The following is a 144,179-nucleotide window of genomic DNA, read 5'->3' as shown; positions in this document are numbered from 1 at the left end:
CTTCTATTCTTTTCCAAGCAAGTGCCAATTCTTCTACATTGAAATACTACATTTCAAAAGTCTTTCAGACTAAAACTTCTTTCTTGCCAGAATGTTTTAAATAAAATTTATAATAATAATTGTAATATAACTTTTACAATATTCAAGTATTTACACATTCCTATTATACATCAACTTTAGTTTTACTCGCAGGTAATTGAAAAACATAATACCAAAATAGGTAATAACTCATTTCTCGCCTTTTTGGCGATAAGGTAGACCTCACATGAGGTAAAACGTCTTGAAATCTGCCACTTGCAGTAAGAATGAAAGATTAACTTAAGTTTGCAAAGTAACATAAAATTTTACTCATCTTTGTGATATTCGGACATTCTTTTCTCTGCCCAGTCCTGGAAGGTAGCGAAGATTCGTGTTTGATTTATCCTCCTTCTTGTGTGGGCTCGCCCTTCAGTCCTTCCTCTAGGAGCTTTCTTTTCCCTCCAGTTCGGTCACCCTGAATACCTTCTTTTTCGCCTCTGCCTGTGGTCTTGGCCGTTTGATGGCAGCTGGTCTTGGCGGAACCGGGACACTTCTCTCTCGTTCCTGCTTGGATCTCGTTGCTGGCCGTTCAAATTTTCCTTGTGTCTTTTCCTCCGCCGCTGGTGGTCTTTCCGCAATTCGGCGACATTTGCTGCCTAGAGTCCTGTACGATGAGTAGATCTTCCGTTTGGGAGCCGGGTTATAGTTGCCGTTATTTCTCCTGGCTCTCTTTGCATTCGTCGTACTGCTCCCTTCTTCATTCTGGGGGTGGTCGTCCACTCTCTTTTCTGGTCTGTGGAACGGCTTCTTTTTCATGTTACCTTCAATTTTCCAACGGGGAAACTTTCTTTTCAATTGCTCCTGCCTCCTAATGGCTTGTCCTTGTGCTTGTCGTTGTTCCACCTCTGGAGCTTGTGCCTGCAGTGCCTGCCGTGCCGGATCCTGCAAAAGATCTTTAAATATTTGCATTTTATTACGGTCATAGTATGGTTTTATTTGGTCATTGTTTGCGGAGCATGTTTCACCATTCCTGGCTTTTAACACCACTACAGCGTGAGTTATTTATTCTATGACATATGGTCCTTCAAATCGTGGAAAAAATTTGGCGGTTTTATCTTCTGGTGCTGAAGAAAGTGAATGCTTAATTTTTAATACTTCATCTCCTACTTTATAAGTTACACCCCGTCGTTTCATATCATAATAGAGCTTCTGTTTTCTTGGTGCTACTTCAGTATTCTTCTTTGCTTCCTTAATTAGTTTTTCTATATCACCCATTTTAAATTCTGGGGCTCTTTGTTGCACATAAAATAATTTATCTAACGGCGTTATAATCTTTCTGCCTAAAAATAACTCAGCAGGAGTTTTGCCCGTTGTATCATGTTTTGCGGTCCTAAGGGCGAAAGCAAATTCATTGACATAGTTATCCCAGCTTTTATGAAAATTTTTAACATAACTACGGATAATTTTCACTATATTTCTATTGACCCGTTCCGCTATATTTGATTGCGGCCGATACGGGACCATTTTTAAATGACGTATGCCCAGTTTTTGGCACATGTCTTCAAATACATTACTTACAAATTGAGGACCATATATCATTATCCGATATAACTTTTAGGGGCGCCCCGTATTTTAAAATATATTTTTTTAAAATAGAATCAGTAATTAATTTCGCGGAGGCTCGTTTTAAGGGAACAATTTCGGTCCACTTACTAAAATGATCAACCATAACAAGGAGATAGCGACTTTTATTTAACTGACTTTTTGGGAAAGGGCCCAATAAATCGATGCCAATTATTTCATTTGGAAATTCGGATTTAATACTATTTAGAAACCCGGCCGGGCGGAAATTAATATAATTAACTGCTTGACATGTTGGGCAGGACTGGACATACGCCCTTGTTAACTTTTGCAGTTCAGGAAAATAGACTGCCTCGCGTACGCGTTGGATAGTTTTTCGAATACCAGCATGAGAAGCTAATGGGCTGTCGTGTAACTCGTGCAGGATATTTAATCTAAGACTAGCTGGGATAACAGGTCGAAATTCGTTGTTGGAATTCATAGTTTTTGTATAGAATAATAGACCATCTATTAGTTCGTAATGGGCCGCCCTATTTCTTATCGCCACAATATCTTGGTGGCTAAAATTTTCAGGATCCTTTAAATACTCATAAATGCTTCCAAACTCAGGATCCTTACCCAGTTCGGTTATTACAGTTTCTCGGGAATTTATTGTACATGCTGTGAGCATTGCCACCTTTACAGTATTACCTTCTTCATCTATTTTTATTCTGGATAGGGCATCTGCTACGATATTTTCCTTTCCGGGGGGTATGCTTGATTACCAGATTATATTCTTGTAGCTTGAGTGCCCATCTTATTAACCTTGGGGATAAGTTTTTCCCTGAGTACAATCTAGTTACCGCCGCATGATCAGAGTATACTGTTATTGGCGCCTTTCCAAAATAGACTCGGAACTTTTGCACTGCTAACAGAACTGCAAGTGCCTCTCTCTCGGTCACGGAATAATTTCTTTGTGTTTGATTTAAAGTTCGACTAAAAAATGCCACGGGCTGCTGATTTTGCGAAAGTACCGCTCCTACCGCATAATCCGAAGCATCCGCTGAAATTTCTAAATTCTCATCCTTTTTAGGAAATTTCAACACAGGGGCTTGCGTTAATGCTTGCTTTAATTTTTCGAAAGCACTATTGGCTTCGGCATTCCACGAGAATCTTGCCTTTTTCCTTTTTAATTTTAACAATGGGACAGCAATAGCTGCAAAATCTTTTATAAAGGACCTATAATATGAACAAAGTCCTAGAAAAGAAGAGATCTTCTTCGCCGTATTTGGCGGCGGATACTTTTGTACAGCGATTATTTTTGATTCGTCTGTCTCGATTCCTTTCTGAGATATTTTGTAACCTAAATATTTTAATTCAGGGGTTGCAAATTTGCACTTTTCGACATTAACTTTTAGACCGGCCTCATTTAATAATGAAAACACCTGTCTTAAGTCCTGTACATGTTGGTCCAGATTATCACTAGTAATAATGATATAGTCTAAATAGATAAATGTGGACTTTCCAAGAACAGGCCTTAGCACAATGTCCATACATCGCTGAAATGTTGCCGGTGCCCCTGAAAAGCCAAACGGCATACGCAGGAATGCATAAGTGCCAGACTTGGTTATAAAAGCAGTCTTAGGCACATCTTCCGGTCTAACCCCTATTTGAAAATAACCAGTCGTTAAGTCTAAAGTCGTCATATATTTGGTAGACGTTATGTTCCTTAGAATTTCTTCAATAATAGGTAACGGATATACCGGATATTTAGTTATAGAGTTTAATTTACGATAGTCAATCGCGAAACGCCACCTTTGTGGATGTGTTAATGGATAGTCATTGTTTTTGTTGCATAAAACCACCGGGCTAGCATAACTACTTGAGATGGGCGTTATTATCTTTTTACGTAACATATCCCTAATGTGCCATTCTATAATTTTTCCTTTATTCTTATCATACCGGTATGCTTTGTGGCGAATTGGCATTGAATCTCCGGGGTCGATACTATGGTTAGTAACTTGAGTAAATCCTGGAATATCACTAAATAACGAAGCAAATTCACTTACCACTTCTCGGATTCTTTTTTGCTCTTCCTTAGGCAGGTGGTCAAGGTTTAACATTGGGGGTTCCGTTTTTTCTTCTCGAACTGGTTTCATCGTGAGCTTAAGGGACGCTTCATTAAAATCCAGCGTTGCTTCTGCCTCTGAAAGAAAATCTATCCCTAAGATAATATGTGCTTGCAGATTCTTTACTATAAAAAACATAACCTTTACTTGTTCGTCCTTGATACGGACGTATAGCGGTAATTTACCTATGCACTTGCATCTTTCCCCTTGCGCAGCTAACACTGTCGTATTATCCGAATTATATATGCAGTATTTCCGAAAATACTTCCTAAAAAACTCTTCTGCCACACAGGAACACTGCGCGCCTGTATCCAGGAGTGCGGGGGCTGGGATGTTATTCACCAACACTTCAATCTTCGGAAGAGTCAAATTTTTCACCATTACTGTATTTAACTTGAAGGAAGAGGGGTTTTCTTGGCCTTCGGATTTCCGCACCCTCCCGTCAGCAGAAATCCGTTTTAGTTTAAATCATTTTTTCTTTCCATGCTTTCCTTTTTCCACTGGCCTTGAGACTTATTTCCTAGATTGCTATTGAACTGTCGACGTTCGCCGGCTGTTTTTGGATGCTCGGGTTTCCTTGCCCACTGATTCGCTTTGCTTCCGTATCCGTGTGCTTGACTTTGCTGTGGTCTTGGCTCACCAAATTGGTTTCGTTGTTGATATTGGCGTCTTCTTTCAATGTCCGCCGTTCTTCTACTTTCAAACTGGATTGCTAGCTCAAATAACTTTTCCAGTGTAGTCGGATTCCTTAATTCAATAAAGTCTTGTACTTGGGGAAGTAACCTCGTCAAAATCACTTGAATTATCTCAGGATTCGGACGGTTTCCATACAAGAGTTTGAAGACGTGAATTTTTCTTAAAATAAAGGTGGAAAGATTTTCGATTCTTTGCTGATATATGCTGAAAAGTTCCGTTTCTAATTTCGCACGATCCCTTACGACAGGGAAGGCTTTTACTAGGGCAGTCTTGAAATTTTCGTAAGTATAGGTGGGACTTCCTGCTTGACCCAAGAGACTTCTGCCTATACATTTGAACCAATTAAGCGCTTGGCCCCTCAAAGCGCTAGTAGCTAAGGTGACTTTCTGGAACTCATGCACTGAATACAGCATGAAGTGGTCATCCAATTTTTCCAAAAAACTGGTTACCAGTGAGTTTCCATTAAATGTTGCTTCTGGTTTCATCGAAGCGCGCATGGTCTGGACGATGTAACCAAATCCTTCCAGGGCGGCAGCTGGCATTTCTGGATTCTGAGCCGCTTCTGCAGGCAGCACAGGTTCTTCTTGAAACTCGGCCATGGTAATTCTTCTTCGTCGGGCGCCACTATCAGGTTCAGTATTTCTCCTTACTTGCTTGGGGAACATTCCAGAACCTGACTCGGAACAGGGAGCTTACTAAAGCTATGTTCAATAAATGTGGGAAGTAGACAAGATACACAGGAAGGGTATACGAAACCCTTTATTTTTCACTCTTTACAATAATTTCCGAACTTCGGAATACAGAGACCAGCCACTTGTGGTCTGAACGTAAGAATATAAAAATATTAACTAAACTCTAACTTAACTTTGGAATAATAAAGAAGGGCCTACGTGGAAGATTGGCAGTATATTAACAGGAAGCCGTATGTAGTACAGAGAACTGTTAACACTACAATACGTTTAAAATTATTAAGAGGATTAAACCTCTGTCCTGAAAGGAAACCAGCAACCGAGTAAAAACTGCTAAGGCAAGCGGCCTGCTTCTACTAACTCCTTCCTCTCTCTTGCTTGGCAAAAAGCCACAACTTAAGTACTTGGCGTTCGCCAGACAAATTTGCATAAATAAGTTAAAGCTTTTAATTCTGGCCGGAAGTAGAAAATAAGAAGTTATAGTAAAGATTTAAAATAAAATAAACGTTAGTAAAACTTAAGATCCTTACGACCCTGCTGAAATGTAAGCCCAGAGTTCCGCGAAAGGAAGAGCAAAAATAAAGGGCTGGAATCTCATCGAAGTGCTGCCGTGCTATAAGGGTGCCACACCAAACGAGGCCGGCTGTCAAATGAAATGGCACCCCATACCATAGCTCCTGGGTATCTCGTTGACAGTATCCAGATGAGTATGCATTGCTGTTCTGAACGTCTCCAGACATGTCTTCGCTAGTCGTCGGAACTCACGTCGAAGCAAGACTCATCCCTGAAAGCAATTATATTCCAGTCTGTTAGATCCCAGGTCGAATACCTCCGGCATCGCTGCAAATATGCTTAACGGTGTGCAATGACTATGGGTAGCCGGCGCAATGCCTTCTGTGACTTCAGCTCCCGTTCCCAGAGTCTCATTATCACTTGTCATTGCACTGATGTTCCGGCTATACGTTGGATTAAAGCATCAGAGGCTGAGGTTGTGAACATGTTCGGACGATCACTTTGTCCTTGCGTTCTGCTTTCGCTTTTGCTCGACCGTTACATTCTTGACACCATGGTTCACTCATTCCTGTCAACATCATAGAATGGTCGCATCGCTCGGATCCAAATATCTAGCAATTCTGCGGCCACCCTCATTCCTTTATTCTTAAATAGTGACATCTGCTCATACTTCTGACGAAACCGTCTACGAGACGTTGGTACAGTCCACCTAGATCGACGGACCCATACTCGTATGGAAGTTATGCATTATCAGTGGAATATCTTCCGTTTTATGTACCATCCGTCCATAGCTTAGTTGGCAGAGCAGTGGAGTGTAGAGGTGTTGACACAGCTATTCATTTCATCTGGATGCTTCGCTGGAGCTGCATAGCTTGTCAATCATTCAACACTAAATGTTAATCATTTCCATATTTCGTCGTAAGGTATAGCCATACGCAATTTCTACCTATTTGAATAACTTCTCAATGAGTTGATTTCTTTGTTATAGGCTGTATATATACCTGTATGTACGTACGATAGATTTCAATTTATTTGCAACAGTACTTATTTGTCAGCTGATAACATTACGCTACTGCCTATTAAAATTGCAACATCATGAAGGCGACATGCAACAAATGTCAAATTTGCATGAACCCCAGTACTGCAATGGACGTCATCGACGAAACTGGGCACAGGAGTGCACCATATCGTGATTCAAACGAAACCTATTCTGCGTACAGCATGAGAACCAACGCATCCGTGTGTGAAGGCATAGAGGAAAAGGAACGTTGCCAGCTTGCATTCGTGAAAGTCATAAGGGCTCAGCACCTGGCGTGCTGGCATGAGGTGCCAATCCACGTTCATTCTGGTCACCTCTTGTTCCCATAACCGGTAATGTGGGCAAATGTCGTTACATTTGTGAATTTTAGCTAAATTCAGCTGATTGCTGTCCTTTTCAGCACACAGATTTCTGGCTATAATGTTAATTCAGAAATAAGTATTTTTTAGCAAAACATTCTTTCCCTAAGCGAGCGTTCATCGCTACTTCTGCCGCCATTAATTTTTGGTGATAACACCTGATTGCTCCTTTTTTAACACGTGACCCCAACGCATCCGCAGACATACGGATAGAAGTTGAACATTGCTGAACTCCATCCGTATGTCATCCGTCACCGCACATCGACCGGATTGCAGATGTCAATCAAAGTGAAGTCGCTCGCTGATTGGAGAAACGCATAGACACCGCAACGGGCCTTTAAAGCCGCGTTTCCACTGCTGATTTTGCTAAAAAATACTTATTTCTGAATAAACATTATAGCCAGAAATCTGCGTGCTGAAAAAGACAGCAATCAGCTGAATTTAGTTAAAAAAAGATAAGAAGAATAAGATAACTGCAACTACAGTACTTGTTCGCAAATAAAATCAGGCGTTCAAGAAAATCAGCAGCAAAAATTATAATTCCAAGTCCATGAAATAGCAAAATTTGTCCTGACAATTATTTCCTAGTTCTGCATACTTATTTGCCTTTCATGAAAATGAATGTTTGACTATATCAAACTGCTATAGCAAATTAGATATGATTAAAAGATCTGTTATTTTTTTTCTTTTGAAACAGGTAAAAACTAAAAACGTTAATTATAAATTAAATTTGATAGCCGTTTAAATTTTCCACTGCATTAAAGAGTATGTTAAATTTGTATTTCCCTTTATAAATATTTCTTTTTGGCTAACATATATTTTTAAGCACATGAAATATATTTTTAGCAGCCCGTTTAACTTCAATCGGAACGCCACTTTAAAAGATAATGTTTTTTGTAAAAAATGTACTACAAGCTGAAGAACAAACTGGTGAATTTTTCAGACGATAGCACACTGAAATAGGACAAAAAAATTTAGTTTTAAGAATTGATTTACTTGATGATGTATATAAATCAAAATATGCATACGACTCCCCTGTGATGCTAGTTTAGTGGTAAAGCTGACAGTAACAATGTTTACTTTTGGGGGTCGTGAGTTCGAATCCCATACGCTTTTTGCACACTCTCTGCAACTTTCTTAGCTTTTTGTTCCATTTTGATCTATATTCGTGTTCTATAATTTATTTCTATTATTATATGCGTTAAATATATTGTTTTATTTATGCTCTTATTTATTTAAATTCACCCCGAAAAAAGTTTGAAAATTATATATTACTAATTTAAAGCATACCCTGTACACTCGGTCGCAAAAGTATTCGAACACCGGTACCCTATCAGAAAATGACAAGATGGCGTTTTTTCTCTCTTTCCTTCGTGTCATTCCATCCTAGGTGTTTCTTCTTTCCCCATCTTGGAGGAGCGGGACTTACCACGCTTCTCTCACTCTGTTTGAAACGGGAAACCATTTTGGGGGGGGGGGTACTTTGGAAGTCCGTACCCCGCTGTTTTGTTTTTTTCTGAATTCGTAAAACCATTTTTGAAGGGAAAAAAGGACTCTCTGATCTTCGAGGATTGGGGGGGAATGAACGATCTCTCTCTGTCTACGCGATCTCTCTCTGTCTCTTTGAATTTAGAAAGTATTTCGAGACTTTCTAACCTTGGAAAATGGAAATGAACACTCTATATACCCTCTCTCTGTTCTTTTTTTGAATTGGGTAGCCATTTTGGAGGATTCCCTAACCTTGGAAAACTGGAAATGAACGCTCTACACGATCTCTCTCTCATTGAAATAGATCGCCATTTTTAAGACTCCCTAACGTTGAAAAAAAAAATTCAAATGAACGCTCTACACCAATTTCTCTCTCTCTTTTGAAATGGGTCGCCATTTTGCGACTCCTTCTCCCCCAAACTTGGAAGAAAAGTGGAAATGAACGCTCTACACAATCTCTCTTTTGAAATGGGTCGCCATTTTGCGACTCCTTCTTCCCCAAACTTGGAAAAAAAACTGAAATGAACGCTCTACACAATCTCTTTTTTGAAATGGGTAAGTCATATTTTTTTAGGATTCTTCCCCTCCCTCCTTCTAACCTTGGATAATAGAAATGAACGCTCTACATCCTCTTTCTTTGAATTAGGTAACCATTTTGAGACTCTCCCATCTTGGAAAAAAGCAACTGAAAAAATGAACGTTCTATACGCTCTGTCTTTGAATTGGGTAGTCATTTTTGGGGGATTCTTCCCATCTTGGAAAATGGAAAAGGAACGCTTTACACCTTCTCTCTCTCTGAATTGGGAAACCACCAAGATTGGTATGTATAATTTTTTTTATTGTTATCATTACCCTCTTACAAAATTTTTTTTTGTTTACATTTCCGATGTGATTTCAGAACAATTCAATTTCATCCGAAGATAATTGATCTAAACAATTTTTGACCCACCAATCCGTATTATTATTATTTCTTTCTTCTTCTTCTTCTTCTTCAGGATCCATCCAACTTTGTAAGTCCATATAATCTTTCCATACGGGAAAAGCTGGATTCTCCCCAGATTGTACTCTTGAAGTCTCTTTGGGATGAGTGGGAGGATCCACGATATTTGAACCCGGCTGAGATTCTATTTCCATGACCTCTGGACACGTTAGAACTTCTGGACCCGACTGAGAATTTTTCTCCATGAATTTTGGACACGTTGGAGCTGCTTGAACCGGCTGAGATTCTATTTCCATGACGTTTGGACACGTTGGATTTTCTGGAGGCAGCTGAAGTTGGACGACCTCCATGATCTGCGGACACGTTGGAAAAGAAGAAGAAGAAGTTGGAAAAGGTTCTGGAGAGTAGTCCGAAGGAGGCTGCTTGTCTGAACCCGTCTGCGAAGAAGAAGAAGAAGAAAATTCCAGGTTCTTGGATGAATTTTCCCCGTAAGCAGGCATGTTACGATAAGTCGACCGTTTTTTAATCGGTAATTTTTTCTCTTCTTCTTCTTCTTCCTCCTCCTCTTTCTCCTCTTCCTCATCTTCAATGGTGATGATTTCGATTACTTTCCGTTGACTCGTTCCGAACCCTGACGGTTTGATCCATCTGCACTTATCATCTAAAGGAGGGATGGGAGAGAGTGGTCGTGGATCCTCTCGAAATATCATCGGCGTTTGAAAAGGAATCTGTTTTTTTATTTGTTTCCAAAGCGTCCACGGGCATCGATCCACGAGAAAGAGGCTCTTCTGGATCGTGAGGATGAGGTAGCACGTTTTCGGAGGAATGACATAGTTTTGGAAAGGTCTTAAAACATCTTTCATAAATTTCGTCCTGTCGGCGATGTTAAAACTTCTTTCCTGGAGATGGAGCGACGAGGTTTCGTAATAGACGAGGGGGGAAGCTGTAGTCTGAACAATATGCACTTTGTCCTCGGCCGTCGTTCTGACTCCAAATGTAAAATATCTTTTCGTGAGAAAAATATTTCTCCATCGAAAATTTATGCGGGGATCCGTATACCTTCGATATGTTTGAATAGGCCGTCTCAAAGCTCGATTCACCCGGTTGCAAGAGCTGGGAGATTCCTCTTTCGTTTGTTGAGATTGGAATAAATTCCCATACAGGTTTTGAACGAGCAAGGATCCGACATCCTGCTTGAAAGAGACGATGGCTCGATAAATGGGTAGATGTGGAATAAATTTTGCAGAATGACATGCCAGAAAGATTTTCAGGTTTGTGATTTGCTTGAGCGTTTTCAAATCCTCTACACCCGAAATGGGTTGAGTCGGAAAAACATCGAACAGCGACATGGCTCCTAATGGGGGAAAAAAATTTCATCTCACACAGTGCTGTCCGCCTTCTTATATATATACACACACACACGAACGTAAAATCGCTATGACGTCTTAGTTTCATTCTTTTTTTTTTTTTTTTTTTTTGGTTTGAGTGGGTCGGAATGCGGAAGTGAAAGTCATCATGAACTAACCATGAACTTCCCCAATTTTATTTTTTCAGTTACCCTTTCTCTATCCCAAGGACGTACAGAGTTATATATAGAGAGAGAGAGGAAGAAGGGGGGAGGGAACTCTCTCTTTCTCTCTATATATGTAAAATAGAAAAAGGAGAGCCAAACAGTTGTTATGTTTTTTGGAAGAAGTCGATCATCATGAAGAATCCCCAGCTCACCACATGTATCCCTTTCAAATATAAAAAATTTGAACTTTCTTTTTATATCATCCAAGGAGTTCTTTACTTGAAAGTCTCCGATTTTTCAAAATTTGCGGGGTATCATATCGTGGGAGCTACCACAAGATGCGGCATTCCTTTCTGGCCGACGAAAAAATTTTCACGGCTCGTGAAATTTCAACTTTGGATTCACAAATTTTGTCGATGAAAGGAGCCAAATATCATTACACGTCTACCTTTCTAACCCTCCCTCAATTAAACCATTCATGAATTGTCTTCAGAAGAAAAAAGGAATTCTCGTTCATTTTAGCGATTGGTTGCACAAATTTCTGCACGAAACTCTCTCGATTGTGAGGACTGGGAAGAATCCATATTATATTCTCGAGGACAATCATCTGAACGAGACCACGACTTTTCAAAAAATTATCGAGCAAGAAAATATAGAATGGTTGAAAAGCTACCCCATCTCTCTCACCGATGATGAGTATGAGAAAGCGGGGGAGCCTGTTCAGAAGAAGAAAAAGTCTATCCTCATCCATGAGGACGAGGACACGAAGGAATCTGTTCGGATTCCTCTCCTTCCTTTGTCAAACCCCATCGAGAACGAAAAATCAATCCCTTTGTCAAGACCCCTCAAGAATGAGGAAGGACCTGCCCTCCCTTTGTCAAGATCTCTCGAAGAGGAAAAACCTCTCGATTTGTGAAGACTCTCCGAGGATAAGGGAACCGAAACTTTTCTCCCTTTGTCAAGATCCCTCGAGGAGGAGGAGGAACCGCTCAATATTTCCAAACAGGATTCTCCTATATCTCTTGAGGATCCGAGAGAAATCATTCTTCTGAAAAACAATGTAGGGACGATCCTCAGAAAAGACCCTCTGATGACACTAGGCTTCTCTTCCAAAAACGGTTCTGCAATAATAATAATAATATGACACCTTCTTCTTCTCAACAGGATCCTAGAGAATTTGCAGATAAATGCACTCAAACCAATCCCTTTATAGTAACCTTTTGATTAGAGAACCTCTGTATTAGCTTTGGGAGGGACAAAAAAGAAATGAGATTCTACAATGTTTGTATGACAGTTTAGGAAAAAAAGGGAGGAGATGGGGAAGTAAAAAAGAAAAAACCTTGTGAAAATCAATGAGTATATCTGGCTCAGAATGAAAAAAAAGTAATAAATAAATCAGGAAGAGCGCATTCTTAAGAAAATGGTGCTGTCTCGCCAATCGAAAAATCGAGTCGGCTGGGAAAAATCGATCCCGAGTCGATCCTGAGAGCTGGAAAAAAATTTTCTCTGGCTCAGATTTAAAAAAAAAACTTTTTGCTAATTTTTATGATGTCTAAAGACATCATAAAAATTAACTTGACCTCCCCTATTTTGGATTGAATCAGGTCTCAACATGTTTCAACATGCTTCTAAAGCAGATATCCGAGAAAGAGATGACTCAGTCTTTTCTTAGAAATCTATTTTTAGAAAGGGGAGACATCATTCCCAGACAAAAAAGGATATGTAGTTAATTTTATGATGTCTAAAGACATCATAGAATTAACAAAAAGTTTTTTTTTTAATCTGAGTCAGAGAAAATTTTTTTCCCAGCTCTCAGAAATTTTTTCCCAGCCGACTCGATTTTCGATTGTCAAGACATCGCAATTTTTTTTAAGAATGAGCTCTTCCTGGAGTTCTGTCAAAATTGCATTGTGCTGGATCCATCTTGCGAATTTCTTCTCTGTGTCTTTAAATAATAATGATACCGAACCGCTTTTTGTAGAGCGCAATGGAAAAAGCCTTTTGTGTGGTTAGGACAATTCATGCGTTCGATCCCATTGTATTTGAGAATCTCTTGCGTCGATCCCGAAATGTGACTCATGGATCTTTGCAACCATTTTTCTAAAAACCGCCGTTTCGTGTCTCCTCGCACCCAAATCACGGAAAAGGGTTCCGTCAACATCGTTAACACACATGGAAAATAACTGTACGGAATTTCTCTTTCGTACCACGACAAGCCGTGATAATAATCACTCGCCCGCACAACGGTTCGTTTTCCTTTTCGGTGAGCATTTCCATGGAAACGGGGGTTTAAAATCAAATACCCCTCGAGAAGTGCCGTCTAACGTGACGTAAGCCAATTCTTTCACAATAAAGGATCCTTGAGAATCGTAGAAACCTTCAAAGTAAAGCACGAGTTCCATATTGTCATTTTTTCTTTCCAAGGTGACCTTTATTATTTATATATTTTTTTATTAAGATGCGCACGATAATATATTGGGGGGGAGGGGAAATGTGACCTTTTCCCAGAATTCATAGGACTGTCACGTGCTCCCTTGCCTATCTCTCTCTCTATATATAAAAGAGGAGATGGCACAGAGAACGCTATCCTTTTTCCTTCAGGACACATACAGAGAAAGAGAGAATTTTCTTTCTTTTTTTTTTGTTGTTTCATTGAATATGGAAAACCTGAGCGCCAAACCTCTCAAAGGTTCCTATATTGTTTTGGATATGGAATCCTTTCTCTGCCATGATCAAAAGACTGGAGATATATGTTTCATCTTGAAAGAGCTGGGCTACCTCACCTATGATTTAACTTTATGCGGATCTATGATATTTCTCCCTCCTGTTCCTTACGATGACTTATCGTACCGCAATCGAGCTGTCGTCAACCAGACCAAGCGGACCCGACACGGCCTGGAATGGAACGACGGTCGTCTTTCCTACGAGCATCTTCCTACGATCCTGAAAATGCTGACCGAAAATGTGGAGGCGATTTACGTCAATGGATACGATAAAGCTGAATTCTTCAGCAAGCTGTGCCAGCGGCCCGTTTACGAGTTTTACGTCCCCGGGAAAACCGAGTGGCGATACAAGACGAAATGCACGCGACACCAATTTTTCCCCAAGCAGCACTTGCTTCATTGTGCCGAGAAAAAGGTAAAGCATTTTCGAATTCATTTGAAAGGAAGCAGTTACGTTCTCTGGAAACTACACTCCCCAGAGAACAAAACCGTCGAAAAAAAGGAAGAAGAAGAAGAGGAAGAGGAGCCAGAGTTCCCTTTTTAATGATGTGTTGGTTTCTTTTCTTTTTTTCAATAACTCCACCAAAGTCTATATACGAGAAGAAGAAGAGGAATCTTCCAAGTTACACAAAACATATATATAGAGAGAGAAAAATGATTTCACAACCCTTCATGAATCCCAATCTCTCACACATACTCTGTTCTCTCTTGCTTAATCCCTTTTTTCCCTTACACTAAGAGAGACTATGAGTACCGAGGAAACCTTAGCAGTACAAGTGGAAATGCTTTCAAAGAGATTAGAGGAATTAAGACAGGACTGGTGGACAATTCCGCCGGCTAAAGAGGAAACGGTTATCGATTTCAATAAACCGCTGTTCTTTCACTCTCTACCCCAAAGAACGAAACAAGTGCACTCGCCATGGAAGAGTTCCAATGAAAAAAACAGAATGCAACTAATTTGAGTAGTTCATTTCAACACATGAATATTTCCTAAGTATCCCCACCCGTAAAAAGTGTAGAGAAATGGGATCAGTCTTTTTGTTTTTTTCTCCCTTTCCATCGTCGGAGAAAGAATCTCAACGGCCTGTAGATTCCTAAAAAACATTTCTATCCCAAGTGACAGGTGTACAACGACATATATTCATCTAAAGCCAAACTGGCAATGTTTAAATAGATAAGAGAAAAGCTATTTGTTTTTAAAAAAATGACGCTGTCTTACCAATTGAAAATCGAGTCGGCTGGGAAAAAAATTCTGAGAGCTGGAAAAAAATTTTCTCTTGTTGAGGTTTTAAAAAAAAAGCTTCTTGTTAATTTTATGATGTCTTTAGACATCATAAAATTAACGACCTATCTTTTTTGTCTGAGAATAATGTCTCCGCTTTTCTAAAAATAGATCTTTAAAAAAATGGGGTCCAAATCTATTTTTAGAAAGAGGGAAACTTTATTCTCAGAAAAAAAGGAGGAATATAGTTCATTAAGTTCTTAGAATTATATTCTTAGAGAAATTGGAAAGATTCCAATGGATCATAGTCTATTTTTATAAAGAGGAAGACTTCTTTCCCAGAGAAAAAAGGGAACAGAGTTAAAAGAAGTTTTTGGAATTCTTCTCTTAGAAATTGGAATGATTCCAAGAATGGGTGATAGTAGTATTTTTCTCTTTCCATCGTCGGAAATGAATGGAAATCTGTTTTAGAAACATGTTGAGATCTGATTTGAAGCAAATAAGAGGAGGTAGAGTTAATTTTGATAATGTCTAAAGACATCATAAAAATTAACAAAAAGTTTTTTTTTTTTTGTTTTCTTTAATCTGAGCGAGAGAAATTTTTTTTCTCGGCTCTCAGAAATTTTTTCCCAGCCGACTCGAACTCGACAAGACATCACCATTTTCTTAAGAAATGAGCTCTCCCTGATTTCTTTCAGTATTCAAAGTTTCACTTCAATTCAGTCTGTGCTAAATACAAATGACTACATTGTGTATGGAAACAGATTTTATTCATCGATCCCCATTTTTTTGTGGAAAGTGGATGTTTCTGTTCTGTTAACGCATTTTTTTTCGCTGTGTAGAACCCATTTCTCTCTATTGCTCTTCATGAAAGATATGTATCCATTGACATTCCATGATCATCCTCTCATAGCCAAGATTGGATTCAAGAGCTTATCGAAAAAAACTGGTTTGAGTAAAGGAAAAAGTACATTGGATAAGACCATTTTTTTAAAATTTCTTTTCCAACGGACCATTTCCTTCACTCAACGCGGTTTTTTTCGCCTCCTCCTTGACGGAACGGAAAAAAAAACGAATAGGAGAAAGTCTATCAGGTTCAATGTTCCGTCTTACTTTCTTCGGGAACATGCAAGGACCTGACTCGGAACAGAGAGCTTACTAAAGCTATGTTCAATAACTGTGGGAAGTAGACAGGATACACAAGAAGGGTATACAAAACCCTTTATTTTTCTCTATTTACAATAATTTCCGTACTTCGGAATACAAAGACCCACTACTTGTGGTCTAAACGTAAGAATATAAAAATATAACTAAACACTAACTTAACTTTGAAATAATAAACGTGGAAGATTGGCCTTATATTAACAGGAAGCCGTATGTGGTACAGAGAACTGTTAACACTACAATACGTTTAAAATTATCAAGAGGATTAAACCTCTGGCCTGGAAGGCAACCAGCAACTGAGTAAAACTTCTAAGGTAAGCGGCCTGCTGCGACTAACTCCTTTCTCTCTCTCGCTTGGCAAAAAGCCACAACTTAAGTACTTGGAGTTCGCCAGACAAATTTTGCATAAATACGTTAACGCTTATAATTCTGGCCGGAAGTAGAAAATAAGAAGTGATAGTAAAGCTTTAAAATAAAATAAACGTTAGTAAAACTTAAGATCCTTACAAGTCCCGTATATTATCTAAAAAAAATATCATCCCTTTTATATAGATCGCGTGATGCCACCTCTTTTCAACATGATTTCTTTTTTAGGTGGGGAGGGAAAAGAGTTTGAAGATGAAACTCCAATACAGAGGAGAGTTCATGATGGGCTTTTAAAAAAAAGTTTTTTTTTCTTGGTGTAAATTTTCTTTTGAAACATCCAACCAGATTAGGATTTTTTTTGCCCTTCCGAGGTGACCTTTAGAGGACAATTCCTTCAGGGTTCATCTGATGTGACCCTGACGAAATCGAGATAAACCACTCCTGTGAGTTGTTTTGTGACTATTTTTATTTTTTTTTCGGAATAAGGGGGAATGATCATGAGGGGGGAGTTAAAAAAAATACACAAAAATCGTTCTCACAACCCTTCCATATCATATAATCTTCATAAACATGTTTTTTTAATATCAAAGTCTTTCTATCATCACGTTCCTTTTTTAAGCAAAAAAGAAGGTTGGAATGACCCTGACATTTGGATGGTGTTGCGATGACGATTAGATGTCGCACGAGTATAAAAGTCTATGTCCTCAGCGAGATTTCTTCAGAACAGAAGAAGACGTGAACTGAGCTGGTAAGTCTATTTTTTTGTACTATGTAAAATCGATTTTATTCTTTTTTTTTAATTATCCTCAAAATTCATTTAAAAAAGAACGATATGACTTTAAAAAGATTTTTTTGTTTTCTTTTTTCTAGATCTTCCCCGTTATATATATATTTTTTTGAGATTTTTTTTCATTCTTTGTGGGAGACCGTATTCATTTTTTTGTTGTTCATCTTCATGGAGTGTTCAGATAATTTTATCGTGATCGATCTAGAAGGTTTACAGTCCTACAACCACAAGACGGGCCAATATACCTACATTTTAAAAGAATTGCGTTATGCGACCAAAGATCTTTTGACCGTGGGATCGTTGACGTTCGGACCTCCTCAACCCTTAAACCAACTGAGTTTCAAAAACCAAAAGACGAATGACTGGCTGACCCGAAACAGACACGGACTTCGTTGGAACGAGGGCCATATTCCCTGCAACCATTTAGCGCCGATTCTCGAATCGCTCACTCACACCTTCTCTACGATTTATGTGGTAGGATGCCAGAAAGCTAAATTCTTTGCTGAAATCTTGTACTATCAGAAACTCGTGACAGAAATTTATGTTCCAGGTGGAATCATTTGGAGGTACCGAGGAAAATGTGCCCGACATCATCGAATGCGGAGATTGTTGCATTGTGCCGAAAACAAAGTACGCAATTATCGGTGGCACATTCTAGAAGGGTGGCACATTCTATATCAATCACATCCATGCAGACGGAATGGAGGAGGAGGAAGAAAAAGAAAAAGAGAAGAAGAAGCCCGAAGAGGAGGAAGGTCCTCTGCAAACTTTTGACAAGGCCTACGATGAGTTTGAGAAGAATCCGTCTCCGGAAACGTACAACAACCTCCTCCACAAATGGGAAAATCTGACAGGTTCTCATGAGCCTCCGGAGATGAACGTTCCTCCTTCCTCTTCTTCTTCTTCTCCACCTATTTCTACCGAGACGGGGGCTTGGGGATACCTACCTGAAAATATTCCACATTATGATCCAGCAGCCTGTTGGGACGACGAACCTCCCAAAGGATGCTTTTTATTAGAGGATCCAAAAGCTACGCAAGTCAAGACCACTAAGACTTTATCAGAGTGTTGGGAAGACGACCGAACGATCCAGCAAAATGTTCCAAAATCCACTGCGACTTTGTCAGAGTGTTGGGATGACAACAAAATAGAAGAAGAAACGACTCAACCCAATGGCCCGATATCCAATGTGAATCTGTCAGTGGGTTGGGATGATGAAATAGAAGAGACGACAGAGAATTGGGATGACCGTTGTCAAAAATATTATTTGAATTTGTAAAAACTCAGGAGGGGAAAAAATAAATAAAAACAAAACAAGTAAGGTGGACAAAGGTTCTCCGCTTTCCCTATTTTTTTTATGGAATGGACTAAGAAGAGAGACGAATCAGGAGACCAAAAAAATGGGTCTTGGAGGGAATGAGTGCTAATGCATTCTATTCTTTCCGAGACCCATTTTATTGGGTCCTTCTCTCATCCAATCTTGGGGGGGGGAAGAACTTTGTAATATTTTTTTGGTCCCTTCTATATATAAAAATCCATTCATCAAGAGGCCAAAATTGGGAGGGAAATCTTGAAAATTTCCTCCACTGTAGATAAATTCAAATCGCTCTCCAGAAAAAAAAAAGAATCTTGTATGCAGATCTGCATTCTTGAACAGCTCGCAGTCATCTGATGCGAAAAAACTGGGAATGTTGAAAAAATGTAAAAAGAATCCATTCTTGAAAAAAAAATAGTGCCTCCTTGCCAATTGAAAAATAGAGTCGGCTGGGAAAAAATTTTTGACAGCCGGGAAAAAAAATTTCTCTGGCTCAGATTTAAAAAAAAAATTTTGTTGATTTTATGATGTCTTTAGACATAAAATTAACGACCTATCCTTTTTGTCTGGGAAGGATGTCTCCCCTTTCTAAAAAGAAGAAGAAAATTCCAGGTTCTTGGATGAATCTTCCCCGTAAGCAGGCATGTTACGATAAGTCGACCATTTTTTAATCGGTAATTTTTTCTCTTCTTTTATGATGTCTTTAGACATCCTAAAATTAACAAAAAGTTTTTTTTTTAAATCTGAGTCAGAGAAAATTTTTTTCCCAGCTCTCAGAAATTTTTCCCAGCCGACTCGATTTTCGATTGTCAAGGCATCGCCATTTTTTTTTTAAGAATGAGGTCTTCCTGGAGTTCTGTCAAAATTGCATTGTGCTGGATCCATCTTGCGAATTTCTTCTCTGTGTCTTTAAACAATAATGATACCGAACCACTTTTTGTAGAGTGCAATGGAAAAAGCCTTTTGTGTGGTTAGGACAATTCATGCGTTCGATCCCATTGTATTTGAGAATCTCTTGCGTCGATCCCGAAATGCGACTCATGGATCTTTGCAACCATTTTTAAAAAAACGGCGTTTCGTTTCTCCTCGCACCCAAATGACGGAAAAGGGTTCCGTCAACGTCGTTAACACCCATGGAAAATAACTGTACGGAATTTCTCCTTCATACCACGACGTGCCGTGATAATGATCACTCGCCCTCACAGCGGTTCGTTTTTCTTTTTCGGTGAGCATTTTCCATGGAAACGGGGGTTTAAACACAAATACCCCTCGAGAAGTGCCGTCTAACGTGACGTAAACCAATTCTTTCACAATAAAGGATCCTTGAGAATGGTAGAAACCTTAAAAGTCGAGCACGAGTTCCATATTGTCTTTTTTTGTTTCCAAGGTGAACTTTATTATTTATATATTTTTTTATTAAGATGCGCACGATAATAGATTGGGGGGAGGGGAAATGTGACCTTTTCCCAGAATTCATAGGACCTGTCACGTGCTCCCTTGCCTATCTCTCTCTATATATATATAAAAGAGGAGATGGCAGAGAGAACGCTATCCTTTTTCCTTCAGGACACATACAGAGAAAGAGAGAATTTTCTTTCTTTTTTTTTTGTTGTTTCATTGAATATGGAAAACCTGAGTGCCAAACCTCTCAAAGGTTCCTATATTGTTTTGGATATGGAATCCTTTCTCTGCCATGATCAAAAGACTGGAGATATATGTTTCATCTTGAAAGAGCTGGGCTACCTCACCTATGATTTAACTTTATGCGGATCTATGATATTTCTCCCTCCTGTTCCTTACGATGACTTATCGTACCGCAATCGAGCTGTCGTCAACCAGACCAAGCGGACCCGACACGGCCTGGAATGGAACGACGGTCGTCTTTCCTACGAGCATCTTCCTACGATCCTGAAAATGCTGACCGAAAATGTGGAGGCGATTTAGGTCAATGGATACGATAAAGCTGAATTCTTCAGCAAGCTGTGCCAGCGGCCCGTTTACGAGTTTTACGTCCCCGGGAAAACCGAGTGGCGATACAAGACGAAATGCACGCGACACCAATTTTTCCCCAAGCAGCACTTGCTTCATTGTGCCGAGAAAAAGGTAAAGCATTTTCGAATTCATTTGAAAGGAAGCAGTTACGTTCTCTGGAAACTACACTCCCCAGAGAACAAAACCGTCGAAAAAAAGGAAGAAGAAGAAGAGGAAGAGGAGCCAGAGTTCCCTTTTTAATGATGTGTTGGTTTCTTTTCTTTTTTTCAATAACTCCACCAAAGTCTATATACGAGAAGAAGAAGAGGAATCTTCCAAGTTACACAAAACATATATATATAGAGAGAAAAATGATTTCACAACCCTTCATGAATCCCAATCTCTCACACATACTCTGTTCTCTCTTGCTTAATCCCTTTTTTCCCTTACACTAAGAGAGACTATGAGTACCGAGGAAACCTTAGCAGTACAAGTAGAAATGCTTTCAAAGAGATTAGAGGAATTAAGACAGGACTGGTGGACAATTCCGCCGGCTAAAGAGGAAACGGTTATCGATTTCAATAAACCGCTGTTCTTTCACTCTCTACCCCAAAGAACGAAACAAGTGCACTCGCCATGGAAGAGTTCCAATGAAAAAAACAGAATGCAACTAATTTGAGTAGTTCATTTCAACACATGAATATTTCCTAAGTATCCCCACCCGTAAAAAGTGTAGAGAAATGGGATCAGTCTTTTTGTTTTTTTCTCCCTTTCCATCGTCGGAGAAAGAATCTTAACGGCCTGTAGATTCCTAAAAAACATTTCTATCCCAAGTGACAGGTGTACAACGACATATATTCATCTAAAGCCAAACTGGCAATGTTTAAAAAATAAGAGAAAAGCTATTTTTTTTAAAAAAATGACGCTGTCTTATCAATTGAAAATCGAGTCGGCTGTGAAAAAAATTCTGAGAGGTGGAAAAAAATTTTCTCTTGTTGAGATTTAAAAAAAAAAGCTTCTTTCTATCCTTTTTGTCTTGAAATGATGTCTCCTCTTTCTAAAAATAGATTTCTAAGAAAGAATTGAGGCATCTCTTTCTCGGAAATCTGCTTTAGAAGCATGTTGAAACATGTTGAGCCCTGATTCAAACCAAAATATGAGTGGTATAGTTAATTTTTATAATGTCTAAAGACATTATAAAAATTAACAAAAAGGGTTTTTTTTTTTTTTTTTTTTTTTTTTTTTTTAAGCCAGAGAAAGTTTTTTCCGGCTCTCATAAATTTTCCTCAGCCGACTCGGATTTATCAGACACGACATGATTCAACTCTTTCTAGAATAAGCTCTCATTTACCTATTTAAACCATTCAAGTTTCGCTTCAAATTACTGTGTGTTGTGGAAACAGTTGGTAAGTTTCTATTTCGCAAATCATTCCAAACATGATTTATGTTTTATAAAAAAAATCCAATATTGGGAGAGAGAAATGGACTTTACGCTAAAATATATTGTGTTGATCTTCCAAGATTGACTTAAAGAAGTGATAAAAAAATGGGTCTGGAAGTAAAAGAGTGCATTAAGAAAAAAAAAGGATCATCTTTTTTCTCTCAATGCACCCGTTTCCTTCCAGACCCATTTTTTTGCCTCCTCAGAACACTCTTTCTTTTCTCCTCCTTCTCTTGAGAGGGATTGAAGAAAGAGGCTAGATGTTAAAAGAAGTTCTTTTCTTTTTTTTTCCTGGGGAAATATATATATAAAAATATTTGGAGGAGGAACAATTTTTTTTTGGTTGTTGTTGTGGATGCTTTTTCTTTTAGAAAGTGATGACTTTCGAGATATTCAATGACACCACCAAAGGATCCGTTTGAGTTTCGGCGACTTTTTCTTCACGAGGGTCAGTTTGCGATTGAGCCGTTTCATATTGTTTCGGATAAGTAGAATGTTCCTTCATGCCTGGATGCGGCGGTATATAGCGAACTCCCAGGTTCAACAGCGTGACGAAAGGAAAATTTTCCCCGGGATAGAGCAGTCGATAGACGGGCATGTTCGGAACGACTCGAATCAACGGCTGAGTCAACACGCTGTACACCCAGGCCAGAAGTTGATTGTTCTTAGGATTCTTTTCGGCCAGGTAAAGCATCTCTTCGCTGGAGAGGACATATCCTTCTTGAGAACTGCCAAGACTTTCGAGATCTTTGATTTTACGGAAGACGTGGTGCTCATCAAAGAATACGGAGAGAATGTCCCAGGTTCTTTTACTAGAAGTATGAATGAGCGGCAAAAGATCCGTTGCTTTCCAAAACAATCTTCCATCGTCCACATAACAGCGAACACACACAAATTCATTATATAAGACACGGATCATCATCTTGAATAGAGAGAAATATACGAATAATAGCTACGCACAGCAGTCTCTCTCTGGGAAAAAAATAGAGTATGAAGCGCTGTCTTCCACTCGCCTCTATATATACGAGAAGACCGCGTGATGTGGGACGTGACTGTTGACTTCTAGGAAAAAATGGATCAAATTTGTCTACCTCTCTCTCTCTATGACCTTCTAAATTTTTTGTTTGTATAAAAAAATGACTCCTCTCTTTAAAGGTCATTAGATATATAACGATTGAGAGGAAAAAAACAACAACCATCCTTTGTATACATAATGACCTTCTCCTAGGGACCCCTGTCATCTTCTCGAAAGCTACGTGATAACTCGTTTTTGATGTTGTTGTTGTTCTAGAGTTTATCAACTTTGTAGACACTTGAAAATTATATATTGACCTCCCTATGACCTTCACAAACACTCATGTGTTTTTTATACAATTCTATTTTTTTAGGTTTCATCAACCTTGTTATTCTTCTTCCTGTTCTACGCTCCGCCCACTTTCTCTCTGAGGAGTCTATATAAACGGATCGCCAGCGAGCTCTTGTTCATATTAGAAGAGTTTTATATTTCTTCGTCTTGAGAACGAAAGAAAAAAGCCATGCTGATTAAACTGGAATATAATGATGACTATTACGTGCATGTGTATGTGGATCTGGGATTCTTGTACTGGAGTGCCAAAGATATTTTGACTTTCTTGCCTACGAATGGTGAGCATACAACGAGTATTCTCCGAGTTTTTTCCCTATCGAGACCATTTTCTTCGACCAGGCGAATTGGACAATTACTCCAAAGAATATGGTCCTTCGAACCAGATTGTTCCTGACTTCGGATGACGCTGCCTATGTCGCCTCTAGATCCCTGCATAACAAGTTTCTCTTCCCTTGGATGTGTAAGATTTTCATGAGACCTCTGACGAAAATCGTGGAGGACGGTGAAACTTACATCACCCTCCGAGACACGGTGCGAGACGAAGAAGAAAGAAAAAAGTGTCCTCTCTTCTTCCTCACTGAATTCGGGGTCCATCACCTTCCCAAAATTATCCAGAGGCAACAAGCCTTAGTGGAAAAGTATGAGGATGATGATGATGATGCGCTCTGGTCTCCAGTGTGTGGGTGAAAGGGAAAGGTTCTCCGCTTTCCCAATTGAATAGACCGGAGAGTTGAATCAGGAGTATAAAAAATGGGTTATGGAAGGAATGAGTGCATTTCAAAATGCATTCCATTCCTTCCAAAACCCATGTTTTTGGGCCCCTCTCTCATCCAATCTTGGGAGAGAAAGAGAGAGAGAACTTTATCCTATATTAATTCCATCCCCCCAAAAAAGACATTTTGGAAATTTTTTTTTTTTTTTTTTTTTTGTTTCTAGATGCGGCTGAATTTGTATATAGAAATATAGTTTAGAAATCAACCCACAAGATCATTATCAGTTTATATTCAGTTTATTTTCTATATATACAAATTCAGTTGTCAAGATTGTCCGGGGTCAACTCTGTTTGAACGCAACAATGACGTCATTTTATACGGTGGAATTTGTATATAGAAATAGTCTAGAAACTGACTCAAACGTCCTGTTTTTCAGTATATTCCAATACTCATTGACTGTCCAGAAAATAAAACCCGTTTTTTACTTTTCAGTGGGTTCACAGCATAGATTCAATGGAAATAAAAATTTGAGATGTGATCCGGGGACAACTTTGTCCAGGGTCGACTCTATTTGAAAGCAACGATGACGTCATTTTATACGGTGGAATTTGTATACATAGAAATAGTTTCTAAATGAATTCAAACACCCGTTTTTTCAGTATATTTCAATACCCATGAGTGTCAATGCATTCTATTCCTTCCGAGACTCATTTTTTGGGTCACTCTCTCATGAAATCTTGGAAAACCTAAACTCACCTCTTGATGAGTCCAAAGTTGGGGGGGAGAGGAAATCTTGAAAAAAATATCCTTCACTTTAAACAAATTCAAGTCGCTCTCCAGAAAATCTTGTATGCGGATCTGCATTCTTGAACAACTCACAGCCATCTGATGCGAAAAAACTGAGAATATTGAAAAATGTAAAGAGTCTATTCTTAAAACAAAATAGGGCTGTCTCGCCAATTGAACATTCGAGTCGGCTGGGAAATATTTCTGACAGCCGGAAAAAAAATTCTCTTGCTCAGATTTAAAAAAAAAATGATGTCTTTATGATTATGATGTCTTTAGACATCATAAAATTAACTACATATCCTTTTTGTCTGGGAATGATGTCTCCCCCTTTCTAAAAATAGATCATGACTCATTCTTTCTAAGAAATAGAATTCCAAAAAATGGGTCAAAATCTATTTATAGAAAGAGGGAAACTTTATTCCCAGAAAAAAAAAGGTAGGAAGATCGTTCATTAAGTTCTTGGAATTATATTCTTAGGGAAATTGGAATGATTCCAAGAATGGATCAGTCTATTTTTAGAAAGAGGAAGACTTCTTTCCCAGAGAGGAAAAAGGGGAACAGAGTTAATAAAGTTCTTGGAATTCTATTCTTAGAAATTGGAATGATTCCAAGAATGGGTGATATCAGTATTTTTTTCCTTTCCATCGTCGGAAATGAATGAATTTTTCTTTTTTTTTTTTTACTCTGAGCCAGAAAAAATTTTTCTAAGCTCTGAGAATTTCTCCCAGCCCACTCGATTTCCAAGCCAAGACATTTCAAATTATTTCTAGAAGGAACTCACCGTTATCTATTCAAACACTCCAAGTTTCACTTCAAATGCGTACAACTTTGATGGAGGTAACATGCCTTTTTCTCTGGATCATGGAGAAAACCTTTCTTTTTTTTTTCTTCGTGCAACTACAAAACCTGAATGAGGAAAATAGATCCTATTTGAAAAACGATCGATAACTTGAATTTTCATTCTGTTTCGTTCGCGATTCGTTGTTCGCCCATATAGACTTAACATAGGAAGCGATTTGATTTCTCTCCACTTTGCTCTTTTTTTCCTAGAGTAGAACAACGGGTTGTCCACTGAATATATCATGGCAACTCATTGTTTTTCTCTTAGCACAAAACATAGATAGCGATATAGATGCTCTCTGTGCTTTTTTCTTATGGGCGAACAACGGGTTTTTTTCATTCTATTTTTGTTCGCGACCCGTTGTTTGCCCATAGAGAGAAAGAGAGAGAGAGAGAGAAACATGAACGATCAGCATTTTGTTTTCCCACGTCAGCGGTATAGTTTTTAAATAAATAGGGTTAACTCATCATGACAGGTATGAAATGAAATGCAAAAAATGAGTGGACCCTTTTCAGAAGAAGAATACTAAACCCAGGTGCGGGGTCGCACCACGGAAGATAATAAAATGGATAACAGAAAAAATCCGTCTCGTCGATCGAGTCGGGTGAGAAAAAAAAATTCCTGAGAGCTGGAAAAAAAATTTCTCCGGCTCAGATTTTAAAAAAAAAAAAAAAAAAAACATCAAGTCTCTCTCCAGAAAATCTTGTATGTGAATCTGCATTCTTGAACAGCTCGCAGTCATATGAAGCGAAAAACTGGGAATGTTGAAAAAGGTAAATAGTCCATTCTTAAAACAAATTGGTGCTGTCTTGCCATTCGAAAATCGGGAAAATATTTCTGAGAGCTGGAAAAAAATTTCTCTGGCTCAGGTTTTTTTAAAAAAAAAAAACTTTCTGTTAATTTTTATAATGTTTTTAGACATTATAAAAATTTACGATAACCCCCTTTTCCTTGGAAATCTCAACACGTCGTATCTCAACATATCTCAACACGTCGTGATGTTTCTCAAAAATCAAATATTCCTTCCTTGAAAATCTATTTTTAGAAACAAAACAACAGGTTCAGACCTCCTTCAAACAAAAAAAGGGTACAATTCATTTTTTATGAGGTCTAAGAAACAAAACGCAGGTACCGATCTTAGTTCTATGTTTTTTTTTCCTAAGGGCGAACAACGGGTTGTCATTCTGAAAGGTTTTTCTCCATGATCAGGGGCGTAGCTAGAGGGGGGCATCTGTCCCCGGGCGCAGAATCCAAGGGGCGCCGAACTGATGTCACGACATTTTAGAATTAAATGTTTTCCATCCTTGACAAGCAGTAGGGGGCGCGAAATCTTCAGTTGTCCCTGGGCGCTGAAAACTCTGTACGTGATCCAGAGAAAAAGGCATGTTACCTCCATCAAAGTTGTACGCATTTGAAGTGAAACTTGGAATGTTTAAATAGATAACGGTGAGTTCCTTCTAGAAATAATTTGAAATGTCTTGGCTTGGAAATCGAGTGGGCTGGGAGAAATTCTCAGAGCTTGGAAAAAATTTTAAATTTTTCTGCCTCAGAGTAAAAAAATAAATAAATAAATAAATAAAAATTAAAAAAAAAAAAAAAAAACTTTTTGTTAATTTTTATAATGTCTTTAGACATTATAAAAATTAATTCTATTTACTTTAAATCAGGTCTCAACATGTTTCTAAAACAAATTTTCATTCATTTCCGACGATGGAAAGGAAAAAAATACTGATATCACCCATTCTTGGAATCATTCCAATTTCTAAGAATAAAATTCCAAGAACTTTATTAACTCTGTTCCCCTTTTTTCTTTCTGGGAAAGAAGTCTCTCTCTTTCTAAAAATAGACTATGATCCATTTTTGGAATCATTCTATGATCCATTGGAATCATTCCAATTTCTCTAAGAGTATAATTCCAAGAACTTAATGAACGATCTTCCTACCTTTTTTTTTTCTGGGAATAAAGTTTCCCTCTTTCTATAAATAGATTTTGACCCATTTTTTGGAATTCTATTTCTTAGAAAGAATGAGTCATGATCCATTCTTAGAAAGGGGGAGACATCATTCCCAGACAAAAAGGATATGTATTTAATTTTATGATGTCTAAAAACACCATAAAATTAACAGAAAGTTTTTTTTTTAATCTGAGCCAGAGAATTTTTTTTTTCTGCTGTCAGAAATATTTCTTAGCGGACTCGAATGTTCAATTGTGAAGACAGCACTATTTTGTTTTAAGAATGGACTCTTTACATTTTTCAATATTCTCAGTTTTTTCGCATCAGATGGCTGTGAGTTGTTGAAGAATGCAGATCTGCATACAAGATTTTCTGGAGAGCGACTTGAATTTGTTTAAAGTGAAGGATATTTTTTTCAAGATTTCCTCTCCCCCCCCCCCAACTTTGGACTCATCAAGAGGTGAGTTTAGGTTTTCCAAGATTTCATGAGAGAGTGACCCAAAAAATGAGTCTCGAAAGGAATAGAATGCATTGACACTCATGGGTACTGAAATATACTGAAAAAAACGGGCGTTTGAGTTCATTTCTAAACTATTTCTATGTATACAAATTCCACCGTATAAAATGACGTCATCGTTGAGTTCAAATAGAGTCGACCCCGGACAAAGGTGTCCCCGGATCGCATCTCGAATTTTTATTTCCATTGAATCTATGCTATGTACCCACTGAAAAATAAAAAAAAGGTTTTACTTTCTGGACAGCAGATGAGTATTGGAATATACTGAAAAACAAGACGTTTGAGTCAATTTCTAGACTATTTCTTTATACAAATTCCACCGTATAAAATGACGTCATTGTTGCGTTCAAACAAAGTCGACCCCGGACAGAGTTGTCCCCGGACAATCTTGACAACCGAATTTGTATATATAGAAAATAAACTGAATATAAACTGAAAATGATCTTGTGGGTTGATTTCTAAACTATATTTCTATATACAAATTCAGCTGCATCTAGAAACAAAAAAAAATATTTAAAAAATGTCTTTTTTTTTTTTGGATGGAATAAATATAGGATAAAGTTCTCTCTCTCTTTCTCTCCCAAGATTGGATGAGAGAGGGGCCAAAAAATGGGTCTTGGAAAGAATCGAATGCATTTTGACATGCACTCATTCCTTCCAAGACCCATTTTTTTGGTCTCCTGATTCAACTCTCCGGTCTATTCAATTGGGAAAGCGGAGAACCTTTCCATTTCATCCACACACTGGAGACCAGAGCGCATCATCATCATCATCATCCTCATACTTTTCCACTAAGGCTTGTTGCCTCTGGATATTTTTGTGGAGGTGATGGACCCCGAATTCAGTGAGGTTCGTTCTATGCTTTTCTTTCCTATGGGCGAACAACGGGTTGTCATTCTGTTGTTTTCGTGACCCATTGTTCTACCATAGACTTAACATGAGGAACGATCTTTCAGTTCCTCTATGCATTTTTTTTCTTACGGGCGAACAACAGGTTGTCATGGTATTCAGTTCGCGACCCGTTGTTCGCCCATAGAAAGTAACATGGGAAAGGATATAGATGCTCTCTGTACTTTTCCTACGGTCGAACAACGGGTTTTCATTCTGTTTTTTCTTTCTTCTTCGTCTCGCACCGTATCTTGGAGGGTAATGTAAGTTTCCCCGTCCTCCACGATTTTCGGCAGAGGTCTCATGAAAAACTTACACTTCCCTTGGATGAGAAACTTGTCATGCAGGGATCTAGAGGCGACGTAGGCAGCTTCATCCGAAGTCAGGACAATCTGTTTCGAAGGACCCCATTCTTTGGAGTAATTGTCCAATTCGCCTAGTCGAAGAAAATGGTCTCGATAGGAAAAAAAACTCGGAGAATACTCGTCGTATGCTCACCATTCGTAGGCAAGACAGTCAAAATATCTTTGGCACTCCAGTACAAGAATCCCACATCCACATACACATGCACGTAATAGTCATCATTATATTCCAGTTTAATCAGCATGGCTTTTTTCTCTCGTTCTCAAGACGAAGAAATATAAAACTCCTGGTCCAGACTTTACCTGGTCTTACTGGATACCTGGTCCAGACTTTGAGAGCGTCAATCAAGCCAAACGTCAATCAAGCCATTTTATCATTTCGACGGAAAAAATTCGGTGGCGGTATTTCTAGAAGGTCTAGAAAACCACTTTCAGCTCTACCCTGTTCCTGAAAGACGAAACGTCGCCATCGCCACATCCGCACTAAGAGAACAGGCCGCGATATGGTGGAAAAATATAGGCAAATTTTTATTAGGGGAATTTGGAAGCCAGACATATACATTTGAAAATTTCAAAAAATCGTTAGTAAAGGCCTTCTCCATAGTGAAAGATCGAGCAAGCCTAGAAGCCGAACTATATAGTTTCTATCAACGGGATATAGAAGATTTGACGGACTTTATTCTACGAAAAATTAAGCTGACGGATATGCTGTATGGGAAGAAACCCGATGCGGAAATTATTGAAATAATCTTACCAAGATTGTTACCCGCTGTTCAAGACTACTTCGAAATTAGAAACCCAAGCACATTGCAGGAGCTCTTCGAATTGGCGGTGAAGTTTCAAAATCGCAGAATAGCGGAAAAAGCTAGAGGGGCAACGTATTCTCAAAGTACCCGAAGGAAATCTTCAAATGAGGAAACCAGAAATGGAAATCGCTCTTATGGGGGAAAGAGCTATCAAGCTAACTCATCGAAACTCGAAGGTCAAGGCCCAAAAAGAAAATTCGAAAATAAACATCCGCGTACCCAGAAGGCACAGATTGAAAGGAAAGCTTTAAACGAGTAGAGGGACCTGTGAAAGGGAGGGTCCAGACCCCGGAAGATTTAAAAAAACCCTCAAAAAGACATTTAAATACAGTCATCGTAAAAACTCACAGCTACCAATTATACAAGTCCTGGTTGGCGATGTACCAGTAGAAGCCCTCATCGATACAGGAGCAGAAGGAAATTTTATGAGAGAAAATTTCTTCAAAAAGAATTTTTATAGGATACGATTATTTAAAACCAAAAATACGGAAATTATAGCGGCGCAAGGAAAAACATGTCACTGCATCGGGAAATTATCATTAAACATACAGGTAAAAGAGGAAAGCCTCAAAGTATTAATTTTTGTAGTGAAAAATCTGCAAAACCCTCTTATTTTAGGTATGGAGTTTTTAAGGGCCGCGAGGGCCAAATTGAATTTTCAAGACAGTTCCGTGGTGCTGGAGATGGACCAGAGGGTGGTGGAACCTGTGGAGACACCGCAAGTGGACCTTAGCCATCTGAATGACCATGAAAGGCAAGCCATCCAGCAAGTGGTGAGTAATTTTGCTAACTTGTTTTCAGAAAAACCGGGAAATTGTCAGATAGTTACGCATAAGATACAAGTAACTGCCGAAAAACCTTGTAGGACTAAACCTTATCGGTACGACAAACAAAAATACGTAATCATCGAAGAACATATTCAGGAGATGTTAAAGAATAAAATAATAACGCCCATAAATAGTGAGTACGCGAGTCCAGTCGTACTATGTAGGAAAAAGAACGAGTTTCCTCCTTCGGATAAAAGGGCTTGGAGGTTTGCTATTGATTACAGAAAACTCAATAGTATTACTAAATTTCCAGTTTACCCTTTGCCGGTTATAGACGAGATCATTAGACAGATCAAATCGACAAGATACATGTCTACTTTGGACTTAACGTCTGGCTACTATCAAATAGCTATGAGACCCGAAGACGTACATAAAACCGCGTTTATAACAAAATCGGGGCACTTATGCATTTTTACGCATGCCCTTTGGGTTGTGTGGGGCCCCATCAACATTCCAAAGAGCTATGGACATTGTTCTAAAGCCTGTCCTAGGAAAATCAACTTTAATTTATCTAGATGATATAATTATAACGAGTAGTACGTTGGAACAACACATTAATGATCTAGAACAAGTTTTTAAATTATTAAAAGAGGCCGGTCTTACAATTAACGCCTCAAAATGCAAGTTCGCAACTAAAGAACTTAAATATCTCGGTTATAAAATTTCGCAAAAGGGGTATAGAAACGCAAGATTCAAAAATAAAAGCTATCAAGAATTTCCCACCGCCCAACACCGCCAAGAAACTTTCTTCTTTCCTTGGGTTATGTTCTTACTATCGATCTTTCATAAAAGATTTCGCTAATATTGTTGAACCACTCTTAGTAATCAAAAGAAAAAGGGGTAAATTTACGTGGACAGCGGAAGCAAACACAGCTTTTGAAAGATTAAAAGAAGCGCTCATTAATGCCCCTGTTTTAAAATTCCCGGAGGGGGACGAAAACCTGGAAATTGCAGCAGATGCGTCAGACTATGCGGTGGCTGCGGTTCTTATGCAAAATAACCATCCTCTGGCATTTTTTAGTAAAACGTTGAATCAGACACAAAGGAATTATACAGCTACAGAAAGAGAAACATTAGCCGTATTAATGGCTGTACACAAATTTCGAGTTTATTTCGGCAAAGCGCCAGTAACAGTCTTTTCGGATCATGCGGCTGTTGGTAGACTTTACTCGGGGAAACACCTAACGCCCAGGTTAATAAGATGGGCTTTAAAACTCCAAGAATATAATATCCCGAATAAAATATAAACCGGGTAAGGAAAACAATGTAGCTGACGCACTTTCTCGTATAAAACTGGACGATGAAGGAAATGAACTTAAATGCGCTGTGTTGACTTCAAAAATTTTAGATTCTAGAGATACGATTATTACTGAACTGAAAGCTGATCCTGAATTTGGAAATATCTATGCATATTTGAAAGACCCCGAAAGCTTTGAGCACACAGACATCGATGCGATAAGAAATAGAGCAGAAAACTATGAAATAATAGATAATTTATTATTTTATACGAAAACAACAAACGAAAATCTTGAGTACAAACCATTCATCCCAGCCTCGCTTCGATTAAGCATTTTGAACGAATTACACGACGCGAAAACAGCGGGCCATTTAGGGGTCAGAAAGACTTTAAAAAGGGTACGCGAGGCGGTATATTTCCCGCAATTATACAAAATAGTAACGGCGTATGTCAGGTCCTGCAATCAATGTCAGTTAATAAATGGTATTAATTACAGCCCGGCCGGGTACTTAAATAGCATTCGCGCTACATTTCCGAATGAAATTTTAGGCATAGATCTTCTTGGTCCCTTACCCCAGAGCGAGTTAAATAAAAAACGTTTTCTTTTAGTAATAGTAGATCATTTTTCAAAATGGACAGAAATTGTTCCACTTAAACGCGCGTCAGCCAAAACAGTCGCAGATGCATTCTTACACAGATACATTTTAAAATACGGTGCACCGATAAAAGTCATTAGCGATAACGGAAAACAATTCATTAGTCAAATATTTGAAAACATATGCAATGGACTTGGCACACGCCATATCAAAATGGTTCCGTATAGACCACAGGCAAACATAGCAGAAAGAGTGAATAAAAATATAGTAAAAATAATTCGCAGCTACGTGAGCACACATCACAAGCGCTGGGATGGCTACATAAATGAATTAGCTTATGCTTTAAGAACGGCAAATCATGATACTACGGGAAAAACCCCAGCAGAATTATTTTTAGGCCGAAAATTAATTACGCCTTTAGATAAATTATTCTTTGTGCAACAAAGAGAGCAGGAGTTTAAACAAAAAGATGTGCAAAAGCTGATTGATCAGGCGCTTAAAAGCTCGGATACGGCAAGAAATAGGCAGAAAGTATATTATGATAGAAAACGCCGTGAAGCAGATTTTAAAGTTGGGGATAAAGTATTGAAGCGGAAATTTTCTTTATCAAGTGCCCCAGACAATTTTACGGCAAAGCTAGCTCCAAAATTTGAAGGTCCCTATGTAATTCAGGAAATCAAAGGAGTAGTATTATATCTTAAGAACGAGAGAGGGGAAATCTGTAAAGCAAATCCCGACCAGGTGAAAAATACTATAATCCAAATGATTTTGAAATCCTTAAACGTTTCTTGCAGGACTCAAGTCTAAACGAAGTAGAAGGTCCAGAAATAACAACAACTATTCCACCACCCAAGAAGCAGAGAACTGAAGAGAGACCTAGCCCTTCTACAACCCGGACGTCGGTATTAAAAAGAAAAAATAACTTTCAAACTCCAGCGCTTAAGAAAAACAAGAATACAGATGCACCGCGTAAAGAAACCGTGGTAAAGAGCAAAACACCACCTACAACGGATCGCAGGAGAAATTATACATCAAGGAGAACGCGCACACGGCCACAGAGTCAGGTGCCAGCAAGGCCGCCGTTCCGGAAACTGAAACGGCAACAAGAGGAACAAAAATATCAGGAACAGAAGAAATTCAAGAAGGACTCCAGACCGGAGGACGTCAAGACCAGCCGTCCCAGGGAAAACGGAAATGCCAACAACCAGACGATTACTCCGCCAAGAGGTCAGCATGCAGAGGACGCAAAAGAAAAACTAATGTGGACGACACTCGGAGGTCAGTAAGGAGAAGATTGACGTCCATGAAACCTATAACTTGGGAACAATATTGCCACAAAAGAATGACGGAGTTTCAAGCATCGAAAACTCAAAGATAAGTTAAAATCTTCTATAATTTTTTTCTCTTTTGTTCCGAAATGTTATGCATAAGTACGAAGTTCGATGTTTTGACGAAAGTCAATATGTCTCGGTTGAGGCTTAGTTTTGTTTTACTTTATTTAGCTAAGGCAAAAGTATTATTTTCTTTAAGTATAAAAGCTAAAAACAAGCATTTTCTGTTGGTCGACAGACTAATTCTGTTATGTTAAAGCCAAAATTTGGCCGAAGATAAAAATAACTTCGTATTCTTGTATTAATAAGAATTTTAGTTTCAGTGCCGCTAGCTTGGCGAGGAATGAGTAAAGTAAAAATTTATTTTCTCTTATTCATTGTATGGTAAATTGTAAAAATCATATGTATTAAAATTTTGTAAATGTACGTAAATACTTGAATGTTATGTAAAAGTAGAATTTAGTCTAGAAGCATAAAATTTTAGATGCTAAAAGTGAATGCTTAAAAGCAATGAATTCGAATTTAAGTATTAAACTGTAGATAAAGTCATGCTTTAGAGCGAAAGCCTGCATGTTAAAAGATGAATGAGGGGGAAGTTAGAATGAATGTGTTTTGTAGGGTTCTCCACCTACACTTGAATTTTTAAGAATGTTAAAGTAGCTCATTGAGTTGTAGAATGTCGAGTAAGGTGTGTCTATTTGGTCGTTGAATTCTAACAAATCAGGGTGGTTAGGGAAAGTGTTGTAAGACTAAAACACGAATATTCCCGTTTGACACCACACATGGTGGAGAGCCAGGGTAAAGTTAAATTAATGCTTGAAAAATTGAATGAATGTGAAGTAAGCAATAACTAAGAAAAACGAATCGTGTAAAAACAAAAATTTATTGTGTCAAGAAAGTGTAAATTATAATGTATTTAGAAAGATACTGATACTTATTCCTTCCAGATGCTGGAAGGAAAGACCAAGATTGATTGATGAAGTCCAGGAAAATTTGCTGTAAGAAGAGAGAGTTATAACTATCAACAGAATTTTAGTATACAATTTGTTACATAAGATTTTTTTTGTGTAAACGAGGTTCTCGACAGTTAGTTCAGAATTAGAGAAACTTACAACAGGTCGTTTGTAGGACCTGCTTCCAAGTTTTCCAAATTCTGGCAGCGGCAAATGTAGGGTTTATATTTATTTTAACTAACATTTATTTTAAGTTTAAACTATCTTTCCTGTCAAGCCTTACTTTCCCCTGGAACTGCCAGTGCCAGAGTATGTAAATTTTAGTAGAACGCGCAAGGATTCAAATTATCAGCGGAAGTATTCTGATTTAAATAGAAAGGAAAAGAGTTCGAGGTGTGATATTCTTACTTCACGAGCGCGGAGGTAGTTGGCCAGAAATTGAAGAACCCCGCGTTTCGGCCTGTGTGCTTGCCTGGAAGTAGTGTTAATCGTTCAAGTGATCTTCACGTTTGCTGAATTAGCAGCGGTATTGTAAAACGCGGTGAGTTAGTTACTTTTAGAGAGCCTCGTAGTTAGAGTCTTGTCTTTAGTTTATTTTCAGGTTATTACTTTTATTTGACCGCCGAGTTGGCGCAGTTTGTGAGCGTCAAGAGCACGCACTTGTAATTTATTACGTTGAATAAAAAGGGACTTAAACCCTTAACAAGACTCTGTCTTTTATCCAGTTTTCACAGTCACCCCTTGGTTGCGTGCAAGTTGGAGGCGCGCAACGCTAAAATCTGAACAAGAGAAAATTTTTTTCCAGCTCTCAGAATTATTTCCCAGCCGACTCCATGTTCAACTGGTAAGACAGCATCATTTTTTTTTTCAAAAAATAACTTTTCTCTTATATATTTAAACATTGCCAATTTGGCTTCAGATAAATATATTCTGTTGTACACCTGTCACTTGGGATAGAAATGTTTTTTAGGAATCTACAGGCCGTGTACATTCTTTCTCCGACGATGGAAAGGGAGAAAAAAACAAAAAGACTGTTCCCATTTCTCTACACGTTTTAGGGGTGGGGAAAATACTTAGGAAATACTCATGTGTTGAAATGAACTACTCAAATGAGTTGCATTCTGTTTTTTTCATTGGAACTCTTCCATGTCGAGTGCACTTGTTTCGTTCTTTGGGGTAGAGAGTGAAAGAACAGCGGTTTATTGAAATCGATAACCGTTTCCTCTTTAGCCGGCGGAATTGTCCACCAGTCCTGACTTAATTCCTCTAATCTCTTTGAAAGCATTTCCACTTGTACTGCTAAGGTTTCCTCGGTACTCATAGTCTCTCTTAGTGTAAGGGAAAAAAGGGATTAAGCAAGAGAGAACAGAGTATGTGTGAGAGATTGGGATTCATGAAGGGTTGTGAAATCATTTTTCTCTCTATATATATATGTTTTGTGTAACTTGGAAGATTCCTCTTCTTCTTCTCGTATATAGACTTTGGTGGAGTTATTGAAAAAAAGAAAAAAAACCAACACATCATTAAAAAGGGAACTCTTTTTTATTATTATTTTTTCTAGAGATTTACATATATATACATAAAATTTAAAAGAAGAAAGTGCCCCCTACTCTTCCATCAATGAACATTCAAGGGATCTTTCCAAGACCAAATTTTAGAAGACCACAAAGTGTACTGTTGAGGATTCTCTTTCACATCTAAGTGGGATAGAGGTTGAGACCAATATTCTTGGGTTTCTAAAGCGTCCCAATTCAAACGTTTCTTAGAAAGTTCATCTTCCTGCTCCTCATCACAGGGATTATTCTCCTGGGGAGCCTTGACCTCGTACACTTCTTCTTCCTCCACCGCTGGCTCCTCCTCCTCTTCTTCTTTTTCGACGGTTTTCTTCTCTGCGGAGTGTAGTTTCCGGAGAACGTAACTGCCCTCTTTCAAACGTATTCGAAAATTCTTTACCTTGTTCTCGGCACAATGAAGCAACTGCTGCTTGGGGAAAAATTGGTGTCGCGTGATTTTCATCTTGTATCGCCACTCGGTTTTCCCCGCGACGTAAAACTCGTAAACGGGCCGCTGGCACAGCTTGCTGAAGAATTCGGCTTTATCGTATCCATTGACGTAAATCGCCTCCACATTTTCGGTCAGCATTTTCAGGATCGTAAGAAGATGCTCGTAGGAAAGACGACCCTCGTTCCATTCCAGGCCGTGTCGGGTCCACTTGGTCTGGTTGACGACAGCTCGATTGCGGTACGATAAGTCATCGGCTTACGTCACGTTAGACGGCACTTCTCGAGGGGTATTTGTTTTTAAACCCCCGTTTCCATGGAAAATGCTCACCGAAAAAGAAAAACGAACCGCTGTGCGGGCGAGTGATCATTATCACGGCTTGTCGTGGTACGAAGGAGAATTTCCGTACAGTTACTTTCCATGGGTGTTAACGATGTTGACGGAACCCTTTTCCATGATTTGGGTGCGAGGAGAAACCGAAACGGCGGTTTTTAGAAAAATGGTTGCAAAGATCCATGAGTTGCATTTCGGGATCGACGCAAGAGATTCTCAAATACAATGGGATCGAACGCATGAATTGTCCTAACCACACAAAAGGCTTTTTCCATTGCGCTCTACAAAAAGCGGTTCGGTATCATTATTATTTAAAGACACAGAGAAGAAATTCGCAAGATGGATCCAGCACAATTTAATTTTGACAGAACTCCAGGAAGAGCTCATTCTTAAAAAAAATTGCGATGTCTTGACAATCGAAAATCGAGTCGGCTGGGAAAACATTTCTGAGAGCTGGAAAAAAAATTTCTCTGACTCAGATTAAAAAAAAAACTTTTTGTTAATTTTTATGATCTCTTTAGACATCATAAAAATTAACTTGACCTCCCCTATTTTGGATTGAATCAGGTCTCAACATGTTTCAACATGCTTCTAAAGCAGATTTCCGAGAAAGAGATGACTCAGTCTTTTCTAAGAAATCTATTTTTGAAAAGGGGAGACATCATTCTCAGACAAAAAGGATATGTAGTTAATTTTATGATGTCTAAAGACATCATAGAATTAACCTGATTCAATCCAAAATAGGGGAGGTCAAGTTAATTTTTATGATGTCTAAAGAGATCATAAAAATTAACAAAAAGTTTTTTTTTTAAATCTGAGCCAGAGAAAATTTTTTTCCAGGTCTAAGAAATTTTTTCCCAGCCGAAACTTATACTCAGTCAAGAAAACTATATAACTAAAATCTTAAAAAACTTTGGATGAATGTAAACCTATCAAGACTCCAGGAATATTGGGTGAAAATCTTGATGACATAGCATCTTCGCTACCTGTGTCGAAGACAAAATATCAAGAAGCATTAGGTCATTGATGTACTTAGCAACAGGCACAAGGCCAGACTTAGCTTTTGCAGTAAGTAATTTGTCAAGATATGATCAAGATCCCAGAGAGAAACACTGGAAAGCTGTAAAGAGGATATTTAGATATATTCAAGGAACACAAAATGCTTGTTTAGTGTATACTTCAGACAATGGGAAATTAAATGCTACATCAGATGCAAGTTGGTGTACCACTGAAGATGGAAAATCATTTAGAGGTTATTACATTAAATTAGATAAAAATTTCATAAATTGGAAGTGCAACAAACAAAGAATAGTTGCTCTATCTACAATGGAAGCTGAACTTTTAGCATTCTGTGAATGTGTATGTGAAGTTAAATGGTACATCTTTTTACTTGAAGAATTGGGTCAAGATGATCTAATTGACAAACCAATAGAAATTAAAACAGACTGTCAAGCATTAATAGATTGGATTAAAAAACCAAAACAAATTAGCAGTTCAAGGCACATTGATAGAAAATATTTCTTTGTAAAGGATGAATATGAAATGAATCAAATCATTCCTTAGTTTGTGTGCTCACAAAATCAAGAAGCGGATATTTTAACAAAGTATCTACCTAGGGTGAAATTTAAAGATGGACTATTAAAGTATGGACATAACTGACTGATTAAAATTGTATCTTTAAATACAAATAAGGGGGAATTGATAGTATTTGTTTACAAAGCATAACTTTAAGTTTTAATATTTTGGCAATATTGATATTAAATTGTAAAAAGAATGAGTTAAAAATGTATCTGGAAGAAAGAAAGTTTCATATTTCAAAAAGATAAATATATCTTTTTGGCTAACATATATTTGTAAGCACATGAAATATATTTTTAGCAGCCCGTTTAACTTCAATCGGAACGCCACTTCAAAAGATAATGTTTTATGTAAAAAATGTACTAGAAGCTGAAGAACAAACTGGTGAATTTTTCAGACGATAGCACACTGAAATAGGACCAAAAAATTTAGTTTTAAGAATTGATTTACTTGATGATGTATATAAATCAAAATATGCATCTATATTCGTGTTTTATAATTTATTTCTATTATTATATGCGTCAAATATATTGTTTTATTTATGCTCTTATTTATTTAAATTCCCTTCCCCGCAAAAAAGTTTGAAAATTATATAATACTAATTTAAAGCATACCCTGTACATATATATTTGAATTTAACAAACATTCTCTATTCGTAAAAAGCAAATTTAAAGTTAATTAAATTTAAATGAAATTTCATGCAAATAAATAAATGATTAATTATTGCTGCGAACTAATCTACAATATCATTTAAATTCTGAGAGCATATGTAAATCAAGTGCAAGTATCAAAATCCATGAATAAATATATAATTCCAAAAATTTATTAAAATGCATAAGTGAATAATGGGATAGATTATTAATCCTAAAAAAAATATAAAAATGCATAAGTGAATAATTGGATAAACTGGAAAGTACACCCAACAGGTTGCTAATAAAACCTAACCAAATTCTATTTTAAAGGCTTTAGTGTTATGCACATGCATTTAGATTTCGAACTATTTCTTAACGATAAATATATAATTCCAAAAATTTATTAATCCTAAAAATTTATAAAAATGCATAAGTGATTAATGGGATAGATTATTAATCCTAAAAAATTATAAAAATGCATAGGTGAATAATTAGATAAATAAATTTTTGGAATTATATATTTATCATTAAGAAATAGTTCGAAATCTAAATACATGTGCATAACATTAAAGCCTTTAAAATAGAATTTGGTTAGGTTTTATTAGCAACCTGTTGGGTGTACTTTCCAGTTTTTCCTTTAATAAGTGATATTTCTGATTTATTCACAATATTGTATTTATTAAAGAATCATTTAAAATATATTTAACCTGAAATTAATAGCAGATAATTATTTTAAAAAATAGTCACAGGTTGCATTTTTTTTAAATGAAAGTTTTAAATAGATTCTCTTCACAACCAACAACCTTATAACAACACGAAAATAAATATTAATAAAATAAAACAGATTTATGTGAATTCAGTGATTTCAATTTATGCGCGTTTCATATTTATGAATCTCAAAGAAATTGCCTTGAATTAAGCTAAATTACAGAAATATACCTATATTTTTGGATACATCTTTCCACATGGTCAGTTGTGTAAATATTTTACTTACTTTTATCTCTATACTGCTCACAAATTTGTAAATTTATGCAAAAAAATTTTCACAACAGAAAAGTTAGTTTATTTTGATCAAATGCACAAATTACATTCTTAACAGTTCAAAAAACAATAAAAATGCCTCCAAAAATTAAAAATAATTAATATATAAAGTAAAGCATTACTTTATTTAACATCTTTAAAATTCATAAAAATAATAACAATTGGTGTCTTACTTTTCATAAAAATTATCAAACGAATTACCTAAAACGTTCAAATTACACAGTTTAAATCCTAGCATACATCATTGTATGTTAAAGCACAAAGATACCAGCTATAAACAGACACATTAAAATGTATTTAACATATTTTGATTATTATTAAGTCCTTTTTTTTTACATCTGGAAAGAAAACAACATGACATAGTGATATTTTTTACCATAGTTATCAAATTACATAAAAAAAAAAAAAAAGAAAAAAAAATCAGTACTTACGCGTGAAAAGTAATCCCAGGAATCTTTTTCGAAAATCTGTTTGTGCATCCATATGCAACACAAGCTGACATGCTTCAAAAAGAAAAGAACAGACTTCCTTGCACAAGTCACAGCGGTTACAGAAACATGGCCGTCAAGCTTCACCGTTTGAGTTGAACATTCCCTCCTTCTGGTTAAGACAGAGGTCTCAACTACGTTATGAGGACTTATTGAAGAAAGATGTATTACCATGGGCTTCCTTTCAATGTCCTGCCAATTCGTTGGAATAAGGCTACTATAAAGCCTTATAAAGTATCTCTAGTAGAATATACTGCCGTTCGAAGAATTCAATCGCGTATAGTAAGGCTAGAGGAGCCTTAGCGTATAGCACACACAGATCGTATTTTATTCTCGAGTGTCAAGATGTAGAAACATCTTTTATAGCAAAGCGTATGAATATAAAAATAGCTTGTCATTGAATAAAATGCTATTTTAGGAATAATTATTGATAATTTAAGAAAAAATATATGTCTGGCAATTGTAAATATTTATTTAATGTTTTGATTTATTTTTCTTTTTCATTTATTTAGAGTTGAGAGCATAAACTACATTTCAGCTAGGTAGCGCTGCAACAACTGTGGAAAGTAAACCGGGTAAACATGTCGGACGCCGAAGAGGACTTTATGTGTGACGACGAAGAAGATTATGATTTAGTATGAATGATTTAATTTACTTTTTAATTTAAAAATATAAGCAGTTGTAACAGCACTTGATCATAAATACTGAACTGTGGTTTGTTATTTTTTGGATTCTTAAATACTGTATCGGAAATGTGTATGTACTGACATGTTCACGCTGTTGATAGCATTTCTCTCGACTTTCGTTGTTCTTTCACGCGAAGTTTGTAAATGTTTTCGTAAAAGCTCTTAAAAAATATACTGATTAGGTGAGCCACAGAATGCAAATCCTTTCATACGAATTCTACTTTAGGCCTTTAGTTTACTTTTCCCCCCTTTTTAATTTGCTGTCTAACTAGTATAGTAGAAAACGGATAATTGGCGATATTTATTTTTGCTTATGTTGAGTGGTTCCAAAGCATGAAAGCATTTAATTAATTTAGTCTTGATGCCCCTGAAATATGCACATTAATTTAGTCTTGATGCCCCTGAAATATGCACATGCATACATTACGATAAGGATATATGTGTTGTTTTATATATATTTGCTTGATCGGTTCATGTGGAGTTACACTTTGTTTTTCGTTAGTTTGGCTTAATGCTTCGATTCGGCTTAGTCACAGATTTTATTTTATGGCTCAGGAAATTAAAAAATAATTTAGATGATGTTAAAAAACATGCTTTATCAACTTGTTATATTTACCAGTATGTTTCCAGTTTGGCATTCTCTCGTGAACTTTTTTTATAGCAAATTGAAAAAACTCGGAACTACTCTGATATGCGCCCTCAAGTCGCCAAATATTTTTGGCGAGAAACTCCACGCTGCCATATTGCTATCTAAATTTTTTGTCTGTATTTCGAACTTTAAGCCTAAAATGTATCCAAAAACACGGTTTTCACAAATGCAAAAACCACGTTTTGAACACACAATTTAAGCTAAAAATCTGAAACAAAAACAAAAAATTTAGATAGCAAAACCGTGAAGATTCTAACCGAAATTATTTGACAAGAGTCCATGTACACAGCAATATGTTTTAACTTAAAAAAACATCTACGAGGGGCACAATCTAGGCAACAAACGAATCTATGAACTACGCACACCTCGCTTTAATAAATTAACATAACAATAAATTTCAAAGAATACCATGTACACAGCATCCTGTTTAAACTTAAAAAAAACATCTACGAATTGCACAATTTAGGCAACAAACGAATTTACGAACTATGCACAACTCACTTTAATAAATTAACAACAATAAATTTCAAAGAATACCATGTACACAGTGTTCTGTTTCAATTTTAAAAAACATCTACGAATTGAACAATTTAGATGGTACGCACTAATCAACAAAATAACTAAAATAAATTTAAAACAATTCAAAAAAACAACAATAACGACAGAAATTCATACTAAAAAAACAATGAACATAACATTCTACAAAATAAGAATAAAATAAAATGCACTTATCATTAATGCTTTTTCGAACAGCAGAAATCCCAATTTCATACCGCCTTTAACATGCCGCCACGTAATCACTATCGTATTTGTATGACAGCCAGACACACTATCCAGAAAATTCATACTATGGTTCACAAATAATCACAAATCCCTACTTCTATCGCGCACATCCACTAAAAATAATCTCCCATACCCTCTTTCCACACCTCCAAATACCCATTGCCTCTCAACAGGGTGGGCACGACGATATTTCCTTTGGCCGAACTTCAATTCAACAACTTTCACCATTATATCTTTCCCTCCTAGCTTCTCAGACACAAAGCATGACGCGAACCAACGAACTCGAGCGAAAGATTTTTCAACGTCAGCAGGGTTGCCATACAACATGCAATCGTGCCAAAAACCAGCGTAAAACACATATCGCCACATTTGGTGAAATTAGGGCGTATATCAGAGTTGTACCAAAAACTCATTTCAGTGAAATCTTTCTTTGGCTAAAGTCGAGAATCGCCCCCTTATTTGTTTGGTGCTTTTTACAAGAGTAAGTAGAATTGGATTTTTATCAATTTTCTTTGACTTTTTAAAAGAAAATAGGTCGATGTGTACATGGATAAAGTCAAGAGTGTGCGCAATGCCATTTTTGTGCAATTCGAGGATGTTTTTTTAAGTGAAAATAGGTCGACGTGTACATGGATACCGTGTATGTGCAATTCTTAAAAACGCTCCAAGCAGTGGGCGATTCTGCACTTTCACCCTTTCTTTTATTACATGCTTATTAAGAAATTAAGTTAGCATATAAAAATATTTCCGTTATTAGAGGAAGTGAGTTGCAAAAGATATTTTTTTAATTCTTGATTAATTTACAACATACATAGTGGTTTACTTAGTTGTGAATAAGATGAGAGTTGATTAGGGAAGGCAATAGTTCACTTTTTAATCATGGCTGAGAAAACTGCTGCATAGATGATGACTGGAAGAAAAATCACGACTGTCTTGATGGTTAAAACATTTTTCTTTTTAACCAGAATAATTCCTTAGAAACACATTTTTTTTCTTATTTGGTACAAAACTAAGGGTGCTAAACATGCCCAGAATTTTGTATATGCAGTTACATTTCAAACAATGGAGAAAATAGAGCTTATCAAAGGGACATGATTTAACATGATAATGCTACTGGCGAAAGAGTATGTGCAGAACACAGCTGAAGTATTTATAACTTGGAAATTCTTTGAATTCTAGATATTGGTTGAGTGATAGCGTTCGCAATGCACAAAGTTCTTAAAGTATTTAAAAGTCCTTAGATTCCCCCCCCCTTAATTTTACTCATCTGACATTCTGTTTTTTAGGATTGCCGAGTGTGAATTAACATTTTGGAAGAATATTTTTCAATTAATTAACAAATATGAATTCTTTCTTACTTCTTAATGGGGCACGAGATCCTACCTTGATTGAAACATTAAATTTTCGAAATTGTTTCTTTTTTGAAAATAAAGAGTTTAAAATATTACGTCATAAATATGCTTTTCTTCCCTTTTCAAGATAGGAGTTCATTTATTATGTGCTGTTAAATTTGGTGTTTTATCAACATTTTGGTGATTTCAAAATCAATTTGTGTATATAATTTTTTTATCTGCATATTTGCAAAATTTTCAAAAATTTTTTTAAACATAATTAAAGCAATGATAATATATGAAAACTGTAGTTATAAAATAGCATAAAATTAAAACATTTTTATTTTCCCATGTCATATTTTAGTTATAACCAAAACTAACATAAACAACAGACTCACTTTGCCTTTTTAATTAGCTTTAATTAGCAAAACACAATTAAGATAAAACATTACAATTAAGGACATTAATTATACATTTAAGTTACAAAGTAAATCTCGGGGAAACAGCATGCTTAAGTTCGTGACTCCCGTACATCGTCTGACAGCTTTTTTTTGGCCAGTGTTTCGTCCAGCGACCGCTAGTTTTGCGCTCATTGAGCCGTGAGGTTACATAGTGACATTACTTTCCATTTTGGCAAGTTAGGAATATTTTGACTGTGAAAAATAAATAAGATAAATAAATGCTTTGAAACAGTTTCCAAATGACTTCTTAGCAAAAGCAAAAGAACTACTAGTTATTTTAAAATTAATTTCATTTTTTTATATTTTTACATTATAGTTCTTTTCCTGTGTAGTTGTTTCAAAATATTTCTATGTGTGTCAGTGTTGTAGGAAAAAAAAAAAAAAAAAAAAAAAAAAAAAAAAACCACTTTGCATTTTTCTTTTCTAAATTTTTTATTTGAAAAATCTTTTGGATTTTTGCTCTTGGCCTGGGTAATTTTTAAACCTAGCCACTTTGGAAGGATTTGAAGGTGATTCTAGAAAAATATGACCAAATGGAAGATGTTTTCATAGTATTAACATGTAATGAATGTATTATAGGAAATTTGTAGTAAATTTCTTATTTTATGGAAAATTTTTCAAGGAATAGTAAAAACAAAGTTATTTGAATCTTTTGTTTTTGATCCTGGAATCTTTCTCTTTCATGTTTGTCTTTCCTTAATTTTCTCATCATTTCACTATACACAAGCATGGAAAATTGCAAAACTAGTTCTTATATTGTCATATAGACAAGCATGTGTAGACAGGAATTTTTCTATTGGTAAGGAAATTGAAAACTGAAAATTTAAAAGATTAATTTTATTTGCCTCACTGCATTGCACTAGGCATTTCGCCACCTGGTGCCATCTCTGTCTGTCCTAAGTTCTGCTGCTATTGTCTATCCTAAATTTTAAAAGTTTTCCTATCCTTATATTTTGTTTTTAAATTGCATTCCTATAACACGGTCATGAAGTATTACTTACACAATTTCTTCTAATAAATATAATTTTTATGGTGTGTGAGAATTCCTGATAAACCATCATTATTTGGCTGATTTCATTCAGTTAATATTTTGATGGGATGTCTATACTATTAAATCAGAAGAGCATACAGTGTCCTACCATACCATAAAACTTACCATCTCTGGTACTTTAACGGCATGTTGGAACTTTATATTAAATACTGTATATTAACTTGATAATAACTCTAACAACTCTAAGAGACACTAACTGGGTCAATATGCAACTAACTTTCAGCACTTACTAATCTTGTCATTGTCAAGAGTTCATATCTGTTCTGCAATGTCTCTCTTTCTCTTAGCAAGCAGCAGCAGTGGCAACAGCCAAAACTTCTGATGAATCATGCTGGTTACCATTTTACTTCTCATTTTAACTTATGCTGCTCGACATAAAATTTGCATAAATCTTCTGGACTGAGTGTATACATGACAAAATGAGGCATAAAAGGAAAAAATCAAAACAAAACTAATTGTTAGTAAAGTTTAAATGTTACTAATCCTCTGTAAAATATATTATAAATGTAAATTTTGGAGGAATTTTGTAATTTAATGCTGTACCTGATAAATTTTGCTAAGTTGATTTTATTCTTGAATTTATTTTATAGTTACATTAAGTCAGTGCTTAAATAGCGCCAGAGCCCACCGGAGCCCGACTCCGGTACTTCTCAATTTTTAAGATAAATGACAATTCTAGCTGGAGCTCACCGGAGCCCTAAATAAGATGAGCTCCAGTACTTCTTTTTATAAAACAAAACCACAATTTCAAGGGAAAAAATTAGAATTCGTAACGTTTTAGTTTAACAATAAACAGACCTTGCAATACTCTATTTCCCTAGAAATACGAACTCATGAGAACATCAGACGTTCAAGTAAAGCCCCCTCACTCACATGGGAAACCTTACGAAGTGCAATAAATTTGGGGGAGTTTGTTTAGGAAAGCGTAAATTTCTCGCCATGCCATCGTATCTAGCGTATTGTTATCAATGGTTACAGTTAGTTATCCTCGCAGAAAGGAAAATTTGTGTTTTTAAATTTGCGTTAAGTGACAGCAAGTACAATAAGAGTGAAATACTGAGGTAAACTGCTCAAGCACGTCCTATACATCGTCTTCCCATAGTATCTACTAATGTAACCAAATACAGAAGGGGGGGCGAAAAGCATAACCAGCAACTTTAGATTCATCCTTAAGAGTCAGATTCAGGACTCATTTTACCCGACACACATCCGCTTGATGATTATAATTATATCAGCAGAGAGCCGCGGTCAAAGAGAACATTCTCTCTCACCAAGATTTTCTCATTTTTTGTTTCCACCCACTCATACCCGTACGCCTTCATTCTGTTTCCCACCTGTTTTTAGATTATCTGAATTTTCATCAGCTATTCTTTAAGTGTATTTAATTTTTTGGATGACAAAAAAGAACTTCCCCCTCTTACGATCAGAGCTTAAATTAGGCCGGAGCCTGGTACTTCTTAGTTTTTGTAATAAATCATAATTCTAGCCGGAATGCCCCGGAGCCCTAAATAAGAAGGCTGCGGCACTTCTTTTATGTAATTGAATAACAATTTCAGTAGAAATTTTATCTCGAATATTTTATTTTTAGCAATAAAATTATATTAAAATTCACTTATTTTAATTTATCTCTTTATATTTAGTTTCTTTAATCTTTAATTATTTAATTATTTCAATAAATAATAATTAATGATTTAATAATTAACAATTAAATTATAATTAATTAACTATATAATAATTATTGATTAAATAACACTTAATAAACATTAATTTAATAGCTATTAATTAATTTGATAATAATTAACTATTTCATTTTTAAATTATTAATAAGTTAAATAGTCATTTTATTTATTTATTTACTCTTGTTTCTCTTTGCTGACGGTCTTCCATAGGGCTCCGGCACTTCTAATTTTAGAAATTAAACCCTGCATTAAGTATTATATTATGTATAGTTATAATGCATCCAACTTACAGATTTTATTTATTCTTAAAATGGTATTGCAAAAGTAAAGTTTGGATATAGACAATTGCTTTGGTTTATTCATTTCCCCTTGCTGATATAATAATTCCTTAATTTTTTTTATTAATGGTCCTTAAAAGTACTTTTAATGTGCAGAAATGTGTTCAAACCCAAATACACAGAAATGATGCAAAATGGTGCAATATGTGTTCTTGCAGAGGGCATGTACTTAATTAGGAATTCAAGGGCTGTTACCAATTAAATTAGAAATTTTTTCCAATTAAATTTAATTTGTTAATAATTTTCCTTCATATTTTTTATATTCCGTATTACCTATATATATGTAAAAAATTCTGTAAATAATTTGATGATTAGGAAATAGCTACATAAGATGACATTCCAGACAAATGTGACTGAAAACATAATTTATTCCAAGACATTCTTGAGATACGTACTCTTAATCACTTTCATTATGGATGCAGTATGCATCTGCATAAATTTTGTATAGTTTACATATCTTTAGAACAATGGACAAAGCAGAGCGGCAAATCATCCTTGTTAGCAGCAGTGGCAAGCGAAGTGGAAAAGGAGTAAGCATCAGTAAAGTGCAAGATTTATAGTCAATATTTGATAGCAGCAATGGCAAGTGAAGTGCAAGATTTATAGTCAAAGATTTCTTTGATCTGATTGGATAAGAGCTGTCACATTGCAGGATTGCATAAGCAAGCATGAAACACATTAATTTTGAAAGACACTGTCCAGAAAAATTTAATATAAACAATTTCTACTTTTAGAACAGAAAAGGAAGATATATAAATTAAATTGGAGAATTACAGGTCTTTTTCTGATTTATAATTTTTAATTTCATATTTTATATCTTATGTTAAACATACACATGCTATATATACTCTCATATTTCCATTCTGTTTTAACTGTTTTTACTGCTTGAAATTTTTGGGATAAGAAATTTTCACTCCATTTCTGATATGTGTATTAAAGGAAGGCCTTTGCATGCATACTCTGCTGAAGTGTGTTGCTAATATGCTAATATGATTGTGTACAGGTATTGCTGCAATTTTTTCTCCTATATTGTGCATTGCATTTCTTCTGTATGTTTTATCTTGATACCATTAATCAAAAATTTCTGAATTGAATTGCTCTGAAAGTGAAAGATTTTGTGTACAAATGTAACTATATTGCAGCCTTTCAGTTAAATCTCTCTCTCTCTCTCTCTTTTTTTTTTTTTTTCCTATGCAGGAGTATTCTGAAGACAGTAATTCAGAGCCTGATGTTGATTTAGAAAATCAATACTATAACTCCAAATCTTTGAAAGAAGATGATCCAAATGCAGCTCTAAACAGCTTTCAAAAGGTATACTGTTTCTTTAATAATTACCAAGAATTGAAATGTATTCATTTATTTTTTATTGCTTATAAACTTCTTTTAAAAAATCTCTGCAGTGACATGCAATACAATCTAGTCTTGATTAACTGGTCTTTGTCTAAAAGAAGATTAAGTTTGTTTATTGTGGAATAATTGAAAAGTTACTTTCTCAAACTATTAAAGTAAAGCAGAATTTCTATCGGAAATAAAAAATAAAATAAATAAATAAATAAACATGTAGAATAGCAAAATTCACAATAATATGGAATTTAAACGTACATGTAATATATAGTAAAGTTATCCATTAAAAATAAATTACTTGTGCAGCAATTAATCTTTTATTTCCCCGTTGATTCCTATTGGAATACAATAATATAAGTAATAAAAAAAAAAACTTGTTCTTTCTGTTTTGAAGTGTGTTCTTGTTTTGAATTTACATATGAAAGTAAAACTAATCCAAATTTAGCTACTTAAGAAACACAAGTAAATTATTAATCATATATTTATGTTAATTATTATATGCATTATTCCGTTTTCCTGCATAACTGCTGTTTGTTTAACCAGGGTTCGTAGCGGTCCTTATAAGTGCTTATAAGTCCTTATATTTGAAAATAAAATATAAAGGCCCTTATAGGTGCTTACTTTTTCTTTAAAGCCCTTATTTTTTTGCTTTTAGTCCTTTTTTTTTTTTTTTTTTTTTTAATGAACGTGCTATTTTTCCCCGTACCAAAGCCGAAACTAAAACAACTTTTGCCGAACTCAGCCGAAACAGACAGGTGCCCGTCGTTCTATCGATCAAAGAATTGCGAAAGCAGTAGAAAATTCCGGTACGTTCGGCATTCTTTTCCTCCCACCCAAATACTACACACGTTTAAATTTCTATCAAGATCTTAATCATTTGCGTTCTCGTTCTGCTTGGTCAGTTCATATTCGTGTTTATTATGATCATTATGCTTATATTATGAGCATATGTATGAATGTTTATAATAACATAGTTGCAGTAACTGCTGAAGTATAGTAAACTTCCAAAAATGGTTGTGTTTTAACACAGATTTAGCTTTCTAAGGAATAATATTCGGAATGCCTTAAATAAAGGGAAAGTAATCGAATAGTCAAAATAATTTCATTTTTTTGACCAATACATTATACAGTACGAAGATTGGGAGGTTCTCCCTTTTCTTCAGAAAATCTTGAATATTGGAACTGTTACAGTTCGTTGCAAAACAAGAAACGGACTTTTTTTTTTTGTCACTATCCAATCTGGATTGAATAGGACTAAAAGTTCTGCGGTCTACCAAGCAAAGAATGATTCTATTCCGGAAATTTAACGCCATCTGTTGAAAATTAGAATGAAAAACACCCCAGTTATTTAGTTCTTTATTTTCCCAATACCGGCAGCTGTTGGTTCCGATTGTGTAACATCACGTAGGGAAGAATTACGGCACACGTATTGCGCAATAACGTTTGGGATATTTTGCAGAGATAAATAATTTTGATGTTCTGTCCGAGATTTGTTTATGAACACTTAAAAGTATTTTACTGTGTTTGCTAAGCAGAATATTTTTCAGTTCCATTGGTTTATTTTTGTGTGATGCACATATCGAAATGTCAAAAGCATTTATTTAGCGGACAAATCTAAAGAGCGGCTTCAGTCTACCCTCTCCTCTTTTTCAAGTTATGCTCGACTGTCCGAATATTCGCCAATTTCTAAGTATGCAGGTTAGTTAAGCTTTTACTGTTAAAGGATGACTGCATGAAGCAAATTTTTGTCTTCTGATTTCAGAAATGTTCCTCTTTTTTACTTAAATTACTTTGCTTGCAATACCTGTTAAGGGAAAACTGATATACAGTGAAAAGTCGTTAATTCGGACACCCATAATCCGGAATGATCTATAATCCGGACCTCAAAGCTACAAATTTTCTGCGCATGCGTCGCTGCGAATTTGCGTGTGCATGTGAGCAAAATACTTTCACGAATGCGCGTTTAATGTATAACGGACGGGATAAGCTAAGCTAAAATTACCTAATTATCTATTTCAGTTAATGTTGCAGATTGTGTTGTTCCTTAATCTTCGAATTGGATCCGGATTATTATTTTTTGCTGACTGTTAGAGCAATTTTATAAAAGTAAGCTTGAATTTTCGATTATGTCAAATAGAATTTCCGATATATATTTACTAGTATGTAAAGGATATACAAAGCGAAAGTATCTTTCGGAGTCCATTAAACTAAAAGTGGAATTGCTGCAAAAAATGGGTAAAGGCCATATCCTTTGTTTATCTAAACTTTAACGTTTGTTTATCTAAACTTTGTTTATCTTTAATGCCACCGCAGCGTGCATTGAATTGGAAGTTGACCTCTCAGCACTATCCTTATCTTAAGGGCAGATGTTTTTATTTTATTTGGCTTATAATTGCTTACTCAATGTAGTATTTCATCTGGTCTTTGATATGATTTAAATCAAATGCCTCGTCATTATAATTCGCTTCCAGTAACAGAGGTTATTGAAAATGAAAAAATTTCGATTGACAAATTAGTCGGTATTCTCGACACAGCAATTATAGGACTTGAACATCGGAACTTTGTAACTGAACAAGAAATTATGTCTGTTTATAGAATTAAAGAGAATGTATTATAACATAAAAAAACGAAGCAACTTAAACAACTTACATTGAAAGAAATGTTTAATAAATATTAAGCTTTTTTTTTTTTTTGTAAATTTTGATACCCTTTAGATCATAATTGTTCTTTATTTCGTAAATTACGGTTTTATATTTTTAATTTTATAATTTCTGCATGCCATTTTACCAGATTTAAACTGATGATCTATAATCCGGAAAAATCGATAATCCGGAATCGCCGAAGTCCCGACGAGTCCGGATTAACGACTTTTGACTGTACAATGAAAATTTAGAAAATGTTCAGAATTTATATTTAAATTATTTAAATATCAATATGAGTGGAAAAATAAATTGTATTTATTATTAGGTTCCAAGCGAATACCTTATTATTATTTATTTTTCTCTATTTTGAACTGAAATTTCATCATTAAATTTTGTAATATAGTTTACTTCTGCATAGTTTTTTTTTTTTTTTCCTGTCATTGTAAACTAGTTCTGTAAATTGAACTGTTATTTAAAATTTAAAAAAAAAAAAAAAAAAAGTAATTATTTTCCATGATTGAGGTAATGCTTATTCTCTCTTAATAAATACTGCATTTCTCATATTTTAAATTACAAGTCTAATTAAGGTTATGCAATTGTGTATAATGTAATTAGACAGGTGCTTATTTTTTTTAACTAAAATGTGGCTATGAACCCTGTTAACTGTGAATGTTGTCTCTCTTTAAATGGGAATCTATATTTCCTGTATAATGTGTAGAAACAATTGGCGAGTCAATGTAAATTTTTTTTAATTGATTAAAAAGAAGGTTAAAATATGCATGTATTTAATTAATTTTCATTGAAAGGAATGTAGGTACTTGAGGAATTTCCACCTGTCAATTGTAAGTGTAAGAAGAATCCTTATTTATTATCTCCACTACTCATAAAAGACAATAGTGAACCATAACATCTTGTTTTGAATTATTGTTTTGAAAATTCTGATTAAAATGCAACATATAATGAAATGGTCAGTTAATAGCTAAACAAATTTATTGAATAGTTTCAGTTTATATTCTATGCTGAGCTGTTGAATAGCTTACCTACAGAAGGACCTTTTTTCTTATTTTTGTCATGTGTAATGCATAGGCCAATTTCTGGCTGGAGTGTGCTGATTCAAATAATGTAAAGCATTCCAGTCCTTAACCTCTTCGATTTATGGACCGGAATTGCTTCCAAAATTGTTTCCCCTCCATATTTTAAATCTATATATATTGGAGAATTGAAAAATGCACTTTTTCTTTCTAGAAAATATTTTTTGTATAGATTTTTATATCATGAGAAATTAAGTTGCCAGAAAAACAAATTTCAGATCTTATCACCAAACAAAATCTCCTTTTAAATAAATTTCTCTCAAATTACAGTTAATTTCTATTTATTGCATAATATAAAAAAGTAAAGTGTATAAAATTTAAGAAAATATAAAGCGCTGAGGGAAAAATACCTTAGAAATGCAGTTTAGTATGATAGAGTTCAAAAGGTTCAAGGCAAAGTCCAACTTCACAGTCTTTGCACCAAATTCAATAAATCTAATTAAAAATCAGTCTAATTATTAATCCAATCAATAAATCTAATTAGTAATTCAATTAAATATAATCAAGATAATCACTGAACATTTTCTAGCAGCCATTTCTGTAAGAAAAAAGCAGCAAAAAGTGAAGTTTGAGCACTAATACCACGTGCATTCAAAAGCCCCAATTTAGTGGCCAACTGACGATATCTGTTAGTCAAAGCGTAAACTAAATGCCTAATACTGTATATAATTTATTTCAATGGTTATACGGGGGGGGGGAGAAACGGGATGAGCTTCGTAATAAAGGAAGAACATATTCCTGCGCAATGAGCAAATTTTGGTACATTTCAGTTGCCCGTGGAAATTGCGGGATGATGAGCTTGAGGGCTAATGAAATTTTTTGCCATTTTTAGTAACACATACCTGCCAACTTTTACGAATTTCTCGTAATTTTTATGAAAATGCGTTTGTCTTAATGATTTTACAATCGTAATCCATTTTTTACGATTTTTTTCCTTTTTCAAGTGTTTTTAGTGATTTTTGTCGAAATTTTAGAATTTTTCGCCAATTCAGCAATTTTCGCCAATTGCATCGTGTTTTACCGCCAACTACCGACTACTTCGAATCCAGTAACCTGTGGTTTCTCCTAACTCGCTGCTTAACCAGCCAATCCAATGCGCTGAACTTGTTTATCCCACTCTTTTCTTTGTGGGCGCCAGATTATTTTTTTCGCTTTCGCTTCAGCAACAAGGGAATTACTGAGCTCGGACTCAACAAACGTGGATTGTCGCATTCGTTTTTTTTTTTTTTTTGTTTGCACGTGCTACGAATTTTCTTAATACGTCGTTGTTACGAAATGAGTTCAAAAAAACAGTATTCTCAATATTTTCGGCCTGCCTACAAGCTGAATTTCCAACAATTAAAGAATCCTTCAAAGGAAATAACTATTCATTTTGCAACGTGTGCGTGTGTGACTTCATAATAAGTCACGGTGGACGAAGCGACATTGTGAAGCATGTTAAGTCTAAAAAGCATGAAGTTAATGCTTAGAAAGTACTTTTCCTCAGCCTGTGATTCCATTGTAAAGAAGTTTCTTTTGCAAAATGAAGTTCTTTTAAATGCTGAAGTGGCAAATTTGAAACAAATTGAAAATTCATCTTTTGAAAAGATTTATTTTTTTATTGATAAATTTCCATTTTTGTTAGCAATTAAAGAAAATGAATGCCATAATGATGCTTTAGATGAACTACAAAACCAATTTTCTGCTGCATAGTTTGAAGACTTTGCCAGTTCTGGAGAAGATAGAATTGATGTCCTCGTTGGTACCTTATGGCCCTATTACTTCTATGGACGCGCGCGCTTTGAAGACTTTGCCAGTTCTGGAGAAGATAGACTTGATGTCCTCGTTGGTACCTTATGGCCCTATTACTTCTATGGACGCGCGCGCTTACCCGGGACAATTCTGAGAAACGAGATTCTAGTAGCACAGCTTTAAGCGGCAGGCTTCCGAGAAATGTTTCGTCTAGCTAGGAGGAACATGTCCCGGCTACTAGCAACATTTAAAAACTTTTCCGAAAATGTTCCAGCTGGAGACGTGTTCCTCGAGCGTTCAACCAATCAGACGAAAGTTCTGCTTCTGAAGGATCACGGGTAAATATCACACTTAGGGATCACATTCAATATGGCGGTGGCTCTCACTGTGAAGTCATGGACGATGGAAATAAAGGCCGATTTAATTATTGCTGTTTGTTGTAATAATATAACTGCCTGTGTCATTTTTAAAATGTTTATATGTTCATTAAATATATAATCGTAGAAATTTCAGAGTTGACAGTATTTTACGATGTTCTTGCAGTTCGGATTTGTTTACAAATGGTTCATCGCCAAAAGTTCGCCAACTTTGTTGTTTTTCGTGCTGATCTTGTATTATCACTTATATAATAGAATTTTATTTCTTAAATTTAAGTTGAATAATTTTTTAAAATCCGTTTGTATATGCATGGCTTTTCCCCTAATTACTTATCTTTTAAATTGTTAATTGCATAATCAGTGACACATTTTAAACAGCATAAAAGATGCATAAAAAAAGAAAAGCATAGCTTATGTAATAATGAGAATACTCATTAAATTTGTCTTATTATTTTCATGTTATTAATGAAATACTTTTTGGATTATAAATACATTAGAAACTATACTTTTATTGTAAATGCTACATATTGAAACATTGGAAATTTATCGATTTATTATTATTCACGATGAAAAACATTTGTATATACATTCATTAATATAAATGTTATTCATTACATTAATACTAATAAATATATATTAACAACTTCTAAACCATCGCATCTCTCTATCCGTATGTAAATATATGACTTATTAGATGTGTATATATATGTATGTATGAATACAAAAATGAACATTGCCAAGAAGTTTATTTGAAGTTGCTTTTAATTCAGATAACGATTATGTAATTGGCAGCAACTATAGTTATCAGTTCTTTGCAAATTATTATGGGTATGTAATAATCAGTTGAAAAATAATTGATGAGTATTTGAGTACTAAAGAGTATACACATTTTGTTATTGGTTTAATTCATAATTATATCATATGTATGATCTACGTAATGTAAACATGAGTAATAAATAATAAGAAATGTAACAGCTGTGCATTTATAAGATTTGATTACATAAGACAGTACACAACTGATTATCACCTTCATATCTGTTTACATAATGAATTGTACTTTCCAATTAAGTGCACTGCCTGTTAGTGGAAGAAGCGTCGTTGAACACTGGTAGTTCTGTCTCAGGTTAGAATGTCGCAAACGAGCTGGCTACATGGGCGTTTTCTTGGTTTTCCCCATTTGTAACTGGTATATGAGCCGGTTTAAAGAAATCTTCTACAAAGGGATCCCTCCTGTTGTTATCTTTCGAGGCTTTGCGGTAATCACATAAAACAAACTGAGCCCACCAGCGGCCGAGCGGTAAAGTTGCTGAACACTGGTAGTTTGGTCTGAGATTTGAATCCCGTGAACGAGCTGGCTGCATGGGCGTTTTCGTGGTTTTCCCCATGTATAACGTATATACGAGCCAGTTTCCCTTAGAAAGTCCTCCACGAAGGCATCCCTTCCCTTAGGCAGATAGCCCTAGTGTGGTTTGCTGTAATCTCAATAAACCAAACCATAAAACAAACTCATGATGTGAACACCTAATTTCTAGAGTTATTACAATTAATGTGTTTTAGGTATATTACCGAGTGTTCTATGGGACAGTAAACAACTCGCACATGTTTGATTGCTCATGTATTCATATGCTTTATTTGATCTTCATTTTGCTGAATAGTATCTGCTGGCTGTGAGGAGGTAAATATCAGCCATATAGATTTGTGTCATAGAAGTTTTTTTTTTTTTTTTTTGTCTGTTTGTTTGAATGGACAGAACAGTAATTATGAGCCATAAAGTTAGTCAGAAAATACTTTCACCAGGTCACAAATTTTCCAGTGAGCCATCAAATTTTCATTGAAATGCAGACAATAGAAAATACACATAAGCGATGTGTGATAAATAGACTTATCCAGCAGACGTTTTTAAACTATTCTTAGTGTATACAAAATTTGGCTATTACTGACGTAATTGATTGCTATAACCAGAAGTGTGTTTATCTGTTACATGAAGTGCCAGAGTGGAGATCAAAGTGATTAACTTGATAGCAATCACCTTTCTATTATCTTCCATTACTAACAATAAAGTTAGTAATGGACGAAAAGCGTGTGAGCGATACAAAACAACACGAAGAAGCGAATGTCACTTGAAAGGAAACGTCACTTTCGCCAATATGAGCGATAATTGATTCTTGTTTGGCTTTCAGCCTGTTTACCAAGTGAAGATGGTAACCCTATTTCGCCAAAGGGCGTTTCTCAGAACTGTTGCTGCAAACGTTTTGTTCCGGCAACAAATATCGTATGTGATAAGGGTTTTAAAAAGAATAAAAAGAGCTGATGGAACACAAAAATATGATAGATTAGCAACAGTTTTATGTGCTATTCTCGTAATTCCACACAGTAATGCTGAGTGCGAGAGAGTCTTCAGTGTTGTGAAGAAAAACAAAACTGTTTCGTTCTTCAATTTCACCAAAAACTCTAGAAAACATTTTAATTGTTAAGTGTTATGAGGAAACTAATTGTTATGACAGGAAATTTTCCAAAGAATTTTTGGCTAAAGCCAAAAAATGTACTCTAAATTCATTGCAATAATTTTTTTGTGTAACATTAAGTTCTTGTTTTATGTTTCCTAATTTTTTAGTTACTACTTAATTGAGACTTACTAATGTAAGTACGATTTTCTTTTTTCTATTTGTATAAATTGTTATTTTTTTAATATCCAAGCATGATATTAATTCTCCGTGTTCTTCTGAATTTCGGAGAAATCTTCTGAATTTGGGGGAGAAATCTTCTAAATTTTTATCTTTAGAGGTTGGCAGGTATGGTAACAAGAAAATTAAGAGCATTATAAGAACAAACCACAGTTTTTTTTTTTTTTTTTTTTTTTTTTTAGAAAAGTGTAACATATGTAAATTATTTCTACTTGAATCTTTTTTGAAGTTATAACACAAAAAAGGGGGAGTTTAGAATAGACCTTTATTATTATTTAAATATAAAATTTATTTATTTAAATATTTTATATTTTTATGATTATTAAAAAATTACTTTTGTTGAAATGTTAAGCAAATGAATATGGCTGTCAAGTTCTGTACTTAAAAATAGGCAGCCAACCTGTGGCCTGCCAGGTGCTAGTTTGTGGCCCAAGGAGCTGAGTTACATTAAAAAAAGTTGGTTCGTATTTTTTGTAGAGATCATGAAGCCAAGTTTGGCAGCATGTAAGAACAATGCCAGATTCTGGTGCATGCAGGTTACTGACTACTGATAATACATATAGATAGTGCTTATTTTCAAAAATCAGCAACTTGTTAACAGTTTGTTTGAATTTAGTGCCATTTTATTCCTGTTGCACTGTTATCTGGGTTTTTCTGGCATTTTGTATTGATGATGAGAATCTAAAATTTGCCAAGGAAGAAAGAAGATACTATAAGTTTCTTCGAAGAGAAGGACATTTTACCACAAAACCGTTTTTGTTCAAACAGTCACACAAGTTGGCAGGAAGTGCTGCTGGAGGTGTAATGTTGCCGGTTGCCAGCTTACTGTCAGTCTTCACCTTAAGAATTGGTTTGTGAGGTCTAGGATTCCATTTACAGAAGCCTCGTGTTTTATTTACTGTTGGGCTGAGGAACTTACTTCTATGTCATGGTTTGAACGCGAGATGGATTTCAGGTCGGAACTGCTGTAGATTGGAACAATTATATGCAGGAAATTTGCTTCCAATAACCTGCAGAAGCGATCGACAAAGAAAATTAGGGAATGGGGAAGATAATCGAAATTGATGAAGTTCGCATAGCTACAGTCAAAACTAAGACTAGTGTCTTCAAAAAGCCTGCAAATAAACTTTTACTTTTGCCTGTATCAGGATCGAACCTGATAGGGTGGGAGTATGTTTACTGATAGAATTCGGTCGCTAGAATGTAGCTGATGTGCAACTCTTCTATTACTTATTTTAAACTTAATTGTTTTATTGGATTGTTACTAAATGTTTACGTATTAATACTTTATTATTTTGTGTTTACAATTTGGGGTGAATAAACGGAGAGTAGATCAATTTATTAAAGTTATTTTGAATCGAAACTACTCTTTCGATTTCAACGCCTTTCTAATGTAGGAACGTAAGCGCAGACTTTTATTTCAGATGGTGAATTATCAGGTTTTAATGAAAGTTTCTGGTTACCGCAAATGTGATCTGTGCAAACAGTTTCATTCGGCCTGTTTAATCATCTTTTCTCAAACAATTTTTGGCCTTAGAAAGAAAGAGGCTTGCTTTAAAACAACTGTGTAGTGAAATTCGTAAAAAAAATATGATTAAGTACAAGATGTCTGGAGTGGAACTATTATGCTACGAGATTAGAATCATCATTTACTTTCCAGTTCCATTTTAAAAAGTGAGCTATAGAAAGTCACCAAATCGTGTGTAGAGCTTTAGGTACTAATACTGTATCATATGACACTGTGAAGATTTGGTACCAAAAGTTCAAAATCAAAGGCTATGACATTCAAGAAGTTGAGCATTCTGAGTGGCCTTTTGATGATGATGAGGCCTTCCCTGTGAGAACTTGGGGAAGAAGATCAGTATGCAACTACTCGAAAGCTTTGTAAGGAAATAGATGTTAGTGCCATGCCAATTAGTCGCTATATGCATCACATAAACTGGATGTAGAAATTTAATCGCTGGGTGCCGCATGAGCTGACTGAAGCAGATAAGAACAGACCTGTTCGGGCCTGCACTAATCTGTTCGAATATTAACGGAAGGACAAAATTCTGAACCGGATCATTACTTATGATGAAAAGTGGATTTACTTCAGGCCAAAAAGGAGGTTGGTTTGCACCTGTCGACAGTGTCGCAAAGTGCAACTTGACTAACAAAAAGGTCATGCTTTGTATTTGGTTGGATTGCTGTGGTGTTATCCACAAAGAGTATGTGGAAAAAGATAAAACCGTCGACAGTAAGGTGTACTGTGAGGTGCTAGTTCGTGTTGATACTGCTATTAAGGAAAAACGTGGAATTGTGTTTTGGTGCAAAAAGGTAATGTTAAATCAAGATAATGCTATGATGCAAGACCATATGTGTCTGCATTCACCGCTTGGACTCTGTATGGAGCTGAATGGGATCTTTTGCCACACCTACCATATAATTCCGACATAGCTCCAGTGGACTTCTGCATTTTTTCATACTTTGCTGGTTCAACCTTCCATTTTGCATGGGGCGTCTGAAATGAGGTTGATTTGTTTTTGGACTCAAGGTCACCAAGTTTCTGGACTGAAGGCTTTCAAAAGCTACCAAACATTGGCAGAAAATAATAAATTTGATGTTTATTGCTACCCGCACTAAAGGTACTGCTTTCATGTTTTTTTCCCCCCATAAATTTATAAACGTTTTTTGGCGGAAAGTTTTCGTTACAACCAGATAGTTAAAGAAGAATGTTTGAAAATAATTGTTGAAATTCTCTGTCCAGAAAAGAAAAAGGATGTTTTTTGGTGAAAAACTTTCATTAAAATTGGATAGTTGAAGAATATTTGAAAAACATTGTTTAAATCCTGTGTTCAGAAAAGAAAAAGGATTTTTCAAAAATAATCCTGTCTAGTGAAACTATTGGTAGGCATGTAGACAACATTAGAAAACATATGAAAGATAATTTGAAAATTCAAGCATCTAAGTTTATGCTTTATCATTAGACAAAATCACTAACATAATAGTTCCTGCTCAAATGGCAATTCTTATTCGAGATGGGTATAATTATTTTAATAAAATAATTGTCATTGGTACTGTATCCACTTAAGGGACACAACTTGCATACGAGATTTGTTAAGAGCAGTTGTATCAGCATTGGATAGCTTCTCATTACAACTCAACAACTTATCAGGCATAACAATAATAGATGTTGCTTCACCAATGGTTGGGAAAACAAAGGTTTAGTAAACTGGTTAAAATGAAGTATGAAAAGTTGGTACTACTTTCATCAAGAAAATAAGACAGATATGAAGCAAGAAATACAGTCAGAGAAGTCTTCAGAAGCAAGTCAAAAATTATTTCAGAATTCGAAAACAAGGAGTGGTATCACCAGGTGTTTCTAATTGATATAACTTGTCACCTAAATGATGCTAATACTGGTTAAGGGAAATATGAAGTTATTGACAACATGTTTGATATGATTTTTGCATTTCAAATGACACTTGGTATTTGGGAACAATGGATAAGAACAAATATCTTCATTCTCTTTCCCATGTTGTTATTGCAACCAGACATTACTCAAGTGCCATTCATGACACCATTCTCTGTAGATGTGAATTTATTGCCAGGAGGCTTACTTGTAAAATGTGTTTTGATACACTGTTAAAAAGAGAGAATTCCATCAGGTTTGTTTGAAAGATTTCTACAAAACATATTTGGACAAGGAGAAATATTGTGCATTTTACAAACATGCTGTATCAATTATTTCGCTATTTGGAAACACACTTGTGAGCAGCCTTTTAGTTGGATGAAGCATATCAAATCACGAGTGAAAACATGAATCATTGATGTTAATTTTGAAAATTGTTTGCATTTAGCAACAACCTCCCGCAATACTGACATTCATGTGCTTAATTCTGCCAAACAAAAATGGACATTTCTCTAAAATTGAGAATCTTTCTCTAAAATCTCTATTTTTGAAATCTAATTCTGATCTCGTAAGTATGTTTAATTTTCAATTGTGTTTTATTTTCTCTTTATAAAAGAAAGAGAGAAATATTTAAAGAAAAAAATAGTTGGCTGTGTGGCTCGGTAGGAAACCTCACTTCTAAATCAGGCACAGCTGCTGAAAAGGCTAACCATCCCAAACTTAAAAGACTGTCATTTGCACTCAGTTTTAATGTAAATGTGTCAAACAATAACATATTCTGAATATTTTTTAAAGTTTAACTTCATGTAACACGTGATGAAGAAATGCATGTCTGCATACTATTTAAATGTCTAAAAGATGCCTATTATCCAAAGGAAAAAAATGTCCACATTTAGGGTTTATATTTGTATACCTTTGTAAAAGCCAGAGGTCATTACATCAATTCTTGTTGCTTTTTATCATTTTCTGTAACATTTAATTTTGGGCCATGCTCTTTTGTTTTGTTTGTATAGCTTTATTTAAATTCCTTTTATTACTAAATCCAATGACAAGTTACATGTTTCAAGTAATTTTTTAATAACACTGATATTAGGTTGGTTATCTTTGAATTAATTTGAATTGGGAATTTTGAGATGATAAATATTTATAACTGTGACTGAAAATTATATGGGCTGTCGCGACCCAAAGTCAAATTAAAAAAAACTTTTAATATACAAAAATAAGTAATACCAACACCTACTAGAAGAGTTTTTTTGTAATACAAGTTATTCTCTAAAACAATGCATTGGTTCAAATGGGCCACCTTGAGGGCAGAAATATTGCTAAGCAGGTAAAACAGGTGGAATATTTTTCAGTAAAATCACTGTAAAGTGCCTGAAACCAGCAATGATAGTTTTAACTTTGGCAACCGTATCGCACGCTGGCACATTTTTCCCACTGATTTGTTGTATATCATCTATGACATCTGTGATAATCATATTTTCTGTGCTACTGTATTTTCTGTCTTAATTATGAAGTGGAAGAGAAATTCTTACACAACAATTCTTATAAATTTCAAACCACAGGTGATCATGTTTGTTGGAAATTCTAACAACAGTTATGGCTACTCAGCATTTATCTGTAAATGAAAAACAAGTTCGAGAGTAGAGCTTGAATTAGCAGTTCCAAAATAAAAAAGAAAGCTGTATGTGAGTATTGGCCTGTGTTTTGTTTCATGCACTGGAGGGAAAACTCTCAACATGGATTCAAGAATCACAAATGAATGGTTTTATTGTATCAAATTTGCTCAAAGCAAAACAATAGATTTTGTTGCCTCTGTAGGGGGATGCAGTTATTTTATGAATAGGTACAATTTATGCTTAAGAAATCTTAATAAGCTTGTGAAAAAGTTCTCTCTTCAGCCAGAAGTCGGATGGCTTCAACTGCATGTATAAATTTACAAAACGAATATGGTTTCAGGTTGTATCAAATCGCCAATATGGATGAAACTCTCATGTCATTTGATTTGTTGTCAAATCATATTGTTGATATTAAAGATTCTAAGATCATTTTTATGAAGACTGCAGGTCATGAAAAATGCCATTTTACCATAGTTTTCTGCTGTATGGCAGATAGAATCCATTTATCTCCTACAGTTGTTTTTAAGCAAAATACTGCCTAAGGGTGTAAAAATTCCCAAGGGGAGTTTTAATGCATGCTCTTGAAAAAGGCCGGATAGAAGTGTGTGATGCCTTGGATTGGCTGGAAAGAACATGGAGCCAAAGAAAAGGCCGTATATTTAATAAACCATCCATACTGGTTTGGGGCTCAATTCAAGGCTCATCCATCTCACAGATGAAATTAAAACAAAAATGGCTGTAATACTGAGAGAACTGACATTGGATGACATCTAACCAACCACTGGATATGTGTTTAAAAAGACAGTAGATAGGCTTATATCTAATCTTTGGATGGAGTATGTGGCAACAGAAGTGAATCCATAGTGAAAAGTGGATATTTTAAAAAAAAAAGTAAAACTAGTAATTGTTGCACAATGGATAAAAGATCCATATTTGGGGGATGATGAATAGCATCAGAGTTCCATTCGTAGCTAGAGCTTTTAAAAAGGGAGCATCAGTAACTGTATATGTATTAGTGGCAGTGAGGATGATTTTGTGTATGAAGAAACCGTAAATTATAGTATAGAAAATATTGAAAATTACGATATGCATCCAGTCATTCCAATGAATAAAAGTGAATTTTATGAACTGTTTGGAAACTGATATTCTGACACAGACTTTGAAGGATTTATATAATCTTCCCCCCCCCCATCAAGATTGCATTCAAAACACCTAAAAGTAATTTCAAAGTAATTTTCCTTTACCATTGCATTTTTTATGCATTAATTATTTACAGTGTTCTGTTATTATTTCTAGTTTTGGTACTTTTCTATTAGGCAGGCACAAATCAGTATCATGTTTTTCATTTTGATGACAGTATAACAAACCAGCAATATAAACAGTTTTGAAAATAAAACAACTTATTTTCACGAAAACAAAAGCTTAAAGCTTATTTCATTTAAAAGTATTTTTTCATAAACATCAGATATATAGAGGTTTTTTTTCATAAACTTAAGAAATATAGAATTTGGAGATTTATTTCTTGCGCCTGGCTAATTTAAAAGCACCTATATTTTTTACAAGATTAGTGGATCTATATAAGCCAAACCCATAATTTAGCTTTAGAACAAGTTCCAAAGATCCTTGGCTTGTGCACGAAAATATACAGTAGATAATTAAAATATAAGAGCTATGAATGTAGCATATGAAAAATTTAAATAAATATTAACTCAAGCTGTGACATTATTTGACATACAAATTCATTAAAACATGTGCCAGTCCTTCTAATGGCATTTAAATTTGCAACAAAACAGTCATGTATGTGAACTTGACAGTGCATAAATTTGCTTATATAGGAATCTAAATGGTATAGTGTGGATGGGGATGTTTTTTATTGCATTATTGTGCCAAACCCGAGTCTTTTTCAATGTTTTGAGTGTGCACACCAGTAAAACCAGTCCTGTAACTTTGAAAATACATAGGTTGTTTTTTTTTTTTTTTCAACCTCCGATTGCACAGTATAATGGCCAGGTATGCGGCAGGTGGTTGGTGTGCATAGTAGGCAACTGCGCGTCTCCCCCTCCACACGCTCTGTCACTGGCGTATTCAACACGCCATTTTCTATTGAGTTGCATTCATGTAAACATGGCTGTCGCTATTGATTCTCCCGCCAAGCGTGAATTGCGAGCTGTTATTCATTTCTTGCAGGCAGAAGGGAACAGTGCAGCGGATATTCATCGAAGAATGCTTTGGAAACAGCTTGTATGGAAACAGCTTTATGAGTGATGGCGTTGTTCGTGAATGGTGTCGAAAATTTAAAGATGACTGAACTGATGTGCATGATGAAGGGGGTCAAGGACGCAAGTCTGTTGCTACCGACGACATTGTTCAATGAGTTGACCAAGCGGTTAAGCAAAATTGAAGGTTCACCATAAGTGAATTATCGATGAAATTTCCGGAAGTTTCAAGATCTTCCCTATACTCTATCGTTACTGAACAGTTGCACTACAGAAAAGTTTGCGCTTGTTGGGTCCCACAGATGTTGACTGATGACCACAAAACTCGCTGAATGGTTGCAGTGTTTGAGTTTCTTGACCATTACAATACTGACAAAGAAGAGTTTTTGAAATCCATTGTGACAAGTGATGAGACATGGGTTCAATATGACACGCCCGAAACGAAACGACAATCACAACTATAGATGCACACAAATTCTCCAAAGAGACCCACAAAATTCAAACGAACCTTTAATAACCGTAAGGTTATGGCAACTGTTTTTTTTTTGGGGGGGGGACCAAAAAGGTGTATTGTTTGTGGAGTTTATGCAGCCTGGAACAACAATTAATGCAGATTCATATTGTGAAACTTTGCGATGCTTACGGAGAGCTATTCAAAACAACAAAGAGGCATGCTGACTTCTGGAATTGTTCTGATCCACGACAATGCCCGTCCTCACAGCGCTCGTGTAACCCAACGGCTCTTTCAGCAATTTCAGTGGGACATTTTCGAACATCCACCATATAGTCCCGACGTAGCGCCGAGTGACATCTGTTCCCTGAACTGAAGCAGTGGCTTGGCGGGAAGCGCTTCCAAAAGGACGTGGAGCTGAAAGAAACCGTCACAACTCACTTCCAGTCATTGGCGGGGACATTTTATAAAGAGGGTATTGCAAGGCTTGTTCACAGATATGACAAATGGCTCAATTGTCAAGGTGGTTATGTAGAGAAATAGCCTGTATTGTACATTACTTTTGGTAATAAAATCTTTTTTGTATATTCACCCGTGTTTTCTTTATAGCCTATCGGAGGTTGAAAAAAAGTAGCCCTCGTACTTCATTGCTTAATCTGCTGAAGGCAGGTCTCAAATTTTGGTATATTTATTTGTTGTTAAATGCAGGAGAAAAACAGAGAAATTTTCTATAAAAATAAAACTAGGTAATTGAAGACTGGGCTGCATTAGCCCAAGTGTAGGTCATATATATATATATATTTAAGGTTGAAAATGATTAACACAAGTTCTCAGACTACTGTAGATTTAATTTGGATTAAAATGCAGCGTTAATATTGATTATACACTTACCAGAAAAAATATTCGTACACAAGGGGAAAAACTTCATGCTGAAAAAGCTGTGACCTTTGAATTTTTTTATCAATCATTTATTATTCATTTCACTAATTTTTCAGTAAATTTTTTCATATGTGTAAATGCATGAAATTTTTTATAGCAAAGAACAAAAAGTCTATATATACAGTCAAAAGTCGTTAATTCGGACACCCATAATTCGTAATGATCTATAATCCGGACCTCAAAACTAAAAACTTTCTGCGCATGCGCCACTTTGACACATGCGCATAGGCGTTTACGCATGCTCGTAAGACCTTTTACGACTGCGCATATGAGTGTGCGCAAGTGCAGAATACGTTTTCGCGTGCGCGTTTTATGTATAATGGATGTATAAGCTAAAATTATCTAATTATCTATTTCAGTTAATGTTGATGATTGCGTTGTTCCTTAATTTTCGAATTGGATCCGGCTTATTATTTTTTGCAGACTGTAAGAGCAATTTTATAAAAGTAAGCTTAAACTTTCGATTATATCAAATAGAATTTCCGATATATATTTGTTAATATGTAAAGGATCTAAAGCGAAAGTATGTTTTGAAATCCGAAATCTGTTTATCAATTTCACGCTGCTCGGCGGGGGGAACGCCGTGGCGGGCGCATAATGAATTGGAAGTTGATCTGTCAGCACTATCCTTATCTTCAGCGCAGATGTTTTTATTTTATTTGGCTTATAATTGAAGATCAGATGTTTTTATTTTATTTGGCTTATAATTCCTTACCAAATGTAGTATTTCACCTCGATATGCTCCGTCTTTGATATGATTTAAAACAAGTTCCTCGTCGCTTCCGATAGCGAAGAAAAGTGACAGAGGTTATTAAAAACGAAAAAATTTCGATTGACAAATTAGTCGGTGTTCTTGACTCAGCAATTATAGGACTTGAACAGCGGAACTTTGTAACTGAACAAGAAATTATGTCTGTTTAATAGAATTAAAGAGAAAGTATTATCACATGAAACGAAGCAAAACTTTAACAACTTACATTGAAAGAAATGTTTATTTAAGTAAACAAATAAATATTAAGCTTTTTCTTTTTGCAAATTTTGATACCCTTTAGATCATAATTGTTCTTTATTTCATAAATTACGGTTTCATATTTTTAATTTTAGAATTTCTGCGTGCCATCTTACGAGATTTAAACTGATGATCTATAATCCGGAATCGCCGAAGTCCCGACGAGTCTGGATTAACAACTTTTGACTGTACAAGTTTGCCAACTCTGCCGCCATACAAACCCAGACCATAATATCTTCTGTGGTGTTTGACCGTTGGTACGAGATTTTCTTCATCAAAAGCAGTGCCGCTCTTGTGCCATATTAGCTTCCTTTCCTTGATTCCAAATATGCAAGATTTGCTTTCATCTGAAAATAAGGCAGTTTTACCAAATATTTGAGTGTTATTTACATATTCGTTAGCAAAATCCACGTTTCGTACTGTTGTCATCTGATATATATGGCTTCTTACGCACTACATGGGCACCATACCCATTCTTCTTTGTAATTTTGGGAACAGTATCCTCATGGACGTCCTTCCCAAAAAAGTTTTTGATGCTTTTATTTATTTGAGAAGTAGTTACTGTAGGATTCTTTTCACAGACTGCTACAAAATAGTCTGTTTTTCGCCTACGGCTAATTTTCTAGGGGGCTGAAGCGTGGCTTTGATAAAATAAAACCAGTGGAATTGAATAATTACATGGCATTCTGGACAGAGGAAGGAGTCCCTCCTAAGACCTGTCCAATTTCACAGTAAGTTTTTCTTTCTTTTCTAAGTTTCAGGATATCTTGTCAGCTGTAATTTCTTTAGTTTTGGGGGACCATCACCACAAACTTTAAACTAGTACAAAACACAATTTATTCAAACAAAAATTGATCACAAACTAAAACAGAACTGTTATCGCAAGCATAAGCATTCCTGCTAATAAGGGAATTCCACTTTTTGATGTGTACGGAAATTTTTTCTGGTACAAAGTGGTTTTTTCTGGTACATCTAATTTATTTTTGTGTTGAAAACACTGTTTTTAAACTAACAAGCCTTGTAGAAAATCCTGGGATTCTAAAAGAAAGCTCAACAAATGAGTATTCAAAAGAAAAATATCAAATAAAATTTATACCTCACTTTGGTAAATATGACAACTTTTTTTCTATGCATGCATGGATATTTTTTCTGGCAAGTGTATATTATTTTACACATTCAGCTAACATCTAATACAGCTCATACTGAGATTCTAATTTTAGCATAACTTTGCAGTATTATCAAAATTCAATAATAAATCATTAATTCAATGAACTGGTTTTATTTAATTCATTAATTACTTAATAATAGTCATCAGAATGTAACCGTAAGCTGACATTTGTGCAAGTTCATCTAAATTTTACAAAATTTTAAATTGAAATTGGTGTTTTTTGTATCATAAATCACTATTTTTCCCTCCCTTTTACAGCAAGTATCTTGATCTAAACATCTAAAATTAATATTTCGGTACTTACTTATTAACGCAATCAGGCCAAAATTCGCATAAATGGCCAAATTTGGCGACCCTACTTACGACAACCCTACGTGTTATACGTAGTTTTGTAAAAAGAATTTATTTGTAAAAAGAAAAAATAACACTCGGCGTGTACTACCACAGGAATGGGTTTTCGGTGGAATTTGCCGAGAAAAGAAAGAGACTTTTTTGGTTACTGTACCTAACAGATGTGCCGTTACCCTCATGGAAAAAATTTGCGAAAATATCAAGGAAGGAAGCATCATTTATTCGGATTGCTGGAAAGGTTACAATACAAGTGAGTTCGAAAATGCTGGATTTCTGCATCGAACTGTTAATCACAAATATAACTTTGTGGATCCCAACACGGGCGTTCACACACAACACGTAGAGCGCATGTGGGGCTCAGCCAAATGGCGCAACTAAAAACAGAGAGGAACAGCCCGTCATCATCTTGACTCATACCTTATCGAATTTATATGGCGCCAAGCTCAAGCTGTTAATGGCGAAGACGGTTTTCAATCAGTGTTAAAAGCAATAGCCAAAAGATTTCTCCCTAAAAAATAATTCTGCAACTTATTCAAATTCGAAACCGGAAGGGTTTAATATCTAATATTATATAATTAATAATTAATTTTATATTTTAAAACAAAATAATATAAAAAACTGTATTAAAAATTATCTGTAATTAATAAATGTACATTTTCTTTCTATTCATACTTTTTTACTCAAACTTACAAATCGCGCCAACCTGGTTGCGATAATACGTAAGTACCAATATTTCTAATAATTTGATTTTAATCTTTAAAAAAATCTGCTATATTATCAAAATAATGAGAACAATTAATAATAAAATATTAACTGTAGGAACTGGTTTTATTTTATTCATTAATTTCTGTAGTATTAATCAAATGCATCAAAATGTAACCTTAAACTGACATTCATATAAGTTATCTGAATTTTACAAAATTTTGAAATTGGTATTTTCTGTATAATAGGATCATTAATTGTTTTTTTCCTCTTTAGCAAATATCTTGATCTAAGGGGCTGTCTGTTGGCGGTAGTGGGGAGTGGTAATTATATGAATAATAATTTAAAAAAAGGTATCTGTATGACAGACACAAAATTATAGAATTATCTTGAGTATTATTCAAAAACTAGAAATGATGGAAAACATTAGGTTAAATAAATAAAATTGATTCTAAGTAAAATCCACATAACTTGGAATTTTCTTATGTTACTTTTAAAAAATATCTTTCATTGATGTAATTTTTAATGCATGAACAGTTTGTTGATAGACTTTAGTCTTTCTAAAACATAAAATTTAATTTTAGGTTTTGGATCTGGAAGGTGGAGAAAAAGGAGAATGGGGTTTTAAAGCGTTGAAACAAATGATAAAAATAAACTTCAAAATGGTATGTTTAGTTTGTATTTAGTTCAAAATAAGAAAGTATCGTTAAAAAACTGCTAATATTATCTTGAAATATTTCATAAAGTTGCTTTGGAAGCAGTAGGCTGTTTGTCAACTTTGTGACATTATAAATTATACTCTGCTAAATGGCAGTGTCTCATGTTATTGTTTTTTATTTATCTAAGTATTTACTTCCTGTCAGCAATTTTTATTTATTTATTATTTATATATTTTTTTATGTGAATAAATATCACATTTAATTATTTAGTCATTCTGTTCACTGTCATGAGTAATGAAGCTGGTTGCTGTATCGAGACCAAATTTGAATTCTGGCAAAATTATGAATATTTGTAGTTGTTTGTCACTTCCCTTGCAGATTTAATACTGCACCTTTATTTTGTGTTCTAAACTTGATGCCATGACCGATGAGTTTGGTCTTTCCTACTAAATATTTGGTGAGCAAGTATCTAGCCCTTGAAATAATTTATCTTCTTTTCAGCTTTAAGATATTTTACCAATTATCTAATAGTTATAGTACCTCTTTCAGTATCATGATTAATGTATTAGAATTAGTCAGTAACTAAGCCATCCATTTCTACCTTAAGTAACTTAACCAAAGTTATAGCAGAAATTTGTAGTATTGGACATAGTCTTGTAACTCATACTTCCCATGAGTTGTAATTTAAAATTTATAATACAGTAATATATACAATACAGTAGTAATATTTTTGATATAGTAGTGAATAAAATTTGTGGATTAACTTGTAAATCATATACAGTAGTGATAATGTCTGATGCATATTGGTGTAAACTAATAAAAATATTTAATGGCCAGTATGCAAAATCAACAATTCATACCATATAAGCAAGATGAGTGACTAAAGTAGAGAATTATAAAGATATAAAATAAAGTTGTAGCTGCATAAAATAGCAGTCATAGTTTTAAATGCCAGTTACAGATCCAAAAGTTAGATAAAGTGAAAATCTAATTATTAAAAAAGTAAAAGTAGTACAATATAATTTTCACAGAGATATGCAGAAAATAATGCAATGTTTTTTAATAATAAAAGATTTATATTGCCTGAAAAGTTACATTTTTCACAGCAGGTGGTGATTAAGTTTTATCAAAAGTTTGTATAGAACAGAAAAAAAGTGATAAGTGAATGGGGCATTAGAATTTTAACGAATGGTTTTACATACATAGTCACCACAGTACGGCTTTATTCCCCAGTTTTGACAGAGAACATTTTGAGGGACAGATCCAAGAGTCTCTCACCCCTGTGCTACTGCCACCAAACTTCTCAAAAAGGCATTCAGCTCACCAGTACTTTAAGTAAGTCATGCTGTACAAATATAGACACACAGCAGTGTGTCAGCTAAGTTCGGAATAGACGGAAAAGAAAATAATGACGTGTTGTATCTTACATGAACCATTTCGAGCTACTTTTGACCCTCCATTGCTCAAAAACTATTAGACGTACAGACTTGCAGTTATGAATGTCTCATAGAGAGCCTTCAAACACATAGAATTGGAAATTTCATTAATCTACCTCTTATGGTTATGGAATTATTAAGGTCTGAAAAGTCATTTTTATCATTCACTGACTTACTCACTCATCAAAAACGTAGACCACTTCTAAATGACTTAGGAACTTGAAATTTGGCATCAAGGTTGATCATTAGGCATATACAAAGGAAAATATCTAAAAGTTCAAAAAACTACATTATTATCAAGGTTAAACGAAATAATGCTCATAATGAGCATTTGACGTCACCGGTAGATGGCATTGCACTGATCGCCTGTTTCTGCACCACTCAGATGCTAACCAACTTTGCAGAAAGTGCAGAATAAAAACCTGTTTATAAGAGATGAAATGATAGTGCAGGACCACTTCTTTTTTCATTTTGGTAGTGGGTTTATGTGTAACTACAAGGCGTGATTTTTATCATAACATGATATTGCGAAAAGAAGGTAAACAGCTTTCAAACAATAAAAGCATTGCTGTTCAGTAACTCAAATTTAAGTAATGAAGCAGATGTTAAATGCAAATGAAACAGTAGAAAATTAAAAAAAAAAAAAAAAGGAAACATGAATCTATTTTAAAATAAGATTTGAACATTCATATTGTTTAATAAATAAAAATAGCTGTTTAAACGTATTGTTTACATTTTTACATCTCTTTAAAAATCTAGAATTTCAAAAAACTCCATGATTATCGAGGTTACACTTCGACAATTTAATAATTAAGAAATTGGTAATACAAAAAAACCAATGCAGTGTAAACGCAGCATTTCCACCGTTATGGAAAATATAGAAATTGCTAATAAGAATTGCTGATTGCAAGTTAATTACTAGTTAGAGATGTCAAGTTTTTTTAACTTAATTTATTGACAATTAAAACTTGCTAAGTTAGAAATCCGATATCAAAGAAAGTAATAAATTGTTTTTTAAATGAATTGAAGAACGTTGTACATTCCTACAGCTGTGATTAAACGAATTGGTATGGAACTTGCCATCCATTAGATCTCAACTCTTTTGACGGTGACACCAACTACACCGAACATCGTTTCTCCCAAATTTGGCCCCCTTTTCATATTTATGTTGTTATGATACTATTGTACACTTAAAAATATCCAGGTATTCTCTGTTATTGAAACCTGGTGCTAATGATTTATGAGCTAAAAACCATTAGCCACTGTACCAGTTTCATAATATAGCTGAAATTACAAATGTTCAACATGAAAGCTATCATTCATAAGAATGGCTGTCAAATGTGTGATGATACCAAAAAAGGGTTTCAGCTGTAACTCTTATATGATGGAAAATAATGTCTTATTATGGTTAGTGATGATGGTCAGTCTTTATATATTTAGGATTTCAAGTATACCTATAGCCAAAAGTCCCAAGATGTAAAGTCTGGGGCCCATTTATGTAAAAAATGATGAGCATATGAATTTTTTTTTTAATTTTGTAGAGAATTATTTTTATGAATCAGAATAATATAGTAGTATTTTATAAAAGTATTTTTTATTGCAGGATTATGTTTTTCTAGGCAGTTAGCCCTGTTCATGCGATGCGTGCGTTGTTATATAACAATTTCAAATTAACTAAAAGTGGACTGTACTAAATATTTTATTCGACAACAAATCAAATGCGTGCTATCTTTTAAGCGATGACTTACTACCAACAACAACAGCAATAAAACAAAAACTGAGTAAGTGTTTACAGGGTTGCTGTAATGAACATCTGCGCCATGCAAGGCGCCAAGAAGAGAAAAAATGACATAATCTTACAGTTAAATAGTCCTAATGACTTAACATATCCCCCGGCATTGAAGGGTTACTTCAATAATTTTGTGCGATAATACTCATAATAACCTACAAAATTGTACAATTACTACCTTATACAATAAAGCAATACGAATAACATCTCTTAATTCAGTATAATAATATACAATTTTCAATACAAAATTTTTATACACAATACAAGTTACAATACAAGTTTTATAATAATAAGCTAACACTTAACTAACTTAGGAAGCTTCTTCTTGGGGTAAAATTGCAATTTTTGTAATTCCACGCTTAATGATGCCCTTTGCTGTCTGTATTTCTACTACTCTAACCTTACCGTCAACTCCAGGAAAAAGTCTTGTAATGCGCCTAACAGCCATCTACAGACAGGAAGCTCATCCTCCTTAACTAGTACTAGCATATCTATTTTAATATTCGTTTGTTCTACCTTCCATTTTGAACGCTGTTGTAGTGTGTTTAAATAGTCCCTATGCCAACGATTCCATATCAACTGGACAAATCTGGTAGTTCGTTTCCATCTTGAGAGTCTGTTTTCAGGTATATTAATTAATTCAGGTTCTACTATAGCATTCAAGGGTCTGCCAATGAGAAAATGACCTGGTGTTAAGGCCTCTAAATCATTTACAACGGAAGATAAGGGAGTAATGGGGCGAGAATTTAAAACAGACTCTATCTGAGTTACTACAGTTAATAACTCCTTGAAAGTCAACCTTGCATTAGCTACTATTCTTGACAAGCATTCATCTCTGCTTTAACAGATTTTTGTCCCGCTTTAATATCTTCTTTAAAGGATGCTTGGCCAGCTTCCATCTTTTCTTGGAATGCAGCCAAAACAGTGACGAGCTGCGTCAACAGTTCTTCCATCGCTCTCGTAATTGGCATTGAACCCCACTCCTGACACCAAAAAGTGTTGCTTGCGCACGCGTTCATGTTAGATTGAATGCACTAGTCCGATGAAAAGATAATAAAATTTAGTTTTATCACAAGAAATATAACACAACGTTGGATTTTTTCCTCAAAGATATTCGTACAATATCCCAATATCATTAATAGCTATATTTTAAATTACCAAAACATTAAATAAAACGCAATCCAAAAACAAGTACTAGGGGGCCAGAAAGGGAGTTTTTGAATGACCTGTTACTGATAATAAAGCATCGGTGTCGCTTGGGAATCTAACAAAGAAGAAATCTATAACGAAAGTTTCAGTGCAAAAAAAATTGTATAAAGAAATGATAATATATTTTATATATATTATGCAACACAAGGAGGGATAGCAAACACTAAATAATTAAGAAAAGTAATAAAATACTGGAGAAAGTTAATTTCACTTTGTTCACCTCAACTGTGTGAGAAAAGTCTCGATTTGAGTGAGAGTTGGCGTGGGTTTTGAGAATGTAGTGTGAAGAGCTGTGTAACGCGTATTTGCTCTATAAAATAATGTACATAATTAAATCTGTTTATTTAAAATGTGCAGCAATTTTGGAGGAGTGTACTTCACACACTTATTTACTTACCCCAAAGAAGAAGGGTCTAACGAAGCTGTGCGGCCAAGAATCCTTGGTACTCCTAAGTATCTTCGTCCTAGGATCTATAGAAAAATAGAAAAGAAATAGATTATTATCAGGATGTTGGGATTTATTGAAAAAAGTCATTTGATTATGGACCACTGCCAGGAGGCGACCATTTGCGTCGGTGATCGCAGCGCATCCTCATCTCGGCGAAATTGTTTCTGGACAGGAAAAAGAGTAAAATTACTGGTTACAGTTAAAAAAATAGTCAATTGCATTTATTGAATTAAAATATAAATAAAAAAAGACTTTTATATATATATATATATATTAAATGTTAAATGCACGTGCTGTTATATTTTTAATCCTTCGGCTTAGCTTTTTCTATGCTAAAATAAAACAATTTTTATTACAATTCTACTAAAAAATAGCTAACTAAATACAAAAATAGGTGACAGTATGTATGTTTTTCGCACTGTGAAAACAGACCGTAGCTAAGTTATAAGATTTTGAATAACGTAGTACTCCACCCAATTTAAGTGATATTTCACGGATTTTATTCCAGATTCCCATAGTCCACCAAAATTAGGTGTCCGTGGGGGAATAAACTTCCATACTATTCCTTCTTCACTTAAATAATCTGCTAATTTTTTGTCAGGATTTCTAATTAAATTGTTAATTCTTTGCAATTCGGCATTTGCGCCAACGAAGTTCTTTTGCGTTGTCTGAGAAAATGATTGAGCATTTTCCGCGCCTAGCAATAAATCTCTTTAAGGTGGCAATAAATGCGTCAGTGGTGAGGTCACTCACTAGTTCGAGATGCACTGCCTTTGTTATAAGGCAAATGAAAAGAGCTAAATATACCTTATGAAGAGTTCCTTTCCTCTGTCCCTTGTACCTAATAAAAAATGGACCGAAAAAATCGGTGCCAACATGATTAAAGGGTGAGCTCGGATTTATGCGCTCTGCAGGTAATGACCCCATAATTTGTTCGATAGTGACTGGTTTATTTTTACTACAAATTATGCATTCATGGGTAATCTTTCTAGTTAAATTCCTATCTTGTAATGGCCAAAATTTCTGTCTCGTAAAACACAATAATGCTTGCAAACCTACGTGTAAATATTTCCGATGATAATGCTCAGCAATCAGCTTAGTTAATTTGCATTTAACAGGCAAAATTATTTGATGTTTTTGTGAAAACATTACATTGGCCCCTTGTATACTCTCATTACATTATTTGCATCCAAAAAAGGGTTCAAAGAAAGTAAATTACTTTTATTATTAATGGGTTTACCTTGTGCGAGAGAGTTGTAATCTAAATAAAAACTACATTTTTTAACCTCTCTTACTAAAAAGGATTCTGCCTCATTTAACTCCTTTGAACTTACCCCTCCTGTTCTTCTCTGTGCTCATTTCTGTTTTGCACACCCAGAGTTCCAAATAAACCTGAAAATATAACTAACAATACGTAATAATTTTAAATAATTGTTAGTGATATCTAGGACATTATCAATAAATTTTGAAGGCAAAGTGCATAAACAAGCAATGTCAGTTCTTTTTCTCAGTTCATTAGAAAATGTCTCTGTTTTTTCTAATTGTTCAAAGTCAATGTTCTTGTTAGGTATGACACCTTCACTCAAGAATGGAGGACCTTTCTACTGCAGATCAGCATCATGCAGCTTGTCAAAATTCAGTCCTCGGGAAATAAGGTCTGCTGGGTTCTCCTCTGAACGCACATAATTCCACTGGCATGTCTGTGTTAGCTCTCGGATCTGCAACACTCAATTAGCAACAAAAGTTTTTAGTACATGCGGAGGATTCTGAAGCCATGCTAACACTATGGTTGAGTCACACCAAAGACATATTTTACTGATGTCCAATTTCAGTAAAGGCACCACCTTTGTAACAAGCTGTGCTAGCAGTACAGCTGCGCAGAGTTCCAGTCGAGGTACTGTCAATGGTTTTAGTGGAGCTACTCTTGACTTGCTGCAAAACAAATGTGAAGATAAATTATCGTCACTTCTACAGCGTAAATAGATGGCTACTCCGTATTCGTGTTCTGATGCATCTGAAAATCCATGAATTTGTATCTCAGAAAAACTATCCTGTAAAACATATCTACTGACTTGCAAATTGTTGATAGATTGCATTGAATCAATAAAAAGTTGCCATTCCTTAATTATCCTTTTGGGTAGCGGATCGTTCCAATCAAGCTTCAATAACCAAAGTCTTTGGATGAAGATTTTTGCTTTTGTTATCCCTGGACCAAGCAGTCCTAATGGATCATAAATGCGAGCAATATCAGACAACACTGTTCTCTTTGTGTAAGTAGGTGGTTTCTTGATCGTTGATTTGTACGAAAAACAATCTATCTTTGAATTCCATAATAATCCTAAAGTTTTGATGCTCTGATCGTTATCGAAATTACTGAAAGAATATTCCTCTTGTCCATCCAGAAACTGCAAAAGATCAGGATGATTAGCACACCATCTGTGCAGACACATTCCTCCTTCGATAATAGGTTAATAAATTGCAATTGTAATTCTTTAGCCTCTATTAGAGTATGGGCTCCTGTGAAAAATCAAATAGTTCGTCTTGAACTAACCCTCCATTCAGCAGAATATCATTTAACGAAATTCCAGTAGTCGTAGGAGCAGTGGCATCGAACACTACCCTAAGTTTAGTGCTAGGTTTCTCGGGCCTGAAAACTCCATGGTGAGGAAGATAATATGAGAAACTAGAGCTATCCCCTTCATCAATTTCTTCGGAATGGTCTAATTTATTATATTCCTTAATGAAAACTTCATATAAGTGTTTCATTGCGGGATTGCGAGTGAAGTGTTTAAGTAGATAATTCAGTCTTTTGCTAGTGTTTTCTCTCGATTCGCCTAAAAGGCTAAGTCCTTCCAGTAAGTTCCTTTCCACTACATATCTGCCATCATCTTGCATCGTGTGTGTACGAAGAATGTGCTGTTCACAAAATTCTTCTTCCTGACTTTTCACTTTTTTTGCTTCATTAATACCTTCAATCTCCCAAAACCTTCTCATGTTGTCAGATAAATGATCCACATTTTCCACAAACCCACAATAATTATCAACATTGCCTTGCTGCGGCATGCGTACTGACCCGCTAACGATGTATCCAAAAACTGATTGATGGAGAATCAGGTCTTGTGTATTTATTCTATTTGTTCCCAGTAATTCAAAAAATATTTCGTTAGATAATAAAACATGTATTTGACCAGGTTTATAAAACTCTGGATCAACTAAACCAATGAGTTGCAACTGCTTAACATCAGCAATGTTTATATATCTAGCAGGTGTTACGCGAGTTATTTTTGGAACAATAAAAAATTGTAAGGTACGAATAAAATCTCTAGTAGTGTTAGCGATGGTTGCTATAGCTTTTTCCTTAACACCCATAACTGTACCATTGATACCTGAAATAGAAGCATTTATTTTTCTCTTCTTCAAATTCAATAACTCAGCAACATCTTTAGTAATGAAATTATTTTGAGAACCGGAATCCAGCAAGGCTCTCAGCGAGATAAATTTTCCATTATCACCTTTAACGAAAATAATTGCAGTTGAAAGTAGAACTTGTTTATTAAAAGAACTGGAAATATTCAGTGCAGTACCGTTAATGGACCTTGCTTGGTTGGTTTCATTAGTGTCACTAACCTTTTGGCTGCTTGCCATTGGAGTAAATGTATCAGCATTTGGAGAAAGATTACTGCTAAATTTATTAGTCTTGTGTGTGATTTGATTCGATGTGCCATTTGCTCTATCGAAATTTTCTTTATTTCGATCAAAATGTAAGAGAGAATTGTGAAATTTCTGACATTTTCTGCATGTATTAGAACTTTTACAGTCCTTGATTGTGTGGACCGAAGATAAACAATTGGAATGTTTCGATTCCCCATGCGGAGGTTTGTAATGTGATAGGGTGCGAGCGTGTTCCTTCAAAAAACATGTCAGTTGTTTAACCGTTCCTATCTCGTCTTTTTTAAGTGACCTCTCCCACCAACACCGAGTATTTCTATCCAACTTTTCAACTAATAAATAAACAATTAACGTGTCTGAAAATTCTTCCACCTTTTGGTCCAATGCTTCCAAGGATCGTAAACATTCATGCACCTTATCGATAAATTTTGAAAGCGATGAAGTAGAATCACTCGTTTGAGGTATAGAAATTAATTTCTTTATGATAGAATTGATCAAATCTTTTTTGTTGCAATAGCTCTCAACCAACAGATTCAATGCTATGTCATAATTCGAATCTGAAATTGGAATGGACTGAATACTATTTAAAGCATCTGCCTTACACGAACTCTTTAAATATAGCAATTTTTGCGCATTAGTTAATTTGCTATTTTTATGCACAGCTGCGGAAAATAAATCCTCAAATTCAATCCATTCTTCGATTTTTCCCACTAAGTATTGGAAAAGACAATTTAGGCAATTTTATATCCGAAACAATTAGGTCTTTACTGGAGCCGTTTTCATTTGAACAACTATTCCTTTGAGAACTGATCTCAGAAATTTTTCTTTTAATTTTCAATTCAATTTCATCGAGATTATCTACTACATTTTCCTTTTCCTTAATGAATTCGTCAGTGTCCTTTTCCTCACAATGTGCAAATAAAGAATCGGAAATGTTACTTAATTCCTTTTTAAATTCTAATATTTTTGGTTCGTATAACTCCAATAAGGAAATATCTGCTTCATCCATTGTAGAATTTACCTTATTTTCAAACTTTCTGATACTGCATTTTAAACTCTTTTTGTTAGCTTTAATCGCTTTCAATTCACTCATCATGAACAAATAAATAATTTATCACTGACCGTGATTGCAGATTTTTCGACAGCAACGCCGAAAATGAACGATGACACAGTATCCAACATTAATTGCATAATCCACACAAAAACGAAAGCATTCCAAACACTTTATATGAAGTCATGCTTAATACAACCAAACGAAAGTATTCCAAATGTTCAAAAGAAGTTAATTTTAGCAACGATATCTTTTACCTCCGGCTCGACGGACCATAAAGTGTTCATGCGATGCGTGCGTAGTTATATAACAAATTAACTTTCAAATTAACTAGAAGTGGACTGTACTAAATATTTTATTCGACAACTTTAATCAAATGTGTGCCATCTTTCAAGCGATGACTTACTACCAACAACAACAGCAAGAAAACAACAACTGAGTAAGCGTTTACAGGGTTGCTGTAATGAACATCTGCGCCATGCGAGGCGCCAAGAAGAGAAAAAATGACGTAATCTTACAGTTAAATAGTCCTAATGACTTAACAAGCCCAGTTATTGATATCTGGCAAAGATCAGATTTCTTCTATTCCTTAGAAAAGTTTTATATCTACTGTATTGTTCTTTAATCCAGAAATAATTAAATGTATTAAGTTTAAGATATCTGCTTACTTGTTAGGCTAATCTTGTGGATAATAAAGCACCCAGTAATTCAAATCTTGGTAAGATACGATCTTTTAGACAAGTTATGCTGACTTTTAGAGCAAAAAAAACTTATACTTTTCCTTCTATCTGCTGTTATAGCTCTCAAATACAGCACTGTTCCGTAGGCTAAAAGAGTTAAATCTGGGGGGAAAATGAATTTCAAATGAAATAAATTTACAGTTTAAGTTTAAAAAATAACATCTAGTAGTCAAGACATCATCTAAGTATTCAACTTCACTGCACCACAACTGCCACTTGTGATCCTATGAAGATGGAATATCAGATCATGACTACATAGTTCTTGGAGAATGCATTTCATCTTTATGAGGAGAGGTCCTAGATATCTGATAGGACCATTAAAGCAACTAACTATTCGAAGAATGAATATTTTAACAGCAGTTCCTTTCTGAGAAACATTGATAGCTCTTTCACGTTGAAAGAAATGCTGCCCACATCTGGGTCCTAAAGGCCCAGCACCTTGGATGGTGAATCAAGTCCCGTATTCAAGCTCATTTCTTCATTGATGTTAAACTGAGTATCTTTCCACAGCTCCTGAAGTTTCATGGAATTGGTTTTCCATTTTCATAATATCATGCTACCTCGTTTAAGAATTTCCACACTTTCAGTCATATTCTTCAAAGCTGTTTCGCAAGTGTTCCCCTCCACTTAAATCGTCTACGTAAAAACCATTCTGACAATAACTAACAAGACAAGTATCAGGAAATACCTCTTTACATTTTTCAGAATATCTTTATATTTCAAAGTCACAGCTAATAAGTATCAACTTGATTTTAGTCCAAATAAAATTCTTCCAAAATTCATTTCTTGTTGATATATATGAGAACTGATATCATCCTCCAGAAGAATCTTATAAAATTTCGATCACTAAGAATCGATCAAAATTTGTAGATGTGTTTGTTTTTCTTGTTGAAGGCGGTTGTATTCTGCCGAAACTTCAGAATCATTTCAAATAGATTTTAATACAAATTTGATCCTTTTTTTTAAAAAAAAAGTCATTGATCAAAGTTGCCCTCCTCAATAAGAAGATTCATAAAATGCAATTCTATGTCGAATTGTAGATTTATCCTCACGAATGAAGGGGGTGTTATGAATCAATAGCTTTGCCATTACGTGGTGCCCAGATCGTCCTGTTTCTGAAGTTATTTGATAACTTACTTTAGTTTTGGAAGAACGAAGGTGTTAAGACTAACAGTACCAAAGGCACGTGCCTAATAATTATGCTTGAACAATTGTATTATATGTAAACAAATTTATGCATGTTAATAACGAGCAGACTTATTTATCACTTGCCTCTGGATTTTATGCTCAAAACAGAAATTTAGTAAATGGCAATGTAAATACAGTGCAAAGTCCGAGATCAGGACTTCTGCAATTCCGGATATTAGATCATCAGCTTAAAAGTAGTAAGATGGCATTTAGAAATTATAAAATTAAAAATATGAAATCGTGATTTATGAAATAATGAAATATTTATGATCTAATGATCTAAAGAGTATCAAAATTGGCAAAAAAAGAAAAAAAAACTTAATATTTATTTGTTTACTAATTCAGAATTTGTTTATTTTATTAAACATTTCTTTCTGTGTAAGTTGTTTAATTTGCTTTTTTGTTTTTTGTAATGCTTTCTCTTTAATTCTCTAGACAGACATAATTTCTTGTTTAGTTACATTGTTGAAGTCCTGTTATTGCTGTGTCGAGAATTCTGACTAACTTGTCAATCGAAATTTTCTCGTTTTCAGTAAATTCTCTCACTTTCTTTGCTATCAGTAGTTGTATTTTCTTGATCTACAACCAGACTACAGATTTTGCCATCCATTAATTGATTGACTATTAACGAGCAATGTCATTACAATGAAAATCTTTTATATCGTTTTCATTTATTACTGTTTCTTCACATTTTTTTACAAAATCCTTTAGTTGGAAAATTTCGCCTTTGCTTTGCGATATCCGAAAACCTTTAAGATTCGCAGCTGTCATCATAAAATTTAGCTATTGTCCACTATACTTATGGCTATGTGTCATGAGATTGGTGACTAAAGACAAGTTGTTCTGCTAAATTTTATCTTGCTTCTATTGTGCTATGAGACAATTAAGCCTGAATTCTATTAGTTTAGTTATTCTTTATACTTATGTCTATTTCTTGCACATGCTGAAGGCTGAGTCTTGAATAAATAAAGTCCCACACATACTTAAGGCTTATTGAGGGCCGGGGCTAGATATCTTAATGCCTGGTGCAGTCTCTGTGGGTCCCAAATTCTGCTATCAAGAGCCTCCCTTTGTGTTCCCTAAATTCTGTGGCCTGTTGTGGTCATACGAGCCCTGGCTCTGATTCTAGGTTTTAGGTAAATAACAAATCAGTTATTCTTAATTCAAATAGCACTAAATGTAATCTTTTGGCTTATGAGTATAACAAGGAAAATCTATTTTTAGCATATAAAAAGAAATTTTTGTTAAAGTTTTCCTTGTCACCATTTCTTAACGCATTTAACTTAAATCTGTAATTATCACCAAGCATAATGCCAACTGCTACATGAGACATTACTCAAGTTGTCATGTATTGATAAACATGCGGGGATGAAAGCAAAATATAATAATGAATCGCCAGTTGGCATCAGGGATATAAAATATTAGTAGGTGTAAAATCAATGATGTATCTATGTAGAATGTTTCGGTTTGAGATGTATACCAGGCAGATACAGATTGAAGCCAAATTCTCAATCATACAAAATTTATGCTAAAATGATTGTTTCTTCAATAACGAAGTATTTTATTTACTGCCGAAGTGAAATTACAAATCCAGACTCCACATGTTTTATATGCACAGGGCAAGGAATCAAATGCACATATGTAAAGCATAGGGGAAAAAATAATAAAGTTGTTGGTGGCTTTGAGGTTCAGATTTTAGGTCATTCCGGATATTGGATGTCCGGTTCTCGGACTTTGTACTGTAGTTATCACATGGGCTAAGTCGAATGACTGTTCAGAAATAACAACACCATTGGATGACGAGTTCTCAATAATACCTTCCTTACAATACTCATCTACCCTTTGATAATCTTCAAAAAAGATGTATTGTTTCAAAATCCAACCAAACCTTCAAAATACTTCCGAGCCATTTCTGCGTTATTTGCTAACTTCTTCCGCATACCTAGTTTCAATGGCAACTTTCCACAGTAACTCCCATCTGTGAACCCAATAGAGTCATCAAATTTCTCAAGTATTTCCTGTTCCATTAAATACAAAAACTCTGTTTCTTTGTTTGTAATACCTAAACTTCCCAGAAATGCCCAAATGGAGCTGATACGGAGTTCGGTCACCCAAAACTAACTTTAAATAAGTAGTTTTAGTCAAATCTCACATTTTCCATGCAGTAACCATCCAAGTTCAGTGTTTACTGCTACCAATGATTAATCTTTCAAAATCCTTTGATGCTAAAAATCTGAATCTCTTGTCCAATAAAAATCTGAACCTATTAACAAGGAAATGTCATTATCACCAGACACTTCACTATATCTACATGTTAAAATGAATTCCTTGGCCTCCATTTCAGCTTCCTTACTCTGATTCAGCAAATTAATTATAACCCTCAAAATGTTATCTTTTTTCGTTTGCCTGTATTACAGCCTCATTTCCATTCTTTCCGTTCAAAATATGTCTTAGTTCTCGCCTCATTTCTTTGGCGAGGTTTAAAATCAAAAATTATTTGCTCCAATTTTGTAATGTTTTAAATCCTATATATTTTAAGCTCAACTTTATAGATACACTTCTTTTGATAAAACTTTTTCACTGACATTATCACGTATTGCAATGTAATTGTACCTGATGATTTACGACCAGCAATTTCTGTCCTAACACACTGCAACAAAATCATGTTCCTGCCATTTACAACTAAATTCAAACTAGTAGGCTGAGCTTTCATTTTCTTAGGTTTTTCTTCTTCTGTATTTGAATAAGATTTACATATGCTAAAATTTTCAAATTTAGCATGTCTGCCAGAGCAGAAGGAACAAACACTGTTTTGTATTACATTTTTTTAAAAGACAATTTGTTATCCCCTTTTTGCTGCACAGTCATATTTTCACATTCAGTCTTGCAGTGGCCATGACCACAGAGTAGACAAACTTGTGAGGTTTTTGACATCAGCTGTGTCACTGACGTGTTGATAGCTACAGCGTGAAAGAAAGAAATGGTTTTAAAAATTTTCCTTAGATTGGTTTGAATAAAAAATATTACATGAAGTTAAATTATTAGAATACGGAATGCTTTACTTCTGCATTGATCACATCAATTATTTATTTATATTTGCTTAAGAAATTCAAGAGTCAATTCTCCTGACAGATTTTTTTTTTTAATGTTATATTAGTCAGTATTGTTGTGTATATTTCTAATTTGATAAATTCCTCTAAGCATCTAATTTGAATTTGGGACCATCTAATTACAAGTTTTAATAGCAAAAGTTAGCAACCTCAGTTAAATTAGAATTATTATGCACAGAATTTTCAAATTGGTTCCAAAAGTAAATATTCTGAAGTCTCTCCATAGAAACAAGGACGTAAAAGTTTAGGGAGTTTACTGCTGTTTTCTAAATGCAGCTTCGCATATTTTTTGGGTTTATTGTGTGTTTCCCTGACTGATGTGGAACTTCTCAAATTGATTTCATTTTTGTTTTGTAATTTTACTTTTAATTGGTATAATTACATTAACCTCAAATTCTAAGAAAACAAACCAAATTATTACTTGCAAATAAATTTTAATGTTCTAAATATTAGTTCAAAATAATCAGTAAATACAATAATGAATGTTTCAGATTTTACGAAAACAAGATCCATGACTTCAACAATTAAAAAAAATATTCTGTTTAAACAAATTTTCAGCAAAGCAATTTACTCATCCAACCATATAATTCTGGAACTTTCATCATGACATTCCTAGCAACTTAGCACTTGTGGTCTAATTCAAAAAGCTGCTGTGAGTTTGATGACTTAACATTGGTGGTTAGTAATATTGATTTGTTATGAATAAATTTTGATGACTATATTGACCTATTACAGGGGTTCTCAAACCTTTTCAATTGGTGGTGCACTTATAGGTTTGGTATTTTGTCACGCCGCCCTGGTCATGTTCAATGAAGTGTTGTACAAGGTTTGTGCTTTACAACCTGCTTACTACATAGTGTCACAACACTTCATTAAATACGACTGTATACTGATACTAGTGACCAGTCACAGAAATGATAGCAACTAAAATCTGAGGCTCATATAGGTATATATTTAACTGATATACAAGAATATTATATAATTATTATTAAAGAAAAATAGGAAAAAATATATGGGATGAGTGAACTTATTGACCTTCACAAAATTTTTCAAAGCGAATGGTAAGATTTGACACTGCCACTCTCATTTCTTGCTCCACGGTGATTTTTGAACAATATTTGCTCTTTATTACAGCTATAGCTGAAAATCTGGTTCCTCATAAATATGATGTTGCAAAAGGAATGAGAAACCTTAAAGCTTTTGAACTTAGAGTTGGATATCCATTTTTGATGATTATCCAAACCAAATCAAAACAAGCAAATTTTATTCTAAGTCTATTGTTGCAAAAGAATTTCGTGGAGCTTGAGCATGGGAAGGATTTTGGATCCACGAATATTTCTGGATATTTTGCAATAGGGGCCTACTATGGCTTATGAACACTACCACCAACGAGCGCTTGCAAAAACTACTGTTGATGGGACGGGAAGGTCGAATGCAGAATTCTAGAAATCTCTCAGCCAGCAAAGTATTCGGTGTTGTCGGTTTCCTACGTAATGAGTGATTTATGCAGTGTGCATGCGATTTGAAGTTCCCTAAAAGAGTAAACAAAGATTCCCTAAGAGAGTAAACAGGAGCGCTGCATCACACACATTGGGAACCTCTGACCTATTATATTTTAACCCTTTTCGACACATTTTAGCCCTTTTCAACACATTAGCTTTTAAAGTTGGAATTAAAAAAAAAAAAAAAAAAGTTGACAGTCTAATGAGGCCTAGAGGAGTACACAGGTGTGATTTTGTAAAGATAGATAGCACTTACGGTTTTAATTTTATGGGTATGCCTGAAGCAGGCTCACCGATTGAATAGAGATTTAAAAAAAGCAATGAAGCGAGCATTGCTGGGAAGTGCATAATAGAGTAAAAGATTTTGCCTATCATTAAAAAACACTAGATTCTGATTACCTTAGGAGATTTAGCGTTACCCAGGATGCACTTTACCTGAAGAGCTGCTACTCCACACGTACACAGGAAAAAACTCTTCTTGATTATATGGTGATTGTATGCGTATAAATAAAAAAAGTGACTTGGCTATATGATATTTATATTATTTTACATTTCATATTTACACTTCCATCTATTCATATTTGCACTTCCATCTATTTTTTTTATGGTAGTACTTTTTGAAGTAAGTAACAACACCTTTGAAAAAGCACATCCCAACATTGCATGTTTTGCATGTGTACCAGGATCCATATCAGATTTCACTATCTGAAGGCAATGCATCTAGCACTTAAAGCAATGGTCAGCCTTCTCCGATCCATTTGCAAAATAATTAAAAATTTTAAAAAATAAACTAATATAATATATACAATTAAAAAAGTATAAGCTGTAAAATAAAGTTCTACAAATCAAAATGTAGAGCTAACAAAATTTCTTTCAACTTAAGCAGGAAAAGAAAAAAAAAAGAGAGAGATAGAACTTTCTAATAAAAAAATCAAATAGCTAACTGATAAAATTACTGCTGACCTTCAGAAAAACACCCCAACAATTTCTTAATTGATAACCTCCCCTCCAAAAAACAAAAGAAAAACAGAAAATGGAACTAGATGTGCACCCACTTTTTTATTGTGAATGAGCTTACTGAAGAAAATACTGCAGTGAAACGAAGATGCAGTTATTGGTCTGGTTCTGGTATTTCAGTGATGCTACTCTGCGCACACCAGATGTTCGTTGTTCGGTTTTAAGCAAGATTTCAAGGTAAAAATTTAAAACTAATATAGAATAAAGAGATCAGCATACACCCAAGTAAATAACATAGAAATTTCTTTTCAGACAATCCCTTTTATATCTTTTAAAAAAAAATTTAAAAAAAAAGAAAAATTGGTCTTTGAAAAACTAAACATCTCTAAAATGTATGGACAGGTTTGTTTTACTCTGCCAACAAAGAAGGTTAGAAGTAACCAATTTTTTCTGTGTATACAGGGGGATTTTCTGGGCACTGGGCCAGAAAGAGGTAATGAAAGATATCAACAATATATGTCATAGTAACACAGAAGTGGTGCAACAGCTGTTGCATGGCGTAACACATTGAGTATTCTCTTTCGGTGCAACAGCACTTCTGTTAGGATGAAACCTTGCAAAAAGATAAAAATAGCTAGCAAACTAGGAGATTCCCTTTTTTGGGGCGCGGTCACATCTCATCTCAGTTTTTAATTTTTATGTAGGAAAGTATTTCCTGGTAGTAAATAAAATTTATTGAATTAATGAAAATTAAATTGTGGAAATTTCATTCTTCAACACTTTCATTTTGGCATAATTCATTTTTTTTGTTTACTGTGTTATGTAACAGGAATGATTTTTTACATATTTGTTCTTACTAAATTTTATTTGATCTGAATTGGCTTAATCTCTGTAGACATTTATTAGACATTTATATGATTCAATACGTGCTTAATCAGTTAATATTTGTATTTAATCTTTTTTTACATCAGTAAGTAGTACATTTACAAAATTTATATCCACACAATAGGAATTTTACATAATAATAATAATATTAGAAATAGTTCAGTGATGTGAATCATATCATAAACCATGTATTATAAAATGTAGTTAAGTCAGTTTGAAGTTCTTTTGAAATGGGGCAGCAGTGCAATGTGAAGAGTTCCTGGAAGTTTGTGCTTTCTTGCTTGAGAATCTGTTTTTCATTTTTCTATGTTGTCATCTGTAGATTGGTGATTTCATAGGAATTTACATTTGGACATGTATCAGAAATAGTTGCCAAAAGTGTGACAAGTGACAAAGGTGTCCATAAGATTGTTTTCAGGCAAGCATAAAGTTTGCTGTCCCTACATATGTGACATATATAGAAAGTTACAGAAAAACCAACATGTATAATAAATAAGCTCACTTCCGAACTTTTTGTATTACCAGTTGCAGTTTCCAGCCACCTGGTAGTTGTGGATAAGCTTGCAAAACTGGATACTTTGGTTCCATCTCAACTCGCTTAACAGCTGCAGATAAAATGTCTGGAAACAAAAAAGTGAGGCTTCCTTTCTGCATCTGTACAATTAATGGGGGGGGGGGGGATGGATGTTGTACAACAGCATAAAGGAAGCAGTAAAGCTGTTTAATGAAGGAAAGTGACTGAAATAAATGTTGTAACCCTTTTTTGCATTTACAAAAGCATTTGACTTCTGTCAAATATTGTTGATATCTTCTATGTGTGATAGATTGCCAAGACTGTGGTATAGTACAAGATCCTGTATCATGGATAAACAATCCCAAAAGATATATACTGCAGTTATCTGTTTCTTTGTAATATTTTTCACTTTTTAATCATTTAGATCTCGTACTTTGCTTGAAGAATGATCTTAGTCTTTTAGAGGTATGACAAAAAATTCACTCTTGGCTATGAGATCCTCGTCTTGCCCAATCATCTGATTCTGATCATGTGTTTAGCTGTATGAACCACTTTTTAATGCAGCAAGGGCTCGCTAACTAGAATGTCATAATATGTGTTACTTTGGTTCCAGCTTTCTTGGGTTCCTTTTTTGGGGGCGAGAGGTCAGAATCCTTTAATATATATGAAACAGCCAGTGCTCCACTGCTGCTTCATTGGGCTCATTTTCATTCTCAACACTTGATTTCAGATACTGCAACCTTTTAGTAGTATTCCCCCCTGATTCTCACTTCTGTAGTTGGATAATATTATGATAGTATGTCATCATTTTATTCTGTATTACTTTTGCTGTCAGTTTCTTCAGCTCTTTTAACACTTTTATAGTCATTTTTATACACATATGCTTGATTTCTGTAAACTGTCACATATTCTAAAAATGAATCTTCATAATTTCCCTTGTTGGTATCTGTGGAAATTATTTTGATTAATTGATAGATGGCGCTAGCGTTGCATGTGAACGCGACGCAACGTGCCTTCTGAATTTCCATAGACTCTCCACTGGCAGCTCGATAGATGAATGTGTGATGGTTCGCACACTATTTGATTAGGAACACTTTGGTTCCTATTTGATTTCGATTTTCGATTATGAAAGCATATAGATTTGTTTGTCAACTGAACCACCATGATTGATCTATGATCTGTAAATATTGTACATATTAAAAGTTACATTTTAAAAGTGATTGATGTCGATTTATAGATCTTAGAATATTTTGAAACAGCTGGTGCATTAGGCCGTCAAGAATTGGATTTAGCACGTTGCAAGTGTGCGAAGTCAGCAAAAGGTAAGGCTATATTTTCTAATTTGTAGAGTAACTATGGCGGAAGAGTCTGTTGCTAAATTAAAATCGAAACGCAAAGTTATCAGGACCACCGTGTCCAAGATTCTAAAAAAAAAAAAATCGAATCGGAGTTGAATAAAGAAGAAATTGATACAAATACATTAGAAGAAAGTTTAGACCAATTAATCATGAAATTGAAAACTCTGAGTGAATTAGATGCTCAGATAGAGCGTGACTTGAAATCAGAGGCGGAAGAGTTTGAAACAGAAATTCTATCTATCGAATACGAAGAGAAAATTCAGTTATGCCAATTCAGAGCAAATAAAAAATTGAAAGAATTAAATAAAGTAACAAATTCGGATAATGAAAACTCTCTTAACGAAACTAATTCTAAAATTGAAAGCAATAAATGTACGCATCTGCCAAAATTAACCATCGCTAAATTCTATGGAGATTACACCCAGTGGACAAGTTTTTGGAACACTTTCAAGGTAGCAATCCATGATAATGAATCTTTAACAAAGATAAAAAAAAAATTAATTATTTAAAATCGTACTTATGCAACAACGCTGCAAACGCGATAGAAGGATTTTGCATTTCGGAACCAAATTACGATGAAGTTATCGAAATACTTAAAAACAGGTTTGGCAGGAAAGATATAAACTCACACATGCAAAAACTCCTGAATCTTACCCCAGTAACCAAATCCAGTGACACTTTGAAACTTCGCAAACTTTGTGACACTATAGAAACTCAAATACACAGCTTGAAATCATTAGAAGTCACACCGGATAAATACAGTTATGTGTTGATTCCAGCCATAATGAAAACTCTGCCGTCTGATATAACCTTAGAATTCAATCATAAAACGGATTCGTCATCTTTTTTTAATGTTGACGAATTATTGCAGTTTGTTCGTTCAGAACTGGAAAGTCGCGAGAGAAGCCATCTTTTGCTCTCCACTCATAAATCAGAAATCACTTCCTGTGTTTATAAAGAGAAGGGAGGGAAGGGGAGTATCGTCCATTCCACTCAGCAGCTGCTGGTGCCGGTTAAAGAAAACAAAACTACTAATTGCTATCTGTTTTGTAATACATCCAAACATGTTACTGAAGACTGTGAATCACTGACAGTTGATGAGAAGAGAAATTTATTGTGTAAACATGCTAGATGTTACCTTTGCCTGAAATCAAACCACTGCATAAAGCACTGTCGAAGCGATCTCGTCTGCTCCAAGTGCAAAGGTCGACATAACAGTTCAATATGCTTTCGTGCTGAGAAAGAACTAAATGAAAAAAAATAAAAGTATAGAAGATTCGCATGTTCTTTCAGCATTCTCACGCAGCAAAATTAAAACTATTTCAAACGTGTTGCGTAATACTTCGAACAACTACGCAGTCGGTTTTAATTAGAGCTCTACTGGATTCAGGTAGTATGCGTTCCTTCCTGAGAAAAGAAATCGCGGATAAATTGAAGCTTCCCCACCTGAAAGCAAAAGAAGATGCAGACTTAGCCACGTTATTCCACCTCAAGAAAAACATACAGGTAGAAGATCAAAACATGTGCCCCCTTGATTTTGAACAGCCACGAAATCCTTACCTAAGACACCCTGCAGTACATGCAAAACTCAGAATATCTACAAAAGAAGACACCCTCAGTGTACCTTCATTTCCAGTCGTGTACACAGATGGGTCAAAGTTAAACGAAGAAGTAGGATGCGCGTTCTTTGCACTCCTCTCAGAACAAGAAACAACAGAATGGAAAGGACACCTAAGGAACAACAACAGCGTTTTCCAAGCTGAGCTTTCAGCCATAAAACACGCTATTCTATGGTCTCATCAAAAGCATCTAACATATGTTACCATCTACAGTGATAGCCAAGCGGCAATTAAAGCTGTCAATGATGCAACAAACAAATCATAATAGTGCAAGATATCTACGATTTATTATCACAGCGCAAGAGAACATCTATAAAAATAAAGTGGGTAAAAGCGCATGCTGGACAAGCCCAAAATGAAAGGGCAGATGCGCTTGCTAAAAATGCAGCTCAAGACCCATCTCTACCTCCAATCAATGTCCCATTCCCTAAATCGTATGTGAAACATATGTTGAAAAAAATTACATTAAAAAAAATGGCAAACTGAATGGGAAAATGCAGAAGTAGGTAGAAGGCTTTTCAACTTCTACAAGAAACCCACATATGTTCCAATCTCTTATAACTTCTTCATCAACATATTCTTATCTGGACATGGTCCTTTCCCCACGTACTACTTTGCACGAAATTTGAGTGAATCAGACAAGTGCGTATGTGGGGAAAAGGGAGACCCAGAGCATTATATTTTCAAGTGCCAGCTCACGAAAGAGCTACACTGCAAAGGAAGGTCACAAATTATGCCTGAGTACATTAAATGCATGCTAACGATACCTCATTTACAACAAAAGGTTTCCTTGATTATGAAGAAACTTTTTGCATATAAAAGAGAAGACATATGTCAAGATGCTATCGCATCTGTATAAATACCTCTTATTCTACAACTTGCAAAAATAATGCAAGATTTCAGAAATATTGCAAGTGTCTGAAACAAGCTAAATATGGTATAAATAGTTTTTATAAAATAGTTACATTAAGAATTTGGACTGTATTAGTGTAATAATTAAATCATTAATTAAAAAATAATTTAAATAATATACGACTCTATTAGATATATTAGTGTAAATGTAAGTATTATGTGATTTTCTAATGTATATTTTCTGTATTTATGATACATTAATTTACAAAAATAATAATGTAAGACTTCAGTGCTGATGCATTTGTGTGTAACAAGTTAAAAAAATGAAAGGAAATGTATTAATAAGAGAATTCGCCTTAGTAATTCAACAAAGTATGATAAAATGCACAAAAAAAAAAAAAAAAAAAAAAAAAAATCTTCAATTAGCTCTTTAAAATGATGTTTATTTTAATTCGATGTAACTAGATATACTAATGTAAATATATTGTTTGTATGAAGTACAATGTACAATGAAAGTTTGTATGTATGTTCGAAGTAATTATGTTATTACAATCTGCCATAATCCAACTTTTGTTGATAGGTTAATTTCTTTGCAATAATTGTATACTATGTCTTTGTAATTGTATATTCAATACGTAAGTCTAATATTAATGTAAAATTACTATGTAAATGTCTTGGTAGGCTAGCATCCGATGAGGGCCAACTAAAAGCCCAGCGGGGTACAGTAGTGCGGCGGAGCAACACCTGTAAAAGTCACTGACGAAGTTCTGGTGCTCCGTCCACTTTTCCCTGTCCCTGTCCCTGTTATTCGAACAGAGACTCTTTCGGTATTTATGTTTGGAAGTAAGACACCCATTAGAAAAACATTTGACGTTGTTAAGATAAAATTACAGAACAAGGAAACACCGAATTTGAAAATCGAAATTGAAGCTCTCGTGACTGAACAAATTTCAAGTTCTGATTTACCACCTCCTGATCTTGATAGACACATTTTAGGCAAGCAGTTAGAAGGTTTACAACTCGCAAATTCTTTGGATTGCAGAGAAAAAATTACTCTTTTGATAGGAGCTGATCATTATTATGATGTAGTGACTGGGAAACTTAAGCGTTTAGACAAACATTTAGTAGCTGCTGAAACGTTATTCGGTTGGTCTCTGTTAGGTTATACTAAAGGTACAGCACACACGTCCACAGCCTTTAATATCGTAGTTGAGGAACATATAATATCTGATCAGATAAAGAAATTTTGGGAGCTTGAAAGTTTACGAATTAAACCTGAAAATGAATCATCTGACCCATTAGACAATACCATAATGGAAAAATTCGAGTCGGAAATTTTATACAGAAATTATTGTTACAAGGTTAGGCTGCCATGAAAGTCTGATAGAAAATATGAGTTACATGACAATAAAGCGATTGCACTGAAACGATTTCAGAATAACCCTGAACTCTTTTATTCGTATCAAACAGTTCAGCAAGATTATTTACAACAAAACATCATTGAACTAGTTCCAGACACTGTTGATAGTGAATCTCAAATCACATTTTATTTGCCTCACAGAGAAATCGTTCGTCGTGATCGAACTACTAGTAAACTACATATCGTATTCGACGCGTCTTCACATGGACCTGGTGAAATCTCTTTAAATGACTGCTTGCATATTGGTCCAAATTTGTATCCTGACATTTTTGAACTTCTGTTGGCCTTTAGGCTTCATCCTGTAGCATTTACAAGTGACATAAAGCAGGCTTTTCTTCAGATAGAAGTAGATGAAGACAGAGATGTAACGCGTTTTCTGTTTACTAAAAACCCATTCGATAATCCACAAAATTTTATAACTTATCGGTTCACACGTGTGTTATTTGGCGTAAATAGCAGTCCGTTTTTACTGGCTGCAACCATTAAACACCATTTGAAACAATATGAGAAAACCTACTCTGCCACTTGCGAATTTCTAAATGATCACATTTGTGTAGATGACATCATTGGAGAACACCAAAACGTTGAACTTGCTTTCAATACCAGTTTAGAATGTGTCAACACTTTTAGAGATGCTAGTATGATTCTACATAAATGGTACACCAATTCTCAAGAACTGCGCGAATTATGGATTAAAGAAGGTATTGAATCCGAGGAATCTAGTCATGTTTCGGAAGCTAAAAATCCTCCATTGAAAGTGTTAGGAGTCGCTTGGGACAACCAAGGTGACATAATTTACTTTGATGTAAAAAATTTGATAACATTTTTATCAAAACAAGTTAATAGTAAACGTTTTGTCCTACAAGCAATAGGACGAATTTTTGATCCTGTAGGTCTATTATCACTGTTTGTACTTAAGAGTCAAAATCATATTGCAGCAAATTTGGACACTTGCTTTAGATTGGGATGATGAACTACCAGAAAATTTATGTTCTGTATGGAAAACATGGTGCAAAGAAGTTTCCAATTTAGACGAAATCGGTATTCCACGATATTATTTTTCTGCAATCAGTAATAGTGATGTTAAAAGGATTGAACTGCACTGTTTTTCTGACGCTAGCAAAAAGGCGTATGGTACAGTAGCGTATCTGCATATAATTTCTAGCAGTGAACAAATATTTACGGTTTTTGTTGCTTCAAAGACTAGAGTAGCACTGTTAAAACTGCTCACCTTACCTAGGTTGGAACTAATGGGAGCTCTTTTATCAGCCAAATTAGGCACTAGCATCACTAAAGTTTTGAAGTTACAACTTTCTTGTTTTTTCTGGACTGATTCAAAAATCACACTTTTCTGGATAAAAGACTGCGCAAAGAAATTTAAGCTTTTCGTTAAAAATCGTATTCAGGAAATACAAAATTTGACATCTCCAGAAAATTGGCATTATTGCCCCGGTAAATGTAATCCCGCTGATTTGGCTTCGAGAGGAGCTAAACTGCCAGAGCTGAAAAACAATCCTATCTGGTTTCAAGGACCAGAATGGCTTAGAATGTCGTCTGAATTGTGGCCTCGACAGAATGAAGAAAAACCTGTCACTGAAGAAGAATTAGAATACCGTAAGAACATTAATGATATTTATGAATTTGTGTGCACAGCAGTTGAAGAAAGGCTTATAGACATCTCAAAATATAGTAATTTAAGGAAATTGTTGAGAATAACTGGTTGGATGAAACGATTCATTGGTAAAATTAGGAAAACAAACCATTTGACAGGTCCATTAACGACTGAAGAAATAGTGGATGCCGAAAATTATTGGATTCGATCTGAACAGCAACGTTTTTATACCAAAGAAATTGAGTCTCTGAAGAAAGCGAATAAAGTCAAAAAGAAATCATCCTTATATCTTTATAACCCATTTTTAGACCAGAACGGGATACTGAGAGCAGGTGGAAGATTAGAACATTCTAGTTTGTCACATGATGAAAAACATCCGGCAATTCTTTCAAGAGACTCCTGGCTAACGAATTTGATAGTAGAAAGTGCACATGTTAAAATAATGCATGGAGGAGTAGCAACGACCTTAGCTGAAATTCAAAGTCGCTTTTGTATTCCAAAAGGACGTCAATTTATCGAGAAAATAATAAACAAGTGTCTTATTTGTAAAAGATATTCATTGAAGTCTGCTTCTCAACTTCCAGAAGACAGAGTCAATGAGGCACCACCATTCTACGTGTCTGGCATCGATTTTGCTGGGCCGATTTACGTAAAAAACATCGAAGGAAGTCAAAAAGCTTATGTGACATTATTTACATGCGCTATCACTAGAGCCATACATCTGGAACTTGTTCCGAATCTCTCTACAGATTCTTTCTTGATGGCATTCAAAAGATTCACATCTAGGAGAGGCAATTGTCGAGTAATTTATTCGGACAACACGAAAACTTTTAAAAAGGGGAAAAAGGAACTCGAACATTTCTCTAAAGTGTTGTCGAATGAGAAATTCAAAGATTTTCTCTCGAATGAAAGAATCAGTTGGAAGTTGATAATGGAACGAGGGGCTTGGTGGGGAGGCTTCTACGAAAGATTAGTAAAATCAGTAAAAGAGTGCTTAAGAAAAATTCTCGGTAAAGCTGTACTAACGTTTGAAGAATTGTCAACAGTTTTAGCACAAGTGAAGCTGTTTTGAATTCTCTTCCTTTGACATATGTATACAATGAGCACAAGGAACCGTTGCCACTGAAGCCTGTCAATTTTTTGATTTTTGGAAACAAAGATTCTACATTACCTATCAACTTTAATTCCATTGTTAAAGATTTCTCTACCAAATCCTCTCTGACCAAAAGAAAGATTTATCAATATTTATTGGTTAGGCAATTGTGGACTAAATGGAAAAAACAATATTTAATGGATCTTCGGACAGCTCATCAATTAAAAAATCCTAACGTTTATGATGATCTTAAAGTCGATGATCTTGTATTAATTGAAGGCAACAATAAGTGCAAACTTTTGTGGAATTGTGGTAGAGTGATAAACGTTTTTCGTGGTCGTGACAACAAAGTTCGTTCTTGTGAACTAAAAACTGCTGATGGAACAATAATAAAGCGACCAGTTCAATTATTATATCTTTTGGAACTTTAAAAACAGTTTTTATTGTTTAATAATATGAATATGATTGAATATGTTTTATGCAATTGTTTATTTTGATAATTTAGTTTCATATGATTAGATTAAGAATAGTTTAAATTTACTGAGTGTCAAATTATATTTGACGATAACATACCTTTTTTTTAGAATTTAGTATAGTGATTATAGTTTGAATATATTTTCTATTCATTTAATATATTTATCAATTGTTTTATAATTATATGTTAAAATACTTATTGGTATAAATTTGATTGTTGTTAGATTAATGTGAACTCTTGACAGAGTTCAGGTGGGGAGTGTGTGGAAATTATTTTGATTAATTGATAGATGACGCTAGCGTTGCATGTGAACGCGACACGACGTGCCTTCTGAATTTTCATAGACTCTCCACCGGCAGCTCGATAGATGAATGTATAATGGTTCGCACACTATTTGATTAGGAACACTTCGGTTCCTATTTGATTTCGATTTTCGATTATGAAAGCATATAGATTTGTTTGTCAACTGAACCACCATTGATCTATGATCTGTAAATATTGTACATGTTAAAAGTTACATTTTAAAAGTGATTGATGTCGATTTATAGATCTTAGAATATTTTGAAACAGCTATCTGAAACATTAGCTATAGTTTTCAATTAATCTGAGGCTTCTTCTGCATAAAAGCCACATTTTTAAAGCAGTTTTTAATTAATTTTAAAAGACTTAGCACCTCACCCTGACTACAGTATACATGATCAGATAGAATAAGGCAGTAATAGAGTAGAAATATCAACTTATTTATCTCCTTTAAAGTACTTGCATTTTTCACAAAATTCTGCATATATATATATATATATAACTGAAAAAGAAAATGTATAGCAAACAAGTAATTAGACGAAAGACCTATTTGGTCTTAAAAATTTTGCGCATAATGCTGCAAAAAGATATGAAATAATAGTAGTAGGTAGAAACATTGCAGCGATCTTGCTAAAAAGTTACCAGGAGCTGTAACTCCACGAAATATTTTAACGCAGTATTACAAAAATAAAAACTAAGAAGAATTTTGCCTGGAAAACTGGAAAAAACTGTAAACACGCGAAAAAACTGCCAAAATTAATGCTGGAAGACTTGTTAATGCATGAAAAAATTAATCTGACCGTTGTGATATGTGAAAAGTTAACTCACATGAAAAATAGATTGACGGTAAAATATACAAGGAAAGTACATATAAAAACATAGATTGAAAAAATGCCAATACATAAAAAGTTAAAATTAAAAATTAAAATAAAGACACAAATTGCAACAAAACAAAATACAATATACTAGATTAAGTAGCGGAAAATGGTAAATTAACCTACTCGTACTCTCAATTGGCTTTTCAGGGGAAAAAAACTGATTGTCGAACTAGGTTAAATACCATTATGCGTTTCGCCGAAACAGACTATTGAAGCTCTTGTTTAATGCGAAAAATTTTTTATAAAAGAACATAATGTGTATTCCCGAATATATCTTTTTTGGAATAAATCCTTGTGGAGCTTCACTTCTCTGTTCCTTTTTCCCGACGCGTCCGCTGAAATGCACATTAGGGTGTTAAAAGCAATTGCAAGTCCGAGCATTGTAAAATTAAAATCAAAATCAAAATAAAATGAAATAAATAGCGGTCAGCTATTAGTCAAAAACGTACGAGCTGGTCCTTTAAACCTTAAAGAAGATGAAACGAGTGGGTTAATTTACCATTTTCCGCTATTTAATCTAGTATATTGTATTTTGTTTTGTTGCAATTTGTGTCTTTATTTTAATTTTTAATTTTAACTTTTTATGTATTGGCATTTTTTCAATCTATGTTTTTATATGTACTTTCCTTGTATTTTTTGCCATCAATCTATTTTTCATGTGAGTTAACTTTTTACATATCACAACGGTCAGATTAATTTTTTCATGCATTAGCAAGTTTTCCAGCATTAATTTTGGCAGTTTTTTCGCATGTTTACAGTTTTTTCCAGGCAAAATACTTCTTAGTTTTTATTTTTGTAATACTGCGTTAAAATATTTCGTGGAGCTACAGCTCCTGGTAACTTTTTAGCAAGATCGCTGCAATGTTTCTACCTACTACTATTATTTTATATATATATATTGACCATATCTTTTCTCTTATAACATTTGGAAGCTTTTTTAATCCTGTAAAATTTAAAGGCTGAATGTTAAAAGTTGTATTTGCAGGAAAAGAATAATATGTTTCAGAAAGAGATCAGAGGTGTGTGTGCACTGCACAATTATCTTCTTTTAACTTTATAATAGTTAAGCTTCTTTTTTTTTTTTTTTTTTTCATTTGTTAGTTCCTATTTCAAAAGACAGTTAGTAATATATTATTTTGTTATTGTTATGATAAGTTAGAAGTAAATTCTTGATACTTTTCATAAGTATCGAAGTTTTTTGCTTTTGTTGATAACCAATGCTGTCTTCTTAATTCTTAGATCCCATTTCGCACATTAATAACACAGTAATTTATTCTTTCAGTTTTGTAAATCCACTGCTGTTTCACTTTTAAATATTGATATGTTTCTTAGTAATGTTCTGTAGTGCATTCCAGTTTCTTCTGTATTGTAAATTTCAAGTTGCTTGTATTCATTTAAAACAAGTGAAATATGTTGTGTCTGGTTATCATTTGCATGATCATTCACTTCTTCCGTCTCACCAGGCAGTTTCTGATGAAGTGTCTATTTCTCTATCTCAAACTTGTGTCAGTTATATAATATTCTGTCTTAGCACTTACCAAATAAGTGAAAGAAAGCTGCAGAAATAGAAGCATTTTTTTAGCTGTATAGCTTGCAACCATTCTAATAAAAGCAGTTTCAGCTTCACTTAGTTTTCTGTCTTTTTTGCACTTCCTTGAGACATTTGCATTTTTTATTACTTCTTGATTACTTATAATTTCTTGTTTAACCCTTAAACACAGAGGTGATGTCTTTTTCCAAATAAAATGAAAAGTGAAGGATCTTCTCTTTATGCATTCAAAGATAGAATGACTCTCGTTTAGTATGTGCCTCAAAAATTAAAAAGTGTTGTTCTCATTTCTTCAATACTGTCTTCAAAATCAGAAGACCTTGAAACTGAGAAAGCAGAAATAATAACATTTTACAATGTGACTAAAGGAGGTGTGGATGCATTGGATGAAAAATGTTCTAAACATTCTACAAGGCGATGGCCATATTTGTTAGGTTACTTGATGTAAGTGAAATTAATGCACATGTAATACATCAGTCAATAAGGGATAGTGCCAGATTGGGGGGGAAAAAAAAGAATTTTTGATGGATTTATCATCAGAATTAGTGAAACCACATATGGAACGGAGGCTTCAAAAGCCAACTGTGAACCGAGAAATAAAAATGTGCGTTCAGGGAGTGCTAGGAGTTTTATGAGTGAATCTATTTTAGCCCAGATGTAACTAATACCCCTAAAATATGTAAAACATGCTTTTTTTGTCGTTTGTAGACTGAGAAAAAAAACTACTTATGTTTCAGCTTCAAGAATCCGATATGAAATGAATGTGCCAAGAGAATTTGCAAAAATTGTGTTGAAAATGCTTAAAATAATGTGCTGCAGTTTTTTAATATTCTTTATATGTTATACTGTTTTTGCATTTTACATAATCCAGATTCTGTAGATGGAAAATTTATTAAATAATTTAGTTTGTATGCATTTGCAAATAAGTGCATTTGCAAGCAATGTGTATTAATGCTTATATAATAACAATAGTACATTATTTTAAAATTTTATATTTTTAAAATGCATAAAATATAGCGCGATCTGAGAGACCCCTCGTCTGTGTTTATGTAACAGAAAATGAACGTTTGTACTTAAGGGTAACTAAATTGCATAATGCTGTTTGGGAAATTCCCAGTTTAAATACAGATATTCTCAAACTGCAGTTCCTCAAAACACGAAAGTCTTTTACCAGTTTATCCTTTTCTTTCAGACTCAAGTCTTTTCGCTTGGTGTTTCGACATGTTACAAATTAAACATACAACATATTTAATTTTTTTTTTTTTTTTAATTTAGTGTTTCTTCCAATGATTTATTCAAATTTCAAAATTTACATTTCTAGCCAGCAGAAAGATTACCCTTTGTTTGTTACATTGGCATGCCATTTCATGATTGCAAGCATGGCCAGTACTTTCCTTGCTTTTGCTTCATTTTACATGTGCCACTTCCTTTTTGTTCAAAGGTTCTTGTGTGATGTTTAGAAGCATTTCTTGACCTTCTTTTGTAACTCTTTGTTAATATAATGTGTCTATCCCAGAAGAACGATTCTGAATGTGGAAATCTTAAAAGATGGGATGTATAAGTTATTTCTACCTTTCTTGCTTTTTTTTTTTTAATGTAATTTGAGAAATATTCCACTTTTTGTGTTATGCATAAAAAGCTATTTCTACAAAATATGTGTGATGATTGCTACAGAATGACTATTGCATCCCCTATTATCAAATTCTTAAAAGAAATCAAAACAAAACAAATATTTAAACTGTATACTTAAATTATTTTTAAATGTGTTTCATAAATCAAACAAAAATGTGTAGAAAATAGTGATAAATACTAAAATTCAAGTAAAAGTAATTTTTCATAATCATGAACTAAAACTAAACAGCTAAATAAAAAATTGACTACAATCCTCTTTTACTGAAAATCCCTGCTTTATAAGATATGCATTTGTTTTATGAAATAATATATTGCTTTTCCCTAGATCCTTTTATAAGAATGTGCATTGTGTTAATAATCTGACTTACCCTGTCAACACATGCATACACATTTTCTTTTTATTTTTCAATAGAAGTCTTAATTTGTAGATTTTTATTGTCTTAATTATTATAGTAAAATTAGTTCCACTGTACTATCAAAATATGACTAATATATATTTTTATTTTTTATACAGGGTAAATATGGTGAGATGATGAACAGGTATAAGCAGCTTCTAACTTATATAAAAAGTGCTGTGACTAGAAACTACTCTGAAAAGTCTATTAATTCAATATTGGATTACATTTCAACTTCAAAACAGGTATAGCAGTTTTCTCAAAATGTGCGTAAAGACTTTATAATAGATGTTGATCATTAACCACTTACCTGATTATCCCGAGTTATCTCGGGTTCATATATATTGCAGTGAATTATTATCCCGAGAAAACTCGAACAAAGCAGAATTTGTCAGTACAATTTGTTTTATTACAATTTTACTCAGACTGGAGGAAATAAAAGGAAATATTCAACTTTAATTGGCAGTTTGTCAAGTTTTGTTAGTTTCGCGGTTCTTTTGGCAGGACTGGTCACGTGTTTTACCTACTGTAGAGTATACGTCGACTTGTGAATTAGTAATAAGGATAGTTGCATTTAAAAAAGGAAAGTAATGGCTATGATGCAAGATAGTAAAAGCAATGATTTAGTCCTTCACCACTCAGGTTAATCTGAAGGCATTTTCCAGATGTTATTCCTGCTTCTAATAAAAAACTCAAATCCAATGAGGCAGTCTACTGTGTGCTCCCGTAAAAATGATTCCAGAGGTAAGCCAGTAAGAAAAGATACCAGTGTGCAGAATTCCCTTTGTGTTGTCCCTTGTTTCAAAAACTATCATGCAAAGACTAATATTTAACTTTTTTTCATTTGCCCAAGATAACTCAGGATAATAAACTAATATTAAAACTAAATTCTTCTACACCTGTAAAAAATTAAAACCTACATATTTTGTTTCCTTGTATTTAATAATAAAATTTTTAAAAAAATGTGATGATTTTTTGCAATTTTTTTTCAAAAAAAAATTGTAAAGGAAGAGGTTAAAAGAATGCAATAAGGCAATGACAGTTTCTTTTGTATAATGTGCCAGAATCTTATCTTACATTGTTCGTAAAAAAAAGTGGAATGTTTCAGTTGTTAATACAATTTATGAAAATACTTCTATCAAATTGTCAAGAACGTTAAAAATATATATAATTATAACCCCTTCTTATATGGAATTGAAGTGCAGCAATATCTCACATAGCGTCGCGTCAGTCAGTGTGGAATCACTGTAGTCTAGTTTGAAAATTTCTGAAACAGTTAGAGAATAAAGTAGTTTAGAATACATAAATGTTAGTTTTTTTGGGCTTTCCCATTGTATATATATGTGCTAGGGTCATTCGTTCTCGAGCTCTGGCAGCTGTAACTCCACATGTAATACCTTTGCACTGCACTTCCATAAATTGTATTGTAAATTATTGTCATAAATTTATTGCTTGTTTTCTACTGGGCACTTACACATATAGAAACAAATATATATCTAAAGTTACATATATATATATCTGAAAAACGTGCTTGCTTTTATAAAATTTCAAAAAAAAAACTGCAACATAAAAAACATTATTGAAAATATCAGCTGAGCACAGCATGAATTAACGACAAGCAATATGAGGGTAGTGTAAAAACATGTCATGTCAATTAGATACAGTTTAAACGATTACTGTACCTACACAAAAATTAACAGCATAAAAACTTATAAACAATTTTTGGAATAACTGAATTTTGTTTTAGAACATACCTGGTATTTGATCTCATTTTAAAAACAGTTTCTTGGTTCACCAGACAATAAACAATGCAGTTGGTTGCTGTAGAGAAAAATGCATGAAGAGGAAAGCCCAACAGAAAAAAATGTTCAGTTATCAATGTCGCAATTTTTAGAGAATAAAAAATTAATAATGAAAAGTGTGCATTTTGAAAAAAATTATTTCTAATACATTTGACTTCTTGTTTTATTTATTGGGGAAAAAAATTGTTTTAGAATAATTTTTTATATGTGTAAATGCCTTGATTAGTGTAGTTTCAAGCAAACAGGATATTGATGGAACTTATTACCTTGGCTATGTTAAGCATTGTTGTGTAAATGCAGTCTTTATTTTTCAAACTGTACTTTTATTTTCAGATGGAACTTTTACAAGAATTTTATGAGACCACATTAGAAGCTTTGAAAGATGCAAAAAATGATAGATTGTGGTTTAAAACTAATACAAAATTGGGGAAATTATATTTTGATCGTGGAGAATACAATAAGCTTGCCAAAATTTTAAAGCAGCTGCACCAGTCATGTCAGGTATATATATTTTTCTCAAATTAAAATTTTTAGAGAATTTTTGTTTCTTACATATTTACCTGATGTTATAAGGAGATTTTCGTAATTTCCTTCTTGTTTTAGTATTCTATATAGTTAAGATATCTTGAGTGCACTGATTTGTTTAATATTTATAATTTTACTGGCACCTCACCCTTAAGTTATTGCTGAATAATTTAGGTTACTAATTGCTGGAATTTAATATGCAACTCTCTTCAAAGCTATGTAAAAAACTAGCCAATATGATGCAAATTGGGAAGAGATTTGAGGTACAATAAACTGGAATATTTAAAGGCTCATAATATTGCAGTTCAAGAAAATGTAGCTCTCTTACTTCATTTGAGTACTTTGAATCTGTCTAAATAAAATCCTAGTTATAAGCTGTTACTGTTTGGAAAAGTTTTGAAAATGGCTTAAGAAAACTTGATAGAGCATAAAATTATTTAAAACAATATGAACAAATGCTGTGATTAGTGTATATTTAGCATATGCAGTCAAAAGTCTTTAATCCGGACTCGTCGGGACTTCTGAAATAGATAATTTTAGCTTAGCTTATACTGTCCGTTATACATTAAACACGCATGCGTAAACACATTGTGCGTAAATGCATATGCGCATGCATAAAGGTATTATGCGCATGCACAAAAAGTTTGTAGCTTTGAAGTCCGGATTATAGATCATTCTGGATTATGGACATCCGGATTAAAGACTTTTGACTGTATTTCATCAAAAAAGGGGAGAAAAATAGGAAGCCTACAAATAAAGAAAAAAAGGCATTTGAATTAAAAGAATATATATATATATATATATTTTCCTCAGAACACTTAGTTGCATTTAAAGTTATAAATAGTGCTGTATCTTTTTACTAAACCAATTTTGAAAATGGGGCAGTTGAGTGAGTGACACACTTAAATGGTAGAAATCAGTTGTTATTGTGAAAAAGAATTGAATATCATAAAAAATGTTAAGTACAGCAAAACTTCCATCAACAGGATCTCAAAGAATGTCTTCTACTTTTGGAATTGAATGCAACTGATTTAAAAATCTGTTAGGAGTTGAAAAGTTTTTTTTTTTTTTTTTTTTTTTTTTTTTTTTAAAGCACTGAATGCAAATGCTCACACTGGTTATGACTATTAAGGAAAAATCACGAAAATGATGATTATTCAAAAAATTATGAGTAGAATTTAATGAAACTGACCCACAGTATACAACACATAGTGAGGTATAAAATAACAAGAAATTGCAAGACAATTCTGGTGTTAGAAGTTAGCATATGTATAAAATGAACAAATTGGATATGTCAGTTTGGTATAGGAGAATTATTTTCAATATGAAAAAGGGCCCCTAGAAGCAAAAGAAAGCACACAGCGATGTGTGATGCTGTTAATTAATTATGCAGTTTATCAGTTCTGTATGAAATGAGAGCCCTTGCTCTTGCAAAGCAGTTTCAAATGTGGCAAGGGTCTGAAGAGGAGGATTGAAAGTAGCTATACATCTTTCTAACACATCTCAATCATGTTCGATAGTATTCAGGTATGGTGATCAAGGTGGCCAATCAATGTGCTGAATTGTTTGCTGCTGAAGCTAATCATCCATGTGCATTGTCATCCTCTAGCAGTAATTTGTCACCTATTTCCCCAGTATAAAGGTGCACATAAGCATCAAGGATGTCATCTCTATAGCCCTGAGTATTCATGGTTCCACGTGGAATGACATGGAGGTCAGTGCATCCACCTAAAGAAATATCACCCCAAACACAGGCACTGCCTCCTCTGTATGTATCTTTTTCAAAGATGCTTGACAGAAGATAACGGGTTCCAGGTTCTTTCCAAATCAAATAACTAAAAAACTTAGTATCTCGATAATGTAATAAACTTCAGTAACTTAATAGTAAAACTAAAAAACAAAAATAAAAGGTTAATAGGAGTGAGTGTAACAGCAAACTGGTAGACTGCAAGCTCAGTGACAGTGTAACTTTAAAAAAGCTCGTTTAGGCGACCATTAAATTCTGAAAATTTTTCAGATATTTTACCCTCTTTCATCACCTCCTGTGGCAGCTTGAGAAATCTAAACAATTTATATGTTTGTGTGTATATTAATTACTATAACTGAATACCAAAGAGCATGGTAACCTTTTATGCTGGCATTATGCTTGGCAATGATTACAAATTTCAGCTAACTGTGCTGTGAAGTGTTGAATGTGTTGATGAGAAATTTAGCAAAAATTTCTTTCCTTATGCAAAACATAGATTTTTGTAAATGATACTCATAGGCCAAAAGATTACATTTTGTTCTGGTTTAATTGAGAATAACTGATTTGTTATTGAGATAAATTCAGGACTGTGCCAGAGCTGGCACAGCGGCACCATTCGGCAGAATGTAGAAGAGGCAAAATTTTCAGAATTTAGAGAAGCACAGAGGAATAAAATTAAGGAATGGCAAGATTTTTAGAATTTAGAAAAGGCACCGGGATGCAAAATTTTTAGAATTTAGAGAGGTGCTTGGCAGCAGAATTTAGTACACGCATACATCATCAAGCTGCATTTAAGTATATTTGGAAATTTATTAATTCAAAGATTCAGATAAGTGTGTGATATGGTAACTTAGGTGTGTGTTGGAAATAGATGTAATGATAATAAATAACTAAACTGATGCAATTTGGGCTTAACTCAATATGCTATAAAAGCAAGGCAAAGTTTAGTGGAACAATATGTCTTATGTCACAAATCTCATGGTATACCAACATTAGTGTATAGTAGGCTCTTGCTTTACATTGATAGCTGCATATTTGAAGGTTTTCAGATATCGCAAACGAAAAGTATAATTTTCGAATTAATGGCATTTATGAAGAAATGTAGTAAAGTAGTAATGAAAGGAGATTAACAGAAGCTTTTCATTGTTTTTCTTGATTAATGACTGCCCCAGTCATCAGTCAAGTAACAGAAGGTGAATTCGTAGCGTGGTTCTAAATCCAGAAAGTATCATTACCGACTGTGAAGAAAGTGGCTGAAAGATAGTTGAAAACAAAAGAGTTTTGATTGACAGTTTAATAGGAATTCTTGACATGACAATTACAAGACTTGGAGAATAGAACTGAACAAGAAATTGTCTATATGTAGAATTGAAGAGAAAGTATTAACCCCCCCCCCCTCCAAAAAAAACAAGCATGATATGAAACTAATATTGAAAGAAATGTTTGATAAAGCAAATAAATAGGGGAGTTGTTTTTTGTTTTGTTTTATAAATTTTGATTTCCTTAAGGCAGAGGATTCCCAACCTTTTTTGGATCACCATCTCCTTCATAAGAGAAAAAATTCCAATGTCCTCTCTTCCATAAAAGTTAATTTCACCAAATATTAAAATGTTGCATATTATCTGTACCTATTTTTTCTGTCTGTTAAGAATCACAAAATAAGAGTTAATTAAAATGATTATAATGTGTAGTAAAAAATTTGTTTATTAAAAAATAAGCACAAAATAAATTAGAAATAAAAAAATTAATGAGGTGATTAAGGCTGATAGAAAGAATTTGTTAATACAGTCAAAAGTTGTTAATTCGGACACCCATAATCCAGAATGATCTATAATCCGGACCTCAAAGCTACAAACTTTCAAAGCGTAGAGTTAACGCATGCACGTAAGACCTTTACGGCTGCAAATATGCGTGTGCGCATGCGCAAAATATGGTTACGAATGCGCGTTTAATGTATAATGGACGGTATATAAGCTAAGCTAAAATTATCTAATTCAGTTAATGTTGCAGATTGCGCTGTTCCTTAATCTTCGAATTGGATCCGGCTTATTATTTTTTGCAGACTTTTAGAGCAATTTTATAAAAGTAAGCTTGAACTTTCGATTATGTCAAATAGAATTTCTGATTATATTTACTAATATGTAAAGGATCTACAAAGCGAAAGTATGTTTCGAAGTCCATTAAACAAAAAGTGGAATTGCTGCAAAAAATGGATAAAGGATAATGGATTTGTTTATCTAACCATTCCGAAATCTGTTTAATTTCACGCTGCTCTGTGTGTGGGGGGGGGGACATCGCGGCGCACAATGAACTGGAAGTTGATCTATCAGCACTATCCTTATCTTCAGGGCAGATATTTTTATTTTATTTGGCTTATAATTCCTTACTAAATGTAGTATTTCATCTCGATGTACTCCGTCTTTGATATGATTTAAATCAAATTTCTCGTCATAATTCGCTTCCGATAGCGCACTTTCTTTGTAAACGAAAGAATTTCGATTGACAAATTAGTCGGTATTCTCGACACAGCAATTATAGGACTTGAACAGCGGAACTTTGTAACTGAACAAGAAATGTCTGTCTGTTTATAGAATTATAGAGAAAGTATTATCACATAAAAAACAAAGCAACTTAACTTACATTGAAAGAAATGTTTAATAAATTAAACAAATAAATATTAAGCTTTTTTTTTTTTTTTGTAAATTTTGATACCCTTTAGATCATAATTGTTCTTTATTTCATAAATTACGGTTTCATATTTTTAATTTTATAATTTCTGCATGCCATCTTACCAGATTTAAACTGATGATTTATAATCCGGAATCGCCGAAGTCCCGACGAGTCTGGATTAACGACTTTTGACTGTATTGGGTTTCAGTTTTGTTAACATCAGTTGCAAATTGCCATATTCTTTGGCAGTGCATTCTGTTCATTTTCTTAGACAGTAAATAAGCTACTGTACTGAACCTAAATGATACGATGCTAGATATGAAGGAGGAAAAGCAATTAAAAATTAATATTCTTGCTCACAATTCAAAATAGAGAGCTGGTATTGATTTTTGAAGCCAGAGTATTTGGTAATCATCTGTGAATTTTAGTTCTTTGTTATGAGTTCTACTGGTTCTTCTAAGTTTAATGATTCTGCTGCATCTGTATTTGCATAAGAATCTAAAACCCATACCTCGATATATTCATGTTTAAAATATCCTGTAATTGCGCCATAAAATCAGCTTTGTCCACGATATTAAATATTGATTCTCTCTTTGTATAGGTATCCAAATTTTTGACAAATAATAGTACTTAGCTTTTTTTCTTTTTTTTTCCTTTTCCTTGTGTGAATCAAATGCATAGTAAGATTGGTGCTTCATTATTTCTTGAAGATGATTCATCGAGCTAAATGAAAAATTTACAATTAACTGTGTAGTGTTATTTCGGCATCTTTAGCTATTTCATTTATTTTCTTTGTACCAACTTATTTCTTGAAGGAATTTTTCTGATGGTGTCTTATGGTATAGAACAGTTTTTATTACCTCTTGAACTGCCAGAAAGATCAATTCCTTGTCACATATGTGTGTTTTTTCTTCTTTTGTGGTTAACAATGAAATATTATATGAGGCTATTATATGTCTATCAATATATAAATATTATATGTCCATCATCTTGTGCAAAAGACTATGCAAAAAGTTGATACAATTGGCTCTTTTAAATTTCTTTACCAACCCTTGGAAACAGAATAAATGTTGTATATTTTACATACTCAATACTGTATTTCCAGTATTTCTTTATAGATTCAAATATTTTGAAATGCGAAACTTGCAGCAGTTTAAAGAAATTAGCTTTTTAACAGATTTTTAGAAAAATAAGGATTATAATGAGTTCTACTGCTTTCACTCACAAATATGTATTATTAGAAAAGCACATAAAAAGGGGACTTTCCTAAAGATACCAATACTATACATATAGCTGAATTATCACATGATTTTACCGGCCCTGGTGAGGTACGGCCACAATGGGTGCATGACAGGAATTATTTTGGCATGGAGACTTCATAGGAATGGATGTAGTCATGGAAGAAGGAAAGGCGGTAAATGTTTCTTTGTGCAGAAGTGTCCTGCTTTTGGATTTGCTTGGATTTGTCACGTGAAGTAATACTAAACCACTGTTAAGTAATGTGCTTTGGATGTAAAAAGTGCCACACACCCTTAAACTATCAAAGCTTGGCAGTACTGCATCAGCCATGGTGGAAGGAAGGCATCTCCTTCTGTTACTTCTTCCATGGATAGATTTGGGTAAAGAGTATGATGGTTTGTCACTTGTGTCAAGCCTGCATGACGAAATGGTCGAAATTTCTCTTCCACTGAATTAATTGTGTGCCCTTTGAAAGGTGTAGACGCTGTTCATAGGCATGGACATCTGAGGTGAGGTAGTCACATGTGTTCTACTGAGCCAGTTTGGATGTTTATAGAAAAAGTTAATTCTTTGGTGGAGTTTGATCTGCAGGAAGCTGGAATTCTTTATAGTTGCCTATAGGTAAGGCATTTCCAGAGCTACCCCTGCCTGTTATAGATTTGATATCATCCACACATAAACTTTTACGCCTTTGCTTGTTTGCAATGCCAGTGCACTTGTTTAAACAAGTGATTACAAGCTCCTATATCTTTGATGAAACATGCTTCACTGTGTGAATATCTTCTTTAGCTTGCAAAGATTCACCACTAACGATACTGAAAAAGGAATTAAGTATATTCTTACCTAAAGTTAATTAAAATTTTTTAATGCTTTAACACCCCCTCTTTGCATCTGGACACGCTACTGCCCTCATGGAGGACGCCAGGGCCACTGGGGGCTGGTACTGCCTCCCATTGGAAACCTATGCCTTAAGGTCATAAATGCTTCATTATTTCATAAATCGCTATTTCATGTTTTTAATTTTGTAGTTTTTAACATGTCATCTTACTAGATTTAAATTTATTTAAACTGATTATCTAATATCCGGAATCACAGAAGTCCCGACAAGTCTGCATCTTTTACTTTGTACTATACTTTTTAGAACATACTTGTTCATGCTTTGTGATGCTTTGTATTGAAATTGCAGCATTTAAAGTCCATCAGTTATGTTTTTTATCTGTCACTGAAAGTTAAGTAAATAATGTAAAAAATTGTAGTGGTGATTTAAAATTTAACCAATACAATGATTTTATATTTCAGAAAAACAAAATTAAACAGCATTTAAAATTACCATATTTTATTATTACTTGAAAGTTATTATTTGAAAGTGTGGCATATAACTTGAATGTTTGCCGCTAACAAGATTTTTGCTATGATTTGAAAAATTTGCTATGTATACAGTAAAGCTTCAGATCATAATACTATCATAGAAGAATATTTCTCAACAAATCTTGTGAAAGTCTGCAATCTTTTGTCAGCTTCCTTCCACAAAATTACTTTCTTGCTCAGTGTGTTATCATCATCTTCATCCTCTTTTCCTTTCTTCTTTCCCAGTGCAAAATTGATTATTTCGTAGTGATCTTGAGAGAGTGTGATGGAAACAGAACTGCATATGTCTACACAAGCCTACACCTTCTCTTCACTAATATTAAACTTCTCTAAACATGCTATTAAATCTAGACCACATTTCGCAAATCTAAATCATGAACCACATTTTATGCATAACAATGGCATAAATATTCTTTACATCTTTCCAAGCCTGAGGCAAAGTAAATCTTTCATTGTGAATTGTTACTGAACATTATGGACAACTAGCTTCAAAGTTTGTGAATCAGTGACTAAAAAGAGATCTATTGTACATCTTTGTATGTTCATGATCAATTGTTTGGATAAAACTTGTTGCATTCAGGGGGAGAAACAAAAAATAATGGTTTTTTCTATTTAATCTTTAGATTTTTAGGCCATTATATATATGTTTTTCTTTTCTCTCATTGACCTAAATTTCAATTTTAAATTTAGATGTACAAAAAGGTTGTAATTTTGATGTTACTGGTCAACTGGATGTCTGTTACGAAAGGTTTTACTATATTCTGTAAATTTTGCACTTAATACAAATTTTCGTCTCTGTATCCAGGCAGGATAGAGTAAATTGTTATGCTGAATATGTTTAAGTCAATTGATCGTGTATGTCATTTCAGATGATTGTCATGGTATCTGAATTAGTGAAGGTACAATATTTTTGCATTGTTTTAATATTAAGCTACAATATTCTTGTTTTTGATCTTAGGAACTATTTTATATTCATTTTTTTTAATTATTCAATTAATTTTATAGACAGATGATGGCTCTGATGATTTGAAAAAAGGAACTCAACTATTAGAAATATATGCATTAGAAATTCAGATGTATACTGCACAAAAAAATAACAAAAAGTTGAAAGTAAGTAATGCTGCTTGCAAGACCATTTCATGTGATTTCATATTTTGTTTCAGTTTTAAGTTATGTACATTAATTTTAAAAGTGCTAAAATTATTCAATATGAGTTCATAAGCAGCTGATGAATGATTAGATAAGAGAATTTGTAATTATCGAGATGTGAATTCATGTAAGAGATGAACTTTCAGCTTTTGAAGATTAAAATATTCTTTTCTTTTGAAATTATGTATGGTTATTTTATGTTTTGTTTTATATAGAAACTATATGAGCAATCTCTTCATATAAAGTCTGCTATTCCTCATCCTTTAATAATGGGTGTTATAAGAGGTAAGGATGTAAGATTCGATTTGTTGTAATTTTTAATATTTTCTATTGAATTATGTATCTTGACAGCTTTCAATTATTATGTAAGTGTAAATACATGAAGTGATCTTGATGTAGCATAAAATGTATTTGCATTCACAAAAACCTGCTTTATTGTGATGGAGAAAAGTACTTCATGCCAAAAGAAGAAATTTTTAGCCCTTGTGTAAACTGTATACTGTGATTAGTTGTGTAATGTAAAATGGCACAATTTTTGTTAATGTGCTTTGTTAGATTTTCCTTATAATGTGTGATTCTAGCTTATATAGGATATTCTGCATCCTCCTATAACAAGGTTTGCATAATGCTTGTCAGAATAAGATTATCATAAGCTGTAATAAATGATAGCCTGTAATAATATTTGTTATTTATGTTGATCATGAGTGATACAGTAATATTAGTAGGATAACAAATTTTTATCTTTACTGTATTACATGTTTCAGAAAACATGCAAATATTATCAATGGAAATATGGCAGTATTTGACTAGCTTTTTTTAGGAAAAGAATTTTGACAGTTTGTTCTAGTGGGGTATCGCAGTATTGGAATAACATTTGCCATTTTAATTGTACCAGAATGAACTGGTCTTTATTAAATATAAAAATGTACAATTTAAAGATAATGATCAGGTTTAATTCCTGATAAACAAGGTAGTTGTATAGGCATGTGCAAAAAAATATAAGCAAATTTCTGTAAGATAATCTTCTACAAAGATTTCATCCTCGTGGGCACTATAAATCTCACATTCTTTGCCATGGCGTATAAACAAATTCTACAGAAAGTGAGCAGTTTTGCAAAGTAAAAAGAAATGTTCCTCACTAATTCACCACAGTTTCATAGAAATGTGAATGATCACATCGAGTGGCAAGAGAATAAGCTTTACTTTGGACATTTAAATATCAAAATTGATTAAAATAAAGGAAATTGTAAGTCCCCCCCCCCCAGAAAAAGGGTATCTGTGAAAGCATTAGAGTTGTGTGGGTTAAAATTTAATGAAGGAAATAATTTTGACTTGAAACATGTTATTTGGGTCGTATTAGTCTTGGGATTTTTTTTTATTCCTATGAATTTGCATATATTAAATGTGCTTATTATAAATTTTCTGTATCATATCATCTAGTACTTCATAGTTAACAATATTTAAATAACCTCGATCCTTATAATATCTAAATCAAATTTTATATAGACCTTGCAGCTTGAAAGATTTAGAAGGATTTGAAAAGATTTGAGACCCAGAAAAGTGTGACGAAATGAAAAAAGTGTCTTCATAGTATTAGCATCTGATGGACATGTTTTATAGGAAATTTGTGATGAATTTCTTATCTTTTGGAAAACAGTGAAAACCATACTGTTTGAATTTTCTCATTTTTATCCCAGAAGTCTTCCTCTTAACATGGTTGTCTTCCTTTAATTTTCTTATCTTTCCATAAGACACTAACATTAAAGCAATCAAAGAAATTGAAAAATGATTTATTAAAAATGATTTATAATATATGCCTGTCCTAAATTCTAAAAATTTTGCCATACCTAAATTTTGTTGATTTGTGTGTCACTAAATTCTAAAAATCCTCTCGCACTGGCTCTAGCTCAAACTATATACATCACGAAGATGACATCCGTCCTAGTTCGTGTCGTATGGAATTGAATGTCACTTCTGCAGAAATCAGTTACATTGGCATGCAAGGCCTGTTGTTCAATGCATATATTTTTCTTTTGTTACAAGATATTTTGAATAGCACAGTATTACATATAAGCATTCATATTACATAATTGAATACTATATATAAGGGAAATTATATTGTATGTATACATATGTATGCATATGGCAGTGCATTAAATGAGTACTACATTTGGTGTATAAATAAGTCAAATGTGCTACATTTGAGTGATGACAGTCAATGTGGAAGAAAGATTTTTAAACTACAGATATATATATATATATAAATGACATTATGCAAAACTGTTACTGGTATTTCATGTGTTAATTTGGTATATTTACTATATTGGAATGAACACTTATATTATGAAAGTTAGATAACTGTATGTAACAATGTATTACACCAGATGAGTGCAAATATTTGTATATGTCAAGAAGTTGATTCGATGGAACAAAGATTTTTATCACAAAAGAGTTTAAATAACTATATATATAAGAATATTAAAAAAATGAAATACTTCTGTAATATAAAACCGTAATTTAGCTACTTGGGCAATGACTGTGAGGAGAGCTGTTCCAAATTACCGCGTTTTTGCAGCGCAATATGTAGTGATAGCATGTAGTTTTGATAGAGCAACATTGTTATTTTGAATATTATTCCACCATGCTGTGCAACACATGGGTGCTGTGTTTTTTTAGATGGAACTTTGCCGTCAAGCAGCATTCAAAGTAATAATGGTCTGGGCTGCCCATAGTCACAGGTGTCTGTGTTGGAAAGACCAAACCTATGCAGATAGGTACAGTCCATGTCTTGTTAGGAGATGTGACATGCTGCCAGTTTTGCTCTGCAGATCCATGCTTACACTTGGGAGCATTGCATGTATATGTCGACCCGTTGTGGCATCATTCCAGCGGATTTGCCACTGTCATATGAGAAGTTTCATGTGGAATGCTTTAGTAGCAAGATTGGAAGTGTTGTTGGATACTCCTCAAGTAAGGATGCACTATTGGCAGCTTCTTTAGCCACTGTGTCTGCACTTTCATTTCCTAGTATTCCTACGTGCTCTGGCACCCAACAGAGTATAGAACGAAAAGGTATGGGGATACTGATGAGAGTTTTCTGTATTTTCTGAACCAGAGGGCTCCTACTGTGCATGCTTGAAAGTGCTTGGAGGCAGGGTGTATATAAATATGAACTTGAGTAAGACCATTCCTACAACTGTGGCTGATTGCTGTGTATAAGGCTATGAGTTCTGCCTGAATCACTGAATTACTTTCATTCAGTCTTCATTTCCAGAAGAAGATAATGCTGCCAATTGCAGAATCCACATCTCGTGCCAGCCTCTGTCTTAGATCCATCAGTGTATAATGCATGATCATTTTGCACCAGAGAATCTTGAGTTTATATGGATGGTGTCCATTAGTCAAATTGTGCTGGGTGACAAAGAGAACGAGATTTGTATTTTTCATAGTCTGTGTGGATTATGCTCTGTCCCCAAAGTGATGTATTTTTATTAAGCCTTGTAGCTTTTATCACTGTGGCTTCCCTCTCGACTACAATATCAGGAGGGGGAAGACCCGCAATGACTTGTAAAGTAGATATTGGAGAAGTCCGATAGGCCTGACAAATGAGCAAAAGTTGACTTCTTTGTATGGAAAGCATTCCTCATGATAGAAGTGAGGTTCTGGCGTTCTGAAATGGTTTTGTACCAAGATTTCAGGAGATTTGCCAGTATGCCCCATTTCATACCTGCAGTACGTTTCATACTGTTAGTGAGATTGCCAATGTGCTGTCTGAGAGTTTTAAGATGAGAAGTCCATGAAAGTTTATTTTCAAAGGTATTTCATTTCTGAGACTGTTTTTAATTAATGTCCCTGTAGTTTTAGATAGGTTCTTCTTCTAAGGGAATGATTATGTTCTATTATCATGGCTTGTGTTTTTTTCTGCACTTATTTCAAGTTTATGCTCCTTGGCCCATTGAGCAAAGATATCTAGACAAACCTGCGATCTTTGTTGCATGTTGCTCCGGCCCGCTACAATAATGAGGAAATCATCAGCATATGCCAGAATCTGGACTTGGTGAAGGTTATTAATATTTATTTCTTACCACTATTGTTATTTTATACTTCTACATAATTAACCAAGGTAAAACAAAACTTCTTACCTTGTCCCAGTGGGTTCTGCCAGGGCCACTGGTTGAATTGATCTCCTCTTTCCATCTGTATCTGAAAATCTTTGAAGGGAGTAATCCATAAAATGATAAATACATTCTTTACACAAACATATTTTAATGAAGACGCAAACCGGTTACAGAATTTTTACATAATAAAAAGGATTTAAATTTGGTACCACGCAGCATGCGACCTTCTCCGTTCTGAGTTCTTGTACGATCTCTGAGCGAGAGTTCATAGTTCGAGATGATGTCACTCAGCCATCGGATCTCAGCAAGAGTTGAGAACAAAGGTTGCTGGAATGCAGTGTTTGCTACTAAGTTCCAAAGGGTTGGACCTAAGCACGAACCCTGAGGGCAGCCATGAGTAATTTTTTTGGTGATGATGTCATAATTCATCATGATCTAGACTTCTCTGTTGTCCAGGTAACTTCTAATGAGATCTATTATCACACCAGGGCAGGAAAGAGAGGACAAGCTGCTGATAATGTCTGTCCACCAGATGGTGTCGAATGCTCCCTGGATGTCAATGGAAATAATGAGGGAGTGCATGTCTGCGCTCTTATTGTTTGACAGTGTTGTCATTAGATCATGCAATGCATTTTCAGTTGACATTCCAGCCCGAAAACCATACTGGTTAGGATGCAAAGTATTAATGGTTGCAAGGTGGTGACTGAGCCTCGTAAGGATGGTACATTCTAGCACTTTTCCAAGCACTGGTAATAAACAGATGGGCTGGTACGATCTTGGTATAGCCAGATCCTTCCCTTTTTTGCAAAAGAGGGCTACTTCTGCCACTTTCATTCCTTGTGGAAAATGACGTTGCCTCCAACATACATTGAAGAGAGAGTGTAGTAGGGAAGGAAAGTTCTTTTAGATGATTTTGATAATCATATTATCTAGCCCATCTGGGCCAGGGGCTGTCTTAGGAGCTAGGTAGTGTATTATGTGGTTAAGCTCACATGTTGTGGGAAGTAGCTCTTTTCTTTGCTTTGTTCAAGAGCTGCCTTGCAGGCCATTGTGCTGCCGAACTATCTTCGGTGTTATTTGTGTGAAATATGCAGTCCATAATTTGTCTCGCCCCATTTGAACCTGACTTAGCAGAAGGTAGGGGTGAGGCTGTCAGTATTGTTGGTCAAAATACTTTGTTGCAGGCTATTTTCTGCTGTACACCATAAATTTTCATCACTGGGAAACAGTAGTACATCCAAGAAGAGAGTTTTGCAGCCATAATGTTGCGCTTGTATTGGACCCTGACCTTGTGAAATTCCAGCATGTGTTGGCTTCTAAGTAGCTGCTCTGTTGTTGCTTGTGCTCTTATGCGCAAAGCCCGGATTTTGCTATATTCTGCATTTAGTGTAGGGGGTCCACCAAGGGCTTTTAGTTGCAAAAGGTGCCTTTTGCGAAAGGTGCTATCGCAAGCTTTTATTAAGTGTTGCACAAATTGATTAGAATGATAATTAAGTTGCTCTGGGCTTTGATAATTATCTAAGTTTCCTTCAAAAGTTGCTATCTGCACTTGGAGTTGAATTCTGAATGCTTCGTGTCCACCATAGCAGGTTTTATAATGACATTTTATGAAGTAGGTATGCGAGGTCCCTAGGTGAAATGTGATAATGTGGTGATCACTGACAGAAAGTAGGTCATTGACTTCCCAGTCCTGTATTAATGCTGCTGTATTAGCTGATGCAATTGTTAGATTAGGCCAGCCTTGTGCCCGTGTGGTCCAGAACATTGGTTTTGGGTCATTGAGAATAAATAGTCAGGTTTTAAGACATTACAAATTTGTGCACTATTCTTACTTGTGGAGTTTCCAAGTATACTCCCCATTGTGGGCTGGTTGCATTAAAGTCTCCTCCAATTATTCTATGTGTGGATTGAGTTGTTAGCTCGGTTTCTAATTCTGCTAGTGATGTGGCCATGTCAGCTCTGGGTGGAAAGTAGACAGACAAGTGATTTCAAGTGAGGTTGCAACTGATTCAAGTAGAACAGCGACTGTGTGATCTGTAGTTTTCTTATGGACTGGAGTTAGTGGGCCTTTATAATTTATAGCTGCTAGGCAGTTTGCAGACAAGAATACTTTGAAAAGTGTTGGAATTCCTGGTATATATCCATTTATAGTGTAAAGTTCTTGTAGAAGGCCTACATCTGCTTGGAGTTGTGTCATTGCCTGAATTGTATTTAAAGTGGCTGCTTTTGAGCATTATAGGTTGACCTGCATAAAATTTAGATTGTTAGCCAGTTTTAGAAGCGGAGATGTGGAACCTATTATTTGTTCAAGGCTTTCGACTTGCTGTTGAGAACTGCTCTGTGTATCGGACATGTTGAGGATCTTGCTAAGTGATCTTTTGAGAACTCTGTACCTTTTGTGGAATTAGAAATATGGCAGTTGATACAGTTCACTTCTTCTGACTGACAGTCTTGCACTAACTGACCTTTTCCACACTTAAAGCAAGAAGGTGAGGCTCGGCAACTTTTGCTAATATGGCTAAATTGTTGGCAATTATAACAATGTGCTACTCGAATGTAAGAGTGAAAAGGACAAGACACGAAATCTATAAAAACTGTACCTTTACTAGCAGCTGTTCCTTGATACCAGATTCTATGTCTAAGATCCAGTTTATGTTGCCGTCCCATCCAGGCAATGTGACCTCTGATTTTACTTGTTGATGACGGTGGCAAGATGTCTTTAAGCACTTTGACAATATTTTCCTCAGTTGCTTTTAGTGGGACGCCAAAGATAATGATGTATTCTCCTGGTGGTTTGGGTTCCCTAATATAAGGCAGTCACTTAATTGTGGGTGTGTGTTCTTCAATTGTTTTGTGAAGTCTGGAGATATGTGTGCTCTTTCTGCACCTAATTAGCAATTCCTTTGAGCACGTTGGCTTAATTTGAACTATTGTAACCCTTAGTTGTGATGGGCAGAGTTCTGCAACTAATTGGGATTTAATATTATCATGGGTGCGACTAGAATCTTAGCACTTATTAACAGCACATGAAGGGATTGTTCTGTCGGAATTACTGCAGTGGGGATATTCTTTGATGCTGATGTTGACGGACAATTTTTCTTATGCACTGTGACATCGATGAATGGTGTGTCGTTGGGTTGAATTTCAGGTGCGCCCATAGGTTCAAAATTTATTTGAGCGGGAGCGCACTGTGAAGTTGCTGAGGTAGCAACTCTTGGAGCTGTTTGAAAGCTCTATTTTAGGACTGCAATTGTGCTTCAATTTGACCCTGTAAGTGGAAGATATGCAATTCTTGTTCTGTGAGGATACTTCTCATGCTAAAGACAAAGTGCTTTAATAATTCTCAATCTGATTTACTAAACCTGATCTTTGGTGTGCTGGAGAAAACTAAGTCTAATATCTTATCACACTCTATTCAGTGTCTGTAATCTTGAGGATGCTGGCTCGTTAGTAGAAGAATGAGTAGAAGGAGATGATGATGTTTGAATTGGAGAAGTGGAATTTGAAGGTGAATTTTATTAGTTGCCATAGTACAACAACAACTAAATAAATAAACAATTAAAAAATAAATAAATGAAAGATAAAAAAATAATAATAAAGAAAAAAGGGCGGATGAATGATGTGATGGCTGCTGCTAATTACTGAGCTCCTGGGATTCTTAGCCAAAACTGTCAGTGTTATTGAGAAGTGTTTACCAAAAATACAAGAGAAATATTGATGTGCTAAGAAGACACTGAATGCAATTTGAATTTCAGCATACTGTCTTTAATTGTGATTGGCAGAATTAATTAAAAAATATAGGGGGAAGCAAAATACAGTGATGTACAACTAACAAAACATACTCTTATACGTTAATAATACAAGCAATAAAATGTGGAAGAAGTAAATTATCTTATCGGAGACTTCCTTGACAATTATAACGATTATTAAAGAAAGCAGATTATATTATCTGAGAAGTCCAATATTCAACTAATATCCTATGCAACGTGCATTAAAGATAATATTGAGAGCAGACAAATATTATATAAATAAATTAAACAGCAATCAAAAAGAAAATACCAATAAAGAGCTGCAGGAAAAAGTTCTAATTGTTTAGAAGATACTGTGTGAATTAGCAGTGTTGTGCTACAGGAAAACGTTAAATCCTTAATGTAAGCAGAAGCACATGGAAAAAAGTTCTTGCAAAGTCCTTTAGATGGCAGTGTTGTGCTAAGTTCCCTTGTGTAAAAGCTCCAAGGTGACCTTTGAGGATAAGGGTACTGTTGCAGGGCGCTGATGAGTTGATTGTGCCATGCCTGCCTATGTCCTCAAGGACGAAAAAGGGAGTTAGGCAGGGGGAAAAAATTAATTCAAACATGTAAAAAGCAATTATTGCTTAATAATATTACAACTAATAGAGTGACGATTATTAGAAGCACATCCAAATAAAGTTAGTATGGAGGCCTACCTTGATATTATTACATTGCTTCGCTATTCCCAGTGGATGATAAGATGTTGATGATTCAATCCTTTAAATATTCACTTTTTGACATTAATTAAAAATGCTATATTATCACACTCGATGACCTTACAATCTCCAAACTTGTACCGGAGGCAGGCGGAAAATACCTGCTATTCAATGATATGTTGATTGTGTCTAGATTGACATATGAAGCCGCGATATCATTTTATACAGAGTTACTATTGAGATGCACTTCACTGAGAATTAGTAATCCCTTTCTAAGGTGAACGCTTAGACAATGGAGTAGAATCTTGAATAGATCTTAATTCTAGATCTATTGGTCATATCAGCATGAAACCAATATCAAATTAAAGCTCTTGGTGAGACCTTTTCGCTGATATGGAAATTATTCCCTTTTGCACTAAATGACCAAACTTTATCCACATTAAATCTGGAGCTCGATTTCGCACGTGCATGTTTGGCTGAAAGGGTCTTTGAAATCTTCTGACTCCAGTTCAGACCCTATATCATTTCATGTTTATTCTCAATACTTATATTATTAAAGAAATAACATTAGCAGTTTCTTTTATACAATCTAAGTACAGCCAGTTCTTTAGAATAACAGAAGTCTTTAATTAAATCAGAAAATTGTAAAATGAAGAGGAAATTCATTAGAAGAAATTGATTGTTTTAAAGAGAGAGAGAGAAAAAAAAATTATTCTTCAAGGGTACATTGTTGAAACATTTATAAATTAAATGAAGCAGAAACTAATGGGGCATTGATTTGTTTATTGAAACAAATAAGCATAGAAAATATGCTAAAAAGAAGGGAACTGGTGTAAATTAACTAAAACATCTGGAAAATTTTCACATTAAAAAGATGCATAAATATTTTATTTGTTGTTGCAACATTATAACTGCTTTAAAATGTTCTTAGTTATTTTTAATAGATATTTTTAGTAATAAAAAAATGTTAACCATGTAATCTATTGATTAACTATGTAATTTAATTATTTGTAACTAACTGCTCATCCTTAGAATTTGTCTGTTAACTGTTAAGATGAGTTATTGCATTAACTTAATCGTTATTGATTGTGAATATCCCATTTGAATATAAAAATTTCATATAACTCTGGACTGAGTGATGCATGATGAAATCTATACATGATGATACATGATGAAAGGATCAATAGCTAAGCTAACTACAGTCAAATACCGAAAATCCGCGAACTCCTGAAATCCTCGTTGCCTCTCAAAATATAAACATTCAGTTTAGAGGTTCCGGAAACGGTTGAGTAGGAAATATCGCAGAAAAAATACTTACCGAATAATGACATCATAATTATCGAATAATAATGAATCATAATGAAAATACCAAATTATTGGCATTAAAAAAGTTTTAAAAAATAAGATAGAAGTTTTTTCCACTCTAATCTGCATTGAGGTAAAAAAGCATACGATTTACTCAACTCTTCGTTCAAGTTCACGTTGTTGTATTTTCTGAGCTTTGTTATTTCACGAGATTGTTTAGTGCTGCCTTTTTATATCCGGATATTTTGTGGATCAATTAAGAATATTTTAAATTTTAGCTCTTTTTAATACAATGACAGATAAGAAACGCACTCATTTTACTGCTTGCAACGTTGAAAAACGTAAACATGTTGCATTGACGGTAACGCAAAAAAATGCAGATTCTGCAAAAGATGAAGGCAGGGTGCTACTCTTAGATTTATAGCAGAATGGAATGGAATTGCGACTCAATTGTGTATGATATACGGAAAAATAAAGAAAAGCTGTTAAATTTTACAACAGTGATTCTAACACCGAAATCCCAAACCGGAAATCTTCGCATGTGGCGAAATCGGCAAACCTCGATGCTGTGTATAATAATTTAATGCCTAAAATAAATAATTGCAAGAATGTATATAATAATTTAATTAAATGTATCTAATACACCTTATTTATTTTGCACTTTTAGTCCTAATATATCTTTATCTTTTCTGTCGTGAAATCCGCAAAATCCTAAAATCCGCACAACCTCTGGTCCCAAGCTTTGCGGATTTCTGGACTTTACTGTATTAATAAACTTTAAATAAAAAGTCACTAAATCTTCTTTAAAGTATGTGAGACTATTGCAAGTGTAAAATATCATTGTTTCAAGAAATTTTATAATTTAATGCTAATTATGTGAAAAAAAATTATGCTTAAGTTAATTTTATTCTTGAATTTGTTTTATAATTAAGTTAAACAGTAGATTATGTTTAATAATAATGCACTTTTTTTAGATTCCTTTTATTCTTGCAAATTATGAAAGTGGTGTTACAAAACTGAAGTTTGAATGTAGAAAAGTGCTGTAGTTTATTCAGTTCCTGTTTGCTTGATAGGTCCTTAATTTTTTTTCTTTGATAGTCCTTAAAAGTACTTAATTTCCGTGTGCAGAAATGTGTACAAACCCTGGGTACAGTTTTTCATCAATCTTCAGTTTTCTACTCAGAATAAAGAATGTTATTATGCAGAATATGTATGGTGTTTACGACATACTCAGTCTGTTTTTCATAGGTAAATGATTAAATTTACGAAAGTCTATTGCACTTTAAAATTAAAATGATAGTACCCAGAATAGCAGAATAATAAGGCTAGTGGTCACTTTTAAGTATGACCCAGTTTGAATTTCGATGAACATGCTAATTGGTTGGATGTTTTGTGGTTTTTCCCACATGTGATGTGAATATGAGTTAGTTTGCCTTATAAAGTCTTCTAATGTGGTATGTCATATTCAGCTAAATTAGTGTTTCCTTATAATTTGAAGATATTTACAGGATTAGAAAAATTTAATTACTGTTTTAAATATTTTTTTAGAATGTGGTGGCAAAATGCACCTTCGAGAAGGAGAATATGAAAAAGCTCATACCGATTTCTTTGAAGCATTTAAAAATTATGATGAATCCGGAAGTCCAAGGTAAATTTTATGTGTGATGTATGTTTGTTATTTTATGGCAAAATATGTTGAAAGGTCTTAAATAAGTAAATTTTTGTTTGAAAGGTCTTAAATAAGTAAATTTTTGTTGTAAATTTGTTTATTAGAGCATTATATATATATAAACTGTTAGCCATTCAAAATGCAACACATGAAAGAAGCATCCAAACAGCATAAAACATTCATCATGTGTATACCACAATAGAGTATCCAAATGATTATGCTTTCGGGACATATGCAGATCATAGGTGACTGCAGAGCTTCTTCCAGTCCCTGTGTAAAGAGATGAAAGATTGCCATTTTGAAGAACGTGACGTGTTTTCTCGTGAGATTTTTGTGTGTGCAGCTACAGTATGCCTTATTAAAAAACACAAGCATCATTCGAGTATGTTTCGGAGGCAGAATCAGTGCATCCGGATTGTAGCTTATCCTTCCAGGGAATCAATCATGATGTCGGATGTACAGGGTTCGGACGGTCCTTAAGAGTCCTTAAAAGTCCTTAAGTTTTTAGGAATTGATTTTTGGTCCTTAAAAGTCCTTAATTTCGGCCAAAATTGGCAGAAGGTCCTTAATTTTAATTATCTGAAATTTCTGTCTGTTTTTCAATTGCCAGTTTGAGAGTGAATTAGCATTTTGGAGGAATATTTTTCGCAATTCACTGACAAATATCGTTATCTTTTGAATGGGTGTTTGCGTTCATGGGTTATAAATTGTAGAGTTTCTGAGCAAGAAGTGCAACACAAGCAATTTGAAATTATTTCATTTTTTCTAGTGAAGAGCTCTTAAACTTTTTTTTTTTTTTTTTTTTTTTTTTTTTTTTTTTTTTTTTTTTTGATGTATGAATTCTTTTATTAAATTGCTCTAAATTTGGTGACTTAGCAACATTTTGGTGATTTAAGATCAGTTTCTATAAAAAAATTTTAATTCGGAGATCTAGAAATTTTTCGACGAATTTTTTAAAACATTGTAACATTGATAAATTTCATTAAAATAATGGTAATATAATTACATTTAAGAAATAACATTAGAATAAAGCATTTTTATTTTTTGCTGTTGTATTATAAAGAGTTCCATTTTGGCCACTCATACAATATTTTGAATCTGAAAAATAAGCAAGGTATAATGCTATAAAGCATAATTTATGAAACAGTTCTTAGCAAAAGCAAAATAGCTATGTAATTAATTAAAAAATGTCTTTTTAATTTTTTCTTGGTAAGAGTTTTCTCATGTAATTGTGTCAGAATATGCGTCAGTTTTCTCTGTAAAATTAATTTTACACTTTTTTGGTCCGTTCTTTTTTTTTTTTTTTTTCCCCAAAATATTTCTGTCTTTTTGCTGTGATTGAATTGGTAGGGTAATTTTTTTTTAGGATTTTAGACATTGCAGCTTGGAAAGTTTAGAAAAATTTGAAGGCAAAATTTATAGACCCACGATTTTGGAAGATTCCAGAAAGTTGTGGTAAAATGAAAAATGTCTCCAGGGTATTAATCCACAATTCCTTACATTTTGGAGAACATCTGAAAGAACAATGAAAACATAATAGTTGAATGTTTTATTTCTGATACTAGAATCTTTTTCTTAACATTTTTATCTTCTTTTTATTTTCTCTACTGTTCACTAGACACAAGCATAAAATATCAGAAATGCTTCCAGTCTTATCATATGGACAGCCATTATAGAAAAGAATTTTTTTATTAATAAAGAAATTGAAAACTGACAATTTAAACTATTCATCTAATATGTCTTAATGCATCATACACAGGAATAGCACTAGGCATTTTCCCACCTGATACAATCTCTGTGGATCCTAAATTCTGCTGCCTGGTGCCTTTCTAAATTCTGCTTCCAATGCCTCTTCTAAATTATAAAATTTTTATATTTCTAGATTTTTGTTGCTTGATGTGTTGTTAAATTCTAAAAATTCTGTCACCCTAGCTCTGTAACCGGACCTTACCATATATATTTCATATTTCTTCTGAATGCTCACATTACTAAAGAATTAAAATTAGCAGCTTTCCCTATACATTCTAAATGCATTTAGTGTTTTTAGAATAACAGAAATCTTTAATTAAATCCAAAAATTATAAAATGGAAAGGAAACGTGGAAGAAAGAAGCTGAATACATTAAGAGAAAGGGAAATTATTCTTCAAAGATGTATACAGATATTATTATGTAAATTACCCAGTTGTTTACAATTTGTTTACTATAGTTTCCATTTCTATTTTCTCACCAGAATGCAAATCACTTAGTTTTTAAACTGAGGCTTTTGGAGTGTAAGGCAAGAGTATATTTCTGACCTCCACTTGCTCCCTGCATTGGTTCCTGCCACCTCTGATAATTTGTAATTATTCGTCTTTACATTACCGTTGCTGACATTTGTATTTGTTTTGACGATAAAGTTACTGAGCTTAAAATGTTACAGCTTAAAATGAAATTAAATTGTTATAGTCTTTGATCACTAGTCCATATTTTTAGTTTGAATTTGATTCTTCTTGTTTAATTACATCATCACGAGCTGTAATTGATTTATTTAGCATTATAACATGTCTTTATGTTCTGAGTTCTTTTTAAATAAGAAACTTATTTAAATCTTTGTAGCTACTTTCAAACATAGCGATAATTTGCTTCACATCTGTCCAGAGGGTTTTGGACTATTTAACTTTTACCAGATCAAGTAAACCCTCATATGTACATTTTGGAGAGGTTGACAGGTTAGGAGCTAAAACACGTAGAAACTAGTGAGAACATTGTCTTGCGTATTGAGACAAAATTCTAACTGTTAGAAAAGATGCTTAAAGAGAAGGAAATGGATATAAATTAGCCAAAATGTCTGGGAAGGCTTCAAATTAAAAAGACGCATAAATGTTTTGTTGAGTGCTGTTGCTACAAAACATAAATATTTTGTAGCTTTTAATGTATAATTATCTTAATATCATTTAAGATTCAATGCCATAAATTACATGTATTTTATTTTAAACTGTGAAATTTTATTCGATTGTGATTTAATAGGGCTTTTTTTAACAAATATTGTTAAAAAAAAATAAATAAAATTTAATAGTGCCCATGTAAATCCATAATGACTGAGGTTATCTAATTCCTAATTTAATTACTTATAATCAGGGCTGTGGAGTCAGTAGGGAAAATGACCAACTCTGACTCAGACTCCTGGAATTTTAATGACCCCAACTCCTTCATATATATGTGAACATATACACATGGGTACAGCTTATTTTTTATTAAAAAATTTTATTATTATCTTCTTTCAAATATGTCCAATTATTGTGAGTGTAAAATATTTAATGCTACGTGATAAATTTCAAAAAATTAATTTTATTCTCAAACTTATTAATAAGTATGTTAATTATGTTTAATAATAATGCATCCGACTTATGGATCTGTTTTATTTTTAGGATGGTATTACAAAAGTGAAGTTCAGCATAGATAATATTTTTAATTGAATTTGTTCAGTTCCCAATTGCTTATAGGTCCTTAATTTTTTCATTAATGGTCCATAAAAGTGCTTAATCTCTGTGTGCAGAAATGTGTACGAACCCTGGATGTAGCCAAGCAACAGTTATGCCAATATAGAATCGGTGAATGCAGGAGGAAATGACTAATGGACAAGAGTAACTGCAACTCCCTCATTGCAGAACTGCACAGGAAGACAGGCATACTGTTTGTATGGCACTGATGGATGCACATTATTTCGATATAAAAAAATAATGGGCTGCATTTCATCAGAAAGTTAAGGAACGGTGCAATCTGCTGTATTAACTGAAATTCCTTGGCATCAGTAAAGTATAATTTTAGCCTGCCTTAAAATAGCGTCCACTATACATTATTGACTGTATCATGAGATTGTTTTGAAACTGGTTTCGGTTTGATATGTGTGCCAAGCAGATATGCAACTACGGAACTAAATCAATGATCACGCAAATTTGTGCTAAAATGATTGTGTCTTTAATAACAAGTATTTTATTTAGTGCTGAAGTAAAATTAAAAATCTGAACTCTTTACACGTTTTATTATCAGGCGTAAGTCAAATGCACATGCATAAAGTCAAAAAAAAAGAAAAAGAAAAAAATGGCGATGGCTTTGAGGTTTAGATCATTCTGAATATTGAACGTCCAGATCTCGGACTCTATACAGTATTGATTTTTCGTACCCTTTTAAATAAAATATATAAATGTCTGCTACTTAATTGCTGGTGCTTGAATTTGTTAAGTGAATTATATTTAAATGTAATTTCTTAAAATTTTTGTTAAATCAAATATCATATTTACTTGCGTTTTTTCCTGAGCATTTTAATGCAAGTTTCTGAAAATTTTTTAACTATTCATTAACCTTCCCATTGTTCAAAATGTTCAGAAAGCAAGTTTCCCTAAATTTTAAAACGAATTCATCCACTTGGTGTTACGTTTTCTCTTAGTAATTGATTTGGTCATGGATTTTGTATACATGGGATCTGATTGATGAAGCAGCAATAGTTAAAAGCTTCAAATAAATGGGAATATCCAATGCACATAATGTTTCCAAAGATCGCTTCACATGGGAAGACAGATTGAACAATGCTGAAGATGATGGATGACATTAAGGGTGAAAATGGCAATAATCTGCTTACATTCCTGTGTGATCCCATTGTTCACAACAGTTGGGATCCACCTGGGAGATTTGCTATTTGTTGTAGGGTGCAGCTTTTATTCAGTCTTTGAATGGTGTGAGTAACTGCTGAAGAAACCTGTTTTCTTTGCAATTGATATAGAGTTCTTTTAATCTGTGGAAGAATTTTATGAGGATTTTATTTTTGGCAGAGTGAACCCTCAGCCTCTCACTTGGTTAGGAGATTTGTCTCAGTTTTCTGCAGAACTACTTCAAACTTAATTTCTTATCCCTAAGCAAGTCAGGCATTTTTATGCAGTTGCTTCACATATTTTGCAACCATTCACAATAATATGCTTAATGAATACTTTACCTACATGAAACTCTGTTTTTCGTAATAATTCCTTGGTAATTAATTCTAGGCAAAGATTATAATTTAGACAATGATTTAAATTTTAGTCAAAATGTTTAATTCCTGTTTTATCAAATGCTGTTATTCCAGATAGAAATCTTTCACCTTAATCATCAAATATTCATATCAATAATGTTGCATGAAGCAATGAGGGAGTAACAGAGCACAACCGACTCTCTTCTCCAAAGTTTCTATCAAAGTCATATTGATTTGGTCAAATAGCTTTAGCTTGTGATGATTTCTGGTATTTTTCGATTTCTTGTGTGATGACCTTCTTTCTTTCTACCATGCTCTAGGTTAAAGACATTTTGCTGCACTAGGCTAGAGTCGCTGGTAAATATTGCAGTAAGTTAGAGGCATTTTGCTGCCCAGCATACGTCTAAAATGTTTCACCCCTTAGTACTGCAATTCTTGAGCTGCACCAGTTGCTCCAGCTCTGATGCCAGCATTGTACTTCTTTTAATCTGTCAATATTTTTTGTCTTCCTAATTTTTGATCGACATGTACGTCTGACATGGCCTTCATGAAAGCGTAGTTAGCCAAACAGGAAGTTATACAATGATCCACTGCCTGTTCACTATAAAATTCAGGCAATAATTTGAAATTTTGCTCCCTTGAAAATTTTAAAGTCTGATCTTTTATTTTTTGAAGTAGCCTCTGCCTACATACTCCATTTGAGATTTATTTTCTGTATGCGAATTAGGTAACCGAATGAAAAGTTGCACTATGTAACCATTAGGCTTACGTTAATCTGTGCATGTGCATGTTCACAGAAATATGAAGAGTTACTCATTCATGCGATATCTGCATTTACAAAATAAATTCATTATAATAGTGACAGGTATGTTTTCTTTCTATAACATTAGTTTTGATGTGATATATTTGAAAAACAGCTAAAAATTAGACAGCTAGGTTGAAGAGTTTGGCTGGTAGACAGATGGAATATGTACTTGAAAAAGCGTTCGTACCACGGCATGAACTACTAGATTTATTAGCAGTTGGTTATGTATGTTCAGAATTATTGTAACGATTCAAGAGGTGGTTTCGAAAATTTTCAATGTTGCGCATGAACTTTGTTATATATGTCCAAAATTATTAGGACAATTCGAGAGATAGTTTCAAGAATTTTCAATTATGTGTCTGAACTTCATTATCTATGTCCAAAATTATCAGGACAGTTTGAGAGATAGTTTTGAGAATTTTCAATGATGTGAAGTGTGTTGATTACAAAAAAAATTATGTCAGATTCTGCTGGATGCCATGCTGAAATACTGTATCAGTCAGGGTTGTCATAAGAGAACGTTATTCAAATACCACTGAAATTGCAATTATTTTCTTTTTTGGGCGGGGTGGGTAAATTCTTTTATACTGGGCATCAGTAAAAGTAGTTATTCCAAAGTTTCGGGGAAAATGTTTAGCGATTTTTTTTAGGTTAAGATCCGAAGATTTGAATGATCTCAGTATGCTTTCCATATGTTAATTGTATGGAGAAACAGAATTATGTTTAAGCAAAAGCCTGAACAAGTTCATAGCATATTTTTAAATATATATTCTTTCTTGAATAACAGTTTCTTCGCAGTGCGCATTGATGTATATATCATTTAATTTATCCTTTCTAAAAGACTGCTCATGAGTTTAAAAAAAAACTCAATTTTCTTTTAAATAAGGATTTGTAATTTACTTTTTTATGTAATTGTAGACCAATGAATATGCTTCCAATTCATTTTAATTCTACTAAAATAAAACGATAATTGTAAATGGAGAGGTATAAAGGAAATAAGAAATTAGTAGGTTTCTTTACCTGAAAAAAAAAAAAAAAAAACATTCAGTTGCCCAGTGCAAGAGTTAAAAATTTTTTTCTTGGGACTTAACTTTTCTGAATACAAAACAGTAGATATAAGGATGTATTTATTCATATTTATGTGTAATCATGTTAATCACATATTGACTTTATGGGTCCAATATGTGTCCAAACTGTCTTTAACTTTCTAAAGCCGGTGGTGCAACTGTTGAACCATGAAATTTACTTGCTTTTAAGCCAGCTATGATACAACTGTTGTACCAGCCTTTCTTTCCCCCCTTTTAGAGTAATCATTTATCTTTAGAATCTCTATGTGGTCCAGTTTCCTGTGTCAGAGCAGCCCCTGGCTATGCATTGTGTTCCATTTCTTATCTGGTTGGCTACGTTTTGGCGAAGGCGTTTCGTGCCAATGTACATGAAAAAAAAAAAAAAAAGATGCTATCTCTCTTTTAAACATTAGAGCTTTTTCTTGTGATTTCAGTGTAACTTTTTTCCTTGCGCTCTTATTCAGTTCTTATTATGGCACCTCGTTTCAAAGGTCTCAGTCAGGACGAAATTAATAAGTTGCTAAGAGATTTAGAAGGGGAAACTTTTGTTGACACACCTTCGCACTGTTCAGTTGCAGAAGAAATACGTTTTAATCAACCTTTTAATGAAGATAATAAAATTGCCAATGGCTTCAAAAGCAACCCTAATAATTTATTTGAATAGAGGCAACCAAATGAGCATGACAAAGCTAACATATTGACCTTTGTTGGTAATCCTGGTATAAAGAATGAATTTTCGGAAACTCATCTCATCTTGCTGTACATTTTTTAAAATTTTCACATGAATTGTTTAAAACTTTAACCAGAGAAACTAATCAATATGCTTCTCAATCTTGCAGCCAAATATAAGTGGAAAAAGAAAGCATTTTGTTTTGAAAATATTCCTGGCTAATCATTTTGATCACTAAAAGAAATGTAAAAGACATATTTCCTACAGTGTAAATGTCAATGCCCTGTATGCCCTTATTATTTTGAAAGCATGAAAGATTAATCTTTTAAAAATAAATTAGAAAATTTATTATGTAAAACATATCTATATCCATGTCATTTAAAATCAAGGAAAAATCAAACTTATAACGATGTTTTTCAACGAAATCAGCCTATGAAACAAAATTTACGTAGAATTCTTTGTAAACATTTAAAACTGTTCTGAAAAATATTTCTGATAAATTTATATTTTCTAAATTTTAAATCATGGATTAAAATTCTCTTCAGCAAATATTAAAAAGAAGCCTGAAAGTGCTCTCTCTCTCTCTCTACGGACACCACGAAAATGCAAAGATTTGAGAAATTACCTTATCAGACTTCACTTCACACTGCAGGTATAAAATGAATTGAATATATGGGTATTTGGAGAATTCTTCCCCTCCTAATGTATTAATGGAGAATTCTTCCCCTCCAATATCCGATTTTATAAAGAAAATTCTCTCTACAGATATACCTTCTTTGCCCCGATATTCCAAAGTAATATTTCTTTAAGTTAAATGATCAAACAACTAATATATCTCTGATTTTCTTTTTTATATTACAATGAAAAATAAAAAAAGAAACAGATTTAAAGCTTTATTGTTTTATGTTTATTTCAAAATCTAACAGTAATGAATAATATTCTAATCATCTAATAGTAATGAATATTATTATGAATTCCTTATCATTATTTCATTAAATTATTCATTACTATTATTTTATTTATGAAAATAGATTATCAAATATTGCATTCCGGCCTACAGGCACATAAAGCTACTTCATATTTGTTATATTTTGCCAAGTTCTATTCTTGTTTCCTAATTTCTAGTAGAAACAAAGACACAAATTGTTGCCGAGATTGATCAGAAATAGTTAATGTTATAGAGTTTAAATTAAATCAAAATAAACCTCGAAAAAGTCGCAAATATAGTAATCTATTCTAGACTATTGTCCAGAGTCCAACAAACATGTAAATATTACTTCATTGATGGAGGAGACAAATGACCAGCCTAACGACTTTTCTCATTAGGGAACAGTAAAGGAGGGGGGAAAGTGTTTTGGATCGCAGCGTCCTAAAGGTTATTTTATGAGAATTTAAGCCCAGTTTTAGAAGGTTAATATACTTCAAAAGTTTCTTGATATTCAAATCCTCTATCATTGTTTTTGAAATAATATAAATTTGGACTTGCTGCTCTTAAACGTTCATAAAACCAATCATGCAGCTCCCATCGTCTTGAAGTTTGGCCATCTCTGTTATATAACATCAGAATTTAGGAATCAAGAGGCATAGTTTGCAAGAAATAAGATATGTATAAAAAATTGATAATTCCTGCATGATGAAGTTCTATCAAAATATAAAAGCTGATCTTCTTAAGTCTTCTTATCAGTTAACTCACTGTTATGCTATTACATCAGAACTCTCTCTCTCCTTTTTTTTTTTTTTTTTTCTACTATTGAAATTTTGTCTGGTGCAAAGTTCAAGATCTGGAAACGTTGGAACTTTGCGAATTCCAAATTTTGTAAATTTCAGATAATTAGTTTAAATCAAGTAAGATGACATGTAGAAATTATAAAATTGTAAAGGAGAAGTAGTTGCTAATGGAATAATGAAGCATTTATGACTTTAAGGGGAGCCAGAATTTATAAAAGCTCATCAGCATTAAAATTTATTTTTGTGTTATTAAATTAACATCATTTATGGAATCAACTTTTTCAAAAGTTTCAAAATAAAGAAAATTTCAAGGTGTATCTATAATGATATATATAATATACAATCACTTATTTACTTTCTACAGGAGAACAACTTGTTTGAAGTATTTAGTGCTTGCAAATATGTTGATGAAGTCTGGTATCAATCCATTTGATTCTCAGGAAGCAAAACCATACAAAAATGATCCAGAAATTCTTGCGATGACTAATTTAGTGAGGTGTGTACTGTTTTATCATGTCATTTTTTTAAAAGGACTGATTCTGTCAAGTTTAAACTAAGCTCTTAAAAAATTTTTACAGTGCCTATCAAAACAATGACATCAATGAGTTTGAGAAAATTCTCAAGAATAATCGCAGGAATATCATGGATGATCCATTTATTAGAGAACATATAGAAGGTTTGTCATTTTAAATAAGTTTGTAATTTTTATTATCACTTATATATAAATTCCCGTACAGATTAATTTTTCCTTCTTTGTTACCTTGATTGCATTTTAACTTAGATATTTGTACTCAGTTGTTAAACTTTTGGGAGGGGACAAAGGTATTAAAGAAGTTATTTAGAAAAAATAAAATTCCTCTTCCTAATCATATATGCTTTTTGCTGTAGATAATTATTATTTTGAAATTAATAATTAAAGAAAGTGGAATCTTTAAAATATGCATGCATATAAATTTTCCAGTGTAAATTTCTTTCTTACATTTATAGAGGTATGTATCATAATTTTGTTTTTAATTTATTTACAGATCTTCTTAGAAATATTAGGACACAAGTTTTAATAAAATTAATAAAGCCTTATACCAGGATCCATATACCATTTATTTCAAAGGTTTGTATCGATATACGATTCTTAAATGTTTGCTATGTTACTACATTCTTCTTAAACCTTTTTCTAAAAATATTAATACATGTAACACTAATATGCCCCTTCTTCACACAGAAAAAATGAAAAGTGTTCCAAGACAAAGTATAACATCCATAATAATACAAAATAGTAATAAGGAAACAGTTTCATCAAAACTTAGGACTCAAATCCACTATGGCTGAATGAATAAACCAGCAGAAAAGACAAAATTCAACCTGATTTAAAATCTCTCTGAATGAGTTCCTACATAAATGTTTTTGTCTCCTTGTATAACATAGGCATCCAGTTTCCTTTAGAAAGCTGCCCATCAGCAGCTGTGTAGTAAAGTAGCTGAATACTAGTAATTCCATCATAGGTTATAGATTGTGATAAATGGGTTATTTGCATGGACATTTTCGTGGTTTCCTCGTGTGTAATGACAATATGAAGTAATTTTCCTGAGAAAGCCTTAGGCAGATAGCTCTTGAATGCTGGACCATTATCTAATGCATATTTGAGAGGTTCAGGCTAAATTCTCAGTGAGGGCATTACATATTTTTTACGTCTCCCACATAAAGAAATCTTAATGTCTTTACAAGATAAAACTGCTGCGAGCTGTGCAATTTTCTGTCTTCATACTTTTATATTCCTGTTTCGTGCTTTTTTTAATTGTCAATATATTAAGTTTAAAAAATTTGATATCTCTAATTAGAAATTAACTTGCAATCAGCAATTCAATCATTTCTCTCCCAGTATCTTTTAACTATTTTCTTCATTTCAGGAATTAAACATTGATGTAAATGAAGTAGAAAGTTTACTAGTGTCATGTATATTGGATAAGTAAGTGTAATTCTTGGAAATAAATCTAAATCTTAAAGAAATGCCTTAATTTGAAATAATTTTTCTACAAGATTTCTGATGGAATAATTTGTTGAATAGAAGAGTACTTTACAAATGAAGAGTTCCACTTTTGATAAATGGTATTTTAAAATGTGTGTGCATAAATCGTTTGCTTTTTCTGGTAATAAATATAAGTATAGCTTTTTAAAATATAAGTGGATTTTATTGACAAAATATTTATTTAAAATATTTATAGAGTTATTCTGATGTTTTATGCTCTAATGTTGTTCTGCTGTTTATTAATGTTCTGATGTATTTTTTAAAGAAAATTCTAACTACTGCACAGTAATATATATATATGTGATGTATCAGCTTTAGTCATAGCTTAAATAATCAGACAATAAGTTTAAAAAACAGGATCCATTTATTATTATTCAGGAGAAATAGCAGTTACAAAAATCAGATATCTGGAGTAAATAAAAAGAATTACTAATAACTTTTTCTATGTAGTTTACTGCATCGTGACATTTAAGAAAAAGCCCTGATATTCTTCTGCGAGTCTTTTTATAGCCTCTGGAAAGGCGGAGCTTCCAAGAAATGACGTCAGCCTCGTGAGCCAATCCAGTTCGCTTTAAATATTTCGAGAACATTCTCTAACTGTACGTGTAGAAAAGGCGGGAAAAACAACTTGACTACGGGGCTGTGGATTTAATTCCACGTACTTTCAAATAAGAGAACGTCACCATTAAAAATGAAAAGAACAGAATGAAAAGATAAACATAAAAGTTAGAAATTTAAGTGCATACTTGCCAACCTATGACACTCAAAAATCAGGAGATTTTTTAAAGAAATCAGGAGATTTTTCACAATGTTAAAAGACTTTTTAAATGATAAAAATATGGTTTTTAATAATGAATTAACTTTAAATAGTAACTAATTCTTAAATGCAAGCAACACAAAAATACCTTACACATAAAAAAAACATTTTTATTACTTGCATCGTTTACGGGAAAAAAAAAGGAGGGAATTTTAGTTTAGAAAATTAGTTTTCTAAACTAAAATTTCACGAGTATTTCATTCTAATTTTGTTCACTGCAATTGACACATAGGCCTGCTTTCGCTAAGAAAAGTTTTTCTAATGTGTCATCACTAATATTAGATCTAAATTTAGTCCTCGTTTACGCAACAACATTGAAAATCCTCTCACACTCTGCATTACTATGGGGAACTGTCAAGATGGCCAACACAATTCTAGACAGTTGGCTATATTTTAAAATTCCATCAGCACCTTTCAGTTTTCCAATTAAACTCCGCTGGGTGTCAATCCTAGCTGATTTTATAACTTCATTCAAGTTTTCTAATTGTAAACTGCTGTTATGCAGCTGTTGGAACTGTTTCAATTTTTCCTTCCTTTTAGAACTCCTTTCAAGATAATAATAAATATCAACAATGTGTTCATCCACATTTATTGGTAAAGAAGTTGCCCCTTTTTCAGCTGCTAAATTTAAGAGGTGACAGGTGCACCTCATAATCTGCAAATCAGAATTTTCCTTTCTTAAGATGCCTGCAACACCAGTCTTCAAGCCTACCAATACTGGTGCATTATCGGCACCAAGTGCTAAGCAATTATCCAGAGGGCCTGCATTTTCTTTTAAAGTTTAATAATTAGCTGTGGTATATTAAAGCCTGTCAAATGTCCTTCTAAAATGGGGACAGAAAGTAAACTGCACTCAATTTCTTAAGAATCTGGATTAAAAAAAGAAACAACAATTGGATACAGTTTTGAATCGGTATTATTGCTTCTATCCGTAGAGAGGTAGAACGGAGCTGTTTTGTCCAATCAATAACTGAAGATTTATTTTTCAAACTCATTTCTTTAACAATTGCACCTGTTTTGGTTCTTGCACTTGAGTATTTCTTAGCAATTTCACTATCGGGAAACATTTTTCTAAATAAAGCTGCAGCGTGATCCGATGCATTCAGTGGCAGGTTGTGCTCCAGTAAAAAGGCAGAAAACAGACATTTTGCATTAATAACTTTTTGGTGCTTTGTTTCCGAAGAAAAATTTAATTTTTCGTTTTTTTAAAAAACAACTCATGTTATCCTTGTGTTTTTGTGTTCGCACATGTTTGAGAACATCCGCCCTTCCACATTGCGAATTCAAAAAATAGCAACGACAGGCGGTGCACATCGCAAATTTATTACATTTCCTTGAGGAAATAATGGAAGGAAAGTCAACTGTGTACGATTTTTGAAACGTACACGAGTATTTCATTCTCGCAGACATAACAAAAGATGATAATTTCTAAAACTATTTCCCGAAGGCACGTGCACTCGCACAACTCAGCACAAATTGAACAAAATAACTAAAGAACATCCAAATAACAGCTTGCCTTGTCCTCATTGGCTAATATATGCCAGCTGACACGCAGTGGAATTCGATGCCCATTGGAGAACGACGTTTCTGGGATACCTATAATGCTCTCACTCACAAAGCATAAGTTATCTGATTCGTAAGGTTTTGTTTTAGATATAATCTAGAGAAAATTCAATTGCTTTCAGACGTCCAAAATCACTTTTGTTCATATAACAAAGTATTAAGCCAAGTTGTATCTTGATTGTATCTTGATTCACGTCCAGTGAATCGTCAAGATTAACGGGTTCCTGATTTGTCGATATTGTAACTGAAACTTTAAAATTTTCTTGAACAAAAAAATGTGCACTTTTTTCAAAGTATTTTTACAATTGTTAAAATATTTTTTTTAAACCAAAAACTCTTCAGAGTATTATCAACACTTCATAGAATAATAGACTTAAATAAAAATTTTGTATTCTCAAATTTTATGATTATCACTATACATTTCAGATAATATCAAATCTTACTTAGAATACTGTTAATTAGAATAAGACTTGAAATTTAAATAAACTCGTAATTACTTTAACATAATATATTTTGTCGTAGCATCTTAGTTCACACACTGATAAAAAATAATTTCTTAAAATATGTTCTTATTTGGCTGTTGAGTACACTATTTAATCCTGCTCCTTTGTGTGCTGTTTAAAAAAAAAAAAACAGCATAAATGATTGAAATTCTTCACATTCTTTCCAGCAGACGATATCCAAATCATGCGGTTCTAACTATGAGACGCGCTCAAAATTCGAAGACAAAGCTGCATCACAATTCACAATTCTTCAGTTGTAAAAAACAGACACAACTTGCACTTAAAAAGTTCTTTCTCTTCCATTGAAATTATCCTTTTGGGTACATCCATCCTGCCGACTCCTTGTGATTTATCAGCTTTAGTCGTAGCTTAAATAATCAGACAATAAGTTTAAAAAACAGGATCCATTTATTATTATTCAGGAGAAATAGCAGTTACAAAAATCAGATATCCAGAGTAAATAAAAAGAATTACTAATAACTTTTTGTATGTAGTTTACTGCATCGTGACATTTAAGAAAAAGCCCTGATATTCTTCTGCGAGTCTTTTTATAGCCTCTGGAAAGGCGGAGCTTCCAAGAAATGACGTCAGCCTCGTCAGCCAATCCAGTTCGCTTTAAATATTTCGAGAACATTCTCTAACTGTACGTGTAGAAAAGGCGGGAAAAACAACTTGACTACGGGGCTGTGGATTTAATTCCACGTACTTTCAAATAAGAGAATGTCGCCATTAAAAATGAAAAGAACACACAGTTAGAAATTTAAGTGTATTCTTGACTGGAATTTTATTATTACATATATATATATACTAATTATGAATTTGAATACTAGACAAAATAAACTATAATTTGTTACATATTTACACTGTCACTTTCAGCTTAAGATATTTGCATTATAATCAGTTAGAGCTTAAGAAAATGATTTTATGACTCTACCATAGCTTAAAAAATAATAAATAAAATAAAAGTTGAAACTAGTTACCAATATTTTAGAATAAGTGTGCAATACTTCATGTGCTCTAAATACTGCTGGAAATAACAAACTGTACCCTTTGATTGTGACATGTTATAGCAAATTAAAAAGAGAAGTAATAATTACTTCATTGATTTCTATTAGAACGTATGAATAATCCTGGGGAAAGTAAAGTAAAGTTTGTGTAAATAAATATTTTATAAGCTGCGGTGTAGAAAGGGAATATTGCAGATCTTTTTCTTGAGGCATTGTTGGAAAAATTCAAAGGTGTTGCATCATTAATGAAAATGTGTCAACCAGATCTGATTGTGGTTGACACATTTTCATAAATCCAACTCCTCTTTACATATAACATTACTGAGAAATTATTTTAAAAAATTACCATGAAATAAAATAGCCTAAAAATGTTAACAGATATATATATTGATTTTAGAGAAAAAAAACACAGAGGGTACCATAGCTTCTTGCTCAACAAATTTTGAGACAGAATGCAAAATTTCATAATATTTTGAAAAATAATACAGTAAATGATTACTTTTTAGAGTCTATAACACGAATTTATCCTTTTAGTGCTCAGTCAAATGAGTGAATGAAAGAAATTAGAAAACATCAAAAAAAGATGTTGCAATCACCTACCACCAAAGTATACTTTTTTAGATAATGCATTGCCTTTGTTTATTAACAATTAATATTAATTTGTAACAACAAGCTCATCATATACATAAATTACAGAGAGAACTTAAACTTTTAAGTATTTTTTTTAGATTTGTAAAACCATTAGTAGTTTCTGAGGAAGGTGCAGAAGTCATTCTGACATGCATTCCATTTCACAAATGTAATAGACCAAAACAAAATGAAAATTTAGTGAACAAAGAAAGAAACAAGATTATATTTTTAAAAAATGCCCATTTTAATAAAATTATTTTTTAATTCACTACATGCTTATAACTACAGGGTTAAATAATTATTTTAATACTCTAGTTTAAAAACATATTGAAGTAGCTAACATTAATTTGAGAACTAGTTTCATTTTTATCCATTAGTTTCATAATGAATACTTTTTCATCTATTAGTGATGAAAAATATCTCCATCAGTTATAAATTGAGTTTCTCCATATCATAGGTAATTTAAAAGAAATTTCAAATTGGCATGTTGATATACCATGATCAGAAATTATGAAATTAAAAAGTATGAATTCGTGCATTAAATATGAAGTATTGCCTAGTGTAATGATTGCATTTTTAATAATACCTCATGCGGGTGCAATTTCTGAGAGAATATTTCCTATTGCCCCCCCCCAAAAAAAAAGGGCCAAATTTGGCCTTGAAATTTTTTGAAGCAACTCGTAACTGCACAAGTAAACATGCATGCAGAAAAACTCTTATGGGAAAAGATTCCATTCTTCGAAACTTAACTTGCTAAACATCTTACTTACAAATCTTTACATTCATAATTTATAAATAGATTATAAGTATTGGTCCATTAATTTTATATCTAAATTTGTTGTCTCTCTTCTAGAGTTAAAATTATTTAATATTCTCACAAGAATATGTATGGCTTCTGAAAGGTTTATGAATTCTTATTGCCTCTTTTTATGACTTCTGATTTTAAATATTAAATAGTCACTTCAAAAATTTATAAGCTTTTAAGATATTTCTGCTTAACTAATAAAATGAAAACTTTTATAAATATGCATATAATTTACAAGAATTATTTTTAATTTTTCTGTTTTTTTATAATTATGGATTTTAATTAACATTAGTTTGATTAAAAAATATGCATTTCAATCATATTTTCCAGTTTGTAAAATCATTCTTGTATTTGATTACTGAAATATTTTGCTATAAACTGAAGTGACAAAAGTCATGGGATAGCAATATGCAAATATACAGATGGCTGTAGTATCGCGTAGAAAATGTATAAATGCGAAGTGCTTTGGCAGGGCTCTCATTTGTGTTCAAGTTATTCATGTGAAGAGGCTTTGACGTGATTATGGCCGCACGACGAGAATTAACAGGCTTTGAACGCGGAATGGTAGTTGGAGCTAGACGCATGGATTATTCCATTTCGGATATCGTTAGGGAATTCAACATTCCGAGATCCATAGTGTCAAGAGTGTGCCAAGAGTATCTAATTTCAGGCATAACATCCCACCATGGACAGCGCAGTGGCCGACCACCTGCACTTAACGACCGAGACCAGTGACGTCTGCGTAGAGTTGTCAATGTTCACAGACAAGCAACACTGCGTCAAATAACCGCAGAAATCAATGTGGGACGTGTCCGATAGGACGGTGCGGCGAAATTTGTCTTCCTTGGGCTATGCCAGCAGAAGACGGATTTGAGTGCCTTTGACAGCACGACATCGCCTGCAGCGACTCTCGTGGGCTCGTGAGCATATCGGTTGGTTGGAATATCGGTGTTAATAAAACATTCCTAACAAACAGCTACATTGGTGCAGTTGGTATGTTTGTTGTACTTGTTTTTACATTTTTATGATATGATTCAAATACGAAAAATATTATAGATTACATGTTAAAAGAAAAGCAAATTGACAAAAATTATGTAGATTAAAATATGAAGGTTACAAGTTAAGGATATTGCAGTTACATTTTTACCTCATTTCTAATTATTAAGATTTTCGTTTGTAAATTTTTATGATTATTGGCCAAAAGACTTTTTCTCTTTACACGCATTACAAATGTCATATAGAAATTACATGACAGGTATTAATTTTGAAGTAATTGAGCAAAATGCCATATTTTCTTAAGAAATGCAACACTCTATCAGTTAACAAACTCCACAGTCCCATTATGATTCTTCTTAAAACTACTCGGCTGGTGTTAGAATGTACAGAGAGAAATATTAAATGGAAAAATTATCATTATATCAAAACAGCAAATCCATGTGTACTGTAATATATGCGTTTTATGCATATAATCTTGCAAGTGCACAATCTGAGTTACTATATTAATACTTTTTGACAAAATGAATGCATTACCTCATCAATAATTTTTCACTAATTTTCGTTAGGGATAGGTGCAGATAATCAGAAAATATTCTACCTTTTCTTTTTAGACATGATTGCTATTTTTAGATTTTCAGTGTGCTCTAATTCTTTATTCTTTTAAGTTTCAATATATGGTTTTAGATTATGATATTAGTTTTTTGTTTTTCTTACTCATAGAGTGTGTATTTTTGAGAATAAAAAGATCTCATATTTTTTTCCAGCACTATTCAAGGTCGTATAGATCAAGAAAATCAAGTTCTGAAACTGGACAAAAAAGCACTAGGTGCTGCCAGGTATAATGCTTTAGATAAATGGACTGGACAACTATCTACATTACATCAGACTATTGTTAATAAAATGGCATAGCAAGAATATTTTAGTACTTTAAAAAATTGCTTGGCCTTTGAGCAGATAATAATCTGCCGTAAGACTAAAGCTAGCAAGCACTCTGTGATTGACTGAAATCCTCGTCCATTGGAGACACATTCACATCCTGTAGATGAAGGATGGATCATAACTTATCTGACCATTCTGAATGTGCCTGTAAAAATATAAGTATGTGGATGTGGATGTGCAATCGTGGAGCAGCATCACTGTCATCTAAAAAAGGCATATAATGTAATGCAAGCTTCATTTTATTACTAAAAAATTTCTGCTTACCAAGATTTTCAACTTTCTCTATCAAAATTGCTCGATTTTTTTCCTTTCTATTTAATTAGTTATGAACAAGAGCATCTTTTGCTAGTATTCGTTTACTGAACTGCATAAATAATATTTTTGTTATTACAGTCTGCTTTTACCAATGTGTTAAATGTTGGACTTAATTTATTCAACAGGCATCATAATCATGTTAATACATAGAATTCTTCATTGTGTAACTCTACAAACTGTGAAATTAAAAAATAGTTTTATTGCTTTACACTTTTTAAGAAAATAAATATTTGTCATATTTCCTGTTATTTTTGTCAGATTATTTTTGACAGATTTATGTTGTTCTGTCTTAGCATGCACAAGAGAATTTAATATTTTGACAAAATTAATATTGAATTTAATCATTATTTTCTATGAAATTAGAATTGTCATACATTAAAAATAATTCATTTGTGAAGTAAATCACTCTTAATCAATATTTTTTCATGAAACATATTTATGTTTGAAAATTAAAATAAGCATTTTTAATTTAAATTTGCATTAAAAATTACTTTATCTTAACAAAAATCCAGTCTCTAACCTGAGTCAGAGTGACATTGAAATAAATTATATTGTTGCCATTTATTTAATTTTAAGAACTGGCTGTAAATTGAACTTTGAAATAACTACTTCATTTCTAGAGCATGAGTATAGGAATAATTTCCTTGCAATTGAGGAAGCACTAAAGGCAATAAATTAGTTTTTGCAATAGTAAGAAATGCATTATAACAGGGCCAGTTAATACTAGAATGTCTGTCAGCTATTCTAAAAACTCTTCAAGGGGCTGTGTAAATAGCACAAGTTTTAGTATCATGCTTCCTTATGCACAGCTTATAATTTTCTTACTTTCAGTGCATTCATCTGTGAAATTTGAATACATTATGGTTGGATTCCCTGAGAATAGAATACAAGTGCAAGTGCTACTACTGCCTTGGAGAGTGAAGTGATTTAAAGTTGGGAGTGGTCCCAGACTTGTCACAGTAAATGTTAAATGTTCGTCTAAAGTGTCTTTCCCTCACTATAGGGTGCCAATTGAAACTTTTATATATATATATATATATAGTAGCTACTTTGGTTTTCGAATCCGT

The 144,179-nt window shown here is 33.9% G+C and overlaps 1 protein-coding gene across 2 annotated transcripts; it reads left to right on the top strand.

The window, feature by feature from the left end:
- The first annotated feature begins 41,681 nt into the window (after window positions 1–41,681).
- Window positions 41,682–143,360, top strand: alien (COP9 signalosome complex subunit 2 alien). Of its 2 annotated transcripts, XM_085810778.1 has the most exons (13): window positions 41,682–41,822; window positions 49,363–49,476; window positions 70,465–70,545; window positions 102,340–102,465; window positions 104,356–104,523; window positions 112,577–112,681; window positions 112,936–113,005; window positions 124,139–124,238; window positions 133,879–134,010; window positions 134,093–134,190; window positions 134,540–134,622; window positions 135,419–135,477; window positions 142,623–143,360. In XM_085810778.1, exons 1-13 carry the CDS (start codon window positions 41,769–41,771, stop codon window positions 142,765–142,767), a joined length of 1,335 nt encoding a protein of 444 aa, XP_085666904.1. In that variant the 5' UTR covers window positions 41,682–41,768; the 3' UTR covers window positions 142,768–143,360. The 2 variants fall into 2 exon arrangements, with proteins under 2 accessions (XP_085666904.1, XP_085666905.1); XM_085810779.1 differs by lacking the exon at window positions 135,419–135,477.
- The last annotated feature ends 819 nt before the right edge of the window (window positions 143,361–144,179 follow it).

This window comes from Stegodyphus dumicola, chromosome 2 (genome assembly GCF_044657685.1).
Source record: "Stegodyphus dumicola isolate Sdum_Otavi_A_Nest chromosome 2, ASM4465768v1".
Lineage (NCBI taxonomy): Eukaryota > Metazoa > Arthropoda > Arachnida > Araneae > Eresidae > Stegodyphus > Stegodyphus dumicola.
This window is presented reverse-complemented; position numbering and strand designations above follow the sequence as displayed.

Coding starts and splice junctions, on each gene's coding strand:
- alien (XM_085810778.1), top strand. CDS start 41,769: ATGTCGGACGCCGAAGAGGACTTTATGTGTGACGACGAAGAAGATTAT. Junction 49,477..70,464: donor CTCTAAACAGCTTTCAAAAG/GTATACTGTTTC, acceptor ATTTAATTTTAG/GTTTTGGATCTGGAAGGTGG. Junction 135,478..142,622: donor GTGTCATGTATATTGGATAA/GTAAGTGTAATT, acceptor ATTTTTTTCCAG/CACTATTCAAGGTCGTATAG.